Below are 144,179 nucleotides of genomic sequence, written 5' to 3' on the forward strand. Positions count from 1 at the left end.
TGTGGATGGTGTGGATGGTCTTCCTCTTGGTTGGTGAAGGGTTCACCGTTGTTGTTGGCTGTCGATAGCTGCAGTCGCATGAGTGTGTGGTGGGCTGGCAACATCTTTTATCCTTGGGAATTTTGCATGCTCTTGGGCGGTCCCAGGTGAATGTCCAATGGATCGATCAGGGTTCAATCACCCTGATCGACCTCGACCAATTAAGGTTTGCCACCTCGATGGCCGGGTGGGTCCCGGTTAGCCTTTGGCAGTTAGTGTCAAGACACACGTAGGCCTTCCCAAATAATGAAAACAGATGCCACCAGGTCTCCCACTTATTCTTAGTTTCTGCCTGGAGCCCATTGTCACGGGATGGCCTTTTAACAGCCTTTTTCCTGTGTCAGTTTCTGCAAAAGTCTGAGCTGCAGCCTTTGTATATTTGCAGGCTGCAGCCGGTCTGTGCTCTGGCTTTGGCCAAATTTCCCATCAACCTCTGCGGGTGGCCATTTTAGGTGGCCACAAAGCCATTTAATGACTCAGATTCCACCGCACTATGGGGAGGCGAGTTCCACAAATTCACCACCCTCTGCGAGAAGCAGTTCCTCCTCAGAGGATAGGAAGGAACGTTTCCCCTTGGGGAGGGATCAATAGCCAGGGGGCCATTGCACTAAGATAATAGGCAGGAGGTTTAGAGGAGATTTGAGGAAAAACCTTTTCACCCAGAGGGTGGGGGGAACCTGGAACTCGCTGCCTGGAAGGGTGGTAGAGGCAGGAACCCTCCCAACATTTAACAAGCATTTAGGTGAGCACTTGAAATGCAATAACAAACAAGGCTACGGACCAAGGGCTGGACAATGGGATTAGAATAGATAGGTGATTAATGGCCGGCACAGACACGATGGGCCGAATGGCCTCTTTTTGTGCTGTAAAGTTCCATGACTCTAATTCTGCGATTCTGTTGGAGTTGGCTGGGTGGAGAGTTAAATTGTTGTTATTGTCATGTGAGAGTACCTTTCAGAAATGGGTGTTTACTACTGCAGTGATGTCAGACTGCCGGGCTGTCTGTCAGCTTTTTACTTTCATTTTTGAGCCGGCTGCAGGGTGTGTTTTAGTTTTGTTTTCAGTGTTGGAGCTGAAGCCAGACCAAGCAGGTGTACTGCTGTTCTCTCTGCCATGAAAAGTCTAGCTCTTGGTCATTTGGTGAATTCAGAATTATAAATGTTTTCAGTAGTGACTTTAACCTGATGTGCTTCTGTTAAAGGTTTTATTTTTAAGTCGTATGGATGTTAAAAAGGAAAGCTTAAAGGTTTACTTAGTGTTGTAGTCTTTGGGGGTTGTATTTTAATGAATGGTTGCTAAGATGTTCACTGTATGTTTTAAAAAGGTTAACTTGAGTTCAGAGAATAAACATTGTTTTGCTTTAAAAAATACTTTTCCATTTCTGCTGTACCACACCTGTAGAGTAGGTTGTGTGCTCCCACCACAATCTAGTAAAAGTTGTGGGTCAGGTGAACTCCATGATACACTTTGGGGTTCTCTAAACCCTGGCCCATAACATTATTTTAGTGATCAAGTTTGCATGGTGCTCTATTTTTTCTCCATTAATTGTGCCCGCTCTAGGACACATCTGGGGATATCCCAGGTGGAACCTCTACCTTCCAGGCAGCACAAGTGGATAGCACTGTGGCTTCACGGCACCAGGGTCCCAGGTTCGATTCCCCACTGGGTCACTGTCTGTGCGAAGTCTGCACGTTCTCCCCGTGTCTGTGTAGATTTCCTCCGGATGCTCCGGTTTCCTCCCACATCCCAAAGACGTGAAGGTTAGGTGGATCGGCCATGCTAAATTGCCCTTAGTGACCAAAAAGGTTAGGAGGGATTATTGGGTTACGGGGATAGGGTGAAAGTGAAGGCTTAAGTGGGTCAGTGCAGACCCGATGGGCCGAATGGCCTCCTTCTGCACTGTATGTTCTATGATCTTTGTTCAATCAGAGTCTGCTTCCAACCGGCCAGCACTTTCTTCATGTGAAGTACAAATTGTTGTTCTGTTTATGATTGCGAATTATCCTGGTGAGTGCAAGATGGAAAGCTTCGACAACATGTCTCTTTGCAGTCAACACTCAGACTGGTGTTTCTGTTTGAAGGACATTTGCTCAGCACAGCATGCCTGTAGCGAGAGGGCGGGCCGTTACCACTGGCGACCGGTTTGAGCGACATGGCGTTGCTGCTGGGACGGGCGAGTTGACTGAGGGGGCGGAGCGTTGCCACCGGCGACCAGTCTGAGTGGCAGGATCTGGGGACAAGCTGACTGAGGGGGCGGGGCTTTTCCACTGGACTGGCGACCGGCCCCAGCTGGTGCTGGGGGCGAGCTGAGTGCGGGGCGGGGCGTTGCCACTGACGACCGGTCTGAGTGACAAGGAGCTGGTTCTGGGGTCGAGCCGACTGAGGAGGCGGGGGGGGTGGGGCGTTGCCACTGGCGACCGGTCTGAGTGACAGCGAGCGGGAGCTCCAGCCATTCAGGGGGGCCGGGCCCAGTCTAACGGTCGGGAGCGAGTTGGTAACTGCCGGCTGCCGGGAGGAAGGTGAAAAGAGCGAGCCGCCCGTCACAGAACCCCTTTACCGGGGAGGGGAGGAGTGGGTGGAAAAGGGGCAATAAAGAGGGTAGAATGCAATAAACACACTTCCAGGCGCGCAGGCTTGAGGGAGAGACACGGCCACAACTGGACGGTAAGGACAGGCCCGGCTCGGCTAGGCCCGGGCGCCGGCACTGCAGCAGGGGGACTGGGTTTATGCAGGGAGAGGAGAAGAATCCAACATCCAATGCAGTGCAGCTGCAATGCACAGGGAGAACAACCTTGCATCAATAAAAATGCAAACCGTATTGGCACGAAAGGTTAAAACGTTTGCATTTAGCCAGCCTGAAACAGGCAGCAGAGAGGGAATCTCCCCAAATCATTGCAGATTAATACAATATTCACCTTGTGCATAGATTCACTTGGGGAATAATGCACCCTTGCATGCTTGACATTGCAGGGATTGAACCTAGATGGTTGAAGTTGCGTGTGTTTTATGTATGCATAAATATGTATATAATGTGTACTTAAATATACATATTTATGTCTGCACATTAAATATACATATTTTTACTTAATAGACAATTATATGTGTATATTATACATTTATATGTTGGTGCATTTGTATTTAATTCTTTTTATTCGTGGGATGTGGGTGTCACTGGCTAAGCCAGCATTTGTTGCCCCTCCCTAATTGCCCTTGACAAGGTGGCATTGCGAATCATAGAATTTACAGTGCAGAAGGAGGCCATTAGGCCCATCGAGTCTGCACTGGCTCTTGGAAAGAGCACCCTACTGAAGGCCACACCTCCACCCTATCCCCATAACCCAGTAACCCCACCCAACCTTTTTTGACACTAAGGGGCAATTTAGCATGGCCAATCCACCTAACCTGCACATCTTTGGACTTTGGGGGCAAACCGGGGCACTCGGAGGAAACCGACGCAGACTCCGCACAGACAATGTCCCAAGCCGGGAATCAAACCTGGAACCCTGGAGCTGTGAAACAACAGTGCTAACCACTGTGCTGCCTTCTTGAACCGCTGCAGTCCACGTAGGGAGCACCCACTGTTAGGGAGGGAGTTGCAGGATTTTGATCTACCAGGTGAAGGAATGGTGACTTTTTTCCCCAAGTCAGCATAGTGAATGGCTGTGAGGGGAACTTCCACGTGGTTCTGTTCCCCGCATGCCAGCTGCCCTCCTCCTTTCAGATGTTCGTGGTCTTTGCTTAGGAAGGTGTTGCCTTAAGGAGCCTCGGTGAGTTCCTGCAGCGCATCTTGCAGATGGTACACTCTGTTGCTACTGTGGGTCGGTGAATGGAGGGCCAATCATGTGGGCTGCTGCATCCCGGATGGTGTTGAGCTTCTTGTGCATATTGGAGCTGCACTCATCCAGGCAAGTGGAGAGTATTCTAGAACACTTCTGACTTGTGCCTTCTAAATAATGGACAGGCTTTGGGGATACAGGAGGTGAGTTACACGCTACAGGATTCCCAGCCTCTGACCGGCTCTTGAATTTATATAGCTAGTACAGTTTAGTTTCTGGTCAATGGTAACCCTCAGGATGTTGATCGTGGGGGATTCAACAGTGGTAATGCCATTGAATGTTGATGGTTAGATTCTCTTTTGTTGGAAATGATAATTTCCTTGACTTGTATGGTGTGAATGTTACTTTCCACTTGCCAGCCCAAGCCTAGATATTGTCTAGGTCTTGCTGCATTTGGACATGGACTGCCTCAGGGTATCTGTGAAGTTGTTAATGGTGCATTGTGCAAACATCCCCACTTCTTGTGATGGAAGGAAGATCATTTGTGAGTGTCCTTCATTTTGATTTCTCTTTGTTCCCATTTCTTTTGTTTTATTTTATTATTTTTAGTTTGTGGACCAGTGTGCCTTTAAGCAGTGGACTCCAGCTGAAGCAGCCTGCTAGTCAGGACAGTGTGTTCCAGGTTTTGTATTTTGGAGAGGAGAAAACGAGAACCAACTTTGGATGAAGTTGGCTCAATTGGCTGGCTAGCAACCGGTGGGTTGGCCAGGGACAGTGTTCTGCCTGACAACAGTCAGTGATTGGTTCCTGCGTGAAGCTCCTGAGAGAGCTGGGCAGAAGTGATTAGCCCTTGAAAGAAGAACAAACTCTTTCTTGTTGCTGAAGTAAAGAACTGCTTTATTGTTCTAAAACCAGTGAATACTTGGGCACATATTTGCTATATATTTGAAATTATCTTGAATCTACAAAGAAAGTAGACAGAGAGAACTATCTCAAAGCTAGAAGGAAGAAGGATCAAAATAAAAGCTTTTGACTCCTGAAAGACTTTAACTGGAAGCCGTCCTAATACTGTTGAGATCCTTTATCCTTTTATTTATCATTATTTTCTTTACCACTCAACCACCCTTTCCCTCTGTGTTTGTGTGTGTGTGTCTATGTACTTGGAACATAGAACATACAGTGCAGAAGGAGGCCATTCGTCCCACAGAGTCTGCACCGACTCACTCAAGCCCTCACTTCCACCCTATCCCCGTAACCCAATAACCCCATCTAACCTTTTTGGTCACTAAGGGCAATTTATCATGGCCAATCCACCTAACCTGCACATCTTTGGACTGTGGGAGGAAACAAGGGCACCAGGAGGAAACCCACAAAGACCCGAAACCCACAAAGACCCGGAGAGAACGTGCAGACTCCGCACAAACAGTGACCTAGCGGGGAATCGAACCTGGGACCCTGACCCTGTGAAGCCACAGTGTGCTATCCACTTGTGCTACCGTGCTGCCCACCAAAGAGTGTGGCACGTTGGAAAGGGGGGGTTGGGAAAGGGGTATTAGGTTGTCATTACATTTTTGTTAATTATTATTACTGTTAAATAATAAAAGGTTATTTGTGTTAAAATTACAAACCTGGTGACTGCAGCTTATTGGGATCAGCCAAGGTCCTCGGGTATTTTAAAATAACATTGAATTTCGCTTGTGTTGCGACTCCGATTTCTAGTTGGCTGAATTGACTGCGCACTAGCCCAGGGTGGCAGCACGGTAGAATTGTGGATAGCACAATTGCTTCACAGCTCCAGGGTCCCAGGTTCGATTCCGGCTTGGGTCACTGTCTGTGCGGAGTCTGCACGTCCTCCCCGTGTCTGCGTGGGTTTCCTCCGGGTGCTCCGGTTTCCTCCCACAGTCCAAAGATGTGCAGGTTAGGTGGATTGGCCATGCTAAATTGCCCTTAGTGTCCAAAATTGCCCTTGGTGTTGGGTGGGGTTACTGGGTTATGGGGATAGGGTGGAGGTGTTGACCTTGGGTAGGGTGCTCTTTCCATGAGCCGGTGCAGACTCGATGGGCCGAATGGCCTCCTTCTGCACTGTAAATTCTATGATGACATATTGATGAAGTAGCTGAGGATAGTTGACCTCGGACATTACCCCGAGGAATTCTTGTATTAATGTCCAGGAACTGAGATGATTGACCTCCAACAACCACAACCATCTTTCTTAGGTATGCCTCCAGCCAGCGGAGGGTTTTCTCTGATTCCCATTGCCTCCAGTTTTGCTCAGGCTCCTTGGTGTCAAGGGTGGTCAAATGCTGCCTTGATGTCAAAGGCAGTCCTACTCCCCTCTCCTCTGGAACTCGGCTGTTTTGTCCTTGTTTGCACTAAGGCTGAACTAAGGCTGCAATGTGGCCAGGAGCTGAGTGGCTCTGGCAGACCTAAACTGAGCGTCACGGAGCACATTATTGCTCAGCAAATTCGGCTACATAACACTGTTGATGACCCTTTCCACCAATTGCTGATAATTGAGATAAAAGAGGGGAGATATTTGTTCTGCTTTTTGTGCGCAGGACATACCTGGGCAATTTTCCACTTTGCTGGGTAGATGCCAGTGTTGTAGCTTTGCAGGAACAGCTGGTTAGGGGTGCAGCTAGTTCTGGAGCACAAGTTTTTCAGTGCTATTGCCAGATAATTGTCAGGGTCCATAGACTTTGCAGTATCCAGTGCCTTTCGCTGTTTTTTTGATGTCACGTGGAGTGAATTGAATTGGCTTCTGTGATGCTGAGGACGTCCGGAGGAGGCCAAGGTGGATCAACCACTTGGCACTTCTGGCTGAAGATTGTTGCAAATGATTCAGCCGTGTCTTTTGCACTGATATGCTGGGCTTTCCCATCAATGAGGATGGAGATATTTGCAGAGTCTCCTTCTCCAGTGGGTTGTTTAATTGTCCACCTGCATTCACAACTGGATGTGACAGGGCTGCAGAGTGTAATGTGATTCATTAGTTGTGGAATCGCTTCAATCTGGCTGTTGCTTGCTGCTTATGCTATTTGGTAGGAGTACAGATATACACATATTTGTATATTTGTACTTAAATATGCATATTTGTATATGTTTGCACTTGAACATAAGTTTATATACACAGATGTATATTTAGCTACTTATATATACAAATATATTTGGATGTATATCCAAATATACATCTTTTTTTTTTAATAAAGTGCTTGTACATTGAAGCTTTTACCTTCATGTTGCATTGTGTCATCTCAACCAGTTGATTGGTTTGCATGTAGTTTTGAGATTCACCCCTCTCTGTTTACCTTGATGTTTTCCAGCTCTCTCAAAATATTTATTTGAGGTTTTCTTTTTCTTAACAAAAAGCAAATTGCTGGAAGGGCTCAGCAGATCAGGCAGCCTCTGTAGAGAGAGATACAAGGATTACTTTTGCATGGCAGACTTGTGAGGATTTGGACAGACTTGGTGAGTGGGCAAGAACATGGCAGATGGAATATAATGTGGAGTACTGTGTACAGTTAGGAAGGATATTCTTGGAGGGAGTATTAACAACAGTTCACCAGACTTGTTCAGGGAATGGCGGGACTGTCCTATGAAGAGAGATTGGGGAAACCGAGCCTGTATTCTCTAGTGTTTCGAAGAATGAGAGGTAATCTGATTAAACCCTGTAAAATACTTAAAAGCGATAGATAGACAGGGTCGATGCAGGTAAGATGTTCCCCCTGGTTGAGGAGTCCCGAGCTAGGGGACACAATTTCAAAATAAGGGGTAATCCACTTGGGACCGAGATGAGAATTCTTTTTACTTCGGAATCTTGGGAATTCTGCGTCCAGAGAGCTCAGCCATTCAGCATGCTTAAAGCAGAGATTGACAGGTTTCTCAATACCAATGACTTCAAGGGTTATGGGCGGGGGGGGGGGCATCATCGAAGTGCGTGATTGGCCATGATCGTATTGGACGGCGGAGCAAGCTCAATGGGCTGAATTGCCGACCCCTGCTCCCATATTCCTTAGGTTTAAAAAAATTAAAATCCCATCGGATCCAGGGGAATGTAGCAGGCTGGATACACAATTGGTTCAGTGGCAGTAGACAAAGAGTAATTTTGAAGGGTATTTTTTGCGACTGGAAGGTTGTTTCAAAGAACAAAGAACAAAGAAATGTACAGCACAGGAACAGGCCCTTCGGCCCTCCAAGCCCGTGCCGACCATACTGCCCAACTAAACTACAATCTTCTACACTTCCTGGGTCCGTATCCTTCTATTCCCATCCTATTCATATATTTGTCAAGATGCCCCTTAAATGTCCCTATCGTCCCTGCTTCCACTACCTCCTCCGGTAGTGAGTTCCAGGCACCCACTACCCTCTGTGTAAAAAAACTTGCCTCGTACATCTACTCTAAACCTTGCCCCTCTCACCTTAAACCTATGCCCCCTAGTAATTGACCCCTCTACCCTGGGGAAAAGCCTCTGACTATCCACTCTGTCTATGCCCCTCATAATTTTGTATACCTCTATCAGGTCGCCCCTCAACCTCCTTCGTTCCAGTGAGAACAAACCGAGTTTATTCAATCGCTCCTCATAGCTTATGCCCTCCATACCAGGCAACATTCGGGTAAATCTCTTCTGCACCCTCTCTAAAGCCTCCACATCCTTCTGGTAGTGTGGCGACCAGAATTGAACACTATACTCCAAGTGTGGCCTAACTAAGGTTCTATACAGCTGCAACATGACTTGCCAATTCTTATACTCAATGCCCCGGCCAATGAAGGCAAGCATGCCGTATGCCTTCTTGACTACCTTCTCCACCTGTGTTGCCCCTTTCAATGACCTGTGGACCTGTACTCCTAGATCTCTTTGACTTTCAATACTCTTGAGGGTTCTACCATTCACTGTATATTCCCTACCTGCATTAGCCCTTCCAAAATGCATTACCTCACATTTGTCCGGATTAAACTCCATCTGCCATCTCTCCGCCCAAGTCTCCAGACAATCTAAATCCTGCTGTATCCTCAGACAGTCCTCATCGCTATCCGCAATTCCACCAACCTTTGTGTCGTCTGCAAACTTACTAATCAGACCAGTTACATTTTCCTCCAAATCATTTATATATACTACAAAGAGCAAAGGTCCCAGCACTGATCCCTGTGGAACACCACTGGTCACAGCCCTCCAATTAGAAAAGCATCCCTCCATTGCTACCCTCTGCCTTCTATGGCCTAGCCAGTTCTGTATCCACCTTGCCAGTTCACCCCTGATCCCGTGTGACTTCACCTTTTGTACTAGTCTGCCATGAGGGACCTTGTCAAAGGCCTTACTGAAGTCCATATAGACAACATCTACTGCCCTACCTGCATCAATCATCTTAGTGACCTCCTCGAAAAACTCTATCAAGTTAGTGAGACACGACCTCCCCTTCACAAAACCATGCTGCCTCTCACTAATACGTCCATTTGCTTCCAAATGGGAGTAGATCCTGTCTCGAAGAATTCTCTCCAGTAATTTCCCTACCACTGAAGTAAGGCTCACCGGCCTGTAGTTCCCGGGATTATCCTTGCTACCCTTCTTAAACAGAGGAACAACATTGGCTATTCTCCAGTCCTCCGGGACATCCCCTGAAGACAGCGAGGATCCAAAGATTTCTGTCAAGGCCTCAGCAATTTCCTCTCCAGCCTCCTTCAGTATTCTGGGGTAGATCCCATCAGGCCCTGGGGACTTATCTACCTTAATATTTTTTAAGACACCCAACACCTCGTCTTTTTGGATGACAATGTGACCCAGGCTATCTACACCCCCTTCTCCAGACTCAACATCTACCAATTCCTTCTCTTTGGTGAATACTGATGCAAAGTATTCATTTAGTACCTCGCCCATTTCCTCTGGCTCCACACATAGATTCCCTTGCCTATCCTTCAGTGGGCCAACCCTTTCCCTGGCTACCCTCTTGCTTTTTATGTACGTGTAAAAAGCCTTGGGATTTTCCTTAACCCTATTTGCCAATGACTTTTCATGACCCCTTCTAGCCCTCCTGACTCCTTGCTTAAGTTCCTTCCTACTTTCCTTATATGCCACACAGGCTTCGTCTGTTCCCAGCCTTTTAGCCCTGACAAATGCCTCCTTTTTCTTTTTGACGAGGCCTACAATATCACTCGTCATCCAAGGTTCCCGAAAATTGCCGTATTTATCTTTCTTCCTCACAGGACACTTGAAAGCCTCCCACATGTCAGATGTTGATTTGCCCTCAAACATCCGCCCCCAATCTATGTTCTTCAGTTCCCGCCTAATATTGTTATAATTAGCCTTCCCCCAATTTAGCACATTCATCCTCGGACCACTCTTATCCTTGTCCACCAGTACTTTAAAACTTACTGAATTGTGGTCACTGTTACCGAAATGCTCCCCTACTGAAACATCTACCACCTGGCCGGGCTCATTCCCCAATACCAGGTCCAGTACTGCCCCTTCCCTAGTTGGACTGTTTACATATTGTTTCAAGAAGCCCTCCTGGATGCTCCTTACAAACTCCGCCCCGTCTAAGCCCCTGGCACTAAGTGAGTCCCAGTCAATATTGGGGAAGTTGAAGTCTCCCATCACCACAACCCTGTTGTTTTTACTCTTTTCCAAAATCTGTCTACCTATCTGCTCCTCTATCTCCCGCTGGCTGTTGGGAGGCCTGTAGTATACCCCCAACATTGTGACTGCACCCTTCTTATTCCTGATCTCTACCCATATAGCCTCACTGCCCTCTGAGGTGTCCTCTCGCAGTATAGCTGTGATATTCTCCCGAACAAGTAGCGCAACTCCGCCTCCCCTTTTACATCCCCCTCTATCCCGCCTGAAACATCTAAATCCTGGAACGTTTAGCTGCCAATCCTGCCCTTCCCTCAACCAGGTCTCTGTAATGGCAATAACATCATAGTTCCAAGTAGTAATCCAAGCTCTAAGTTCATCTGCCTTACCCGTAATGCTCCTTGCATTAAAACATATGCACTTCAGGCCACCAGACCCGCTGTGTTCAGCAACTTTTCCCCGTCTGCTCTGCCTCAGAGCCACACTGTCCCTATTCCCTAGTTCTCCCTCAATGCTCTCACCTTCTGACCTATTGCTCCCGTACCCACCCCCCTGCCATACTAGTTTAAACCCTCCCGTGTGACACTAGCAAACCTCGCGGCCAGGATATTTATGCCTCTCCGGTTTAGATGCAACCCGTCCATCTTATACAGGTCACACCTGCCCCGGAAGAGCTCCCAGTGGTCCAGAAAACAGAAACCCTCCCTCCTACACCAGCTGTTTAGCCACGTGTTTGTCTGAATGGCTCCATACTCGGTGCCCTGTTTTCTGTGGTACATGTGAATAATTTGGGTGTAAATGTAAGGGGGATAATCAAGACGTCTGCAGATGGCACAAAAATCGGCCGTGTGGTTGATAATGGGGAGGATAGCTGTAGCCTGCAGGAAGATTATCAGTGGACAGGTCAGCTGGGCAGAAAACTGGCAAATGGAATTCCACCCGGAGAGGTGTGAGGTGATGCATTCGGGGAAGTTAAACATGGAAAGCAAATACACAATAAATGAGAGAATACCGGAAGTGTAGAGGGAGTGCGAGACCTTTTGAAGTGAATTTCCGCAGATCCCCAAAAGTAGCAGGACAGGTTGATAAGTGGTTACAGCCATGATCCCATTGAATGGCGGAGCATGCTCGAAGGGCCAGATGGCCTACTCCTGTTCCTGCTTCTTATGTTCTTAAAGGCGTATCGTTTGCTGGCCGAGTCATAGAATACAAGAGCAGGGAGGTTATGCTGGAAATCTCTAAAACATTATTTCGGCACAAATTGGAAACTGTGCTGTTCTGGTCCCCTCATTGCAGAAAGGGTGTAAATGCACTAGATAGGACACCAAGGAGATTTCTGAGGATGTTGCCAGGACTGGAAAACTGCAGCTGTGAGGGTAGATTGGAGAGGATCACAGAATCACAGTGTTTACAGTGCAGAAGGGGGCTATTCGGCCCATCTAGTCTGCACCGGCCCTTGGAAAGAGCACCCTACCCAAGCCCATAGCTCCACCCTATCCCCACATCTCCACCCTATCCCTGTAACCCCACCTAACCATTTTTGGACACTAAGGGCAATTTAGCACAGCCAATCCACCTAACCTGCACATCTTTGGACTGTGGGAGGAAACTCCAGTGCACCCGGAGGAAACCCACACAAACACAGGGAGACCGTGTAGACTCCGCACAGACAGTGACCCAAGCTGGGAATCGAACCTGGGGCCCTGGATCTGTGAAGCAACTGTGCTGTGCTAACCACTGTGCTGCCCAGGATAGGGTTGTTCTCCTTGGAACAGGGTAGGCTGAGGGGAGATGTGATTGAGTTGAACAAAATTGTGAGGTGCCTGGATGGAGCGGATATGGGAAGGGCCTATTTACCTTAGCCGAGAGGTCAGTGAAGAAGGGGCATGGATTTTAAATGATTGGTGGAAGGGTCAGAGGGGCGACTAGGAGCAGGCTTTCATCCAGAGGGTTGGAATCGGTCTAACTGCCTGCAAGTAGTACAGGCAGAAACCCTCCACTCATTTTAAGGTGTCTGGATGTGCATCTCCAGCACCCTAACTTGCAGGGCTATGGATCAACTGCAAGAAAGTGGGGTTAGGCCGAGTTTCTTGGCCAAACGGCCTCTTTCTGAGCCATCAACCTTCTACCACTCTATAATTTCAGAAGGAACTCTCCTCTCCATGGAGTCTGTCTGATTGGCTGAGTGTTTCCGATGCCTAAACCGTTTTGCTTCTATTTCATGTTTTTTGTTGAGGAGTTAGCAGATGGGTTTACAAACTCAGTTCGAGAATTTCAACAATATCTTATTATTTCGAAAAAGCTTCCACGATTGAGGAGAGCTGGAATGTGTTTAGAAGCTAATTATTTCATTAAGCGATCAGAAATATTGGAATTGTGATTTTTGTGGTGGTACTTGGGAGGACTAAATTTTGAACTACTTAATTTTGATCTAAGACACTGGTGATTGATGCCAAGGATCTGGGAGAAAAATGAGAGGGGCTGTTGCCTGTTAGAGCAACTTTGTTTGTTTGAAGAGTGGCTTTCTGGCGGTCTGCCAAAGAGTGGAACATACAGTGTAGAAGGAGGCCCATCAAGTCTGCCCATTCCACCCTATCCCCGTAACCCAATAACCCCGCCTAACCTTTTTGGCCACTAAGGACAATTTTTCATGGCCAATCCATCTAACCTGCACGTCTTTGGACTGGGAGGAAACCGGAGCATCCGGAGGAAATTCATGCAGACTCGGGGAGAACGTGCAGACTCTGCACAGACAGTGACCCAGTGGGGAATCAAACCTGAGACCCTGGTGCTGTGAAGCCACAGTGCTAGCCACTTGTGCTGCCCACGGGTTACCACAGAATAGAACCATAGAATTCCTACAGTGCAGAAAGAGGCCATTTGGACTATCGGGTCTGCACTGACCCTCTGAAAGAGCACCCTACCAAGGCCCACTCCCTTTCCCTATCCTCAAAGCCCCACCTAACCTGCACACCTATTGACTCTTGGGGCAATTTACCACGGCCAATCCACCTAACCTGCACAGTTTGGGACTGTGGCAGGAAACCGGAGCACCCGGAGGAAACCCACGCAGACACTGGGAGAATGTGCAAACTCCACACAGACAGTTACCCAAGGCTGGAATTGAACCTGGGTCCCTGGCGCTGTGAGGTAGTAGTGTTAACCACTGCGCCACCACCGTAGGTATTTTTTAACTGTTGGAAAAGCTGACAATATTGGAGGTCTAGGTTTAGAGACAAGTAAAAATGTCATGAAAAGGTATATAAGGGTGTACGTCATAATTGGCTGCCCTTCAATGCGGAATGACGTCTATTCAGGGCTGTGTGTTTCTGTCATGGGTCTTTGTCTCTCAACAGGCCAAAATCAACGTGCTGATTTTCACAGGGGCAAGGTAGTGGGATCCGGACGGGGCAGGTTTTGCTGCCTTTTCTTTGCTTCTCTGCAGCCACTCTGTCTCCTCATTTAAGGTGTTGGGAAGCTTGATGGACCAGATGTCGCTGTTTTGAGTAATTGGAATTATTGTCGGCTATGAGGGCAGTGTTAAACTTCAAAAGGACATAAATGGTGGAATGAGCTGACAATTGGGAAATTCAATCCAAACAAGTGCGAAGTGATTTATTTTGGTAGGACGAATGTGGGGGAGGAGGGAGGCAATGCAAAACAAGTACAATTCTAAAGGGGCAGAGGTGTACAAAATTATGAGGGGACGAGATGAAGTGGACAGGATAAAATTGTTTCCCTTGGTGGAGAATTCTACAACCAAGGGACATAGATTCCACATCCGGCAGAAGGTGTAGAGGGGACATGAGGAAGAACTTTTTTACGCCGAGGGTAGTGGGAGTCCAGAATTCGCTGCCCGTGTTGGTGGTGGAGGCAGAGATCCTAAACTCTTTTAAAAGGTACCTGGATCTGCACCTTGTGCTCTAAGCTACTGGGCTATGGGCTGGGTGCAGGAAGGTGGAATTAGAAAGGGCATCTGGGTGTCCTCGGGCTGACATGGACAAGGTGGGCCAAATAGCCTCCTTCTGTGCTGCTCTGTAACTTTTCTATGATTCTAATTATCTCGGAGTATATCTGCACAACTCGATGAAGGTGGTAGGGCAGGTTGAGATTGGAGTTTGGGGGGGCGAAAAAGCATTTAGGATATGGACAAAATTGGAGCATAGATTATGAAAGCAGGGAAGTTATAAACCTTACAAAACACTGGGCGGCACAGTGGTTAGCACTGCTGCCTCATGGCGCTGAGGACCCACTTCGATCCCAGGACAGAACAGATTGGGAGAAACTTCCCATTGGAAGGATCAAGAGCCACAACACGAGGAAAAACCCTTTTAAGCAGTTGAGTGGTTCGGATCTGGAATGCACAGCCAGATTGTGGTGTTGATTCATTTGTGGCTTATAAAAGAGAATTGGAGCAGTATCTGAAAATGAAACATTTGCAGGACTATGGTAGACCTGGTGAGAGAGCGGCACTCGGTGAATTGCTCTTGCAGGGACCTGCAGAGACTCTTAACATGTTGAATGGCCTACTGCGCTGTAAGAATTCTAATGTTGCCTTCAAAATAATCAAGAAGATTCGTGAAATGCAAGAGCATTGGAGCCCGAGCTATAAGTCCTGATTTAGCTGTACAAAGCCCTAGTTTAGTCATACCTAGCATAACTGTGAGGAGCTTTGTGCACCACACCTTGTGAAGGATGTATGGACCTGGGTAGCACAGTGGTTAGCACTGTTGCTTCACAGCTCCAGGGTCACAAGTTCGATTCCTGGCTTGGGACACTGTCAGTGTGGAGTCTACACGTTCTCCCCGTGTCTGCATGGGCTTCCTCCGGGTGCTCCAGTTCCCAAAGAAGCTTTGGGTTCAGATACATAGATCTTTAAAATGCCACAAACAAGTGCAGAAAATAATTGCAAAGGCTGTGGAATGCTGTAAAGGATTGGAGCATAAAGACACCAAAGTTATGCTGCAGCTGTATAAAACCCTAGTTCGATCCCACTTGGAGTCACTGTGAGCAGTTCTGGGCACCACACCTTACGAAGGATATATTGGCCTTGGAGGGAGTGCAACATGTGTTTTAAATTACAAGGAGAAATTACACAAATTAGGCCTCTTATTGCTGGAATTTAGAAGGTTAAGGGGTGATCTGATCAAAGTCTTCAAGATCATATCAACAGGAAAAGACCGGGTAGATAAAGATAAACTTTCCACTGGTTGGAACTTTTAAAACTAGTCAAAAAGGTGGGCCAGAGGAGAGATGTTAAGAAGCACTTCTTCACTTGAAGGATGGTAGAGGTTTGGATCTCTCCCACAAACACCAGTTGAAGATAGAACAGTTGTTAATTTTAAATCTGAGATAGAAAAAATGTTGTTAATCAAAGATATTAAGGGATATGGGCCAAAGGCAGGTATATGGAGTTAGGTCCCAGATCAGCCATGATCTCATTGAATGGTGGGACAGGCTCGAGGGGCTGAATGACCTACTTCTGTTCCTATGTAAGAAATGTTCATATTTATTATGGATACCAAACTCTACCACAGGCCCTAAATGTCCTACTTCTATTTGAAATCTAACCAGAAATAGACATCTCTTAATAGTCCTCAGCAGGCACAGATTTCTTGCTGAAAGCAAGATCAGATACCATTTGAGCTTGTATTGTGATTCTAGAAAGTGGAAAATAAATCCCACTGTTGCTCCAATTCACACGTAGAATATCGGTCAACACTGGAGAGCAACCACATCTACAAATGACTGACATGGCAATTTTAATGCAGCCTAATATTTTGAGAATCTAGTGCTTGTTGCTTATAATGGCTGCCCCGTTATTTTGATTCGATAACCAGTGGTGTTGCTCACAATGAGTCAGAGAATATGTTGTCTTGTAACAATTGAGGTTTTGTCAACACCGTGCGATAAGAGAGTGTTGCGCTGGGCAAGGATTTCGTGTATTCTATATAAATTTGATTCGATTGGTATCATGAGAGGAAGTGCTTTGAGTTTTTTTTGTCACTGAAATGTCACCAGCAGGGAGTGGTTTTGCTCACTGCAGTCATTGCAAGCAAACACCTCAAAAGAAACCAATTGTGAAAACTATTGATATTTTGGCTGACTGCACAGCTGACTCCTCTAACAAGAGTGTGTGCTTGTGTCTCGGCTAGCTTTCTGGGACAATGGAAAATCTTGGCACGGTCTCTTTTAATTAGCATTGTGGAAATTGCAGCTAATCAGTTTGAGAGCCATGGATTGTGTACACAGAACGCAGTGAATTATTCCCTTGGAACCATACTTGCTATATTTGCAGCCACACTGGGAAAGAACTTGAAACCTTTTTTGCATTTTAAAATGTTGCAGGACCAAAGGAACTAGAGGCTGGCACACCAGGGACGATAAAAGGAGAAGAAAAGGACACAGTGGTGACATTTTAATGTAAGTCGTGATAGACGTACAAGGGTGGAAGTTATTGGCTGAATTCTGAAAGTACATTCTCCTGTCATCCTGGGTTGCTTTCTATTTGTGAAGCTGAACTCATTGGGCAACCTAGGAGTGGAATGGGAGGGCCGGGCCAGGCCAAGTTACCTGTTACGCAGCACTGCCGATTTTGATCAAATGCATATGGTGGAGTGAATCATGAGCTTTTTCGTCAGCACACTGCGGCAGTCAGTTGATGCCCATAAGTGGATGCTGTCACTTAGTTCATGCTGCAGCAGAGGGTCACTTGACCGATAGGAATAACTTGTGTTTGATTTGGGCACAAAGGATTCAGCAACAAATTGTAATTTGGGTCTTGCAGTGGAGCTTCTCTTCAGTGTTTCATTAACTGACAAACATTCGCGTAACTTGGTTCTCTGCAGGCTCTGGGTGATCAGACTTTACCTTCGTCACGGGGCTGTGGATTCCCGAGAGGTCTCAAACCTGACTACCAGCCCTATAATTATAACCAATGTGATGGGGTCCAATTACACACATCCTGGCTGCATCCTGTTGTTAACCATCTGTTATCTGCAAGGATCATGCGTCTACTAGCACAGTTTATTCCCAAACAATATAAATTCAGGTAGCACGACGCAGTACCAACAGGCAGGGTCTGGTAGGCGAATGGGCAATAATTAACCGTCAACTTCCTTGCCGTGAATAAGATTATTCAACATTGATTCCACATGATTTGGACTTTGCGGCAACATTTTTTGACCAGTTCAGAACAGTGAACATCAAGCAACCCGAGACTATCAGCCTTTTTCTTTGTGGAATTCTCTGCCCCGTGCTGAGGATGCTCAATTGTTGCATTTATCCAAAACAAAGATTGATGGATTGGGGCGGGTGGGGGGGGGCATTTATATCATGCCTTTCATGACCAAAAACGTCTCAAAGTGCTTCACAGCCATGGAGTACTTTTGAAGAGTACTCAACCTTCTATGTAGGGACAGGGCAACCAACTTGCACACAGCAACAACGATATAATGATTCAATTTTTTTTTTGCCAACGTTGATTGAGGGATAAATATTGACTAGGGCACCAGGCTGCTCTGCCCGTGTTTGAAATAACGTAACGGTATCTTTTATGGCCAGCAGAAAGACTGGGCCTTGGTTTGATGAGTGCAGCAGTCCCTCAGTACTGCACTGGAGTGTCAGCCTAGATTATTCTTTCATGAGGCGCAAGCGCTACCAGCTGAGACACAGCTGGCACACAAGTACTGAAGAAATTAGTTTGAACTTCCAAATTTGTGGTCATAATAACCGGTAAAGATGGGACCAGAATTAGTGGACCTTGACCTTTTTCCTTCGGTCAGTATTGTTATGGTGCTTCGTCCCATGATGTGTGCCCAAATGCCTGACCGCACCACCGGTGGGCTTCCATATTTGATGGTGTGATTTCTTTTTGCAAAATTGCGCAAGGTCTGCTACTGTTTTCTCAAAGTTCCCTCCTCTCGCTTCAATTCAGTTGGCAGCTGCATTGCAAGTATATTTTTACTACCTGTAGCTCTGCCACCTGAGCTTTCCACTTGCCGCAGTCTCCTTCCTTTGCAGCTGACAATTTAATATGAAAACCATCTGCGCACTCTGCACTACTTTCTCCTCGATCAACAATTATCCACATGATGTGGAATTTGCAGCATTGAACCAGGCATTTGGCTCAACAGGCCTATGCTGGCGTTCATGTTCCGTACAAAACTCTAATCCTCTTAGCATATCCTTTTATTCCTTTTCCCTAGCATCCTCTTATCGCACCAGTACTATTCTCCTCAACTGCTCCTTGCCTTGAGTGTCACATTCCTGCGAGTAAAAATGTTTCTCCTGAATTTGTTACCAGAATCTTAGCAAGTGATAGTTGCCCCTATATTTGGATACTCCCGCAAATGGCATCATCTTCTCGATGTCTACCCTATCCAACTTCATTTTATATTTGCGGCCTCTATTGTAATTATTATCTTTATTGTCGCAAGTAGGCTGACATTAACACTGCAATGAAGTTACTGTGAAAATCCCCCAGTCGCCACATTCGGGTACACTGAGGGAGAATTCAGAATGTCCAATTCACCTAACAGCACGTCTTTCGGGACTTGTGGGAGGAAACCGGACAACCCGGAGGAAACCCACGCAGACACGGGGAGAAAGTGCTGACTCTACACAGTGATCCAAGCCGGAAATCGAACATGGGACCCTGGAGCTGTGAAGCAACTGTGCCGCCCTCTTTGTTTCTATGTCTGCTAGCTGTGCAAATTTTTTTTTTTTAAAAGAGGCCTGAAAGTCTGTGGTGTTCTCTTCACCAGAGAGCAGTGGAGGCTGGGTCACTGAATACATTCAAGGCTGGATTAGGCAGGTTCTTCATCAGCGGTGGAGTCTAGGGTTATGGGAGGCAATCAGGTGGGTGGATGTAGGCCACAATCCAATCAGCCATGATCTTGCCAAATGGGTGGAGCAGACTCAAGGAGCCAAAAGACCACACCTCTGCTCCTAGCTCTTATGTTCTTTGCTGGTTATTCAGCAAGGAAACCTCTCCACAATGGATGATGATCAACTAAACCACAAAAGCACTGATCCAGTTGAGGTTTTTGCACTTTGTAGAGTTGGCACGGCACTAACCATCTTTAAAACTGTGGACCTTTGGAGACCTGGGATTTGGCCGCACTTGCTGTGTTTAATTCTGAGACGTGGTGGGGAAGCTTGCCTTTTGATTCTGGGCTTTCTCAAAATGCAGAAACAACAAGGATAGGCCTTTGCGTGGTCCTAGTACCATCATGTTATTATGTTCTTGGACCAGATCCCAACAGTGGCTAGGATACTGGGCAGAAACCCCAATATTTATTTTCATTTTGCAAGACTGTGAAAAGGATGCCTCGCTCCAGGAGTGATTTTTTTTTTTACCAAATAGGGAGATGATAAATCAAAACAAACATTATTTCTAACACACTATTAAAATATCTTTAACATCACGCAGGCAAATAGATTACCATTTTTTAAAGAGGTAATTGTAATCAGTAGTGACACAACCCTTAACTGCTATCTTTATTTCCACTCAAATAAAACCATTTCCGAGAGGACAGCATGATAGCACAGTGGGGGGGGGGGGGCAGCATGGTAGCACAGTGGTTAGCACGGTTGCTTCACAGTTCCAGGGTCCCAGGTTCAATTCCCGGCTTGGGTCGCTGTCTGCGGAGTCTGCACGTTCTCCCTGTGTCTGCGTGGGTTTCCTCCGGGTGCTCCGGTTTCCAGTCCAAAGATGTGCAGGTTAGGTGGATTGGCCGTGCTAAATTGCCCTTGGTGTCCAAATAAAAGGTGAAGTGGGGTTACTGGGATAGGTTGGAGGTGTGGGCTTAAATGTGGTTATATTTCCAAGGGCCGGTGCAGACTCGATGGACCGAATGGCCTCCTTCTGCACTGTAACTTCTCTGATTCCAATCCACTTTTAAATACCGTCAGCACTCAGGAATACTTACTGTACAGAAATATCTTTGAATGCCCCACTCTGAGAAAGAGGGATCTTTTGAGACAGCTTTAAAGAAACCGACTTGACACCCTGTCAAAATAATGCAGAATCTCTGGCTGTATTTCTTCATAAAACCTTCTCAGCTCATCTTGAGAGGGCAGGAGAATGAGGACTAGAAAAATATCAGCCATGATTGAATGGCGGAGCAGAGTCGATGGACTGAGTGGCCTAATTCTGCTCCTGTGTCTTGCGGTCTTTCAGCCACAAATTACAACTGAACCTCAACACCTGACTGCTTCAACTCCTGACTCCTCCTACGTCACCTTGCTTAGCTGAACACTATGTCTCCAGTTAAGCTGCTCCGCAAGGAAATCTCTTGATGTAAATAAAAATCTATTAGCCCAAACTTTTTGCGATGCTTTAATTGCACCACTGGCTCAAAAAAGCCTAGCTAGGATATTTAAAAACCGTACTGCAGCGGTCATACACACTAACCCAGGCTTTTAACCCTTACGGCACCAGATATGCACAATACAATATATCTGAAATTCCTACATTCATCGAAATGTATTTTGGCATCTTGGATTAAAAATGAAAATTACCAGGTGAATGGGCCAAGGATTCGGCAAAGAATGCAGTCGGGTTTCTGGGTCCGCTAATTCATTGAGAGTGGCCTTTCATTAGCAAAACGTATGTATTAAAGCAACATTACCATAATTGAAGAGACAGTGTGCTAAATTGAAGAATGACTAATAATTTTCAGTTTCATCAGTTATATATCCAAAGTTAATAATAATCTTTATTGTCACAAGTAGGCTTACATTGCAATGAAGGTACTGTGAAAAGCCCCTACCTAGTTGCCACATCGTCCGGCGCCTGTGCGGATATACAGAGGGAGAATTCAGAATGTCCAAATTACCTAACCGCATGGCTTTCTGGACTAGTGGGAGGAAACCGTAGCACCCGGAGGAATCCCACGCAGACACAGGGAGAATGTGCAGACTCCGCACACAGTAGCCCAGCCGGGAATTGAACCTGGGACCCTGGCGCTGTGAAGCCACAGAGCTAACTACTGTGCTATAGTGCTGCACCAGTTGCGGCAAAGCTGAACGCACTTTTGAACTTTTTTTTTTCCTCCTTTGCAATTTAAAAAAAATTAAAATAAATCTTCAAAACTTAAATATCAAAACTGTGATGCCTAAACGTTGGTGTTTTTCTGCATATTCAAGATCAGTTATGTAGAATTCAGGAGAATAAGTCTATACTCGTCGAGTATACTTAAGATGAAGGTGGTCAGATTTTTGGAGATCTCAGGAACTAAAGGGATGTGGGGAGCAGGTAGGAAAGTGGAGTTGATACAGAGGATCAGCTGTGATCAGATCGAATGTTGGAAGTTGGCTGAAGGGGGCCTTACGGCCTACCCCTCCACCTATATTTTTATGTACTTCAGATGTACATTTTAGAGGCAGCAACTTTTGTTTGATGGACGTTTTTTGAAGCACTGACTTAAGTTTGAGAGCTACTCCAGTGTACTCATCTGGATTTCCATAAAGCATAATTTCCACACAAGCCCAGATTTTCTGTCTCCCATTTTTTAAAAGCTTTCATGCTTGCCCTAGCTTTTTTCACACTGAGCTACGTATGATCCACACTAACGCACACTTCAGTTTTGCCGATCCTCCTGCCGTCTGCTTTTTCTTTTGCTTCTTTCCTGAAGAATGTAAGATTATTTGAAAACAAAAATTATCAATCTGATATGTAACAAACGACCACACAGCATAGGCTAGATTGCACGATCATTTTGAAATAGTTACTTTCATTGATTCAATTCCCTTTTATTGAGTGATCAGTACTTTCTTTAATCATAATTGGTCTGAAGATGTGTTGAGCGATCCGTCCTTGTATTGTTGCATCCTTGTATTGTCCACAATCCCCTGACCCTGCTTGTGAAAAAGAAATTAATTGAGATTAAAGTTCTAGCCTCTTTACCCCTCACCCCACCACCAAAACAGAAATACGTGTTGCTATAGACCAAGCGGAAGTCATTAAATATTAAGTAGAAGAGCTTGTGGATTAAAAAAAAAACATTAACAGTGTTTAGTTGCTGAATATATTAAATAGGGGAGAAGAAAAGAAACTTGGCCAAAAAGAGAACGTTAGCGTAAGTTAAGTGTCATGTGAGAGTACCTTTAAGAAATGGGTGTTTATCAGTGATGTCAGAGTGTGGGTAGAGCTGGGCTGTCTGTCAGCTTTTTACTTTCATTTTAGGCTGTTTGCTGCAGAGTGTGTTTTAGTTCGTTTTTAGAGCTGGATAGCTGCAGTCAGCCAGAAGGGGTATTAGTCTCTCTCTCTGTAATCTTAAAAACTGTAAATTGATCCTTTGGTGATTTAAAACTAATAACTACTCTCAGTAGTGACTCTAATCTGATGTGCTTCTGTTAAAAGTTCTTTTTTAAGTCTTATGGATGTTAAAAGGACAGCTTAAGGATTACTTAGTGTTGTATTCTTTGGGGGTTGTATTTGAATTAATGGTTGCTAAGCTGTTCACTATGTTTTTAAAAAGGTTAACTTGAGTTCATAGAATAAACATTGTTTTGCTTTAAAAAATACTTTTCCATTTCTGCTGTACCACACCTGTAGAGTGGGCCGTGTGCTCCCCATACCACAAAATATTAAAAGATGTGGATCAGGTGAACGCCATGATACACTTTGGGGTTCTTTAAACCCTGGCCCATAACATAAGGCAACTGGGGCCTGTCCAGAATGCTGCGCAATTGCCCGATGATAACTTGGGGAGAAAGTCAACAGTGTGTCCGAGCCTGGAAACCGCTTGTTTATTGCATCAGATTAGTCATTGGTTGGGTGGCATGGTGTCACAGTGGTTGGCGCTATTGCCTCCTGGCACCGGAGACCCAGGTTCCGTTCCGGATTTGGGTGGCTGTCTGTGTGGCGTTTGCACAATCCACCCGTGCCTGCGTGTGTTTCCTCCGGATGCTCCGGTTTCTTCCCGCGGTCCGAGGATGTGCAGGTTGGGTGAATTGGCCACGCTAAATTGTCCCGAAGGTTTGGGGTTGCAATGTCATGGGGATAGGGTGTTGGAGTTGGCCCAGGTGGGCTGCTCTTGATAAATTTAAAAAAAGATTAGTCGCTGGTCACAAGGTGTGGAAGTGAGCTTCAAATGTGACACTCATTCGCTGCTGCTCAAGTATCTCTGGCCAAGTAAATGAAAATAATCTTTTATTGTCACAAGTATGAAATTACTGTGTGAAAAGCCCCCAGTCGCCACGTTCCGGTGCCTGTTCGGGTAAGCCGGTACAGGAATTGAACCCGCGCTGCTGGCCTTGTTCTGCATTACAAACCAGCTGTCTAGCCCACTGAGCTAAACTGGCCCAAGTGAGGTCAATCTCCAGTTTACATGGCCAGGCTTATCAAAACGAGCGGGTGAGGGAGGGTGCGCACAGGAAATGTCAAGCTGGCTAATGGAAGCTCCCAAGAGCTCCCATATATAATGCATGTCCACTTGCTGTTTCTGAAACCAGGACATCTAGCATGCTGTTAATGCTTTAATTCAACTATGATATTCATGTAATCGTAAATCAGTGAGTACCTTTCCAAGGGACAACAAAATTGATGTCAGGAATGGGCCAGGGGGTGAAAATCTTTACCTCTGTCATTTGAGTTGTCTCCATACCGTCAATCAAATGAGGCACTGGAGAGTTATTTTTTATTATCCTCCACTTAGCCACCATGCAAATAGACTTTTGAATTCTTTTCCTAAACCTTTGTGACCTCAGCCTGCATCTTTACCTTCAAAAGCTTCCTGAAACGTGTGTCTTTAGCTGTGAGCTTTTAATCAAACTCCCTTGACTGCTCTCTTTCTGGTCCAGTGTTCATGGCTCTCTGATATGTTACGTGACAGGAAGGTTTCTTGAAAAATGGAAGTTATTTTAATAGAGGGATCAGTCATAATGCACCTTGCTTATCCCTGCATGTTTGCTGTTGGTCCTAATGTTATCTTTGTATATGTGAAATGAGGATTTGTTATAAACAAATGCAAACCAATTTTTACTTTGTGCATTGCACATTAGTTTTTTAAGGGAATACTCCAGGATAAATCCCGAATAGAGCCTTTTATTTGCATAATCAAGGTGAAAGTAATTTTTAAAAAAATAAATAAAAGTTTCACCTGGTGGTGAGCTTGATGTTGGGTTATAAAATATTTTTATTTAGGCCATTGTTGCAGACGCACGGTAGGTTAGCTTGCTTTGCCTCAACCCCTGTAATCCACTAAGCAGGATAATCGGGATACATTTATTTATGACACCTCAGCAGAAAATCTTTCCACTTGAACGCAGATGATCACAATTCAAAGGGGTTGAAACTAACCAGATTCATTTGCTTTTTGTATTAATGATAATTAACATTTGGAAAATAATTATTTGGAAGTGGGAGAAGCCAGAAGAGTAAGAAATCTGAACGCAGGCAGAGAGGTTTAGGGAGGGAGCAGGTCTGAGGTGGCATTGCAGCCAGAAGTGAGCTGAAAGGAAAGGGAAATGTGCAGGACCCCTGAATTGGGTTTTGGGGTATTTAGGAGGTGCTATAAGACTGAAGAAGATTGCTAAATAAGTGGCACAAGAACAGGATAGCTAAATGTGGATAGGAAGGTACTTTTCTCCTTTAGTGGGAGGGGTCAATAACCAGGGGGAGTGGATTTCAGGCAGGAGCTGTGAGGGGGAACCTTTTCACCCAGAAGGTGGTGGGAATCCAGACCTCACTGCCTGAAAAGGTGGTAAGAGGTAGGAACCCTCACAACTTTAAATAAGTATTTAGATGAGTACTTGAAATGCCATTGCACACAAAGCTATGGATCAAGTGCTGGAAAATGGGATTAGAATAGTTTGGTGTTTGGTCGGCAGGGAGGCGATGGGCTGAAGGGCCTCTTTCCCTGCTATAAAATACTGTTTTAAGACTATTGTCTTAGACAGAAGATAGTCTGGAGTATCGTTGGATCTTTTTGTTTTTCCACACCAACAAGGTGTGGTAGATAATTGACAAATCTATGAATGAAGTTTTCTATGAAGTAAGTTGGTTTGTTGATTTGCAGTGGCATCTGTTTTTGCCGGAATGCCACCACCCAGAAAGAAAGCAGGACACGCACGTGTTGGCACATGGCAAGAAGATAGACGAGCGGTGGTTGGGGGGGGGGGGAGAAGAGGGGGAGGAAGAGTTTAGAATGCCATCTTCAGGTGAGGGGACCACACTCAGTTCATTTACGAGATCTCGGAAGAATAATCTGACCTGTTCTCTGTGACTATTTTGGGAGTAGGCAATTGTAAAATTACTGAGGTTTAAGTGGGAATGTTAGTTTAACGAATGTGAGCTGTTAAAGATGGATAATATAATTTTGTACAGCAGCTTGAATTCTGACTTGCACTCCATATTCAAAAGCCTGTTCTTTTTTTTCTCTTTGTTTCTGTTTTCCAGGTTAGAGCGTGCAGCTCATTTGAAACACCAGAAACGCAGCAAACACCATCTTAAAAATGGCAGGTAGGGATGTAATTTTACATGTTCGACGCAAAATGTAGCTTCTATTACGGAGTCTCTGCTCAGCATTTCTTGAATGCATAAAGGACCCATGGCTCCACATCACCATAGGACCTCACTTAGGATATTTCGGATCACATGCAGGACCCTGCATGTGGTCAGCCCTGCTGCCTCTCAGTGCCAGGGACCTTAGTTTGATTCCGGCCTTGAGTGACTGTCTGTGAGGAGTTTGCACGTTCTCCCCGTGTCTGCGTGGGTCTCCTCCGTGTGCTCCGATTTCCTCCCACAGTCCAAAGATGAGCAGGTTAGATGGATTGGCCATGCCAAATTGCCCCAGAGTGTCATGATGAGGCAGGGGAGTGGGCCTAGGTAGAGCGCTCTTTCGGAAGGACGGTGCGGACTTGATGGGCCGAATGGCCTCCTCCTGCAGTGTAGGAATTCTAAAACTGACTATTCTTCGCCCAATTTTCTTCAACTTGCTTCTGAGCAGTTAGTTCTTTTTTGTAATGGGTGACTTGGTTTCCAGTGGCGCTGTTTGTCGGCAGTCCCAGGTACCTGAAAAGAACAAAGAACATTACAGCACAGGAACAGGCCCTTTGGCCCTCCCAGCCTGTGCCGATCCAGATCCTTTTTCTAAACCTGTCACCTATTTTCCAAGGATCTACTTCCCTCTGTTCCCCGCCCATTCATATATCTGTCCAGATGCATCTTAAATGATGCTATCGTGCCCGCCTCTACCACCACCGCTGGCAAAGCATTCCAGGCACCAACCACCCTCTGCGTAAAAAAACTTTCCATGCACATCTCCCTTAAACTTTCCCCCTCTCACCTTGAAATCGTGACCCTTTGTAATTGACACCCCCACTCTTGGAAAAAGCTTGTTGCTATCCACCCTGTCCATACCTCTCATAATTTTGTAGACCTCAATCAGGTCCCCCCTCAACTTCCGTCTTTCCAACGAAAACAATCCTAATCTACTCAACCTTTCTTCATGGCTAGCACCCTCCATACCAGGCAACATCCTGGTGAACCTCCTCTGCACCCTCTCTAAAGCATCCGCATCCTTCTGGTAATGTGGCGACCAGAACTGCACGCAGTATTCCAAATGTGGCCTAACCAAAGCCCTATACAACTGTAACATGACCTGCCGACTCTTTTACTCAATACCCCATCCGATGAAGGCAAGCTCTGAACATCTTGATCAGACTTGTTGCCCTCTGTACCTCACTCTCCACAAACCAACATACGGCTGACCGTCCAGACTAGAGCTGGTTTCCAGCTTGCCTGATTTGCTGAAGATAATAAAAAGCAGAGTAAGCACTTTAAAAGATCCCAAAGCCAATTGCTGTGTGCTCCACATTACTGGAGTGGAAGTGAGTCACTCAAATCTGTCCCTTGTGCGACTGAAGTCCTTCAGCTATATCGGCCAACATTAAAGTCGGCCAAAAGCCATGATCAACTAATAACATTTTAAGATCCAATTGGTTGCAGCAGTGGTACCTTAGGGTCTTGGGAGGGCTGAACTGAGAAGTATGGCCTCTCTCGTCAGCATTTATCTTCCGGTCCAGGAGTGGGTTAGCTCAGTTGGCTGGGCGAATGGTTCGCGATGCAGAGCGACGCCAACAGGATCAATTCCCATGCAGGCTGAGCACAGTAAGAAGTCTTACAACACCAGGTTAAAGTCCAACAGGTTTGTTTCAAATCACCAGCTTTCGGAGCACTGCTCCTTCTGAGGTTGTCCATGAAAGCCAAACTTTTTCAATCTTGTTCCTCGCCTGAGGTATGATGACCCTCTGGTTAAATCACCACCAGCATGCTCTCTCCCAAAGGGGTGAGCAAACTTATGGTTCTCTAGGACTATGGTGACATTTACGTTTTATCTTTGGTGTCCTTAAATAAATTTATACATGTTCCAAATAATTATCTGCTGTACACTGAGGCTATTGTGTTTTCAAAAAAGTATGTTTAAAATGTTACAACCCTTAACTGCAATGTGCTTGAAGGGCTATCTATTGGCAATTATTGTTTTCCCAGTTTGTTTTCTCCCTTTTTCACATACCACCAAAAGGATTTCAACTCTATTCCATCAAAAATAAATTTTGCTTGTTCCAGACTAAGAATAATGCAATAAATGTGAAAATGGCAATCTGCCTGCAACACCTCCATCTCTCATCACCTTTTTTAGCATCTTCTGTAACACACAATTTATGGACCTCTCAACATGTTTTGACTTGAGAGTATAGCTATTCCAAAGTTTACAGAAGTACAAGTGACGGAGGTCAGTGGTGGGGGCCAGTTTTGAGAGCCAGCAATGACTGATAGATGCGGGTATGCCCCCAATAAATGGCCTCCCAATTTGTATGTCAGCTGGAGAACTAAGTGTTTGCCTAAAGATGTTGGGGACTTTGGGATGGGGGGGGAGACGACTGTTTCATTGTTTTTACTGAACATTGAACAAATTTGTTTGTCTTTACATCAAATGTTATGCTTTATTTTTAATGGACCAAAATGTCCTGATAATCCAATGCTGATTCTCCGCAGCCTTGGCTGCAAGGGGAAATGCATCAATGAGGTGCCAGACAGCTGGCGAGAAGAGTTGAATGGAGAAGGAGACTTTTTTCTTTTTGTTGAGAGTGTACAGGGTTATCATCTTCTCTCCTATAGGGTGCAAGGAGGAGGGACCCTATGGCAAACAATTGACAGAGGAGAGAGAATGCTTTCAACCTATTAAGAAGTGGTGTGGACCAAAGCATATTCCAAGTTGGAAGTATTGAGGATATGGTTGGAAGGAGGCTGGGGAAGAAGGAAAGAAACCCTGTTGCGTGAGGAGGGGACCGAATAGAGGGGGAAATGCAACCCTGTTATCTGGGAGTGTGGTTGGAAGTCCTGTGGAGGGAGACATTCTTTTTCTGAAGGGGTTCAGGAGGAGTAACCCTTGCTTGGAGCATGGTAGGATAAAAGAAGAGGAGGCTAGACTCTGAGCAGGTGGGTCAGTGGCAGTCACAATGTAAACCTAATATAAAACAGCATATCCTCTGACTTGCTCATGGCCCCTAAGATACGGCAGTATTAATAAACAGCAAATATTTGAGTTACTTTAAATCTTACATGTTTGCAATAATCTACAGAATGTTTTTATGTATTTTGTCTTCTAGAAAACAATTTTCCACCGCTCCCAAAGTTCATTCCATTGAGGCCATGTTTTTACCAGGATTTTAATGAAATTCCAGAACCCCATAAAGTCCTGGCAAAACGCATTTACTACCTTTGGATGCGTGAGTATGGCAGCTGTATCATAAAGTGATTGTGAATGCACCCTAGATGTGTTGTGGACCCTTGTAACATACCTCGAACCTTCCAAACATTGTTACATTCCCTTTATTTTCACAAGGACAAATGCAGTGAAATTACCATTTATGTCTATATTTCGAATTATCAAATATCTATTTAATACCTATATTTATTGAATCCGTGCAAGTTGGTTTAACCAGTTAAATTATATAATTTTTCCCTCCTTGCAAACTGAATTCTACACTGATTTAAAACATGTATAGTTGTGTCTTCAACTAAGGAGAGGTGGCACAGTGGATTGTAGAACACCATCGTTTGACCTCTGAAATCCAGATACAAATCCAGCCTCTGCAGGGAATCCAAATCTCTATAGATTCAGGAATTGGCGTGCAAGCAGTTTTTAGTTCCTGGATCAGAGCAAGCATGGCTTTTAAAAATATTCTTCCATATGGGTGTTGTACCTTCTAAACCACAGTATGTATTTAACCCGTATACGATGGACAAATAACCGCAAGTTGCTTAATACAGTAATAGTCTATTACAAACACACAAAGTTAATGTTAATCAATCACAGACACATGTAAACTAATACACTAGAAAGACATTAACTTAACTTCCGGGTGATTGGCAAGTACAGAGCAGATGTGGCCTAATCTGTAATCTTGTAGTCTGGCAGTGCTGGGTGTCTGTTGCTGGCCGTCTGTGCCCTCTGCTCTGGTCCCTCTGTAGATGGTGTGTTTGGTCTTCCTCTTGGCTGGTGAAGGATTCACCGTTGTTGTTGGCTATCGAAAGCTGCAGTCGATGAGAACAAGTTGCCCTTAGTGTTGGGTGGGGTTACTGGATTATGGGGATAGGGTGGAGGTGTGGACCTTGGGTAGGATGCTCTTTCCAAGAGCCAGTGCAGACTCGATGGGCCGAATGGCCTCCTTCTGCACTGTAAATTCTATGAAAAGTGGTGGGCTGCACAGCACCTTTTTATCCTTTTGGGAGTTTCGCACGTTTTTGGGCGGTCCCAGGTGAATGTCCAATGAATCGATCACCCTGATTGATCTCAACCAATTGAGGGCTGGGCGGGTCCTGTTCGGCCAAGGCCATTGATGTCTGAGGCACGTAGGCCTTCCCAAATAAGGAAAGCAGGTGCCACCATGTCTGCCACTTATTGTCAGTTTCTATCTGCAGCCCATTGTCCCGGTGGCCATTTTAGGTGGCCACATGGGTCTCGCTGGCAAGGCCAGGGTTTATTTCCTATCCCTAATTGTCCTTGAACTGAGTGACTTGCTGGACAGGCCATTTCACAGGGCAATTAAGAGTCAACCACATTGCGGTGGGCCAGGAGTCCTGCGTAGGCCAGACCAAATAAAGATGGCAGATTTCCCTTCCTAAAGGACATTAATGAACCAGATGGGTTTGAACGACAATTGATAATTTCCTGGTCCAGGTTTGTTTAAGCATTGCAGAGGGAGCAGTCCTCTGCTTCTGACCTGAAAAGATTATTGCTCCGATTTTGTGAACCTTCGCACTCTAACAATCTCTCAAATGCTGTGAGCTCAATATCCGTTCTCTAATTTGTTATTTAGCCTTACAACAGCTACATTAGGATGATTTTGATTTTTAAAGGCTGGAAACAGAAACTTGTTGATCAGTTTAATCCGTCAAGGTGAAAACCTCTTGTCTGGGGTTTTCTGACTGCTTACCTTCTCCCATCCATTCACAAATAATTACCAATTTCTGTCCAGTTATACAGCAACCTTGTCCGTGCGGTTAGTGCTAATGCTCCCAAATGGTCGGTTGTGAGCGATTTCTGACACGCTCATCAAAACCGATTTATTAAACTGGCATGGAGCAAGGTCTGTAATCGTTTTGAGCAATTGTTCAAGGAGGAATTTTCCCTTTTCATTTTACATTGTGCAGACTCCGGACAGACAGTGACCCAAGCCGGGAATCGAACCTGGGACCCAGGAGCTGTGAAGCAATTGTGCTAACTACCATGCCACCGTGCTGCATGTGAAATGCTGATTTGATTTAAAAATTACTTGGTGGGCCCAGTTGCTAGACGAGATAATATACAGAGAAGCTCTCAATAACACGGATTAAGTGAGGTTTTCTTTCTTGATGTGTAGGCCTCTTTCCAAATTAGTTTAACCCAGTGTAGTTCAACTGTCCATAACATTCAGACAAGGAATCGGGGGCACTAATTTCATTACAAGTGGTGGCTTTCTTTTCTTGCTGGCCTCGTCCCTCAGCCGAGGACAGAATCTTTTTGATAATTCATTCTTCTGGAAGTCTGGAGCTTGACTGAGTACTGGATAGGTACCCAATTCATTTATTGCAAAGTTCTCCCGAGCTGGACAGTTGCTTTTTTTGGGGTCCTTGCATGTTAATTTCAACAGTGGAACTCAAATTGTTTAATTGTGTTTGCTGCTCAATTGTTTTCTTCAGCTTTTCTTTCAAGATTGCTTCTTTAATGCTTTTAAGGAGCAGCCATTTCAGTTATACTTTGAGCAATAGAGTTAGAGCAAACAAATACTTACACAAAGTATACAGAATAGTGTATAGCAACACTAGAGAGATCAGAGTGAAGCACACTGGATTCTAACGTGTGAGAAATGAATGCGGCTTGACTTTCAATTGTGCCTTTCTGTCAATCACAAAACTTGGTGTTTCGTACCAGCCCACTATATTTACCAAAAGGTTAATGGAATTTAGGCCTTCATCTGAAAGGGTGATCTCTAGATGGAGCCAAAATACGATTAGAATAAATTGTTTCTGCTGTGCCGTGTCTAAGTCTGACCCATTCTGGAATACTGCATTCAATTCTGGATGAAAGCCGTCACAGTCCCAGAGGACCCATAGGCTGCTCTCTCCGCAGAGAGAGACTGAGCTGACTGGTGGTGATTTAACCCAGGGGTCATGAGTAACTTCAGACGGTACGGGAACTGAACCTGCGCTTTCGGCGTCGATCCGCATGGCAAACCCGCCACCAGCCAACTGATCTAATCGACCCCCACAGATAGTTTTGGGGACCGCTCTTCAAAAGGTACATATTGGCCTTTGGGCCAGTTCATTGCACATCATCAGAAGGGTACCAGGTGTTAAATGGTGAACCAGGCTGGCATAAATTTAACTTGTATTGCTTTTGAATTTGGAAAATTGAGAAGCGATCTAATCCGGGTGCTTAAAATGTGAAGCGGGATTAATAGAGAGCAACAATTTACTGAGTTGGGATAATGATTAAGAATATAAGAATGATTAAGGCTATAGAGCAGTGAAATCGGGAAGCACTTTTTCATGCAAAGGCAATGGAAATTTAGAATTCTCTTCTCCAAAAAGCTGCAGATGCTGGGGGTCAATTGAAGTTTCAAGACGGCGATTGGTAAATTTTGTTTTAGGTAATTTTTGGATTGGTGTGGAGCAAAGTTGGCTAACTGGACATCATTTTACCCAATAGAATTGACTCGATGGGCCGAATGACCCACGAGTGCAGTTTGGAACTGTGCATACCTGGAGTTTGGTGGATGGGAGAGTTGAGGTGAGGCAGGGGTGCTCCTTTCGTTTTGCTTTTCCAAAAATTTCCACCCTGTATGAATTTGTTGTTGCTCTACCCCAGCGAAACAAACTCGCTGTTTGGTAAGTGGCTAAGATCCAATCCATTCCTAAGGTTTAAATTAGTACAGAAACTGGTGGTAAGTTTAATAACATTTTGATGATAAAAGGAAAATGAATAATTGAATATCATAATTAAGTAGTTAATTGAAACACATTAAGGATGGCGAGGCAGGTGATGTGTCACATCTGCTGGCTACAGCATGAGAAAGCTCTTGGATGCCATCGTGATCCAGGGCAAACACTTCTGCAGCGAGAAGTTGCGGCTTGAGGAACTTCGGCTCAGAGACAGTGGCAGGCGGAGCTGCAGACATTGTGGCACATCAGAGAGGTGGAAAAGTTACTTATAGAATCATAGAATTTACAGTGCAGAAGGAGGCCATTCAGGCCATAGGATCTGCACCAGCTCTTGGAAAGAGCACCCTACCCAAGTCCACACCTCCACCCTATCCCCATAACCCAGTAACCCCACCCAACACTAAGGGCAATTTTGGACACACTTAAGTAATTTAGCGTGGCCAATCCACCTAACCTGCACATCTTTGGGAGGAATCCGGAGCACCCGGAGGAAACCCACGCAGACAGAGGGAGAATGTGCAGACTCCGCACAGACAGTGGCCCAAGCTGGGAAACCTGGGTGCTTTGCATCAGGAGGCAGTCACATCCCTTAGTATTGGGTCTTTTGATTTGGTCAGTGGTCTGGCACCAGGGAGTGTGACCACAAGTGAGGCTGGTGAGGGGACCCAGAGGCCCGGGGTGCATGAACCTCAGCCGTTGGAATTGTCCAATAGGTTCTCTCAGTGTGTTTGGGTGAACCAAGGGACTGACTGAGCATGGCACAGGAAACCATTCAAGTTGGAGGAGCAAAAAGGAATGTAATGGTAATAGAGGACAGAATTGTGAGGGGAATAGGCACCGTTGTCTACAGCAAAAAGCAAGAGTCCAGGAGGCCATTTTGTCTGCCCGGTGCCAGATTTCAGACAAAGCAGAACTTAGAATTTACAGTGCAGAGGAGTCATTTGGCCCGTTGGGTCTGCACCTGCCCTTGGAAAGAGCACCCTACTTAAGCCTACACCTCCACCCTATCCCGTAACCCCACCTAACCTTTTTGGACACTTATGGGTAATTTAGCATGGCCAATCCACCTAACCTGCATATATTTGGGCGGAAACCGGAGCACCCGGAGGAAACCTACGCAGACATGGGGAGAATGTACAAACTCACACAGATAGTGACCAAGCCGGGAATCGAACCCAGGTCCCTGGCGCTGTGAAGCAGCGGTGCTAACCACTGTGTTACCGTGATTGGCCGTGGGTTCCGGAGGATCCAGTCGCCGTCATCTGCGTAGGTACCAACAACATAGGTAGAACGAAGAAACGGGTTCTGCAGAGCCAGGATGAGTGAGTAGCTAGGCACTAAACTAAAAAACATCACCTCCAAGGTAATAACCTCCGGATTATTACCTGTGCCACGTGCAAATTAGCATTAGGTACGTGAAAATATAGAGCGAGGAATGTGTGGGAGAGGTAGGTTCTAGTCTGCAAGGCAAGAGGTAGGTTGTGGTCCATGAGGCACTGGCACCAGTACTAGGGAAAGTAGGATGGTCTATACCTGAACCATGCTTGGATTGGTGTAGAACTAGGTAAGTAGAGAAGGCATTAAAATAAATAGTGGGGGCAAGGGATCAAATTTGGCAAATGGTGTTAAATCAAAGTGTAACAGCAAAGCAAGAGGAAAGGTATTAATGTGGGAAATGAAAAACAGACCGTGACAGCCAGGGACAATGCGTGCAAATCTTCGAGTACATCAGAGAATGCTAGAGGTTACAAAAATAATACAAGGACAGAACTATGCACGTAGCTTTCAAAACAAAATAGATGAACTGATAGCATGGATAGAAATAAATACTTCCAATCTGATAGCCATTACAGTGATTTGACTGCAGGATGACATAGATTGGGATCTGAATATTGAAGGTTACATGAAGTTTGAGAAGGGCAGGAAGTGAAGAAAAGAGGAAGGGTGGCATTGGCACAATGGAGAGGAGGGACCCACGTTCAGGAAACCAGGATGTAGAAACGGTTTGGGTAAAGATGCAAAATGATATATGGCAAGAGGTCACTTGCAGCAGTGTTGTGCAGGGCCGCTAACTGTAACTATATGGTTGAACAGAGCGTAAAAGAGGAAATAATAGAAGCTTGTCTGAGTATGGTGGTAATCATGGGGGGTTTTAATCTACGTATAGACTGGAAATACTCAGCAAAGGAGTTCACAGAATGTTTTCGGGGTAGTTTCTCAGAACTGCACATTCTGATGCCAACCACAGAGCAGGCTCTACTTGACCTGGTATTCTGCAATAAGAAATAATTAAATGATGACTTCCTGGCGAAGGCGCCCTAGGTAGTAACAATCATAATGTGATTGAATTTTATATTCGGTTTGACGGAGAGAAGAGTCCAAGACCAGTATTTCAAACTTGAATAAGGGCAGTTATGAGGGCATGAAAACAGAGCTAGCTAAAGTGAACTGGCAGTTAAGGTTGAGGGATAGTTCAGTGGCAGACATATGCTTTAGAAGGCACAGAATAGATACATTCCAACAAGAAAGAGAAACTCCCAAGGCGAGGACCAAAGGATAGTATCAAACTTGTTGTGCAAAGATTGGTGGCAGATCAGAAGATTGGATAGATTTTAAAAATAGCAAAGAGTGACTAAGATCAATATAAAGGAAGAATTAGCGTACAATAGAAAGTTAGCTAGAAATATAAACATCACTCGTAAGAGATCTGTGGATATTTTTAAAATAAGTTAACCAAGTGAACATTGTTCCTATAAAGTGAGCCTGAGGCATTAATAATGGAAAATGGGAAGATGGCAGATGAATCACAGGTATTTTCTCTCAGTCTTCACTAAGAGGATACAGGCAATAACCCAGAAGTAGCAGTAAATCAGGAAATTGAAGGGGGGAGGAACTCTGGAAAATCACCAGGAAAATGGTACTGAGCAAATTGTTGAAGCTGTGGGATGACAGGTCCCTGGGTCTGGTGTACTTCATCCAATAGTCTTAAAAGAAGTAGCATGGGAGATATTTGATGCCTGACACGTTGGTTTTAATTTTCCAAAATTCTTGGGATGCAGGGAAAATGCATTAGATTGGGGGGGGGAAAAGCAAATGTAATTCCTTCATTCAAAAAGGGAGGGAGACAAAGTAGGGAACTACGGGCATAACATCTAGAAAAAGTGTTAGAAGCTATAATTAAGGACGTTATAGCAGGGCACTTGGAAAAATTCAAGGTAATCAAACAGAGTCAACACAGCTTTGTGAAAGGAAAATTATGTTTAACCAACTCATTGGAATTCTTTGAGGAAGTAAGATATACTTTGGATAAATGGGAACTGGTGGATGTACTTAAATTTCCAGGAGGATAAGATGCTACATCAAAAGATTATTGCAAAAGTAAAAGCTTATGGTGTTGGGATAAGATATTGGCATGGATAGGACATTAGCTAGCTAACAGGCAACAGAGGGAACTACGCATAAAGGGGCATTTTTCTGGCACGTGCCGAGTGGTGTGCCACAGTAACCAGAGCCTGGGCCTCAACTTTTTACAATTTAAATAAATGACTTGGATGTAGGGGCTGAAGGTATCATTGCTAAATCTGCTGCTGATGCTTAAAGGTAGGTGGGACAGTAAGATGTGAAGAGGACATCAGGAGGCTGAAAAGGGATATAGATAGCTTCAGTGAGTGGGCAAAGATCTGGCAAATGGAGTATAATGTGGAAAAATGTGAAATTATTCACTTTGGCAGGAAAAATAAAAAAATAAGCATATTATCTAATGGTGAGAGATTGCAGAGCTCTGAGATGCAGAGGGATCTGGGTGTCCTAGTGCATGATTTGTACACTGGTAGTATGCAACTACAGCAAGCAATTAGAAAATCTGATCGAATGTCATTGTCTATTGCGAGGGGAATTGATTGCAAAAGTAGGAAGTTGTGCTTCAGCTATGTAGGGCATTGGTGAGACCACATCTGAAGTACTGTATACAGTATATGTCGCCTTATTGAAGGATGGATTTACATGCGTTGGAAGCAGTTCAGCGAAGCTTTGCTAATTCCTGGAATGGGTAGGTTGTCTGATGAGGAAATGTTATGATGTGGAGATGCTGGCGTTGGACTGGGATGAGCACAGTAAGAGGTCTTACCACACCAGGTTAAAGTCCAACAGGTGTGTTTCAAACACTAGCTCTCACCTGAGGAAGGAGCAGTGCTCCGAAAGCTAGTGTTTGAAACAAACCTGTTGGACTTTAACCTGGTGTTGTAAGACTTCCTACCGAGGAAATGTTAGGCCAGGCTTGTATTGACTGGAGCTTAGAAAAGTAAGAGGTGACTTGATTGAAACATTAAAAAAATCCTGAGGGGTCTTGACAAGAGGGGTGTGAAGAGGGTGTTTTGTGGGAGAATCTAGAACTGGCAGTCACTCTATTAAGAATAAAGGATCGTCCGTTTAAGACAGATGAGAAGAATTTAATTTTTCTGAGGGTCAGGGCTCTTTGGAAAACTTCCTCAAAGACAGTGGCAATAGGGTCGTTGAATACTTTAAAGGCAGGGTCGATGGCTTCTTGATCAGCAAGGGGGTGAAAGGTTTTATTGAGCAGGTGGAAATTTGAAGCTGAGGTTACAGTCAGATCAGCCATTATCTTATTCGATGGCAGAGCAGACTCGAGGGGCCGAGCTGCCTACTCCTAATTTGTATGCCTGTCTGTTGCACGGGTCCTAGCAATTGGTTCGGAGCCACATAATCGTTTAAGGTGGGAGAAGACCGGGGAATCGTCACCCTTTCTCTTAGCACCAGTAATGCTCTTTGTAATATATATAAATTACTTGGAAGAAAACATAGCAGATATGATTAGCAAGTTTGCGGATGATACTAAGATTGCAGGAGTTGCGGATAGTGATGAAGATTGTCAGAGAATACAAGAGGATAAAGATAAGCTGCAAAATTGGGCAGAGAAATGGCAGATGGAATTTAACCCGGACAAATGTGAGGTGATGCATTTTGGTAGATCCAATTCGGGTGGGCGCTATAAAATAAATGGCAGAACCATCAGGAGCATAGAGAGAGATCTGGACTTGCAGGTCCACAGATCCTTAAAAGTGGCAACACAGGTGGAAATAGTGGTAAAGAAAGCATATGGCATGCTTACCTTCATAGGACGGGCTATTGAGTATAAAAGCTCAAATTATGTTACAATTATAAAGAACGTTGGTTAGACCACATTTGAAATACTGTCCAATTCTAGTCACTGCACTACCAAAAGGACATGGAGGCTTTGGAGAGAGTACAGAAAAGGTTTAGCAGGATGTTACCTGGTATGGAAGGTATAAGCTATGAGGAGAGATTGAATAAACTTGAGATCTGATAGAAGTTTATAATAAAGGTATAGATAGGGTGAACAGTTGAAGGTTTTTTCTCAGGGCGGAAATGACAATGACAAGGGGGCACAAGTTCAAGGTGAGGGGGGAAAGGTTCAGTGAGGATGTGCGGGGGAAGTTATAGAGGGTGGTGGTGGCCTGGAATGCTCTGCCAAGTGAGGTGATTGAGGCAGATACGTTAGCGACCTTTAAGACTTATCTGGACAGGCACATGAACAGACAGGGTATAGAAAGATACATGCAGTTGGTTTAGATAGGACACATGATCGGTGCAGGCTTGGAGGGCCAAAGGGCCTGTTCCTGTGCTGTATTGTTCTTTGTTCTAGTTCTTTGTTCACCCACATGATTCAGAAACTACCTGGAAACATTTGGAACATTTCACCAGTCTGAAATTCCAATCCATTCACTGCGATATTAGCGCAGCGTTGAATTAGCCTTGCACATGCAGAGTTCGTGTTCCTGATGGCAAAACAGGCCAGTGAAAGAGTGGGATAATGCAGCAGCTTGTGCTACTGCAATACTTCATGTCTGCAGCTGGATGGTGCTGTTTACTTGATCATCCGTAAGGCTTTTTAACAGATGCCAGCCTACAAGTACTGCAATCTTTTGTTAACATTGCTGGCTCCTGGACCCATTTGTCCTCCCTGACTTCAGACCGTTTGTCTCCATTTTGACTCCAGCCCTGCAAACTGCAGAGATCTTAGCTGTTGCGCTAATAAATTGCTGTTGTTTCAAATTTTTCAAAACCGTTAATGAAATGGTGTTGCGTTTTTTTTCTACGTGAAGAATCTTGCATTCTCAGCCGCAAATAATGTATGCTTAAATACACTAGTTATCCTCACTTATAATACCCATTCAGTGTTATGAAAATTTAAGGAAAGGATATCCTGGGTGCAAAATGTTAATCTATTCAAATATCTATTTCAACAATTTCAGAATTTGGTGCAGATCCAGAGTTGTGTAGAAAATAAACCCAACCCGTTGACCACTGAATAGCTAATCCGTGAATTTCTGTGATAGATTGTATAGAGTCTGTAATATTTTGTATTCTTATATACATGCCCTCTTGGAGTTTAGTGTTTCGGTGTACATTCTCAGTACTCTTAAATGTACTTTATGCTCCAGGACATGTACTGCACTACATAATACTATGGCATAAAATTATTATCTTTACATTGACCCCAGCTACCATAATACTTGCAATGCATAATCATTAGGGTAATGTGGTAGCCGGTTTGTGCATAGCAAAACCCCACAGGCAGCATTGAGATAAATTTCCAAATAATCCAGTTTAAACAATTTTATTTAAGGGATAAATATTGGCCAGGGCATCGAGAAAGCAGCCTTGCTCTTCTTTGAATTTTCTGTATCCATCAGAGAGAGTAGATAGCCTAAATGAAGCGAATTCCTCTGACACTGCTGCACTCCCTCTTAACTGCACTCACCTGTCACGCTGAATAACATGCTTAAGTCTGAAGTGGAATCTGAACTCTCAACGTCTAGCTCTGAGGCGGGAATGCTCCCACTGAGCCAAGACTGAATCACCTCTCTCTCTCTCTCTCTCTCTCTCTCTCTCTCTTTCTCCGCCCCCCCCCCCCCCCCCCCCAACCATGGAAAAAAAAGGTTCATGTTCTTTTTGACAGTCCTGCTTTTCCTAGCTTAGTTTGGTGGGTAGGAGCTGTGCTCTATAATCACTGCTACTTTCTATAATCACTGCTACTTTCTACATGACTGAAGCTGGGTGCAACGTGAACACTCGCTACCTGAGAGAATGGTGAAGGCGGATTCAAATCATGCTTTCAAAAGGAGAGGTGGGCCAGTGGGCCATTATCTCGAGAGGGGAAAGATTTGCAAGGCTGCAGGGGAAGGAAAGTCAGGGAGTGGTAAATTGCTTTTGCGGTGAGCTGGCACGGACATATTGGGCGGAATGACTTTTGTGTGCTATAGCACGAGAACCAGGAGCAGGAATAGGCCTTCGAGCCCTCTTTCTCCCCCCCCCCCCCCCCCCCATTCAAAATGATCATGGCTGATCTCATCTCTGCCTGCTCCCCATAATCCTTCATCTCACTAATTAAAAATCTGTCTATCTGCGCCCTCGAGTGCTCTGGCATCCCCTGCACTCTGGGATAGAGAATTCCACCCTGTGAGTGAAGTAATTCCTCTGCATTTCTGTTTTAAATCTGCCCGCCCCTGAGCCTAAAACCACGGCCTTTGGTTTTAGGACGTCCAACAAGGGGGAATATTCACTCTTATGTCTACCCTGTCAATCCTCTTTAGCATCTTTTTATTCATTCTATGATTCTGCTCACGCATTTATCTCTGGATCGGAAGGCCAAGAGGTGGGATGAAGCACAGAATTAATTGTGCCTGAGTGCTATTCATTTTACAGCAGAACTCCGTTACTGTGGTTAATTGCTGTATACAAAATTATATTTTGAGGGAGGGGTTGGGGAGGAAATGCAGCTATTTGAATCCCATCAAGTGTTATATTCCTTGTCATTGGCCTCTGCCCGAAGTATTGATGCTGCACTTAATTTTATAGATGTAATTTCCGTTGCTGGGACTCGCTGAGTAATTTTCATGTTACCTCGCAGACAAGGTTACCACAGACCACAGTGCCTTTTTATTGTCTATGTTGAAAATGAAATGAAATGAAAATCCCTTACTGTCACAAGTAGGCTTCAAATGAAGTTACTGTGAAAAGCCCCTAGTCGCCACATTCCGGCGCCTGTTCGGAGAAGCTGGTACGGGAATTGAACCGTGCTGCTGGCCTGCCTTCGTCTGCTTTAAAAGCCAGCTATTTAGCCCTGTGCTAAACCAGCCCCGTGTCTTTTGAAATCAAAATACAATATTGAACTTGAATGCCCCAGATTAAAAAGTTTGAAATTGCCCTGAAGATGAATAAAACATGCAAAATTTTAGGCATACATTTTTCTCCAACATTTTCTGAAATATATTTTTCCTTAGATGCAGTAGACTTGTCTTAACGTTTTATATGGGGTTCTGTCACCTGACTTCTGAAATTTACCTTTTGATATTCAAGTATATTTTCTGCAGTTTCTGACTTCCTCTGGTAAAATAGGAGCTCAGTAAGGGCGGCACAATGCTTAGCGCTGCTGCCACACGGCACCAGGGACCCGGGCTCGATTACGGCCTTGGGTGACAGTCTGTGTGGAGCCGTGTCTGCACGGATTTCCTCCGGGTGCTCCGGTTTCCTCCCACAATCCAAAGATGTGTGGGTTTGGTCGATTGGCCATGCTAAATTGCCACTTGGTGTCCAAAGATGTGCAGCTTGGGTTACGGGAATAGGGCGGGAGAGTGAGCCGAGTACTCTTTCAGAGGGTCGGTGCAGACTTGATGGGCCGAATGGCCTCCTTATGCACTGTAGTGAATCTGTGAGATCGTACCAGCGTCCGATCACAGATGTTATTTACGTTTTCAGTGGTGGTTACCCATGTTGAAAGCTTCAAACGCTTTATGCGCGTATCATAATCACACAGGGATGCTCATTAGAATAATCTGGTATGGAGCTGACAGTTTGGCTGAACAACCATCTGTAAAGAATGATGCTGGTGAAAAATTATGGAGAGGTGAACGATTACTGCAGAGAAATATCTGATAATGAAAACTCGGGAAAGGGTCCTCTTAATACCAGATCTGGGGGTGGGGGACATTGGACTATTTAATGAGATTCTAGTTGTGATGTTGCGAGTAAGATGTTGATGCACATTGCTGTTTACCTGGCACTTGTAATCCTAATGTTGTCAGCATGCTTAAAATCTAATTTGGATATCTGAATTGTCAAGTTATTTCAAATAGAAACCGTGACCCAATGTGTTCTCAAGTAATTCACAGCTGTGAAGATGCATTCCAGTGAGAGAGAATGACTGGTGGAAGGACGTGCCATCCGTGGCTAACTAAGGAAGTTAAAAGTTAGTGTCAATTCTAAAGAAATTCTGGGAAGATTAGTCGCAGTTTAGAAGATTGACAGAATATATAAACACCAAAGAATGACAAAAAGATAATGAGGGAGAAATTTGAGTATGAGAGAAAGATAGCTAGATGTTTGGCGTCTTTGAATTTGTCTATATATATGTTTCTGGAACATACCTCTTCATTCACCTGAGGAAGGAGCAGCGCTCCGAAAGCTAGTGACATCGAAACAAACCTGTTGGACTTTAACCTGGTGTTGTAAGACTTCGTACTGTGCTCACCCCAGTCCGACGCCGGCATCTCCACATCATAGAAATATGAAAACATAGGCTATCTTTCTCTCATACTCTAATTTTGTGAAGGAAAAGAGTCGCTGAAGTGCATGTAGGTCCTTTGGAGAGAGAGAGAGAGAGAGCGAGAGGGTCTGGGGAATTAATGATGGCAAACAAGGAAAAGGGGAATGCCTTGAACAGATGTCGTCGTCACTGTAAAAAGGCACACTTAACTTTCCAGAAATAATTGTAAGTCGAGGGGTGAAAGCGAGGAAGGAACATAAAACCGTTACAGTCACCAGGGAAAGAATACATGTGAAAATTGTTAGAACTAAAGGCTGACAAGTCCCCAAGTCTTGATGGGCTTCACCTCAGGGCCTCTGAAGAAGTAGTGGCTGCTGAGATTGTAGATGCATTAGTTTTAATTTTGCAAAATTCCCTGTTCTGCCATTAAGACATTCTGATCTCTTAATGTGCTGCTATCAGCACTCTTCTTGATCATTATCACTGCCATTTACATTCCCTTTGTCTTTTTGTCCACAACATCTTGGTCCGTCTCCACCTATCACTGGCCCTCTTTCTAGGGCCACTGCTTCAAGCCCCTATCACCTCCGTTCTCTCTTGCTTCCAGACTCTAAACGTCAGCTACGTTCTCTCTCCACCGATGCAGCCAGACCTGCTGTGATTGCCCAGCATTTTCTGTTTTTGATTCTGTAGGGACCGTTCCCTTTGTGGCACCCTGGTCCACTCCTCCGTCACCACCAACTCATTATCTGCTTCCAAGAGCACATCCCATGCAATTGCAGAAGATGCAACACTTGGCCCCTTTACCCCCCTCACCGTCAAAGGTCCTAAATACTCCTTTCAGATGAAGCAGCACTTTACTTGCATTCCCTACTATTTGGCCTACTGTATGCGCTCTTCCTAATGCAGTCTCCTGTCCTTGGAGAGACTATACACAGACTGGGTGATCGCTTTGCGAAACACCTTCACTCAGTCCGTAAGCATGACCCGACCTTCCTGTCGCTCGCCATTTCAACTCTCTGCCCTGCTCTCATGCCCACATGGCCATCCTTGACCTGCTGCAATATTCCAGTGAAGCCCCGCGTAAACTGGGCACCACCTCTTCTAATTAGGCACTTTACAGCTTTTCTCAACTTAACATTGAGTTCAATAACTTCAGATCATGAACTCTCTCTTCCTTCTTGACCTCTTTTAATACATTCTGATATATTGCCTTTATGCCACGCCTTCTTTAGTCTTTAATGCTACAACTAACGCTCCTTTTTCTCTTGTGTCCATGGCACCTTTGTCAAATCTCTCCTGAACTCTCACCTTCTATTTTGCTCCACTGCCTCAACATTATCAAATCTATCACATTTCTCCCTCTCTTTAGCTCTGGTGGTGGGGGGAAAAAAAGAGTCTTATGGTTTGAAACGTTAACTCTGTTTCTCTCTCCAAAATGCTTTTCCAGCATTTTCTGTTTTTCTCCCCTTTTTTTAAAAATCTTTTATTGTCACAAGTAGGCTTACATTAACACTGCAATTAAGTTACCGTGAAAAGCCCCTAGTCGCCACAGTCCAGCGCCTGTTTGGGTACACATGGGGAGAATTCACAATGTCCAATTCCCCTAACAAGCGCGTCTTTCGGGACTTGTGGGAGGAAACCGGAGCACCCGGAGGAAACCCACGCAGATACAGGGAGAACGTGCAGGCTTCACACACGCAGTGACCCAAGCCGGGAATCGAACCTGAGATCCTGGAGCTGTGAAGCAACTACTACCGTGCCGCCCACAATTTTCTTGCAGTTTGGCTAGCTCCTGTGCATTTCTGTTCTTTGTAAGGACAGCAAGCATCACTTTTTAAACCAGAGCCACTTGAAACTAACCATGTGCTGCGATTAAAGGCAGAAATGCGTCTCCCTGTCGCATTTGCAGAGATCAAATGCTTGCTGTCAGATGGATGGGCAGCCTCGTTTGCTGTGGAATGTGCATTGTGTTATCAGATTGTTAAACATAACTTTTCATTTCCCATAAAAAGGAAGCTGCCTAGCTCCCAGGGTAATACATTCTTTGCTGTAATCTTGTTCTTCAGTATAAATCAACATCATATTTGTTCTGCTGAAGCGGAGCTTCAAGATAATCAGAACAGTCCGAAACAGACTTTGGTGAGGGCAATGGGCGCAGATGCGACGGCCTCTTTTTTTTTTTTTGTGGTACAGTGTTTCAGTTGCGGAACGGGCTCCTTCCCCATTCTCCAATGTGACTGCGTTTGCAGTCGTCCAGTTTAAACATGTTAAATTTGTCACCTGCAAGCGCAGGATTGCATATCGAATCTTCTTGTTTGGATTAAGATTATTAGTGATTGCCATTAGATGGCAGCACTTCACCATTTTATACCGTTCGGCAGAAGTTCATTAAATATCCACTGCCGGTGTGTCATAATAGTACTGAACTCGAGCAAATTAGTTCCACAAACCCTACCTTGACCTTGGTTTAAAATTTGATTTCAGCCTCTGTTAGTTCTGACTGAACGTTCAAGTTTTGTTTCAATTTTGTCTGGCAGGGATATTAATTGGAGGAAAAGTCTCCTCTCTCCTCCTCCTCTCTCACCTTCTCCTCTGTTCTCTCTCTCTCTCTCTCTCTCTCTCTCTCTCTCTCTCTCTCTCTCTCTCACCTTCTCCAGCTACATAACCTTTAAAAATGTTTGTGTTTCTGTCTTTATTAAGACAGAGATAGATATATTCTTGATTAATAAGGAGATCTGGGAAGAAGGCAGGAGACTGGGCTTGAGAAACAGACCAGCCATGATTGAATGGCGGAGCAGACTCAATGGGCCGAATGGCCTAATTCTGCTTCTATGTCTTACGGTCTTACTATAGCCCCCACTCCTTTCACCTCGTGTATTGACAGCCGTGCTTTCAGACGTCCGGGCTCTATTGTCTAGAATTCCCTCCATTTCCCTTTCCAACCACTTGTCCCAAGTGGGAACCTTGGTAGTGGTCGGGAGAAAAGCACTCGCTAAACTCCATGTCAGCAATAAAGAGAGTGAATCGCTTAAAAGTGCAAACTGATGCAGTTGTCTGAGGTAAAAATGATTCACAACATGGGTTTAGAGTTGCCTGCGTGAGGTGCTGCAGGACAGCCACTGATGCTGTTACGTGGTGGGGAGGATACCATTCAGGTATCTCCTCAAAGCAATTGGAATAAGTTCAAGATACTGGTGAGCAGAGGATTATAGAAGATAGCATGCTGAGCATGCAAGCACCCTGCATCTTGCGTACTTTCATATCATATCCTCTACTTAAGGTTGGAACACAGCGTCCAGCAAGGAATACAAATGCAGATCTGTAGCCTATTGCAGTTTGTCGATCAGCATGTCCTATCACCATCCATGGGTCAGCATGTTCTATTGAGAGGCTCCACGTTGACATGTACCAGGAAAATCCTCAATATTTGATTTGTCGTGTTGGTGATTGAAGTGACTTTCCCTGAGCTATTTTAATATGCTGAGTCTGTAATTTGAGTTCTTGCTGGGCGAATAACGTGAAATTCATGCTCTTCTCCCCATGAATGGGCCCATTGAGTAGGAACCAGCCAGCTGCTTTGCCCAAACTGTAAGCCACTTGATAGTAGGGAACTTGTAATGGGAGACGTGTTGAAGCTTTTCATCCTGCACTCATCATCAGGACCAAGGCAAGAATGCCTAACAATTTGTACGACAAGAAAGGGGAGCTTGAGGAGCCTGTAGTACACCATTGCTTTCTCCGTGACAAAAGTCTCGGCCAGTCGGAGTTGACTTGCCGGTTATTCAGCAGCGACCTGGAGTATAAATCGTTGTTTGAAATCTAGCATCCTTGTGGTTGCCCTGATGAATGCAAAAATGAAAAGCTCCGGCAACCTGTCTCTCTCTCTCCAGCAATATTTACAATAAAATTTCTCCAACCTTCACAGAATATAGGATATTTCTGTGCATTCTACCTCGTATTAAGTTGATCTTTTCTCTACACCCTAGTTATGACTGTAACATTACATTCTGCAGTCTCTCCTTCCTTCCCTATGTACGGTAATGTATAGCATGCAAGAAACAATACTTTTCACTCTGCTAATACGTGACAATTATAAATCTCAAATTCTTTTAACTGCTGCATTACAATTTCACAATTATTGGTTCTTGTATGATAAGCTGGATGTTAAGGAAAGTGATACATGTGAAATCTAACGAGGTGCAATCTGAACATCTTGAGGTGTATTTCTGATTATGAAGATTATTCTTTAAAGGGTGTGGTAACAATGTTTGTGTTTTTGTGTGTGTGTGTGTGAGAGACTGTTCTAATATGTTTAATTACTGACTCCCGAACTAATGCTGTAACTACATGGAGGTCAGCTGATGAAATTATGATTTGGTTTCAAAAGGTTAGCTTTTTACATATATTTTTAAAAAATCCTCTTGCAAGTCGCTGTCAAAAATGCAGTTCGGCCCAGATGTTCATTGAAGCACATCTTGGCGCCCTGGGATGTCATCAGAATAGAAGGTGCAACGTTCCTTTGGGTATCGCGTGTCCTCTGCAATATTCGTACTGCCGTTCCGTGACCTACTGTACAACAACTGTATCTTCAAGTTGAGAACTGAGCGTTTCAAACTGGGTCTAACCGAGGACTTCAAGGATTCCAAAGAGCCGTCAGAAATTGGGGCTAAAGCTAACCCAGGTTACAAGGACATCTGATGGCGATGTTCCGAATTAAGAGGGGTAATGATGATGAGGCACAGGGTTAAACCATCTGCTGAGTTGATCAGAGGAGAGCATAGCCACAAGAACAAAGGAGACTTTTAGATTTCCTTTTTTAAAGAGAGTTTATTAGAATAGAGAATTCTCGAGCGAGCATGACTCCATGGGTAACTCTGCTACATCTGAGCCAGAAGGGCCTGCGTTTGAGTTCCATTCCAGGACTTGTTGGTCGCCAAAGAGCCCAGGCAGTGGGGCAGGCAAACCACTGTGTATTGGAGCCAATCCTCAGCCAAGGCATCTCGGGGGGGGGGTTAGCGGCAGGAAGGGCATCAAGCTGTAAAGCCAAATCCAAAAATGAAGTGATCAACCAGCATTGTAGCGACCCCATGTTTTTTGTATTCATTCATGGGATGTGGACGTCGCTGGCTGGGCCAGTGTTTATTGCCCATCCCTAATTGCCCTTTAACTGTCCTGACTTGCTGAGCCATTTCAAAGGGTAGTTTAAGAGTCAACCACACTGCTGTGGGTCTGGAGTCACATGTAGGCCAGACCAGGTAAGGATGGCAGACTTCCTTCCCTAAAGGACATTAGTGAACCAGATGGGTTTGAACGACAATGGTTGCCATTCGACTTTTAATTCCAGATTTTTTTATTTTTTTTTTAAATTGAATTTGGATTGCACATTTGCCGTGGTGGGATTCAAACCAGTCCCCATGGCATTACCCTGGGTCCCTGGATTACTCGTCCAGTGACAATAACCACTCCACCAACATGGGAAATGCTGAAAGGGAAAGGAAAGGCTGGGGTAGAGAGTGTTGTACTTAAAGTTGTGCAAAAAACAAATCTTGGAGAATATTAATCTACTTCCCTTTTAAACACTATTTTGAATTTTATTTTTACTACCAGTTTAAGTAGGTCTATTCTGAGAGCACTCAAAAAAAAAAAGTCCCCTAAACTCGCCCTTTGTTCAACTCTCAAAATAATTTAGCACCTGTACTTCACGAAAACTCCTAATGAAGAAATGTGCAGGAGAACAGGACTATGTGGAAAGCTTTGAGAGCTGGCAGGGTGCAGAATGGGCCAAATGGCCTCCATTTGTTTCTGTAACATGGTTGTGCTTCCCTGACCAGGTGTTTCCACCAATCTTGGCTTGGCACACTCCTTGTTGTGAGCACAAACTGTACTTTTTTCTCTCCTGACTTACCAGCGCATTATTCCTGTTCTATTCCAATATAACTTTTCTGCAATGAAGGCCTTTGCACAGCAATCGCTTTCTTTCGGATAGGCGAGTGCTGGAGTGTGGTGGTTTTTGCAGGAAGTCGGCATTGTCGGAAACAACTAGTAGAGAGGAATGTCCCCAAAGCTCCTATTAGTATATATTTCTTATAATAAACCGACCCTACTGGAATCCTGCATTGTAAAAGCTTCATTTAAATTCCTAAAGTGTCAGTGTGCAGAACTGTCCATTATCCTTGGCTGTGCAGGTGTATCCTGGAACTGGGGTTGTCTGAGTTAATAGAAAGCTGTACAGTTCATATTGTGCTTCAGCTAAGCTGTCCATCCTCATTTCACTTCACTTCAAATCTCCTGCATGCTTACATCCCTATGGCGATGATTTTAATTGTCGTCAAGGACTTGCAGTTTGAATCACAACCGTTATTTTTTTTTTAAAGAAACCCTACAGTGCAGAAGGAGGCCATTCAGCCCATCGAATCTGCACCGACCCTTCAAATGAGCACTCTACCCCTTTCCACTCCCGCCGTCCACCCCGCCCTGTCCTCGTGACCTAACCAGGGACAATTTATCACGGCCAATCCACCCACCCCGCATATCTTTGGACTGTGGGAGGAAACCGGAGCACCCGGAGGAAACACACGCAGACACTGGGAGAACGCGCAAGCTCCGCACAGACAGTGACCCAAGGCCGGAATTGAACCCGGGTCCCTACTGTGAGGCAGCAGTGCTAGCCACTGTCCCACTTGTGCTGCTCATTTTAAATGAGGCCAAAAGGGATTGAGATTCACTTGGCCCGATAGCAGCAGGCAACCCCCACCTCCAATGGGGAAAAGAATTGGACAAATTTACATTGAATATTTACTCAACTGCTAGGGCATCTGAATTAAAAATGACGGACAAAACAAAACCACGGCTTAACGCTTTTTTTAACTAGCGGCCTTTTTGATCTTGTTCACAACTGAATAGTGCTGTTGCACGAATCGCTTAAACCGTTATACGTGGTGAGGTTAGTTAGTTCTTAAGCAAGCCTTTGATGGTGGAGCATCCTTGGATTTAACATTGGGGAAAGCAGAGTTTGTAGGTTTGAGGGAAAATGGCAGCTGTTTCTGCATGTCATTCAGGATAGCCTGTCTAATAATCAGTAAATGGCAAAGGAAGTCATGAAGATGACTTAATGGAAGGCAGGCTGGCAGGAGTTAGATCCAGCCCGAGCAGATAATGATGGCAAAAGCGTGTATTCTCTCAAAATTGTAACCACAAAACGCGACAGCCTTGGCAGAAAGGTGGCTGCGGCATCATCACAATCCTCCACGTGCTGTTGCAGAGGTGTGTCCCAGCTTCCAGTTTAAAGAAGCCAGGCGGCTAAAAATGCACAAAATTACTGAGAAGGCAGGGATGTAGCCAGGGCAAGCTCCTTTGCATCAGTTCATATCTTCTTAAAGGGTCTTGGCTTCTTTTTCTCTTTGATCTCTTATTGTCTGAAGTTTGATATGTATACTCCAGCTTGTCCACAGGCAAAGGTTAGATTAATGAGGTGTCAGAGTATCTAATCATTCTATAAATTTATCCGGGCAGCAAAGTCCAAAGCTTTTGATGCATTTCATCATAGACTAGCGGGGCTGTGGTTAGTGTCGCTCTCTTGTGATGTAAAGCACCAGCTATTACGCCATGTAACAATGGCGATATTTTTGGGCAGAGCAACTGCGGCAATATCTTACAGAAAATAAAACCAGTCAAACTTGCCTTCTATACGTGCTGCGTAGCTGGGAATCTAAAATTTAAACACGACTGGAAATGCCCCGCCGGTCAAGCAGCACTGCCCAGCAAGAAACAAATAGACTGGCTGCCTGCGAAAGGATGCTCATGAAAGAATCTCCGTTTTCTCCCCGCCTGCCCATCTAAAGGAAGGGTTAGGAAATGTCAGGGGTAGCGTAGCTGTTTTTTGTGGCACAGGCAGAGTTCTTGGGCAGAGAATCTTGCCCTGAAGTCGCATCTTGCACTCTTGTGCAGCATGGACTAGTTGAGCCATATGTATATCCTGTGCAATTCCAAACAATATTCAGGTACAGTACTAGGGATCCACCTAGATAACTGGACTATTTAAAGCCTTGTACCAGTGACGAGCTTGGTATTTTATCACACGCTCGACTTGAGACTAGGAAGAGGGCTGCTCGTGGTTTTATGGAAATCATTGTTATGGACATATTGCTTCTAATTATCAGAAGAACTCCATTTTGCATTGCACCAAGGAATTGTGGAATAAACTGACTAGTCTATATGTAACTTTCTGTTACAGTAGCTGAATTGCCAACAGAGGCTACTTTTTTAAAATTCAGGATGTGGGTGTTGCAGGCTGTGCAGCAGCATTTATTGCCGATCCCTAATTGCCTTTGAGGGGCAGTTAAGAGTCAACCACATTGCTGTGGGTCTGGAGGCCCATTTAGGCCAGACCAGGTAAGGATGGCAGATTTCCTACCCTAAAGGACATTAGTGATCCAGATGGGTTTTTACGCCAATCGGCAATGGTTTCATGGTCATCACTAGTCTTTTAATTCAAATGTCACCATCTGCAATGGTGGGATTTGAACCTCGGTCCCAGGAACAATACTCTGGGTCTCTGGATTACTAATCCAGTGACAATACCACTGCACCACCGTCTCCCCGATACTAAGATCACTGCTACCTTCCTTGCAACAAATCAACTCTGGGCAAGTTAAGTGTCATTGCATCCATTTTCTTCCTGGGCAGCGCTCAATCAGATTGTAATTGATCACATGTACGTATACATACTCACTGGAGAGGGAGCATACTGTGTCCTCCGGTGCGCTTGAAGCGTTCTGTGTTCAGTGGGCACCAGGAGGGCTGGGGTGCATCCATGCCCTGGAAATCCTATTTTAGATTGATTAGTTACGTTTCCTTTGACATTTTGATTTTTGTTGTCTACCCCCCCCCCCCCCAAACCTTTGATCTTTTGTTTAATTTGTTGTTTAATCAAAAGTAAATAGAGATTCCATGTAGAGAAATCCTGACCGATGTGCTGTGTGTTACCCACTGGATTTAACTACCCCGCACCATAATAGTTGTCACGCACTGGTTGACTGGACTGGTGTTCCCGGCTCTTCATTTTCTCATGGAATTGTGGTCTGCATTCTTCAGATGATGGACATCATTCACGCGCTGCAAACCCCCAGCTCTGGTGTTTGGTTTTATGCAGGGCGGGGGGGTAGCACAAGTGGTTAGCACTGTGGCTTCACAACGCCAGGGTCCCAGGTTCGATCCCCCGCTGGGTCGCTCTCTGTGCGGAGTCTGCACGTTCTCTCCATGTCTGCGTGGGTTTTGGTACTCCGGCTTCCTCCCACAGTCCAAAGACGTGCAGGTTAGGTGGATTGGCCATGCTAAATTGCCCTTCGTGTCCAAAAGAAAGGTTGGAAGAGGTTATTGGGTGACGGGAAAGGGTGGAAGTGAGGACTTACGTGGGTCAGTGCAGACTCGATAGGCCGAATGGCCTCCTTCTGCACTCTTATGTTCTATGTAAGAAGCAAGAGTGAGTGATTTGCTGGTTCCAGTTTGGCTTCAGGTGCAGTGTTGGGCTCTATGTGTAACGTCTAAACAGAGAACAACCGCAGCAGTAGCGGTGGAGTTCTCATATGCATCCTCCGAGTATGGCGTATCCATAACCAATGGAGTTATGGTAAGTGAGTGGGTGGGGGGGGACTTTTATCAAATGGGTTCTCTGGTGTAATGACTCGAAGAACCTTGGTTTTTGATCACGACTTTGCTAATTCGCTCATTGGTGTTTCTGTGGCGATGCTGACCTCCATGTTAGTGTTGCCTGCAATGTGAATGATCATTGGCTGTTGTGTGCTATTGATACTTTGTTGCAGTGAACAGCATCACACTTGCAGTGAATCTGATTGGCTGTCTAGCTTGGTTGATTGGAGGAGGTGGAGCTGTCAACTTTGGACTGGCCTTTCTCTGGCTGATTCTATTCACGCCATGCTCTTATGTTTGCTGGTTTAGACCAATCTACAAGGCCTTCAAGTAAGTACCCTGAGCTATCACTCATTTTTCCTCGGCCCCATTCACATGGATGAGAAATTTGGACTGTTTTCGTCATAGGCAATCGCGACGTTTCCTAGGTGAGGGGTGTTTGAGGTAAATTGGGGGGGAAACTCTCTTTTTTTTTAAATATTGGCTTCTGGGTTGCAGGAGAGAAAGCAAAGCGGGAGATATGGGAAATGTAATTTTTACAGAGGGTTGTAAGGCCGTGTGTTGCTTTGTCAGAAATAGTGACATCCCAACAAATGGGCACTTCAGCATCAGATTCAGTCGGGCACTTCAAAGATACGCTAAGCAATCCCCTTCGGAGGGTCCCAGGTATGGGTTGCACGATGGTTCCCAGGCGAAGTTTGCGCAACCTCGGATTTACCCATCCAACCCCCCCTCCCACACCGCACTCCATCCTCCAAATCTTAACCACCTACCTTCCCCCTGGCCAGTCGAGGGCCTTTCAAATTTCACTGGACCGTTTAAACCTACCTGGTTTATTGAAAAACTTGCTGGGTTTTTTTCCTTCACTTTGATGTTGGTGCTGGGCCCTGGAGGGGTATGCTGCACTGCCTGGATCTCGCCAGGCCTGAGTTGGGTGAGGTATGCGGGGGGGGGGGGGGGAATTGTGTAAGAAACTAGTCCCGGAATGGCAATCCATTGCTGACTGCCACTCCAAGGAAGTTCAGGAAAACAAGTAAGGTCCAGATCTTCTCTTATTCTCTCCCCTCCCCCTCCCAGGGGGACTGGGGGAATACCCTGGGAGGTGGCCCCAGAAGATGTGCTGGGGACCCCCACAAACGGACGGCACAGAAATTGCCTGGGAAGTTCCGCTGGGTCCTGCACCTGGAACCATACGAAACTCCAATTTCAATTGGGGACTTCAGAAGGTTCCAACTTCCTCTCAGCAGAATATTTACCCAGGAAAGTTTAGAGGGATTGAAACTACTTCTAACTCCTGGGTAACTTTGAGATATTCCCCCGTTATACCACCGAATACCCTCCCCAACTAGTCCCACACTCCTAAATACCTGGCCTTCCTCGCCCCTCGCCTGTCACAGTGGTTATGGACCTTTCCATTTACTACGCTACAACAGCTCGTGCCTTCAAAAATGGGGACGTGGCTTAATTTTCCCTGATGCTGCTGCCTTGCACGTTCCCCACCAGGCCCCGGGGTGGAGGTTTGGGCAAGAGATGTGCAGCTCCGAACCCGGGTAAGCAAAGGGGAGTGGTGGCAAAGAAGGGAAAAGTGGGGAGGAGCAGGGGAAACGACTGGGAATTAGCTCTCTCAGAAAGCTGGCACTGAACCAGTGGACCCGTGACTCTCACTTGTGCTGCAAAATTCTACAATCCTATAATTTAATCGATTGGGGGAGGGGTGGGGGGTCTCCTGGGGTTGTTGGGTCGAATTTCTGGAGGTGCAAGCATTGACGCTGTGGAGGTGGCAGAATGGAGCAATCCGAATATCGCAGCAATGGTAAACCGTGGAAGAATAGGCCCCAATCCGCTGGTAACTGCTTGCCTCGTACACCGAGCAGGGCAGACTTCCATAAAAATACAAGCAGTGGGCTCTCATTTGGGTGGAAGCGAAAGACTTCTGAGGATTTCTAATTGCATTTTGAAAGCTCCTCTGAAAAGGTGAATACAGCGAGGAGAAAATTACGACAGTGCTGCCGAAATTACTTCCCACTGTAATTCTCTGCACTGATTATTGAAACCTCCATGTCAGTGGGGCTTCAGATTCATGTCTAATTCTATTGCTGTGTGCTTTCTATTTCCATTTTTATTTGGCTGAGGACCCAATTCCATATTAATTGAATCGCATTTTTCTTATCTTGGGTCATGCAGCGGGATTATTTCTTTGCCTGAAATTATGTTCAAGCGATGCCAGAACTGTTGTTGATGGCACACTCGTTCTCATGCCAGAATGTCATCTGCCCTTCAGGGCAGTTAACAAAGGAATCGGGAATGACAAAGAATGAAAGCCCCAAACCAATTATAGCTTTTTTTTTTCTTGAGGGGGGGGGCTGTCCTAGCAATATTTTCAAGCTTTGATCCTTGCTTGTTTTCTACTAATGCTGCTGCACTTACTCTTTCAGCTGTGATCGTTCCCCACCATAATCCTCCGTAACTCTGCCGAGTGGGACTGACCCTCGCCGTTTTCCTTTTTTTTTTTTGTTCTTCTTCATCTTCCCTCCATCCTCCCTCTCTTCAAAGTCAAGCTGCACAAAATTCTCCATCTAATCCATTGGAGTTGCCGTTGGCTGCTTTGATTTGACGATGTTCATTTTATATATGCCAATTTTATTTCGAAACACCGCTACTTTTTTCCCAAAAGCAGGAATTGACTTTTTACTAACTTGCACTTCCTTTCCAGGTAATGCAGAAGAAAATGAGTATTTTGCTATCGAGTACCATATGAAAAATGCATATAAAGCTGGGATATGTGAGACTGTTCAGTTCTGTAACGTGTGGAATTAAATGTACAATCTTCATGTATTGACTGGTATAATCAACATTCACGTCAGGGCTTCCTTAGCTTCTTTCATTTCAGTTATTTAACCAAGAATGTTATAAGATTAAGGAACAGTCCGATTTAGTTGAGCAAGGCGACCGAGAGTTAATGACCTGGTTAACGAGCAGCTTTCCTTTGAATTGCCTTTACAATTGACCATGTACTTGCTCAGCTTTGTGACCCTTGTCCATGACTGCGGCTACAGTGTTTTAGAGATTTTGATTACATTTTCCACTTTTTAAGCTAGCATTTCAAATGAATACCTTTTTGATCCAGGTATTTTATATCAGCGGAGATCAATGTATAGTTAGGCATGAGCTGCCAGAGCCAGTAAATGGTTGTCGACTGAAAATGTCTTCTGTCCTATGTTTGCACTTTTAGGTCAGATAGTTCATTCAATTTTATGGCATTTTTCTTCACGTTCATGGCCCAGCTGGTGATCAGTATTATTCAAGCAGTGGGGATTCCTGGCTGGGGAGTCTGGTAAGAATCAATTTATTCTTGCACAAATTGTAATATGTAACGTACTGAATTCACGAATCGTGCACGGAATTTTCTGCTTCGGGAGTTCAACCTATTTTGGATGAGAAGCAGGTTAATCAAGGTGGTCTATTTAGAGTTCAGTAACCAGAGACTAACCCATCATTAGCTGGGCTACAAAGTTTCAGAAGTTGCAATCTTAGTTGACTATCTCTGAAAGTACAATGGAGGACTCTTGGTTTAGCAACTCTTGTTTATTGTGCACCTCCATCGTTTTATTCCGATGTTCTCGAATTCTCCTTTAGACTCTTGCTGCGCCTCCCCTGAGGCCTCCTTTTAAACCCTGCTTCTTTTACCACACCTATGCTTGTCTCCCTTGTCTTGCGCCTTACTTTTCTGCCCACCTGACCCTGATTGCGAATCGCTTTGGGATATTTCAGTACGTTCCCTAGAACGTATAGTGTGGAATCAGGCCATTTGGCACAAGTAATTCATGCTGTTGTTTGCGCTCCACATCAGACCCCTCCCACACCTCATCATCTAAACCTTAGGTTATGATTATTATCAGTGGTCCCATATAAATTGTCATTGCGAAGCCAAAAATGTTGTGTTGCTGAGGGCAGGGTCATGCCCGAACATTTGCGTGGTCGAGAAAAGTAGGTTTTATTCTCGGTTGTTCACAAGTTAGGAATTTATTTAATCAAATGTTCCTTCCATGCAAAGGACATTTCGGATAGCCATGGTGTCCTCTGCCTCATTCTCTGTGATCTTGAACAGCAGCTGTTTATCTACAGAGGTGCAATGTTGACTGTATTCCAGAATCCCCAAGGTGTACCTTGAAGCCTACAGTTTGCAGTAGCCCAGCCTCACGAATAATAGCCAGAACAGTCTCCACAGCACGTTGTTATTCTGCTATCTCATCGCTGTTCTCAAACTTGGAATCTTTATGCTTGAGTCAATTAATCAAATTAGCCACATCACTGGTAAGGTGGTCCCGTTGCACTTAAAAGATTGCTGCCGTTATGAATCTTGGCACTGTTTAAGTTAGCAAATGCTTACTTCAGTTTGTCCAAAACAGTAAAAGAACTGGTGCCAGATTAACGATTTTAACCCAGTGGATGTGATGACCCAATAATTTTTGTCTGTCTTGCAAATGCTATCGTGTCAAGGACAGTCCTTGGGATCTGACCGCCACTGCTTTGCATCAACCGCTATGAATGGACTGGTAAATTAAAGCATTTGGAGAACACATAGCAGTATCCAAACTTAAGGATCTGCAAAGTCGCCTCTTTATCGTTTTGTTTTTTGGCACTTGATGCCTGTGATCCCTTTGACAGCTTGCTGAGCTATGCTGGATTCAGGGTTCAGACAGGAAACAAAACCTTTCAAGTCTACTTTGTCATTCAATAAGAACATGGCTGATCTGATTGTGGCATTAACTCCACTTTCCTGTCTGCTGACCCCCCCCTCGCCCCCCAACCACCTCCCTCTGTCAATCAAATCTGTCTAACTCAGCCTTAGTTATATGCAATGACCTAGGGCGGGATTCTCCACCCCCACGCCGAAGTGGCCGCGCCGTCGTGAACGCCGCCGAGGTTCACGACGGCACGGAACGGCCCCGGTCCCGACCGATTCAGGCCTTGACAATGGGCCAGTATTGGGGCCGCGTCATCTACCCGCGCCAGGCCTTGTCGCCCGCGTAAAAGCGGCGCCGCATAGATAACGCGGCCGGCGCCGTATAACGGACGTCATCCGCGCATGCGCGGGTTGGCCGGCGCCAGCCCGCGCATGCGTGGTTGCCGTCCTGTCCAAATCCGCCCCGCAAGAGATGGGGGAACGGATCTTGCGGGGCCGCGGAAGGAAGGAGATCCTCCTTCAGAGAGGAGGGCCCGACGATCGGTGGGCACCGATCGCGGGCCACCCCACATTCAAGGTGAAGCCCGGTGCAGGATCCCCCCCCACAGGCCGCCGCCCCCAGCGTTCACGCACCGCCCACGACTGTAGCGACCAGGTGTGGACGGCGCTGGGGGGAACCCGCCGTTTTGGCCTGGCCGCTCGGCCCATCCCGGCCTCAGAATAGCGGGGGTGCAGGAGAATCGTCATTTTGGGTATCTTCGGCGATTCTCCGGCCTGCGGACCGCGAAACTCGACCGGCCCGTTCCCGCCGCTTGGGAGAATCGCGGGAGGGCGTCGGACCGGCGTCCCCGGAAATTTTGGCGGCCCAGGCGATTCTCCCAACCGGCGTGGGAGTGGAGAATCGCGCCCCTAGCCTCCACTGCTCTATGGAGTACAGAATTCCAAAAACTAATTATCCTCTAACAAGAAATAACGTCTTCTCAGACCTTTTAATTATTTTATTTTTTTAATTTTAGAGTACCGAATTAATGTTTTCCGATTAAGGGGCAATTTAGCATGGCGAATCCACCTACCCTGCACATCTTTGAGTTGTGGGGGTGCGACCCATGCAGTCACTGGGAGAATGAGCAAACTCCACACGGACAGGGGACCGGGATTGAACCCGGGTCCTGGGTGCCGTGAGGCAGTAGTGCTAACCACTGTGCTCTTTCTCCTCTTTCCCCCCCCCCCCCCCCCCCCCATTTATTTTTAACCTGTACTCCCATGCTCTAGACTCCTCCACGAGGTGAAGCATCTCATCATCTACCCAGTTGGATGACCTCAGAATCTTATCTCCTTCAATAAGACCACCTCTCATTCTTCTGAACTCAGAGTGTAGGCCCAACCTGCTCACGCCTTTCCTCATAAGACAAAACCCTTCGTTCCAGGGTGTCTGTTGATCCTTCTCTGGACTGCTGTACATGCAAGTATATCCCCTCCTTCAAATACAGAGATCAAAATTGTACGCAACACTCTAGATGTGCTCTCACCAATAACCTGTACAGTTATGGCAAGACTTCCCTATTTTATGGACTCCATTCCTTCAGGAATAAAGGCCAACATTCCATTTGCTTTCCTAATTACTTGCTGTGCCTGTAACTTGTGACTCGTGATCAGCTTGACATTCCCGTTTCCTTAATCGCGAAGCATCCTTATGAAGAATTGTACTCCAAATTTCACATCTTGGATTGAATAAGAGTTGTATAACCCACTGAGACACACTTGTCTCAACTATATTTTAATAATGAAGCAAATATAAATATTAATATCCATTGCAGTTTAATTTGGCCGGTTTGATTTATATCTTCTGAAGGAACGAAAGAAATGTGCAGGCTTCACTGAGTTTAATTTGTATCAAAAGAAACTTATTAAAAGCATCATAATTCATAAATGGAATCTGACTCATGTTTTATATAAAAAGGAATTGAGTAAGTTTATATTAATGTGACAGTGGGAGTTTGCATTCTGGAGTATTACGCTGTATAGTTGCGGGCCTCAGTTGACAATACCGGAAATAAACATTTCAGTGTTAATATTAGAATGGTAATAATTTTTTCCAGTTCCTTCTAAGCAAGAACTTTTGGGACCCATAACTGGAAAAATGGCCAGTGAACAGTTATAATGAACAAAATAGCGCCTCTAATCGTGCTCTGATGTATGAAGATCCATGAGTGTAGATTTATTGAAATGGCAGATGATTGATTAGCACAAATTCACATATCTAAATATTGGCCCATAACCTAACTTCGCAGTGTTGGATTGGAGGGGGGGGTGCGCATCGCATCCCAAAGATGTGCAGGGGAATCCCTCTTGGAAGGGCGTGACCCGGCAATTGTTCAGAAGCGCAAACATCCCCATGGACAATTGTACTGCCATGGGAACCATCCAGCAAAGCCATTTAAATCATTGACTTCGGATGGTTCTGCTGGCATTACGCTAATAGTTACTCTGCAAGAGTTCGAAGAAATAAAATCAATTTGAACTTCAGCGTAACCACACCCAGACCGAGCTCTATACTGGACAGCACCCAGCCGTACAGGATACTGAGGTTGCACTGCACTCCCTTCGGAGATTCTTACACTGCAGGTCCCAAGCATCTCCAGTCAGTGAAGGCTTCCAGAGCCGAAACTCCGATAATTCCAATGACTCATGCACCGCTAGTAGGAAGTTGTGGCCTATTCACTTTATCTGTTGTATGTGTATGTTGTTTGCTCTTTTTTTTCTTAATTTTAATTCATTGCCAAATTCATATCACCTTTTTTATTTTTAAGCATAGAAATGTGCGATCAGTTAATTGTCGATTGTTCACATTTTTTTGTAGTAAATTAATCTTTCAGTATTCCCTTAGGCCCATGAGCAGCTATCTATACACTGTTCCCTGGATCTCCGATACAGTCCATTTTCCTGTCAACAAACATTTAATGAGTTGTAAGAGGCTAATAACTACAGATAATGTCATAGCGCATCATCTTTTAAAGTATCCCAGCTCCAGAAGAACGTTTCAGATCATAAAATCATAGAATTTACAGTGAAGAAGGAGGCCATTTAGCCCATCAAGTCATCACCGGCCCTTGGAAAGAACACCCTACTCGTGCCCACACCTCCACCCTATCCCAGTAACCCCACCTAACCTTTTTTGACACCAAGGGCAATTTAGCATTGCCAATCCACCTAACTTGCACCCCTTTGGACTGTGGGAGGAAACCCATGCAGACACTGGGAGAACGTGCAGATTCCGCACAGACAGTGACCCAAGCCGGGAATTGAACCCGGGTCCCTGGAGCTGTGAAGCAACAGTGCTAACCATTGTGCTACTGTGCCGCCAATATGGATTCATATTTTTTTGGGGGTCCTGTGTTATCAATTAACAAATACTATTCAATTTTTGAGACAGTGGAGTATTCAATGGGGATTTCACTTATTAAGAACAGACAAGTTGGATTTCCTTTACTTACCAGGAAAGGTTAGTGTGGTCAATGAGTATTGACCACATTGCAACGTGAGAGACAAAGGGGAAAGTGAGTCAGTGTTGACTGAAGAGTGGGACATGGCACGACCTATTGGAAAACCTTTATCCCTTTTGTAGGGACAGGAGGTTTTACACTTCTTGTGAATTGAGGCTAATCTTTACATTCAATTTTCTAAAAGCTGAAGTACAGTGCATACCTATCGATCATTAACATGTTCATGAGCTTTAATTTATTTTCCATTAACTGCAAAATTGGTGGCTGAGTTGCCTAGATGGCTAGGTAATGGTTTGGGATGATGCCAACAGCGCAGGTTCGATTCCTGTTCTTACTGAGGGAGGTAGACTTGGGGATTGTCTCCTTGCCCAATCCCTGAGAGTAAAGGACATCAAACTTGTCTGGTTCTTTAATAAGTGGAAAGCAATAGCAAACCACAAGTGACGAAAACAGCTAAGAAGATGCCTCAGGATAAAGCATCCGTTGACAATAAGCCAAGAACCTGCCTTTGAGCAAAGCACACAATGAATGAATAAACCGCACAGTACTTCATAAGTGGGGATAATTTAATAAAAGAATTGTTTTGGATGCCAAGGCACATTCCGTTAAAAGACGTCTATTGTGCTTGAACGATTGGATTTCATAATCTGGCAGGAATCTGGATTTTTGTGTCAACCAGTGTTGCTGCTGCCCCACTCACTGGTTTTGCGGGGAAGGGGAAATGGCTGTCACAACCACCGAGGTATAATGTGAGCCGCAGCTCTGACGGGAGGAGAGAAAGCGAGTACAGAACAAGGTGCCCAGTGAATTTGTAAACATGTTTTCATTCACCACCTTGGTAATGGTAGATACCAAGGATGCACAGACATTCTGATCGGCAAGGCACAGGGGTAGACCCAACATTGGTCATTGCTAATGTTTCAGTGATAGGACCTATCCCACTTATTAACATCAAATATAATACGTTGGCTGAAGTGAGGGTTAAGACGGGCAACATCACTTCTGACATGAAATCCTGGATTTCGGGAAACGGATAGAATAGGTGCCCATATTCCAGATCCACTCACCCATCTCTTGCCCCCAAATCGTGCAGCAGTGTTGCCAGAAATCCACCCCCAAAGCTTGTGAAATAATTCATTATGGAAGTCAACCAAATTGTTTTAATAATAACGGAAAGGATTGAGGCAAATGCTCGAGGCAGAAATAACTTGCCTTGTTATTGTAGCCCCTCATTATGCCCATTGGATGTGAAGCACTTTGCGACACCCTGTGAATTCAAGATGCAGTCAGCATAATTACAAAGTTAACATATGGCAGGTTAAAGTTTGCATGAATTTAAAGCATTGTGATTACTGTGAGAGTTATTAAAATAGAGCTATCGGTACTCTCTGGCTGAGGCTAACATATGTATCATTTCCTTCCAACAGTGGCTGGATAGCTACAATTGCCTTCTTTGGGACAAATGTTGGCTCAGCGGTTGTGATGCTGATCCCAACTGTGATGTTCACGGCAGTCGCTGTGCTGTCCTTCGTTGCCCTGACTAAGGTAAAGCTAATTTGATTGTGATTGGAGTCTGGACACCTATTGTAGCTCAAAGCTAAGTGTTCGCTTGCAAGAGTAAGTTTTAATGAATTCGAACTTCGGTGTTATTTGCACAGCCTAGAAACTGTTATGAATCACTTTGGTTTCCTTGTTGTCAGTGCATCACCACAGTGCCATATTCTAATTTAATTTTTAATACAGACGTTCAGATCCTGCCTCCATGCTGTTTAATAGTTATGGGAGCTCTCCGGTTGCTGCTTCACAGGGAGCAACACTTTGAATTTTAATATAAAATTCAGAGGAAGACCATTTGTCCTAACATGTCCGTTTGCCTTTGGGCTCTATACCATCCATTGACTCCATCTACACCTCCCGCTGCCTGGGGAAAGCGGGCAGCATAATCAAAGATCCCTCCCACCCGGCTTACTCACTCTTCCAACTTCTTCCATCGGGCAGGAGATACAGAAGTCTGAGAACACACAAGAACAGACTCAAAAACAGCTTCTTCCCCGCTGTCACCAGTGACTCCTAAGTGACCCTCTTATGGACTAACCTCATTAACACTACACCCTGTATGCTTCACCTGATGCCGGTGCTTATGTAGTTACATTGTATATCTTGTGTTACCCTATTATGTATTTTCTTTTATTCCCTTTTCTTCCCATGTATTTAATGATCTGTTGTGCTGCTCGCAGAAAAATACTTTTCACTGTACCTCGATACACGTGACAAACAAATCCAATCCAATATACATTGCCAGAATTTCAACAAAAGCTGCATCAGGTTATTCCAGATGGCCACCAACTGAGAATCCTTAGAGGCAGAATCGCATAACCCCCAAATGCAGGTAAAAGCAACCCCTAAAAAGAGGGAGATGGGGGTCATGGAGGGCAAATATTAGATGACCTCCATGGATTCAGTCAAAATTTGAGCAGTCTTCTGCTTTCTTTGTCTATTTTCTTTGAACTAATAAAATATCAATGTTCCCCTAATGCCGCACAATTGCTGACAAATTTCTCCTTCTATGAGGAGGGTATTACGACTGGTTTATTCGAGGCCAGCAAAACGTGTGGGCGCAGAGGAGGGTATCACTACATCGGTTTATTCAAGGCCAGCAAACATGTGGGCGCAGTTACACTAACCATGTCCTATGGTGCCCACTGAGCTGAAACATTGGAAGCAAACCAAATGGGTATTGTGCAATCCTACCCGTGGGTCAACTTGGTGAGCACATTCCCAGTTGGAAAGGACCATGTTAAGATGCAAATAGTAGGATACCGCTCGACAGCAGAGTAGAACATTACTGTTTGATTATCTCAGTGTTTTATTGCCTTTAAAGCTCCTCCGTTCTGTTATCTACTTCCCCAGGTTTGATTGGACTGTTTAGGCCTTTTCTGTTCTCCTGGTTGCTTTTTCTTCCTTCATGTTCTTTTCCTCGTTCCTTCTCTGCAAATGTGACAGCAGCAGAGCATTAACTGTGGGGGCCATAAGACATAGGAGCAGAAATGGGTCATTTGGTGCATCAAGCCTGCTCTGCCATTCACTGAGATCATGACTGATCTAATGTGATACTTATCCCCATTGCCCTTGATTCCTTCACTGAATAAAAATTGGTCCACCTCAGCCTTGAACACACTTTGCAACCCAGCCCCTACAGCCCTCTGCTGTAAAGAATTCCACATTCACTACCATCTGAGAGAAGAAATTCCTCTTCATCTGTTTCTTATATGGGCCGACCTTGCTGTGAAATTATGCCCTCTGGTTCTAGACTCTCCAACAAGTGGAAACAGCCTCTCAGCATCGACCCTATCAAGCCCCCTGAGAATCCTATATCTCTCAATAAAGTCACCCCTCATTCTTCTAAACTCCAGTGCTTACAGGCCCAACCTACTCAACCTCTCCTCGTATGAAAATCCCTCAACACTTGGGATCAACCTAATGAAAATGAAAATCGCTTATTGTCACAAGTAGGCTTCAATGAAGTTACTGTGAAAAGCCCCTAGTCGCCACATTCCGGCGCCTGTTCGGGGAGGCTGGTACGGGAATTGAACCGTGCTGCTGGCCTGCCTTGGTCTGCTTTAAAAGCCAGCGATTTAGCCGAGTGAGCTAAGCTAATGAACCTTCTCAAGACTACCTTCAATGCCAGTATATTTTTCCTTAGATACGGGGACCAAAACTATTCACAGTATTCCAGGTGTGGCCTAACTAGTGTCTTGTATAGTTTTAGCAGGACTTCCATATTTTTGTACTCCATCCCCTTTTGAAATAAAGGCCAACATTCCATTTGTCGTCCCAATTACCTGCTGAACTTGCATGCTAGCTTTTTTGTGAAATCCCTCCGTGCTACAGTTTTCTGCAGTATTTCTCCTTTTAGATAATATTCAGCTCCTTTATTCTTCCTACTAAAGTGCATAACTTCACATTTTCCTACACTATATCTGCCAAGTTTTAGCCCACGCATTTAACCTGTCTGTATCCCTCTGTCGTCCTCACTATTTGCCTCCCCACCTATTTTTGTGTCATCCACTGATAGTACATTCCTTTCCCTCATAGTACATAGAGTACATTGAACATACAGTGCAGAAGGTGGCCATTTGGCCCATCGAGTCTGCACCGACCCACTTAAGCCCTCACTTCCACCCTATCCCCGTAACCCAGTAACCCCTCCTAACCTTTTTTGATCACTAAGGGCAATTTATCATGGCCAGTCCACCTAACCTGCACGTCTTTGGACTGTGGGAGGAAACCGGAGCACCCGGATGAAACCCACGCAGACACGGGGAGAACGTGCAGACTCCGCACAGACAGCGACCCAGCAGGGAATCAAACCTGGGACCCTGGCGCCGTAAAGCCAGTGCTATCCACTTGTGCCTCCGTGCTGCCCTCGTCGGAGTCCTTAATATGTCATTAGTAAATAAGGAAGATATACCCCTGTGTGGGCTGTGCACGTGCAAATGCTATACTGAAACTCATGGTCTAAAATATATTTTCGCCTCTGAGGTGTTGTGGTCTGCCCTGGGAAATCCATTGGTAGACTATGATAATGATTTGGCCTTGGTCAGTCTAGGCGGGGAGGGCATTTTATTTTGGGCCTTTCTTAAATGCATTGCAAGGCCCCATTTTGCATACTTTACCCAGCGGGGGTCATTCCATGGTCCACGTTTTTATGGCGTCAAGCTATTTTTCTCTCTCTGGCTTGTGAATAGGAAATGGAATTCAAGGGAAAGGTGAACTGGCGGGGGCGGGGGGTCGCATTACATGGTATGTAGGCCAGCCGAGGATTTTTCTCTGGTCACTCACTTATCGCACAGTTAGGCTGTGGTGAGGAGTGTTGTAGGTTGGGGAACGTTGGGGATGAGGGAGGGAAAGGGATTTAAATGTGAGGATGAGAACTTCCAAGTTCGAGGTGTAGGAGAACCAGAAGCCACTGCAGGCTAGTGTGGGCTAGAGTGATGGGTGCATGGAATTTGTCCTGGGTTGCAAATTTTGAATGCCGAATTATTTTGCGGGTATTTTACATAAGGCTACTCAGTTGAGCCCAGGAATAAGTGAGGGTTTCACTGGCAGATTTCTTGGAGTTGAGGCTGAATATCTGCATCTCGCTCATCTTCCAATCAGTAAGATAATGACAGGAAAGCGGAGTTGTTCTAAGAGTGGCATCTGTTTTCAGATTTTGGTTTAAGTAGCAAGTTTGCCAGGGAACTGACTTGGAAAAATTAGTGAATATGATGGTATGAAGAGTCTGGATTAATGTGCAGAACTGAAATGCCGATCACTGAAACATGCAGGATTATTGACTATATCTGGGAATGTTAGTTCCACTCCCTTACAATGTCGAGTAGTAAATCTTCGAGACCAAATGCCCCCTCGGCAACCGATGTAATCCTGACTCAGGCCAAATCATTATCAGCATCTACTAATGCATTTCCCAGTGCAAGCTGCAACACCTCCGAAGCAAAAATAAATGTTTGGGCCATGGGTTTCAGTGTAGCATTTTCACGTGCACAGATCTTCCTTATTTGCATTGTTCAGGTCATTTGAAAGTTTTTGTGACGTCTTTCACAGTGGGCTACTGTTCCCCAAAAGTCCACCTTTTTCCTTTCGATCAGGAAAGGCATCTTTTTCTATATTTTTGCTCTTGCAGAGACACATTCCAAGGCTCCCATATGAATAATAATAAGTATAATCTTTATTGTCACAAGTAGGCTTACATCCAACACTGCAATGAAGTTACTGTGAAAAGCCCCTGGTCGCCACACTCCGGCGCCTGTTCGGGTGCACGAGGGGAGAATTCAGAAAGTCCAAATTACCTAACAGCACGTCTTTCGGGACTGGTGGGAGGAAACCGGAGCACCCGGAGGAAGCCCACGCAGACATGGGGAGAGCGTGCAGACTCCACGCAGACAGCGACCCAAGCCAGGAATCGAACCTGGGCAGTGCTAACCACTGTGCCACAGTACCGCAATTAGGGGTTAGGAGCTGCTTGATTGAGTTTGGTCTGCATTACTGTCTCACAAAGCAGATATCAGAAGAACACGTTTATTTTCAATATGCAGATGTTAATCTTTTGAACAAGTATTCATCAGTGAAAGTGACCAGACGCCTGAGCTGCTTAATCGCGTTCAGCTGGATTCTGTGGGTTGTGACTTTTCCGCAAGTATACTGTGTGAACAGGTTCAGTAGGTTAATACAGAAGCTCAGTTTTCTCAACAGGGTTGGAAAGCATTACTCCCTTTGTTTTCTGCAGGCTTGAAAATGTGCGCGGCTGGCGAGCTGCATATTTTATTTCCTGTTTCAAATCAAACAGTATCTCCTGCAGTTTACCTATTTAATTTGGGAGGCCATGATGATAAGTCAGATAGATGTATGCTGAAATTCACATTCATCTAGAAGCCTGTGATCTGCACACCCACAAAGGCGAAATGCAGCTTATTGAAAATCCAGAAAAAAAAGCCTTACATGGTCCCAGGAACTGGATTTGTTCGTTAATTGAATCAGTGTTATTTATAATGGAATAAGCCAGAACCCCTTGATCAAATAAAACATCTGCTAATTAAATCCATGAGTCAACCTGATCTGAGATTTGAACAGCCCGTTTGAACATTAAAGCTGGGAATTGAAGAATTGCTGTTGACTGCATATAACACCGAGCCCCCCCCCCCCCCCCCGTATTCTTGACGGCGTCAGAGGTTCGTTTGTTGTTGTCCCATTGGCTGCATGTGTGGTTACGATTGCCTCCACACGGGACTGGGTTCTGTCACGCATTGGCCTTGGTAAATCGGAGAACGCCGTGTGTGACGGTCTTTCCAAGCCGGCTTGGGTCACTATCTGCGCGGAGTCTGCACGTTCTCCCTGTGCCTGCCTGGGTTTCCTCCGGTTTCCTCCCACAAGTCCCCAAAGACGTGCTTGTTGGACATTCTAAATTCTCCCTCCGTGTACCTGAATAGGCGCCAGAGTGTGGCGACTCGGAGATTTTCTCAGTAACTTCATGACAATAAAAGATTAATGTAAGCCTACTTGTGACACAAATAAAGATTTATTATTATTTGAATGTAAAAACTTTTTGAAAGAAAGAACCAATTCAGATTTTGTCATGTGCTCATTTTAACTGGATGTCGGTCTTTTGTACTTCATGAAAAAGAACATTAACAGTAGCTTCATTTTGTCAGTGACTTTACGTTTTTGCATTTTGAATCTGTTCCGTGTGTGTTTGATTAATGATGTATTAGAATAACTGTAAAGCTAATGAGTGCAGCTGCCACTTTTTTGGATTTAATTACGATGCCATTAGCGTACATTGCCAACGTAAACAAATGCCATGTCCTGCAATTAATTTTCAGTGTAAAGTTCACCTACTGGAGAGCTGCGTGTTCTGGGTTCTGTCTGGCTTTTTGACACCAGAATTATGATGCTGGTTTCTAGTAGTTAACGAGCCATGGTGTGTTTTGATATAAATGGTTCCTTGTTCATTGCACGAGATGCTGAGTTATCCAACTCCATTGAAGTTTACAGCATAAGAGGTCTTCATAGACGAGCAGGATACGGATGCAGTGGTTTAATACTGTTGAGTTGTCAGAGTGCTGGCCTTGCTTGACCTATTAGATCAATAGTGTGGAGAGTACAATATGAAAGTCAATGATGATTCCCATGAACGTGGTCTTGTTGAGGCATGTTTTGGATTTGTTGAATGTTTATGGGATTTATATGTTTGACAAATCTGGTCCACAAGTGACCATCTTTCCTCTCCCTACATTTGTTCACCCACCGCCCCCTAGCCCATCACCACCAGCAGAAGAAATATTGGCCAGTAGCTTCCTGGCTCCCACAGGCACTCCAGGATTTTAGCAATGTTGGGTCAGTACAGAGTGGCAATCTGCTGCTGATTGCCTCTCTGAGGAAGTTGTGGCCCAATAAATCAAACCTAGCACCTTCACTGTGGTCCAAATCTTCACATCATTGTTGACCGATTGTGGTTTGAGATGCAGTTTAAAGTTTTGAGAAATGAAAATAGTATCGCTTGTTTAATAAGGTGCAGCCAATCTTTCTTTTGTATTCGTTCACGGGATGTGGGTGTTGCTGGCTCGGCCAGCATTTCTTGTCCATCCCTAATTTCTCTTGAGGTGATGGTGAGCTTCCTTGAACTGCAGCAGTCCACGTGTTGTGGGAGCCAGCACGGTGCTGTTAGGAAGGGAGCTCCACGGTTTTGGCCAAGTGACCATGAAGGGATGGCGATATAATTCCAAATGAGGGTGGTGTGTGAATTGGAGGGGAACTTGCAGGTGATGGTGTACCCATGGTTCTGCTGCCCGTGTCCTTCTGGGCGGGTGTAGAAGATGCTGTCGAAGGAGCCTTGGTGAATGCTGCAGTGCATCTTGTAGATGGTACATACTGCTGCCACTCTGCATTGGTGGTGAAGGGAATGAATGTTGAAGGTGGTGAATGGGTGCCAATCAAGTGGGCTGCTTTGTCTGGAGGCGTTGACCATTTTGAGTATAGTTGGTGTTGCACTCATCCAGACAAACGGAGAGCATTTCATCACATGCCTGACTTGTGTCTTGTAGATGGTGAGGCAGGCTTTGGATGGGTGGTTGGGGAGAGGGTGCAGGAGGTGAATTGCTCTCTGAAAAATTCCCAACCTCTCACCTGCTCTTGTAGTCACATTATTTATATAGCTGGTCCAGCTCAGTTTCTGGTCAATGGTAACCGCCAAGATGCTGACCGTGGGGGTTCAGTGATGGTACCGCCAATGAATGTCATGGGGAGATGGTTAGATTCTCTCTTGTTGGAAATGGCCATTACCTGGCACATGTACTGCGGGGATGTTACTAATGTAAAGAATAGTTAGATTGATTTGCCTATCTGTGCATACATCATATAACTATAGTATTGGATTACTGTGTTTAGCTGGCAAATGCACAAATGGAGTCAGCTAAGATGGCAGCTATCTGTCTCCATACTTCTTTAGTCTTGGTTTTCTTAACTTATAACTTGCGTGGATACTGTATAAAAAGTAAATATTGATTTGTTGGAATTTTGTTGTAATGGGTCATCAGCATTAAAAGTAACCATAGACTGATCTCTGTATAAAATAAATGCAGCATCAGTCTGGACAATAAATTGCGCTTTACTCATTAGGTGTACCTGTATTTGGGGAGGGGGGGATCAGTTGGTTGGACGTGTGTGTGTGTGTGTGTGTGTGTGTGTGTGTGTGGCGAACAGTACAGGTTCAATTCTCCTCCCGGCTGATGTCAGCCATGATGGCCCCGCCTCGCCCGAGGTGCGGTGACTCTGGTTAAATCACCACCAGTCAGCTCTCTCTCTCTCTCTCTCTCTCTCTCTCTCTCTCTCACTCTCTCTCTCTCTCTCTCTCTCTCTCTCAAAGAGGGGAGAGCAGTCTATGCTCCTCTGCGACTATGGCGACTTGCATTGAGAAGGAATAAGCTTTACATAATACATGGCAAAACCTACTGCAAATATTAGTCATGCTTTTGCAAGCTACTGTGTTATCTCTTGCACAGTCGGCAGATCCAGAGAAATGTTGGCACCCTATGAATCTGAATAAATATGCATAAAAATTATCCAGCTGTTGGCTGTATCTTTATTACTAGAACACATGTTTAAATATAATGAAACATTTGCAGAAAGTATTTCCAGCTACTATCTGCCTGAAATTCTTCTATTCTGGTTTACTATATCAACTTTAAAACCTACCCATTTCTTTTGACTCTAACTTAATTTATTTATCTCATTGTTTCTCTTTTTAAAAAAAAAAAAAATCTACATACTTTTTTCCCTCCGAGCTCTTGTTGGCCATTTTGGAGGTGAGCGCAATTTTTATTTATTTTTTTGAAAGGACTCTCATTTTTTTTGTTGGTCTTTGATTTTAGTCCATAAAGGGAGCCAAAGAAAAAGCAGCACCACCGTGTTGAAAATTGGCTTCAGTCCATTTGAGTGGCAGTGTGTTAAAGCCACAGGTTCGGCCATTTGAATGTACTCCTCCGCTGGAGTGAGCTGATCAGTAATGCAGTAATCATCTTTATTAATCTTTATTGTCACAAGTAGGCTTGCATTAACACTGCAATGAAGTTAGTGTGAAAAGCCCCTAGTCGTCACGTTCCGGCGTCTGTTTGGGTACACGGAGAGAGAATTCGGAATGTCCAAATTACCTAACAAGCATGTCTTTCAGGACTTGTGGGAGGAAACCGGAGCACCTGGAGGAAACCCACGCAGACACTGGGGGAACGTGCAGACTCCGCACAGTCAGTGACCCAAGCCGGGAATCGAACCTGGGACCCTGGCGCTGTGAAGCCACGGTGCTAACCACTCTGCTGCTGTGCTCTTCTCTTTAATTAAGGGGCAATTTAGTGTGGCCAATCCACCTACCCTGCACATCTTTGGGTTGTGGGGGTGAGACCCACGGTGACGAGGAGAGAATGTGCAAACTCCACACGGACAGTGACCGGGACTGGGATCGAATTCGGGCCCTCTGCGCCGTGAGGCAGCAGTGCCAGCCCCTGTGCTGCCCTTTCTTTTTTTATTTTGGTGCTAAATTTCTGTCCCCATTCCCTGCATTATCTCTTTGTTTACATGGAGAATTCAAAACGAATAAAACCCGTAAGGGACTCAGAAGAAACTATTTTAACGCAGAGAGTGACTGATGTGGTAGTCGCTATAGATAGCATATTATTTTTAAAAATTGATTTACTGGATGTGGGCATCATTGGCTCGGCCAACATGTATTGCCCGTCCCTAGTTTGCCTTGAGAAGGTGGTGGTGAGCCGCCGGTTTGAACTGCTGCTGTCTGAGATGTAGGTGCTGTTAGGGAGGGAGTTCCAAGATTTTGACACCCAGCCAGTAATTGAGGAAAGCAGCATGGGGGGGGGGGGGAAACTACACAAAACATGAGGTAGAAAGGAACCAAAGGGTTATTTTGATGGGCAAGACGAAGGACAGTGAGAGAAAGCTTGGTGTGTAGCAGAAACACCTTCCGAGCAGCCTGTTTGCAGGCTGTACCGTTACGCTCTACTAAATTTAGCATGTTTTTTTTTAAATAGATAGAATTTACAGTGCAGAAGAAGGCCATTCAGCCCATCGAGTCTGCGCCCGTCCTTGGAAGGAGCACCCTACTTGAGCCTTTTTTTTGTGTAATGTGTTTTAATTGGATTCTGTAATTCTGTCATTTTCTAATCACAGGTTCATAACTACTACCGCGGCAGTGGTGGAAGCATGAGCAAGGCGCAGGAAGAATGGACTACGGGCGCATGGAAGAACCCACATGTGCAGGAGGCAGCCCAGCAGGCTGCTGTCGGCGCGGTGCAAGGGACCATGCAAACCCCGCAATACACCGAGTATTCGGACACTCCCAACTACGCGTACAACAACCAGATGTAAGACCCCCCCCCCCCCACTACCCCTTGCATCAGTGCATCCCGCCGATTTGCGGAGCCCCTCCTGGTTCGGGGTCAATTGGGACATGTGAAAATGTGTTTTCTTTCCGTCTGTATGGCTCCGATATTAAGAGCTCGGTCCTTCGAAAGCGACTAATATTTTTGTGGTGTACTCATTACAAACCCGAATGGCGGGCTGTGGAACAATGTGCAAATACCTTTTTTAAACAATGTGATGTTATTGGTATTGGAATTGTTTGTGATGATATAGGTCACTTTCAACTTGAGCAAAAAGAAACAAATAAAATCTCACACCCACGCGCGCGCGCGCACGCAAGAGTAATATCTGGTAGTCTAATAACACTGATGCCTACCATAATGCTAGGAATAATCAGGTATTTTCTGAGTGGGTGCAGAAGAATCTCCTGCCCATGTATTGCAACGCACTCTCAGTATTGATGGTTAGTTTTGATGTATTTTACAGCAGCATTGTGAGTAACAACCCGCAAGGCTCTTTTGTGGAACGCTTGTATAATCCAGTTTTGTAGAGCTAACATGATGGCACGAACTAACTAAGGACCCTGGAATCATGTAGCAAGTTTCATTTATCATAGCTTGTAAAACTTATGCAACGATCAACCATGTACCTGCAGGCACCGTGACTTCTAAAGAAAAGTACACAAGGGTCTTTCCGTTTTGAGCTCACCATGGATGATTTCGCGCACATGCATTTGAAAGAGATGCTCCTCGCCTTCCAACCTAATTGGGCCCTTCAAACGAGCAAATCTGCTACTCTACTGATTATTGTAAAGCTAGAGTTAATACAGAATACCGAGTTGAATTATGTGTGTGGAGTGGGCAACATAATTGGTAACCATCCCGTCTTGGTTGTTTCAACACACATTGGGGGGAGGGGGGGGGGGGGTGCAGTTTGATTTGCTTGTGTTCCAGATTGTTTTCCTGCCCTGGAAGTGAGATTAACTTTGGATCTTTTTTTTAAACTTGAGGAATAGATCTGCTTGTTTGATTACTGACGCACTGCTAATATTGGGAGGAACATCCGGATTCTTAGTGTGTGCTCCTGCATCATATTTGCTGCAAGCACGATTGGATATAAATTTTAAACACTATCCTTGTTACACCTCTCAGGAATTTGACTCCACCGCATCTTTGCAGCGTAGTCATGCTTTGCCTTGCATTTGACGCCAGGAACGCGACTAGTTGCAAAGGGATCACATCGCAGTGCACAGGAGGTTTACTTTTCTTCAAACTCGCTCATTTTAATTGTCATTTAAAAAAAAAATTCTGATTGTTTTCTTGGTTTGTTTCACCAATCTTATTTTCTCCATGCTATAGCAAGCACTCAGGAGTTTCTAGGGCATTGTGGAGCGGTAAAAGGTGGGCCATTGATTTCCAAGGGGGGGAAAAAGAGAGTAGCAATGCACAACAGGGTAGAGGCAGTATGCCAATAATGTCGCTGTTTCTTGACCCTAGTATGCTTACTGGCTTCCATTCCTTTCACCCCACCACCTAGGCTTTTCCTGCATGTAGCTCCTTCAGGTGGGTCTAAAATAGGGGACCCCAGAGAACTACTGTTACAATGGGGTAAAAGATGACCATTGATCTCATGCACATTAAAGCATAGGGCTGCTAGACTTGGGACTTGAATATCCAACTACAAGCAATAAGCATAGCTTGCACCCTCCATTTCCATATTTGGTGCGTTCTGGATGGGGAAATCACAAGCTTAGTTGCCATTTGAGACTCCAGCTTGATGTCACAATCTGTCTCTCTCAGCATATGGAAATTTGTTATCCATTTGTCTTTCATAGTTCGAGATCATTGAACTCGGCATGGCCTGTAACAAGTGCAGTACGCTCCGTTACTCGAGACAGAAACATGGATGGGTAGGTTCAAGGGTTGCCAAACTGAACATGAGGAAAAAGCTCATGGAATCAAATGCAGCGATGTGGCAAGTTAATGATGTTATTTCAAGCCAACTAACCTCCAAGTTCCTAATATCTGTTCCAGAGAAGCTGTTGTAAATTGTCAGGTCTTTAGTTACCCAACTAGTTAAAAACTGGTGGGAAAAATTGGCTTGGAATTGACACACAATCTTGCAAATTTCCCAATTAGCTTTGATCAGTATTGCGAAAATAAATGTCTTATTTGCAAAGCTGCTGTGAATGTTCAAATCTTAAAATATTCTCATTCGGGGAGATGCATAAAGTGAATTAATTTTATATAAATGTTAAATATAATCTCGTTAGAAGAAACCAATTTAAAATTATTGTGTGAATTAAGATTGAATATATGAGGTGTACATAAAGAGTATTTAAGGTGTACATTCAAACTGTGGTGTGGTGAGCTTAAGTGTAAGTCATATAAATTGTCTGCATGTGTTCCAGAAGGTGCGTCTCTGGTGTCCTGGGTTGCCCACATACTTCAAAACTGTTTTGACCTGCTGCTTTTTATTCTGGGGACTACAGAAATAGTGCTGTAGTATGTAGTACAAACAGTATCTTGTTTTGCGTGCAACTTTTATCTTTTTTCCAAAAATGTATTTACGAAGACACCATCCTCTGCTCTGTCTGATTTATACCTTATTACTCCCCAAATTTCGAGTTCAGAACATTTCTCCCCAAGTCGCTCCTTTTTTATTTACACATAGTTGTAGAATTTGGAAATCTTGAGCCTAGACTAACGAATTTCGCCGATGCTAGCACCTAGAGAAGGTTCTATCTGCATAAAAGTGGGAATCACTGGAAAACATTCTGTCTGTATAAAGGTGGGAATCATGATCCAGAATTGTGTTTTGTGAGAAGATGTTACGCGAATCTGACCTGAGAGCATAACTACATTTCAATGTAATGTTTGTTCATTGCACAACAGGAGTGAATGATGGTTTAATAAACTCAACACTTGTGGCTTACAAAGCTGAAATCCCTATACCGTTTCACAAATTATGCAGCCCATTGTATGTTTCACAGTAAAATTGTTTTTTGAGTTGTTTCACTGTCTTGATGATTTGCTGTAAATAGTTGAAGTGATGTAAAAAGAAAATCCTAATTGTGAAAATTCTAATAGACCTACCTCAGAGGTCGATTTTTAATTTTTTTAAAACACTTTTAACCACTACTTGATTGAATGCAGAACTCCTTGCATAGAAATACAGACTGTCGTCGTAATGAGTTCAGGTGCTTCATTTCACCCCAGGCATAGTTCACAGAATCCCCACAGTGCAGAAGGAAGCCATTCGGCCCACGTCTCTGTGCCGACTCAATGTAAATGAATGTGGGAGTGATGGCAAAGGGCTGCCATGTGAGTTTTGTTTTCCTGCCCTGGATGCAGACATTTCCCTGAAGGATGTGAGTGAGTTATCAAAAGTGAGGGGATTGAAGTCTGAAAGAGCACCCTCCCTACGCCCAATTTTCCCCCGTCCTATCCCTGTAACCCCCACCTAACCTGCACATCTTTTGGACTGTGGGAGTAAACCGCAAAACCCGGAGGAACACCCCACCCCCCCCCCCCCCCCCCAAACCCCAGATGCGGGGAGAACGTGCAAATTCCACAGTCACCCAAGGCTGGAAACAAACCTGGGTCCCTGCCGTTGCGAGGCAGCAGTGCTAACCCACTGTGTTTTAATCAAAAATTGATTCACTTTTTCTCTTATTGTTATCCTTTAACTGCAGGGGAATTAAATTGCTACAGAAGCATTCTAAAAAATCCATGTATAACCACGTATGAACTATTTGTTTGGATGAAATGATTGTGTTTGTATGAAGCCATTTATCTAACACCAGGACCAAGTGACAATTGCCTTCTGGCACCTCAATATCTTGCAAGTAAACAGGAGCAATTAGTTAACTCAGTAGACTGTAGAGAAAAAAATATAATTTTCCTGGTGTTTTCTCTTTGGAATAATTGGACTTCCTGATGAATTTCTAATCGAGTGTAGAGCGCACATTAATTTGAGATTTTTCGTGTTCACGATAACTTGTATCAGAATGATAATAGAAGGGATTTGGCATGGACTGCTGACGGTAACTATGTTTCACCACAGTGGAAGTCAAGAATATTTTCAGCACCGTTTTAAGGTGACTAGGCGCAGCGAGGTGAAACATCTGGAGTCTGCTGATGCCACACCTATTGACGACGGGTAACCGAGAATAACCAGCCTGTTGGCTGAATTGTTTCTCGCCACAGAATTGAATGAAAACACGGAGCTGCAATTTCCCGATTTTTGAACAATTAATGCCAGGTTGAATACCCCACTGCTAGGCCCATCTCTGAAGATTGAGCCAAGCAGGCCGTCGCCCCTTGTACACTGCAGTACGTTGGAATACACCCAGTTTTTCAGCCGCTGTGCTTTGTAATGTCAATTTTGCTCCCTGAAGAAGCCACGACAATGCGATAGGCTTATGGTGACATTTATTAATCCATTCCAATGCATTAAAATAAGGTGGTTTAATATAAAAGTAGATGCTCCTGGCAGCTTGATGCAGGGTAATTGTACTGCCGTATTGTAGATATGTAGCATTAATTACAGTTCTTGTATATTTTAAATCATCTTTTTCAGGAAACAAAATCACATGCTTTTTCTTTTTGTTCATTCCTTTATGATTTGCCTAGATGCCTGGTTCTGTTTATTTGCACTGATCTAATTTACATGTTATTTTAATTGCATACATGCCGCTCTCCCCCCACCCCATCCAAACACTGCCCAGATGTGAACCTTCAGGAACTCAGCCATAGCACTTTTTCTTGCTCCTAATTAGTTCCAATTTATTTAAATTCTTCAAATCTAATTGTGAGTTTGTAATTTCCCCCCCCCCCCCCCCCCCCCCCAAACAAAAGTTATGTTTTCTAACAAGGGGTCCCAACGCAGTGTTGATCATGCAATGGGAACGAGGAGGTTGGTGGAGCTGTTTACAATATTTCATTTTTCGGGGAACCGGTTGCAACTGAGCGACCAATTTGCCGAGGGGAAAAAAAAACGTTTATTTCGCCGAGGAGCATCTTTTATGACTTGCTTTGGACTTCAAGTTCAATTGCAGTCTTTTTTTTTTTTTTTAAAATATGAGCACTGCATTGCTGAAGAGTCTTAAACCTGTTATTGCAGAGGCTGTTTTAAAGCTTGCCCATTTCAACTGATGTTGGAAGCCAGGGTCCAAGAATGTGCGTTCCCACCAGTTGCATGTCGCAATTGGGAACTGCTTTTTCAAAGATACATATTTATTAAGCCCACAATCTGAGTAATTGAAATCTAAATTTTGGTTACTCCCAGGCAGAGGGTTGTGTTAGAGTAAATAAACTTAGGAAATCATGGCACAAAACGAAAAGTGTAGCCATTGTGTTTTGAAACAAAAACTGGTGAATGTGAGCTGCCATTTCTAGAGTGAATCATGTCGATCATTCATCTGTACCATTTTTCATCATCCAGAAGCACTTGAAACTGTAAATATATTTTTTAAAAGTAACATGATATTAATCATGCTTCATTAAGACTGCTGTGTACTGGGGCTACATGGAAATTTGTGTCTCTAATGTGGCTTTTGGAGTTTAATTTGGTGATACAGTTGAGGCAGTAGAATTAACTGAGTATTGATATCCAGTATCTTAATTATGAGTAATTTGAAATAGCTTTGTGTGACGGCATTGTGAGTCTCTATTATGGTTCTTTCAAATCCTAGCTTATGCAAAAATGTTCATACACGACCCCCTACTAAACATGGTACTGCTGTTTTGGTCAGTTAAGGTTCACTGTTTAACTCCTAAACTACTCTCCTTCTAATTGCACAGTGCAACTTATTAACAGACCTCTTGCAGTTTACAGGAAAGGGCATTTCTACAAAAAAAAAACAGCTAAAGAATTGTCACCGTGTGTGTGTCGTTTAATAGCTACTGTGCTAATGCATATGCTGTGTAGAAAGTATCGTCTCGATTGTTTTATTACTTTTTACAGTACAGTAATTCTTCAAAATTGAGTGTCCACCTTTTTTTCCTATTGAGAAATTATATCACTGTCATTCCAATGTGTCAATGTCATTCTGGAGAAATAAATGGTAAAACCCAGTTTTATTATTTCGTTCTGTTTTTTTTTTGAGATGAGTGTTGCAAATTCTTATTTCCCATCTCACCCAGGACAATATGACTCCCGTCAATAGAAGCACATACACCCATCTCCAAAATAGAATTTAAATGGTACCAATTACTATGGTTGGCCTGATTAAGAATTCCTCGTCACGACCATTTGTAAATTGGGATGCAGTGCGGAAATTCTAAATTATGCGACACATTTGGGAAAAACAAATCCCTGTTTTTTAAACTATGGAAATTGCCATTTCTTCAGGACGTATATAATCTGAGACTCTAACTGGACGTATATAATCTGCAATTCTAACTGGACGTATAACGGGGGGTATATAACATATAAAATGAAATGAAAATCACTTGTGTCACAAGTAGGCTTCAATGAAGTTCCTGTGAAAAGCCCCTAGTTGCCACATTACGGCACCTGTTCGGGGAGGCTGGTACGGGAATTGAACCCGCGCTGCTGGCCTTGGTCTGCTTTACAAGGCAGCTATTTAGCCCACTGCTAAACCAGTCCCTATCATCTGCGATTCTAAATACAAGCAAGAAGAGTTAATCCTAAAGAGTGAATCTAAATGCATACTTTCAAAGTTCAGAGTGTCTGTTTTTATGTTGCAGGATGCCCCAATACAATTATTGTAGACTAACTTTAATTAAGAACAGAATATATACACAATTGCAGACTTGCTGCCTCGGCCTCCAGCCTTTACAAGTACTTAATAATGTAATGTCAGACTTAACCTGGCAGGGGCGAAACCATGATCAAGAAAGTGATGAGCCCAGCCCACAGCACTTTACGTGCGCTGATGCCTGGGATATCTCCAAGTGTGGGTTATGTGACTGCAAAATTTATGGTAGTGGGGGACTACGTAAAATAACAATGTCGCCAGAGGCTGCTCTCCCCTTTGAGAGCTGACAGATGGTAATTTAACCTGAGAAGGCGGGGCCTTCACAGAATCACCGAAAACTGCAGTGCAGAAGCGGCCCTTTGGCCCATCGAGCCTGCACCGACGTATGCAAGTCCCTAACCTGCCCCCAAAGCTCACCTGCCAGCACTTGGCCCATAGCCTTGAATGTTATGGCGTGTCAAGTACACATCCAGGTACTTTTTAAGGATGTGAGGCATCCCACCTCTACCACCCTCCCAGCAGTGCTTTCCAGACCATCGCCACTCTCTGGATAAAGGTTTTTCCTTAAATCCACCCCTCACATTGAACTTGGTGTCCCCCTCGTAACTGACCCTTCAACTAAGGGGAACAGCTGCTCCCTATCCGCCTGCCCATGCCCCTCAAAATCTTGTACACCTTGATCAGGTCACCCCTCAGTCTTCTCTGCTCCCGCGAGAACACCCCAAGCCTATCCAACCTCTCTTTATAACTTACATGTTCCATCCAATGGCAACATTCAGTTGAATCTTCTCTGCGCCCCCCTCTAGTGCAATTTTTTTCCTTCCTGTAATGTGAATTGCCCACAGTACTCCAGCTGTGGCCTCACTGAGTGACCTCAGCTGGTAGGGGAATTGAACCCGTGCTGTTGGCCTCACTCTGCGTCACGAGCATGCCGTCCAGCCAACTGGCCTCTGACGCCGAAGTCAGTTGACGCACTCAACTCCAGAGTGTACCGTATTATCTCTAATACTGGAATCCAATAACAAAATACCTCTAATATGACAGCTTTAGAAGTTCAATGTTTCAAAAGTTTGGGAAGGAGATGTTTAAGAGCGGTGAAATGTTAAACCGACCTCTGTATTTGTCACAGTAAATAAAAGAATTTGACCTACGCAAATAATCTCGGTGCAGAAAAGTTGCTTTTGAATAGAAATATTAAGCACATATATTTACTAATGGATTCTGAACGTGACAGCAACTTAAGACAATGACTTCATGCCCTTCAGAAATGTAATGAGTTTCTTGATTTTCAGGCCTTCAAACTAAGTTCATAGAAAAATGTATAAAAACAAAAATGATCGTTTGCTAATAATTTTAGAGAAAATAATCATAGGCTAATTCCTTAATTTCTTACCCCCTTTCCTGACCCCCCCCCCCATCCCCCACAAAAGAACCAGGATGAGATGTACTCCTGGTATTCTTTAACCCATGAAGTGCCACATGCATTCAAGCTTCCACGCAATCTCTCGGGTACTCAGCTGAGCCAATAACACGGGGAGGCAGTGGCATAGTGGTATTGTCGCTGGACTTGTAATCCAGCGACCCAGTACCCTGGGGACCTGGGTTCGAATCCCACCAGGGAGGTTGGTGGAATTTGTATTCAATAAAAATCTGGATTTACAAGTCTTAACTATGACCTTGAAACCATTGTCAATTGTCATAAACACCCATCTGATTCGCAAATGTCCTGTAGGGAAAGAAATCTGCCGCCCTTACCTGGTCTGACCTACATGTGACTCCAGAACCACAGCAATGCCTCTTAAATGCCCTCCAGGATGGGCAATAAATGCTGGCCCAACCAATGACTAACTTTTAAATAGTATTTGAAACTTGCAGGTTGTTTGCTGGGCTCGGGGACCAATATCTTCTGGTGAATTAACAGATTCAAATTGAATAGCTTGGTGTTCTAGAATCAAATTGAAACTTTCTAGACCAATTGGATTGGGTGCAAAAATGTGTCATCATCACCTTGACCACTCTTTAGAACAAACCCAGCAACTATCGGGAAATATTTCGAGTGTTGTGTCCAAATACCTCAGACATGCCATTCAAAACAACTGAACACGTTGGAATTATGTGGGATGGACAGAGAAATGTAAATGGGTAGAGCTTTCATTCTAAGGGTTGGTGCAGAATCGATGGGCCTCCTGCATTGCAGGAATTCTATGATTTGTGTAGTGTGTGATTTACTGGCAGAACATACAGTGCAGAAAGAGGCCCATCGAGTCTGCACCGACCCACTTAAGCCCTCACTTCCACCCTATCCCGTAACCCAATAACCCCCCCGAACCTTTTTGGATACTAAGGGCAATTTATCATGGCCAATCCACCTAACCTGCACATCTTTGGACTATGGGAGGAAACCAGAGCACCCGGAGGAAACCCACGCACACACGGGGAGAACGTGCTCCGCCCAGACAATCACCCAGCGGGGAATTGAACCTGGGACCCTGGAGCTGTGAAGCAATAGTGCTAACCACTGTGCTACCATGCTGCCTCTAATACTGGTAATCTATTGTAGAATTTTGTTCGGAAATGTTAGCATACACATGTGGCAACGTGAATTTCTTTGTGGACGTGTCTGTCGAGTTTCCAGATTCCTATGGATCCGTTTTAATGAAATCCCTTTCCTCTTGAGCTTTCAACTTCTCAATTCAATTTAATTTGGTGAACATTGACATTTTTCTGTACTTCTATTCAGTTCATTTAGAAAATATTCTGAAAAGCAAGGATCAGAAAAGTGGTTTCCCCCCCCCCCCCCCCAGGGGGGCTCCGCTGGTCACTGCAGCCCAATTGGATCAATTACCATTGACAACTATTCCACTTTCCATTTATCTAGGCAATTAATAATCCAATTTACAACTTCATTCTGCTTCCCCTGGGTTTTCAATTTAGACAAGTCTGAAAGTCAAGACACACAATGTGCAGCATCTTCCACTCATCAACTGCCTTGATACAGCTCCGCAGAGAATACAAGGGAATCGGTTCAAGCCTGGCTTTCATCGGCACGTGGCACTTTGAATTTGTAGACCCTTGTTTTTGAATTTCTGCTTTTAATGCGCCTCAATGATACAAACCTAATATCATAAGAAATAGGGAGTCGGTTATTTGTCCCCTCGAGCCTGCACTGTTGGACGGGATGATGATGACTGATCTGCTTGTAGCCTTGACCCAACTCTCCTGACTCCTCCCCGCTCCCCCACCCTCCCCAAAACACCAAGAACCTTTGACTCTCTTGTCAAACAGCAACTTATCAAACGTGGCCTTGTGTATGTCCAGTGACCCAACCTCCAATGCTCCCCCGGGAAAAAAATCTAATTACCTTCTTGAGGTTAAAAACTGCTCATCACCTCCATCTTAAATGGGCGATCCTTTATTTTTAAACTGTGCCCCCTCCCCCCCCCCCCCCCCCCCCAACCGTACTTCTAGACTCCCAAAGGTAAAACATCCTTGCAGCATCCACTCTGTCACGATCCCTCGGAACCTTTTATGTTTCCATCAGATCACCTCTTGTTTTTCTAAACCCCAATGTGTATAGGCCTAACCTACTCGACCTTTCCTGCATAAGACAACGCTCATCCAGGGAAACAGCCAAGGGAACCTCTGAACAGTTTCCGATGCAAGTACATCCTTCAAGTAAATGATATAAGCCTATTCCAGTGCCCCTAGACCTTAAGTAGTGATTTCGTGGGATGTGTCACTGGCAAAGCCAGCATTTGTTGCCCATCCCTAATTTGCCCTTGAACCGAGTGGTTTGCAAGGCAATTTCGGAGGGCATTTCAGAGTCAACCACATTGCTATGGCTCTGGAGTCACGTGTAGGCCAGGTCAGACCAGAGGAGGAGGGCAGACTTCTTTCGCTGAGGGGCATGGATGAGTCAGGTGGATCATTGCAGCGATCAATGATAGTTTCATGGTCAACATTACTGAGACTACTTTTATATTCCAGATTTATTAATTGAACCCCTGTCTCGAGTGATCGGTTGTGTTGTATTTTTTGATTGCCGAAAGAGAAAAGGTATGGAGGTACCCACACGCTGGATTCTTGTAGAACACGATGAGAGGTTTATTGAGGGTGTTGCTCTATGCAACCGAGATGGTGATCTACTCAAAGCCTGCCACAACAGTGCTGTCGTCACTACACATCATGTGACGCCAAACCAGCAGGAATGTATTCCCAGATGCATAACACCCCTTCCACGGCAGCAATTAACATTTATATAACAGATCGCCTGATATGTTATTTCTATACATATACACAATTCAATAAGACGGTCTCTGTGGTGGTCGCCTATTCCTTTTTGGTAGAATTTGAACTCCGCTACTTACGACCTCAGCAGTGTCCTCGTTTATTTCTGTAGATGGTACTTCTTGAGTAGTTATTTCAGTATCTGTCATTATCGGCATTGAAAAGCCCCCAGAAACTGAATCTGAACTCGCCACTGTCTCTGGTCTCCATTCCAAAGTCTACCTCTCTAGATCTCCCAAAGATCGAGCCTCTTGAGAGGTTTCTGAAAACTCACTTTGTGTAGCAAGCAGCTGATTAGCATGACACTGCCAAATTCTTTCATTGTCCGTCTGTACAGTGTATGATATTGGACCCGTCTTTGCTAGGATCATAGCAGGTGCCTACTTCTTGTGAGTGGCTTAACACCTAGCTAGCACTCTCGCTCCCTGGTTGTATACGCTTCTTTTAGAGAGTTTCTCCCTCCGAGCAATTTGTGTTTGTAACAACGACCTCTGAAGTATCAGGTGGAGTTAAGAAATCAAACTGTGTTCCGCTGAACTCTGCATGGTAGAATGTACGGTGCTCCAAAATTTGTTTACTCTTCTTGATAATGTTCCCTGGTCCTTTGATGCTTTGAGAGAATACTTTAATGATGTGCAAAAAGTTCACCCGATCCATGGATAATATGGAACTGGCTTTATATGGTCTGTATATCATCCCCCCAAGTAGTCCTCAAGCTCCATACAATCAGAGATGGTGCTCTGCTCAAAGTCTGCACAAGCTCTCTGCTACTGCCACTACGCACCACATAACGCAGAACAAGCCGGAATGCAATCCCAGATGCATAACAGGCTGGGCCTCTGGATTACTAGTCCAGTGACATTACCAATATTCCATTACCTTCCCCTATGCAGATGCTCTGCAAGGTTAAGCTATCGCTGGTGTTCCTTCGGTTATGTATCACGTTTGGTTCCCCTGTAGTTACACAGTGATGCGTAATTCTTTTCAAGCACAAAATATTCCACTAATTGTATCACTTTGCCACCCTTGATTCTGGGATTCCAGTGCGGAACAATCACAGAGTGGCTCTCTGTGTTGGTGAAAAGGAAGCACTTTAAAAACCCGACTCAAACTTGAAAATGCTGGTGCAGGAAAACAGGATGGACAAGAATCCAAGAATCAAGGGTGGCAAAGTGATACAATTAGTGGAATATTTTGTGCTTGAAAAGAATTACGCATCACTCTGTAACTACAGGGGAACCAAACATGAGTCTGCACGTTCTCCCCGTGTCTGCGTGGGTTTCCTCCGGGTTCTCCGGTTTTCTCCCGCATGTCCCGAAAGACGTGCTGTTAGGTAATTTGGACATTCTGAATTCTCCATCAGTGTACCCGAAGAGGTGCCGGAATGTGGCAACTAGGGGCTTTTCTCAGTAACTTCATTTGCCCTGTGAATGTAAGCCTACTTGTTACAATAAAGATTATTATTATCAAAAGTAGGCAATTTAGCGCCTTGAGTTTCTCCGCCATTCAATTAGATCATGGGTGAAACTCCATTGATAGTCCTTTGTTTAATGTCCTTTGATACCCTCACTTAGCAAAGATCTAAGGGGCGGCACGGTAGCACAGTGATTAACAGCTCCAGGGTCCCAGGTTCGATTCCCGCCTTGCGTCACTGTTTGTGCGGAGACTGCACGTTCTCCCCGTGTCTGCGTGGGTTTCCTCCGAGTGCTCCGGTTTCCTCCCACAGTCCAAAGATGTGCGGGTTAGGTGGATTGGCCATGCTAAATTGCCCTTAGTGTCCAAAAAGGGTAAATTGGGGTTACTGGGTTACGGGGATAGGGTAGATACGTGGGCTTGACTGGGATGCTCTTTGTAAGGGCCGGTGCAAACTCGATGGGCCGAATGGCCTTCTGCACTGTAAATTCTATGATCTATTGATCAAAATCTTGCAAATTTTCATGACTTTCAATTCCATTGATATTCCATACTCCCGCTACCCTTTGTGGAAAAGGATGCTTTTTGATTCCTCTGCGTCCAATTTTAACCTTTTCTTCTGTATTTTCCCTACCCTTTTAAAGCGAACATAGCACAGAACAGCTGCTCCATATCTGCCCTATCAATCGAATCATGGGTGAGGTAAGTACTGCTTAACAACTTCCTTGCCTTGCAGGTCAGCTGTTAGTTTCGGGAGATCAGTTTCGGGAGCAGGCCTATTGGCTGACTGTAAATCAGGAAGGAAACAAAGGGTGTGGCTGAAGTGCCTTTAGAAACAGAGTGCTGGAGGCAAACAGAGTGTATCTGAGTTTGGGTAAGGCTGAGTTTGGGTAAGAGGTGAGTGAGGGCTGTGTTTTTTGGTGTTTGGGGGTGAGTTTCCAAAAAAAAAAAAAAATCCAATTCATTAAGTAAATTAATTAACTAGTTAAGGGAATTTGGTGCTCATCTTAAGGAGGTGCAGAGAAGCAGACCTGTGAAGGAGTCTCGGGAGCAATTACAACACAGCCAGCAGGTAAGTGATTGGCTTGTGACTGGTAAGTGATTTCTCTCTCTTTGACTTTCTCTTAGCTGTGTAGTGTAGTTCAAATTTAACTTCAGGTTTAAGTCATGGCAGGAGAGCTCAGACCCGTGTCATGCTCCTCTTGTGAGATGTGGCAAGTCAGGGACCCTTCTGGTGTCCCTGACTCCTTCATCTGCAAGAAGTGTGTCCAACTGCAGCTCCTGTTAGACCGCTTGACGGCTCTGGAGCTGCGGATGGATTCACTTTGGAGCATCCGCGATGCTGAGGAAGTTGTGGATAGCACATTCAGTGAGTTGGTCACACCGCAGATTAAAATTACTGAGGCAGATAGGGAATGGGTGACCGACAGACAGAGGAAGAGTAGGAAGGCAGTGCAGGGATCCCCTGCGGTCATCTCCCTCCAAAACAGATTTACCGTTTTGGAAACTGTTGGGGGAGATGGCTCACCAGAGGAAGGTGGCAGCAGCCAGGTTCATGGCACCGTGGCTGGCTCTGTTGCACAGAAGGGCGGGAAAAAGAGTGGCAGAGCTATAGTGATAGGGGATTCAATTGTAAGGGGAATAGACAGGCGTTTCTGCGGACGCAAACGAGAATCCAGGTTGGTATGTTGCCTCCCTGGTGCAAGGGTCAAGGATGTCTCGGAGCGGCTGCAGGGCATTCTGGAGGGGGAGGGTGAACAGCCAGCTGTCGTGGTGCATATAGGCATCAACGATATAGGTAAAAAACGGGATGAGGTCCTACAAGCTGAATTTAGGGAGTTAGGAGTTAAACTAAAAAGTAGGACCTCAAAGGTAGTAATCTCAGGATTGCTACCAGTGCCATGTGATAGAGTAGGAATGACAAGATAGCTAGGATGAATACGTGGCTTGAGAGATGGTGCAAGAGGGAGGGTTTCAAATTTCCTGGGACATTGGGATCGGTTCTGGGGGAGGTGGGACCTGTACAAATCGGACGGTCTGCATCTGGGTGGGACCGGAACCAATGTTCTCGGGGGTGTGTTTGCTAGTGCAGTTGGGGAGGGTTTAAACTAATGTGGGAGGGGGATGGGAACCGATGTAGGAAGTCAGTGGGGACGGAAACAAAAGGCAGGAAGGGAGAGTGTGTAAAGCATGACCAGAGAAAGCAGGGCAGAGAGCAAGGAAAGTCTACATTAAACTGCATTTATTTCAATGCAAGGGGCCTGACGGGCAAAGCGGATGAACTCAGGGCATGGGCGGGCACATGGGACTGGGATATTATAGCTATGACTGAAACATGGCTAAGGGAGGGGCAGGGCTCAATGTTCCGGGGTACAGATGCTATAGAAAGGATAGAACAGGAGGTAAGAGAGGAGGGGGAGTGGCGTTTTTGATTAGGGAGAACATTACGTCAGTACTTAGAGGGGATATATCCGAGGGTTCGCCCACTGAGTCTATATGGGTGGAACTGAAAAATAAGAAGGGAGAGATCACCTTGATAGGACTATACTACAGGCCCCCAAATAGTCAGCGGGAAATTGAGGAGCAAATATGTAAGGAGATTACAGATAGCTGCAAGAATAATAGGGTGGTAGTAGTAGGGCACTTTAACTTTCCCAACATTGACTGGGACAGCCATAGCATTAGGGGCTTGGATGGAGGGAAATTTGTTGAGTGTATTCAGGAGGAATTTCTCATTCAGTATGTGGATGGACCGACTAGAGAGGGGGCAAAACATGACCTCGTCTTGGGAAATAAGGAAGGGCAAGTGACAGAAGTGTTAGTGAGGGATCACTTTGGGACAAGTGACCATAACTCCATTAGTTTTAAGATAGCTATGGGGAATGATAGGTCTGGCCCAAGAGTTAAAATTCTTAATTGGGGCAAGGCAAATTTTGATGGTATCAGACAGGAACTTTCAGCGGTAGCTTGGGGGAGACTGTTGGCAGGCAAAGGGACGGCTGGTAAATGGGAGGCTTTTAAAAATGTGTTAACCAGGGTGCAGGGTAAGCACATTCCCTTTAGAGTGAAGGGCAAGGCTGGTAGAAGTAGGGAACCCTGGATGACTCGAGATATTGAGACTCTGGTCAAAAAGAAGAAGGAGGCATATGACGTACATAAACAACTGGGATCAAGTGGATCCCTTGAAGAGTATAGAGATTGTCGAAATAGAGTTAAGAGGGAAATCAGGAGGGCAAAAAGGGGACATGAAATTGCTTTGGCAAATAATGCAAAGGAGAATCCAAAGAGATTCTACAGATACATAAAGGGGTAACTAGGGACAGAGTAGGGCCTCTTAAGGATCAACAAGGACATCTATGTGCAGAGCCACAAGAGTTGGGTGAGATCCTGAATGAATATTTCTCATCGGTATTCACGGTGGAGAAAGGCATGGATGTTAGGAAACTAAGGGAAATACTTAGTGATGTCTTGAGAAGTGTGCATATTACAGAGGAGGAGGTGCTAGAAGTCTTAAAGCGCATCAAGGTAGATAAATCCCCGGGACCTGATGAAATGTATCCCAGGATGTTGTGGGAGGCTAGGGAGGAAATTGCGGGTCCCCTAACAGAGATATTTGAATCATCGGCAGCCACGGGTGAGGTGCCTGAAGATTGGAGAGTGGCGAATGTTGTGCCCTTGTTTAAGAAGGGCAGCAGGGAAAAGCCTGGGAACTACAGACCGGTGAGCCTAACGTCTGTAGTAGGTAAGTTGCTAGAAGGTATTCTGAGAGACAGGATCTACAAGCATTTAGAGAGACAAGGACTGATTCGGGGCAGTCAGCGTGGCTTTGTGCGTGGAAAATCATGTCTCACAAATTTGATTGAGTTTTTTGAGGGGGTGACCAAGAAGGTAGATGAGGGCAGTGCAGTAGACGTTGTCTACATGGACTTTAGCAAAGCCTTTGACAAGGTACCGCATGGTAGGTTGTTGCAGAAGGTTAAAGCTCACGGGATCCAGGGTGAGGTTGCAAATTGGATTCAAAATTGGCTGGACGACAGAAGACAGAGGGTGGTTGTAGAGGGTTGTTTTTCAAACTGGAGGCCTGTGACCAGTGGTGTGCCTCAGGGATCGGTGCTGGGTCCACTGTTATTTGTGATTTATATTAATGATTTGGATGAGAATTTAGGAGGCATGGTTAGTAAGTTTGCAGATGACACCAAGATTGGTGGCACAGTGGATAGTGAAGAAGGTTATCTAGGATTGCAACGGGATCTTGATCAATTAGGCCAGTGGGCCGACGAATGGTAGATGGAGTTTAATTTAGATAAATGTGAGGTGATGCATTTTGGCAGATCGAATCAGGCCAGGACCTACTCAGTTAATGGTATGGCGTTGGGGAGAGTTATAGAACAAAAAGATCTAGGAGTACAGGTTCATAGCTCCTTGAAGGTGGAGTCGCAGGTGGACAGGGTGGTGAAGAAGGCATTCGGCATGCTTGGTTTCATTGGTCAGAACATTGAATACAGGAGTTGGGACGTCTTGTTGAAGTTGTACAAGACATTGGTACGGCCACACTTGGAATACTGTGTGCAGTTCTGGTCACCCTATTATAGAAAGGATATTATTAAACTAGAAAGAGTGCAGAAAAGATTTACTAGGATGTTGCCGGGACTTGATGGTTTGAGTTATAAGGAGAGGCTGGATAAACTGGGACTTTTTTCCCTGGAGCGTAGGAGGCTTAGGGATGATCTTATAGAGGTCTATAAAATAACGAGGGGCATAGATAAGGTAGATAGTCAACATCTTTTCCCAAAGGTCGGGGAGTCTAAAACTAGAGGGCATAGGTTTAAGGTGAGAGGGGAGAGTTTCAGAAGGGCCCAGAGGGGCAATTTCTTCACTCAGAGGGTAGTGAGTGTCTGGAATGGGATGCCAGAGGTAGTAGTAGAGGCGGGTACAATTGTGTCTTTTAAAAAGCATTTAGATAGTTACATGGGTAAGATGGGTATAGAGGGTTATGGGCCAAGTGCGGGCAACTGGGACTAGCTTAATGGTAAAAACTGGGCGGCATGGACTGGTTGGGCCGAAGGGCCTGTTTCCATGCTGTGAACTTCTATGATTCTATGATTTCAAACACCTCAATTCGACCGTAAACCCGAACGAATACAAGCCAACTTTATGCAATCCAACTTCATAAATTACCCTTTAAACAATGCCCATTCTGTCAATCTATGTTGTACTCCTCCCAAGCTCCTCAATGAAAGCAAAATATCGCCGGTGCTGGAAACGTAGAATAAAAACAGAAAATGCTGGAAAAGCCCAGCAGATCCGGCAATGTTGGCATGGTGGTTAGCTCTGTTGCTTCACAGCGGCAGAGTCCAGGTTCGATTCCTGCTTTGGCCACTGTCTGTGCGGAGTCTGCACGTTCTCCCCGTGTCTGCGTGGGTTTCCTCCAGTTTCCTCCCACAGGTCCCGAAAGACGTGCTTGTTAGGTGAATTGGACATTCTGAATTCTCCCTCAGTGTACCCGAACAGGCGCCAGAGTGTGGCGACTAGGAGATTTTCACAGGAACCTCGTTGCAGTGTTAATGTACCAATTTCTTGTGACACCAGTAAAGATTATTTATTATCCGTGGAGAGGGAAAATCAAGGTTAACGTTCTGAGTTCTTCTGAGTGAAGAAGGGTGGTGCAGGCCCGAAACGTTAACAAGGGTTCTCCCTCCACAGATGCTGCTGCGCCTGCTGACGTTTTCCAACACTTTCTGCTTTTATCTCAATATCTCCTTCCAGTGATTCAATGAGGAAAGGTTTTCTGCATTCATCCCAGATGGTGCTCTGCTCAAGGTTGGATACAATGGATATCGCTTCTTCATTTTGAATTTCAATATTACAGTTTGTACTTGCAACCCCTTTGCTCCTCCACAGCTACTAGCCTCTCACCTGGAAGAAAATGTCCCTGTTTGTCATTCTTGGATCTAAAGGAGTCGACCCCACACTGAACTCGATAGCATTGTTTAATCATTTAGTCTCTCCATGTCCCTTAGCTTCCCAGTCCAATCTGCACAATTTACGTTGCCTTCTAAAATGTCATATGCCAATTTGGATACGCCATTCTGTTCCTTTCTCCAAATTATTAATATATTTGAGGGAAAACAAAGGCCTGGTATAGAACCCCGAAGAATACCATACCCTGTCAATCGGAGATTGATGCTGTGTCCGGCCACTTGTCCAGTTACCAACCCATGTCACCATTGTAATTCAAACTGAGGTCATTGGTGACCTTGGGCAGTATTTAATGGAGGAAGCAGAGGTGGCCCACCAGATCAAATGCAGTTGAGTGTCCTGCATTGTCTGTTTTAGGAATATCCCACCGAATTAAATGGCACTCAGGCACTTAACTAGCCAGTGGCATGCCTTCCCTGGAATCAAAGAACCCTCGGGGGGGAAAGGTGGAAGTCCTGATTGCCGCGAGCTGCCAACCAGTCAGAGGGTGGCAGCTCTGTTGAACGACAGTGCCACTGGGAGGCAGTGGTGGCTGCCAGTACCACACCCTACCCAAAGCCTATCTATCGTAACATTGATGGAATCCAGGCCGCAGGTGGGTGGTAATTGGTGGGTTGTCGTGGAGTGGGGGAACAGCAGCAAGGGCAGGGGGATGGTTCTCAGTGACCCCATCTCCCCCCCCACCCCGCACCCCCCCACACCACCACCTCCGATCAGACACCGAGTACCTTTGACTGAGGGACGTCACTGCCGGATGCCCACGAGGAGTTCTGCATCGGTTTGTTTGACGTGCTTCCCACACGGAGGGCCTCTTCCCACTGTTGGATTAATACTAATGGCAGCGGGATTGGTAGCGAAGTGGATAGGCCATCCACAGGACCTATCCGCCATGGTGTTAGTCAGGGCAGATGCAGGAAGACCCCATCCCACCCTCCACCCTCCAGCCAGATTAATTTCTCACCCTGCCCTTCCAGCCACTAAAACTGGCACCGGGAAGGGCAGTAATTCCACCTCTCGTTTCCCCTGCCTTCCCTTTTGAAATGGTTGCTTAACTACACAATCGGAGCCTTTCATTTCAAGACGACGCAATAGTTTTGAATTGTCCGGAGTTCTTTTTGAAATACTTCTGGATGTTTATCGATGAACAATTCGGACCAGTTTATTGCAACCTTCAAGGTTTGCCTCGCTTAAATTTCAAACCTCGGTTTGTGACTCTGGCCTTCCCATCTGAAGCCTCAAACCAAGGCCGGGATTCTCCATTGTGAGTCCGCCCCACTCCCGCTGCAGGCGAGAATCATAGAATTATAGAATCGTAGAAGCTGCAGTGCAGAAGGAGGCATTCGGCCAGTCGAATCTGCACCAGCCCTTGGAAAGAGCACCCCACTTATGCTCACACCTCCACCCTATCCCCGCCAGTAACCCCAACTATCCTTTTTCCTTTTGGACACTAAGGGGCAATTTAGTACGGTCAATCCACCTAGCCTGCATATCTTTGGACTGTGGGAGGAAACCGGAGCACCCGGAGGAAACCCACGCAGACACAGGGCGAACGTGGAGACTCCGCACAGACAGTGACCCAAGCCGGGAATCGAACCCGGGTCCCAGGAGCTGTGAAGCAACAGTTCTAACCACTGTGCTGTGCAGTACAGGTCGCGTGACGGTCCAAAGGCTTCCCATCACTAACTTTCTGGTGGTGAATCTGGGGCGGGATTCTCCACCCATTCGTGGCAATGGGATTCTCTGCCCCCACTGCGGTGAACGGGAGCTTTGGCAGATCAGTGATGACCCTAGCCAACTTGCCCGTGCTCATGACCATTGCTTGATTGGTCAGACAAACTGGGAATTAATTCCGGACTGGTTTGTTGGATTTTTTTTCTTAAACTTACAGGGTGAGCGACCAGACATGGGCATTGTTTTTTTTTTTGGGTGGGGGAGTTTGAATCGAGTCTCTCAGCTGCAGGGCCATCAGCTGTGAAACTCCACGTCCACCTCAGATCGGTCTCGTTTAGTATCTGCTGGTACTTATGGTCTCGGCACCTTCTGTTCCATTCCAGTCTGCGAAAGCCAGGCTCGCGTGGCATTAGATTTATTCCGTCAATGCGTCAATCAACCTCCTGCGGTCACCCCCCCAGAACAGCGCAAGGGTAATCAACACGGCAACGGACCTTTCGAAATGGGCAGATTACTTCGAGCGACTTCTGAACCGCCTTCCCGCTGGCGCTCTTATAAAAAAAAAGCACGATTTGTTAAATTCTTGCAGAAGCTCCTCTTTGAAAGCAGGAATTGGAAGCTACCCCTTGAACCGTTTCTGTGCATTAATATTCTTCCCTCCTCCGCTTCAATTTTTTACCTTCTATTTTTTAAGTCCAGTACTGTCTTTGAATGTGTGTATATATCTTTCATAGACGTACTAATAGAGAAATAGAGGCTGCTTCTTGTTGTGGCGGCTGGACCGTTTATATTGCTCCTTCTCTGCCCTTATTACACAATTGATCAAGATGTTCCCTCTGGTTAGCGAGATAGCCAAAGCTTGTAGATTGCCAATTTAACAGGGACACAGAATGTAACTGTATCAGAACAATCTTAAAGCATCGCGTTTATTTATGCTTTATTTTAACAGCTAGTTAGACCTTCCCAGAGAGTCAGCAACTGCATTAATGGAATTTGGGGGGGGGGGGGGAAGTAGTAGAAAAAAAAGCAATTATGAAGATGCAAAATTGCCGAGAATTCACAGCACCGAAGCAGACCATTCGGCTCAATTGATCCATGCTGGTGTTAATGTTCTTCGCCAGCCTCCTGCCCACTTTTCACAGTAACTTCATTTGAAGCCTACTTGTGACAATAAGCAATTTTCTTCTTCTTCTTCTAACATGATGTCCTATCCCTTTTTCCCCTTCGTGCACCTTTCTAGCTTTCCCTCAAGGTTACTCATCTCATCTGGTTTTTAAAAATTCGTTCTTGGGCGTCGCCGGCTGGGCCCGCATTTGTTGCCCAACACCTAATTGCCCTTGAACTAAGTGGCTTACTTGGCCATTTCAGTGGGAGTGGAGGGGGGGGGGCAGGTGCGGGGGAGGGGGAGGAGTGCAGTTAATCATCTGCATCGCTGTGTAGGTCGGGAGTCACATGTAGGTCAGACCGGGTAAGGACGGCAGATTTCCAGGACATTAGTGAACCAGATGGGCTTTTACGTCAATCGGCAATGGTTTCATGATCATTGTTAGACTTTTAATTACAGATTTTCCTTGAATTCAAATGTCACCATCTGCCGTGGTGGGATTCGAACCCAGGACCCCAGAGCATTTCCCTGGGTATCTGGATTACTAATCCAGTGACAATATCACTGTGCCATCTCCTCTCTGGTTGTATACTCCTCATCATAGCAGGCTCCACATACTGACCAGCCTCTGGCTAGCAAAGTCTTTCTGAATCTCCTTTCGGACTCATTAGTGATCATCTCGTATTTATGACCCCAAGTTTTGGACATCCGCTGCAGAAATGAGCTGAGCAGAAAAAAGAATGCTGGGCTGAATCTCCAATAGTAGGTCAGTTGAGGTCAATCCCCGAGTCGGAACTATTCCACGCGTTTAAGTGTAACCTCCCATCGGCTGACCAGTTTGGGTTTGGTCACTTTGGGAAGAGGGTCCGTGACGGTCTTGGGACAGACCCAATTGTATAATCGTTTGGTGACACATAACTTGAGTATCGCTGGAAAAAAGGGGCACGCTATCAAAGCTTTTCACCTTGCACTCAGGAGAGCTCGCAAGGAATTACCAGCTGCAACGGGGAAACAACAATTTCCACCGCCTGAGAAGAGATTGCTGATTGGGTGGCAAGTGGACTCTGATTGGTGGAGGTGTCGCATGGAGAATGCAGCATGGAACAGTTAATTTCCAAGCTTTATTCAAATTCAAATCGGGCAGGCCGACTGATTGGTCAATAAACCAGGGAATGGCACTCCCCTAATCTTCTATTTTGCTGAAATAGACACCAATTGTGGACATGTTGTTTCTAGCACACGTTAGTGAACCATACTGTGAGCCTGACTGACAACCTTAAATTGATTGTCAGCGTAATTCTTCGCACAATCAGGATTGTTCAGCTGGTGTTGTCCAATCATGGAATCACATCTAATGTTGGACACTATGTTTTGAGCTTCACAAGCATAGGCTGGTTGAATGCGGTCAGTACTTTGCCTGTTGCAAACAGCTGACGGGATGTGCTGTTTAGAACATAGAACATAGAAAAATACAGCACAGAACAGGCCCTTCGGCCCACGATGTTGTGCCGAACCTTTGTCCTAGATTAATCATAGATTATCATTGAATTTACAGTGCAGAAGGAGGCCATGCGGCCCATTGAGTCTGCACCATTTGATATGACCTGCCAATGATTGGGAAGTATGGCATTATAACAACATTGAAACTCATATACCACATTACCCATTCGTGTGGTAGGCAGGATATAATTTGGACTTGACGGTTGCATCCTGTTAGCGGTGAATACCGCTCATGTTACTGCACAGGGTAACAGCGAGCTTCACCCATTGCTCAAATTTATGACACACCTTACCTTCAGGGTAATCTGAGCTACACTGGGCACTCAGAGCAAGTCCCTTCAATTGTCAATTGTTGTGAAAACTCAGCTGATTCACTCATCCCCTTTACGGAAGAAAATCTGCCGTCCTTACCTGGTCTGGCCTACATGTGACTCCAGACCCACAGCAGTGTGATTGATTCTGAAATGCCTTCTGAAATGGCCAAGCAAGCCACTTTGTTCAAAGGCTATTGGGGATGGCCCCGCCATCCCATGAATGATGCACACTGTCCCTTGCAGACACAATTCAACGAATCACTGTTTAAAAATAAGGGGTCGTCCATTGAAGGCAGAGATAGGATATTTTTTTTCTTTTCGTCAGAGGGTTGTGAGCCTTTGGAATTCTTTTACTCGGCATGGTAGCAGTGGTTAGCGTGCATATTTCCCGTGTCTGCGTGGTTTCCTCTGGGTGCTCCGGTTTCCTCCGGGTGCTCCGGTTTCCTCCCACAGTCCAAAGATATGCACGTTAGGTGGACTGGCCACGCTAAATTGTCCCTTCGTGTCCAAAGATGTGCAGGTTAGGTCTGGGTTACGGGGATCGGGCGAGGGAGTGGTCCTAGGTAGAGGGCTCTTTCAGAGGGTTGATGCAGACACGATGGACCGAATGGCCTCTTTCTGCACTGTTGGGATACTGTGATTCTAAGGTGGTTGGGGCAGAATCTCTAAATATCTTTAAGGTGGGTCTTGATAGATTCTTGACAAAAAAAGGGGATGAAAGGTTATAGGGGTGGGCAGGAATGTGAAGTTGAGGTTAAGATTGGATCAGCCATGATCTTATCGACTGACGGAGCAAACGTGAGGGGCTGAGTGGCCTTTAGGGACAGAATTCTGCCACTCGCTCTCACGCTTGATTGAAACGTGACCGCTGGCCCACAACAATGTGGATGACTGTAATTGCCCTTTGAAACAGCCCAGCAAGCCCTCAATAGTAAATGGCTCTCCTCCACTTACCTACTCAAGTCAAATTCATCACTTTTCAGCATTTTGCCTAAGATGAAGCGGAGGTGAGGTGTAAATATCTGTTCTTGTCAGCTTGGATGCATTATGTCTCCTTTGTGGAGAGCGTGAATTGGATTCAATTTGAATTTCTTTTTGGAGCAAGCAAGTAGACGGGTTAAGGGCTTTCCCCTGTCCACCCTGAATAAAAAGAACATTAGCCATGGGCAATAAATGCCAGTCTTTTCAGTGACACTTGCATCTCAAGATCGAACTTGAACAATAATCCTGTTGATTGCAAGACCATTCTATTAATGTAATGACATGGGCGCATAACTTCCGCAGAGTGGCAATCTCCGGCTGATTGTCGCGCTCGACGGTTTTACGTGCGCTGGGATTTCAGAGCCCCAGTCTCTCCCAAACTTCCTCACTCAGGCTGGATGAGGCAGGAGAAGGGAAGCAATCCCCCGGCAGGATCGACACGGACTGACTGGAACGCAGAGAGGTAAGTCACTCCCTCTTTTTATGCGGTGGGGGTGGGGGGAGGGGGGGAGGGGTCAGTCCAGGAGGGAGGGGGGCCAGTCTGAGAGGGGGAGTCACTCCGGGGCTGGGCTTTAGTACCAGGTTGCTGCGGGTGGCGGATGTCGGGCCGTGGGTGGACCATCGTGTCGGGGAGTTGGGGGGGGGGGGGGGGCGGCGGGTTGGTTAAGGGGCGGTGTGATGGGACCGCTGTGGGGGGGGGGGGGGGGGGGGGTCGTGTTTGTGCAGGATGCAAGGCTGGGCCTGGGTTTTTTTAAATAGTTACTCTGGAGTTCAAAGTGATCTTTTTCCCTCTCACTCTTTCAGGGTAACAATTGAAATCACTTCTGTTGGATGGTTCCCAGCCAGAGATAGCTACAACATCTGGACAATTTCCGGGTGAATCCTTATGTGGGAACCTCCAGGAGGGATTCCCACCACAACATTGGAGTACCCCTTAAATGTGAGGCTGGGGAACCCGGACGTTTTGGGATTACTAATAATAATAATCTTTATTAGTGTCACAAGTAGGCTTACATTAACACCGCAATGAAGTTACTGTGAAAATCCCCTGGTCGCCACACTCCGGCGCCTGTTCGGGTACACCGAGGGAGAATTCAGAATGTCCAAATTACCTAACAAGCACGTCCTTCGGGACTTGTGGGAGGAAACCGGAGCATCCGGAGGAAACCCACGCAGACACGGGGAGAACGGGCAGACTCTGCACAGGCAGTGACCCAAGCCGGGAATCGAACCTGGGGCCCTGGCGCCGTGAAGCAACAGTGCTAACCAACTGTGCTAATCTGTGTCTGTACATGGTATACGAAAGGAGAGGTAAATGTTCAAAAGACTGTGGACTGTAAATTTTTTTGTGCATATTTAAGTGGTTAGTTAGAAAGGATTACCTGTTCAACATGTTTTTAATATCCCTCGTTCAGGGCCCTTCTAGAATCTCCATGCATTATTCCACAGACTGGTAAGAGGAAAACTGGCTGAAAGGCTCGGGTCGATGTTACCCTAACAATTTGCAGCAAGCTGGGTCTTAAATGGATCACCTTCTTTGCTTTTCTGCTCCCGGGCAAGGCTGAAATGTTTGAGCATTTTTAAGTGAAATATGTGGCTGGAGTTTCCCAGGTATCTTCTATGAACTGCTTTTGCAGGCGGGTAACGAAACGGGAACAACAACCCAGGCTAAGCCGTCAATAATATTGTTTGTTATAATTGAGGCGGACTTTGCTCTGTGCTCTTTCACAGCGATGGTGGGTGCGTGAGGTGGAGCAGGGTTGCCAAATGGTAAATCTCATTCAGTGCTCAGTAATCAAGGTCTTGTAATAGAAATTGTGGTGGAGCATTTGGATAATCCTTCAGTGGAATGGAAAATATTGTTATGCACTAGGGGAGAGTCTATTAATGAGGGCAACAGTGTCAAGTATCAGATGGAAGGGCAGCACGGTGGCGCAGTGGTAGCACTGCAGTCTCACGGCGCCGAGGTCTCAGGTTCGATCCCGGCTCTGGGTCACTGTCCGTGTGGAGTTTGCACATTCTCCCCGTGTTTGCGTGGGTTTCGCCCCCACAACCTAAAGATGTGCAAGGTAGGTGAATTGAACATGCTAAATTGCCCCTTAATTGGAAAAAATTAATTAGGTACTCTAAATTTTTTTATTTTTGGAAAATAAACCATTGCTCAACTGATTTTTCTGGGCTTTTTTTTATGGGGTGGGGGAGGGGAATTTATATGCAAATATGTTTCTCAACATCAAATAGTCCAAATGCTCTGAGCTGTTCTTTCCCCACTTGCTATAGACTGGGAATTCAGCGTCAGGTAACTCACTTCCAGACGCTCCATTCACCATGTCCACCATGTACAAGGCAAAAGTCAGGAGTGCGATGGAATACCTTCCACTTGCTTCCAAGAGTGCAGCTCCATATTATGATCCCAGACCAGACCCCAACAGTTGCTAGGATACCAGACAGAAACCCCAATATTTAATTTCATTTGTACGACCATGAGGAAAGGACACTTCGCTCCAGGAGTTACTCCACACACAAATAGGGATGCGATATATTAAAACAAACTTTGTTACTAACACAGGATTAAACTAACTTTAATATCATACAAGAAATAGCTTTCAATTACCAACAATGCATAACAATAATATGGAACACCAAATCCTAACTGCTATCTTTTATTCCCCACTCAAGCAAAACCCACCTCAGGTCAAAATGCACTTTTAAATACCGTTGGCAGACCCATGAATACTTGCTTTATTGAAGTGTCTTGGATAAACCGCTTTGAGTGGGAGATCCTTCAGGAACCAGCTTGCAGATTCTTGCCTGTGTTAAACTATTGTTTAACCTTTCAGCATTTGACAAAAAAATGCTTGTCTGTTCACACCCCCCAATCTAAACTGAACTGAAACCCAACACCTGACTGCTTCAGCCCCTGGCTCCTTCCATTAACTACATCATCTTACTAAAGCTAAACACAATGCCCCAATTCATCTACTCCCAGGGAACCTTCTTTAGATAAAGAAAAGTCGATTAGCCCAACTTTTACAATGCTTTCATTATCCCTTTTGTAGCCACAAAGCCTGGCTGTCTTTCAAACCAGGATTTTTAAAAACATGACAGCAGCAGTTGCACACACATTAACCCAGAATTTTAATCCTTACTGCACGAAATACATATTATACAATATATCTGAAATTGCTACACTCAGCACATCCAACAACAGTCAAGAAGCTCAACGCCACCCAGAACAAAGCAATATCAAACATCATGCACCACCTTAAACATTCACACCCCCCATCACTGGTGCATAGTGGCAGCAGTGTGCATCATGTACAGGCATACTTATGATTATCACTCACTCCACTCACACTATTTGTTCCTGTAAAGACATGTTTACCTGTGGAGACTCACATTCCAACCATTCTTCACATTCCAATCCGTAATTCTCTTGCAATTGTGTCTCTCCTATATAGGCTGTGTTTGTGAACCTGCTTCCACTTCAGCTGATAACGGGGCAGCGCTCCGAAAGCTTGTGATTTCAAATAAGCCTGTTGGACTTTAACCTGGTGTTGTGAGCCTTCTTAAGATGCACTGCAGCAACTTACCTTCGACAGCAGCTTCCAAACCCACCAACTCTACCGCTTAGATGGACAAGGACACCAGACGCATGAGAACACGATCGGTTTCAAGTTCTCCCTCCCCCAAGCAACACATCGTCCTGACTTGGAGTTATAATGTTGTTCCTTCACTGTCGCTGGGGCATACCCCAAGACCTCCCTTCCTAAGATAACCATGGGTGCACCTACACCTCATGGGCAGCAATGGTTCAAGAAGGCAGCGATTCCCTTTTACCAAAAAATAAATTTAGACTACCCAATTCTTTTTTCTTCCGTCTGAGGGGTAATTTAGCGTGGCCAATCCACTTACCCTGCACATCTTTGGGTTGTGGGAGTGAGACCCTCGCAGACATGGAGAGACTGTGCAAACTCCACACGTATGGCGACCCGGGGCCAGGATCGAACCCGGGTTCTCAGCGCCATGAGGCAGCGGTGCTAACCACTGCGCCGCCGTGCCGACCCCAGGAAGGCAGCGATTGTCAAGTGCAATCAGGGATGGACAATAAGTTATGACCTTCCCAGTGACACCAGCATCAATGAGAAAAGTTCTGAAAGAAAAGCTGGGGCATGCACCATTGACGGCTGCTACACTCCTGGATTGGGCATTGGGAGCATTGATTTTGCAGCAGTCTCGTGCGCCAGTTGCATACCATCTACACATTCAGTGGGTTATAACCTTACAAAGCAGCGTCTGGATGCCTGAATGTATCTGTGGCTTGAAGAAGCTTGCTGCTGCTGGTTGATGGGGCCGATAGTCATGTTGATCAGTACATTGGTTACTCTGGGCATTGGAAGATTGGAGTTTGCATGAGCTATGATCTAGCAAGTAGAATCTCCTTTACTGTTCCAGATTAGCATGGAAGATACTTGGGAGGATCAGGTTACGTTAGATAGCACACGCAGTAAGTGCTGATCAACTTGCTTTGCATCTATCCTCGGTTTTCTGTCAAAACTTTTTGATTATCTATTTATCATGGATGGATGGTTTGGAATTGTGTAGGTGCAGCAAAGCAGAGATAGAAATCAATGATATTGTCACTGTGAGCCCAATACAACACAAAATAAACATTTACATTTATACGACGCTATAAATTCCATGTGTGTTCTGTTCAATGGCAGCTCCTTGCCTCACTGTCCGCTGACACTTTATCTTGAGCTATTTTCTTGGGTAGTGGTGGTTTATCATTGCCTTCCACTCTCAGGGGCAGGTCAAGGAGACAGGTCCCAAGTCTACCTCAGCTGGGATGGGAATTGAACCTGCGCTGTTGGAGTTATTCTAAACCAAATGCTAGCCAATCGAGCTCTCTGGCCTCCATTGCGCTATAATTAGCCCTTTAGAGATGACAGAACTCTAATATTTTGGAGTGCGCGAGTGTTTTGTGGGGGAAATGCACCTCCATTTTGACTACAGCAAGATCACACAACCTGCAGTGAGTTGTATGACCAAGTGCTTCTTTGACTGGGGGGCGAATGTTGGCCCGGACAATTTTCTTTGAATCGTACCTTGGAATCCCTTATCTTCCCTGTAGATCCTTGTGGTGGCTGAATGAATTGTTGCTTATTTAATGGGGCACTGGACTAATAATGGCAAGTAGTAATGGAACAATGGATCGGTGATTTAGGGCGGCACGGTGGCACAGTGGTTAGCGCTGCTGCCTCACAGATCCAGGATCCCGGGTTCAATTCCGGCCTTCGGGTGACTGTCTGTTTGCGCTTTCACCCCGTGTCTGCGTGGGTTTCCTCCGGGCGCTCCGGGTTCCTCCCACAGTCCAAAGATGTGCAGGTTAGGTGGATTGGCTCAATTGCCCCTCAGTGTCCAAAAGGTTAGGTTGATTTACTGGGTTACAGGGATATTATGTAGGCATGGGCTTCAATAGGCTGCTCTTTCCCAGGGTTCGTGCAGACCTGATGGGCCGAATGGCCTCCTTCTGCATTGTAAATTCTATGATTCAAATCAGCCGTGATCCCATTGAGTGGCAGAAGAAGCTCAAGGGGCCGATTAGGCTACCTCTGTGTTTTTATTGACAATTTATTTGATTGTTAATATAGAATCATTTTTGATTTGAAATAAAAATACAAACTATTTGAGCAATCATAATCAAGACAGGTACGAGAACCTTATCTAAGAGAAGATGGCTAAAGGGATTTATCTGTGGCTTTTAATGATTGTCCCTTGTGGCTAGTTTTGCATGACTAATATAATGAGCAGAGCTCCCATGCTGTAGAGAATGTTTACTTATTAAAATCAAATGATGCGTTCAGTCCTCAATGCTAGTAATGTAGTGGAACCATGCTAATTTAATTAAAGCCACTCTTGTTCTTCGGATCGAGATAATAGGTTTCAGTTAAAGGATAGCATACATCTCATGAGGGACTATTAATGTGTTTCTGTCATCTTTGACTGCGCATAGGTGATTGCACTCATAAAATAATGTAACATTGTACAGGCCCAAGTGTGCAGCAATTCTTTTCTGCTTTACTGTATTGAACCTCATATGTAGACCCAGGAGGCCCTTGTAAACGCGAGTTGGTTTTAGTCAGAAAAAGCAGCCGCTTTGGCGCCGCACACACACAAGAGGCCCCCCCTCCCCCCCCCCCCCCCCCCACCCCCCGCCTCCCAAAATGCCGGTCCATATCCGGGCTGGCCTTTACATAGCCCGATAATGAGCCCCAGCTGAGCGTGGTCTCCACCCATGAGCGCGGAAGTTCATATTCCACGAGGCCAAGGGGGAGATCGATTAGGGCTTCCCATGGGCCTCGTGAGGGTTATTAAACCGCGCTTCCAAAAGCGTTTCATTGGTAGAAAATTGGAAGGTCCTGAGGTCATGAAAGCTGATATGTAAATGCCATTTCCATTCCATTCGATTTTGTTTTCCGATTTTCGCCCCCCGTGAAGGTAAGATACAGGTTTAGGTACATCTTCAGGGTCAACCGCATCGCATCTTTTAAAAAAATAAATTTAGAGTTCCCAATTCATTTTTTCCAATTAAGGGGCAATTTAGCGTGGCCATTTCACCTACCCTGCACATCTTTGCGTTGTGAGGGCGAAACCCACGCAGACACGAGGAGAATGTGCAAACTCCACGCGGACAGTGACCCAGGGCTGGGATCGAACCTGGGATCTCGGCGCCGTGAGGCAGCAGTGCTAACCACTGCACCACCTGTGCTGCCCTTGCCTCATCGCATCTTGCTCGAGTTGTCACTACGTAGAAGCCGAGACTGAATTCTGGAAGGGTATTTGACACGTGGGTGTCATGGCAGTAAGTGTTCTTACTTCATGCCAACATACATTCATTTTCCAGATGAATGACAGAGTATAACAAGCCAGAACACCACCGTCAACCCTTGTCTGACCATTCCAATCCATTGTCCATTTGTGATGCAAAGCACCCAATCGAGGGTGGCACAATAGCACAGTGGTTAGCTCCAGGGTCCCAGGTTCGATTCCCGGCTTGGGTCCCTGTCTGTGCGGAGTCTGCACGTTCTCCCCGTGTCTGCGTGGGTTTCCTCCGGATGCTCCGGTTTCCTCCACAAGTGCCGAAAGACGCGCTTGTTAGGTGAATTGGACATTCTGAATTCTCCCTCAGTGTACCCAAACAGGCGCCGAAATGTGGCGACTAGGGGATTTTAACAGTGACTTCATTCTAGTGTTAATGTAAGCCTACTTGTGACAATAATGAAGAGTTTTATTAAAGTTAAAACGGCAGTGTAAGAAAAGAATTACATCAATGTAGCACATTTGGTGACCTCAGTATTTCTCAAAATGCTTTACGACCAATGAAGTACTTTTAAAGTGTAGTTACTGCTGTCATGTAGGAAACACAACAGCAAATTGCACACATCAAACAACAATATGACGATGACCAGGTAATCTGTGACATTGTTTGACGGATGCGGTCATAACTTGGCCAAATAGGTTGATTATTAGCCCATGGTGCCTATTTTGGGGAGGTAGTGGCTTTGCGGTATTGTCTCTGGACTAGTAATCGAGAGACCCAGGGTAAATGCTCTGGGGGCAGGTTATTGAACACAACCATGGCATCTGGTGAAATTTTAATTCAAGTTTAATGATTACCATGAAACCATTGTCGATTGTCATAAAAACCCAACTGGCTCACTAATGTCCTGAGTCTGGTAGGTGCAGTGCAGCGGCCTTCCCGTGTGAAAAGAACCACACACAGTTTCTTGCCGCAGGCTGTATTCTGTATCAAGTGTCCTCCTTACTTCAAGGGACTATCAGCGAGAGACAGAAAGAGAGAAAGAGGTTGAGGGATGAATATTGGTCAGGAAACTGGGGAGAACTGTCCTGGTCTTCTTCAAGTTAAGGCCAAGGAATCTTTCACGCCCACCTCAGAGGACTTCAATTTAATGATTAATCCAAAAATATGGAGCCTGTGATATTTTTTGTGAAATAAATTTAGAGTACCCAATTCATTTTTTCCAATTAAGGGACAATTTTAGCGTGGCCAATCCACCTACCCTGCACATCATTTGGATTGCGGGGGCGAAACCCACACAAACACTGGGAGAATGTGCAAACTCCACACGGACAGTGACCGAGAGTCGGGATCAAATCTGGGACCTCGGCGCCGTGAGGCAGCAGTGCTAACCACTGTGCCACCTTTCTGGCCCTGGAAACTGTGATGTTAAGCACAATGCTCTGTACTCTTTACCCTAAATGATGTGCTCTAGTACTGAGTGGGCCTTGAACCCATGAACTCCCGACTCAAGGGGCGCAGCGGCATCGTTGAACCATGACCAATGCTTTGGGACAGAGAGCGAAGGCAATTTCCTCTGAGTCCACTGCATTCCGCACCCACCCTGCAGTGCTTAATGTCCACAGTGAGCAAGTTGTTCAATCTGCTAACCTCTCATTGTCATGAGGACACCAGACAACCTGTTCTGCTAAAAGCACATTCCAAAGAATAACTTGTTTGTTGTGAATTTGATAAAAGCAGCACTTTGATGAAAGAATGCGATGGGGACCCGACTCACAGTGCATTTTGGAAAGGGAAACTGATTTCATAAGTGACATTTAAAAAGGCGATAATCACAATGTGGGAGATATGGAGCAGAGAGAGACCTTTTTAATTCTTTTTTTTTTCAGGGCCCTCTGAGGGGTATAATTATACATAATGACCAAATGGTGAGTTGGTTTCACTGAAAAATTACAGACAATTATTTCTTGTAGAACAGAAAAACAGATTTAATAAAAAATGAAATTGGGAATTCCAAAGTGAGCATATTATATGCTTAATAGCCTGAACTAAACACTCACTCAGTGTAATTAAACTGGAGAGATTTTTTTTTAGTAAGGGTATTTGGGAATAAATAGTAAATTATACCTCTCAATGTGGATGAATTTGTATGGAAATTATAGTAGTTAACACGGGAAATTATTAAATAAGTTCCCACCAACTCCCACACTTGGGTCTCTGCTCAAACAGGAACCAGCTGTCGGTCTTTGAATAGAATTAACAAGGGACTCTAATGAACAGTTTCAGGGGGAATGCGCTCAGTAAGGTTGGTACAGCGGTAAAGGATTTAAAACGAGTGTTTAAATGTTACCGTTGAACAAGGAACTATTTTGTTTTAGATCAGGCGTGGTAGTTTATAAAATTCGACCGCAGAATATGACTTTACAGTTTTACTAACTTATGCTTCCAACAAGAGAGGAAAGACTTGGATTTATATTGTGTCATCGGGGCATCCCCAAAGCCTTTTACAGCCAAACAAACATTGCTGAAAGTATAATCACTGCTACAATGTAGGATTTGTGACCATTAATATGCACAGCGCAGTCTGATAATGATGGCAGGAAGCAGAGGTAGTTATATCTATGTTTATATTGGTGGGCATTAGAAATAAGGTAGAGATTCATAGAATTTACAGTGCAGAAGGAGGCCATTCGGCCCATCGAGTCTGCACCGGCTCTTGGAAAGTGCACCCTACCCAACCACACACCTCCACCCTATACCCATAACCCAGTAACCCCACCCAACGCTAAGGGCAATTTTGGACACTAAGGGCAATTTAGCATGGCCAATCCACCTAACCTGCACATCTTTGGACTGTGGGAGGAAACCGGGGCACCCGGAGGAAACCCACGCACACACGGGGAGAACGTGCAGACTCCACACAGACAGTGACCCAAGCCGGGAGTCGAACCTGGGACCCTGGAGCTGTGAAGCAATTGTGCTAACCACTATGCTACCATGCTGCCCATTTGTAAGTGAGTTTAATTTAGTGTTTCTGTGTAAGAAAGGGTAAGACCCTAGTTAGATTCATGTTAAACAAAGGTGTTGGCACGTACGGGGTTTTTTGGTTTCGTATTAAAATTACGGAGCGAAAGGTAAACAAGGGGTTGGAGAAAGAATGAGTTGTTGCCCAGCAACCGGACGCCATTTTAAGTTAGAGAGACCTTTTGAGTTTTTAGTTTAACTGGACCCAGGCAGAAGGTGCTTAGCAGTTAGAGAAAGAAAACAGCTCTCTCTGCTCCACAAGATGTAGAATAATGAGGAAATGGGCAAGAAAGGCAAAAGCCAGAGAAACTAAAGGACTGTTATTTCTAGAGACCGAGGGAAGATAAAAGAAGCTCCAAGGAAGTTTGATGTCAAAGGGACAATGAGGAAGATTTGGAACAGGGTACTTTTCATTGACGTTAACGTCAGAGCTGTAAAGAATAGACTGGTGAATTTGGTGAATGGGAAACCAGAGATTTGAAGTAATCCTAAAGGTTGGTGACAACTCACCACAGCCTGTGAAGCGATAAGCAGAAGCAATCATGAAGCACTTGGGGGCTGGGTCCCTGAGAGATTGTGTGGAAGTTTGAAAGCTCAGGGCTCTTCAAGACAAAAGAATATACTGAAAGGAGAGTCGGAAATCCCTGGAAGTGGATCCTTGCTGGAACCAGTTGAGGGAAGGCACTGTTTGAAAGAAGATTCTAAGGCTTTTTTGAGAGTGGAGTTGGGAAACACTTGTGGGGAAGTCAGAGTCCAGCGAGGTCAGTTGGCTCATGGTGTACTAATCATCTGGGGGGATTTGAGGAGAAATCCACAGTAAATCGGTTAGGTGGCTAATGGGGTGAGTCTGACCACAGTTAGCCTGTTGGATTACAGGGAATGTGGGTGGGATTCTCCCAACGGGAGTCTAAGTGCCGTCGCCGGAGTAAAAACCGGCTCTTGGGGCTAGCAGGGGCGTCGCGCGATCTACGGGGGCGGGTCCCCAGCACGGCATCAGAGACGCGGGGTGGTGTAAAAGATGCGGCGCCTTGGGTCCTGCGCATGCGCAGTTGGCCGGCGCCAACTAGCGCATGCGCGGCGGCCGTCCTTCCCCCAGGCCGCCCCGCTCAAACATGGCGGATGGATCCAGGCTCGCCGGCGGAGGAAAGGAGGCCCACCGACAGAGAGGCCGGCCCGCCGATCAGCTGGTCCCAATCGCGTACCAGGCCACTCCGGAGGGATAAGTGGGAGTATTGTTTGTCGTCAAACTTTTTAGCCGCGATCTACCCGAACGGGTACAGAGTCCCATAGTGCATAGCGTTTCCCAGCGGTGGAGCACCGAGAAACACCACGCTATCGAATGGCCATTCAGGTAGACTGGGGGCTTCACCAGGGAATGCATGGCCAGGGATGCACTTGGTCTCATTGATTGCACTGAGAAGCTCTATTCGCCAGAACTCCTCAGTGCAGGGAAAGATTGGGACGACCCCCCCCCCCTCCCCCCACTCGCCATGACCCACAAACCCCCCTCAAGCCCCAAATCACCAATAAGAGGGTTCTCACCCCACCCCCGCTGACCGCCGCCCCGGTACACCCGGGCCTGATCCCCATCATGCAGAAAATGCCCGCTTGTCAGTGCCAGCCTGGAAGTGCCACCTGGGCACCTTGGAAGTGTCAGGCTGGCACTCAGGTGGCAGTGCCAGGGTGCCAGGCTGGCAGTACCCGGGTGCCAGCGTTCCCAGGTGGTGCCAGCAGTGCCAGGTTGCCACCCTGCTCCGAGGGCAAGCACCTGGGGGCCTCCGATCCCTGGGAGACCCTGGTGCCGTTCCATCAGGTCCCCATTTGTGGAGACCAGCACTGAACGGCACTCGGCCGAGGTCTCCAAGGCCAGGGAGTTAGATCTCAGAAATGCATATTGGTGTGAGACCAACTAAAGTGATCCCGCCCACAATGGGCAGGACTCACATTGTGACGTCTCATGGGATCGGGTTAGATCTCACGAGTCAGGTTGATCAAGGAAGAGGGATCTCCCGGCATCTACCAGCCGTTGCGCACTGCTTCGTGGGTGCAATGCGGCTGGTAAATCTCGCCCTTCATGTTTATTTTTTTTAAAAGGTCATAGGCACCAGATTTAAGAGGTGGGGGGGAGGGATCTGAGAAAGAGTTTTGTTACGTAGCGAGTGGTAATTACTTGGAAATTGTTGCCTGTGAAGATAGTGGGAGCGGTGACAATCATTAATTTCAAATGGAAACTGGATAGACATTTTGAAGCAAATAAACTTGCAAGACTGTGGAGATAGAATGGGAAAATGTAACTGACTGTATTGCTTTATAGAAAACCAGCATGGGTTCAATCGACTGAATGACCTCCATTCTGTGCCATCGGAACTCACTGGGCACCCGACCACTGGAGTGTAGTTAGTGATTCGTACTCTGCAAACCCAATATCATATGATGCATCTTCAATGGGTCGTCTGACACTGCTCGGACTGTGGATCAAGTACAGTTCGATTCCACTTTGGTGTAGGGCAGCACTTTGAAAGTGTCCAGGCAATTTACTGGCATTATTGTAAATCTACAATTGATTCTTTCTTTGTGTTTAGCGAAAGCTCACACCAGCATATCCTCTCATGGCCTCATGTGAAGAGACTGAGTCAGCTCGCGCTCCAGGGAGAACCCCCGTGCTCCCAACACGTGACCCCTCCCCCCCATGTACCCGTGTCATACATACATAGAAACATACATAGAAAATAGAAGCTGGGGGAGGCCATTCGGCCCTTCGAGCCTGCTCCGCCATTCATTTGATTATGGCTGATCATCAAGTTCAATACCCTAATCCCCCCCCCCGTATTCATTTAACCCCAAGAGCAGCACGGTAGCACTGTGGTTAGCACTGTTGCTTCACAGCTCCAGGGTCCCAGGTTCGATTCCCGGCTTGGGTCCCTGCCTGTGCGGAGTCTGCACGTTCTTCCCGTGTCTGCGTGGGTTTCCTCCAGCTGCTCCGATTTCCACCCACAGTCCAAAGATGAGCATGTTAGGTGGATTGGCCATACTAAATTGCCCTTTGTGTCCAAAAAAGGATAGTTGGGGTTACTGGGTTGTGGGGATAGGGTGGAGGTGTGCGCTTAGGTGGGTTGGCCTTCCTGGGGCATACTCGATGGCCTCCTTCTGCACTGTAAATTCTATGTCTAAGAGCTGTATCTAATTCCTGCTTGAAATTACACAACATTTTGACCTCAACTACTTTCTGTGGTAGCAAATTCCACAGATTCACCACTCTCTGGGTGAAGAAATTTCTCCTCACCTCAGTCCTAAAAGGTTTATCCCTTATCCTCAAACTATGACCCCTAGTTCTTGACTCTCCCATCATCGGGAACATTCCTTCTGAATCTATGCTGTCTAATCCTGTTAGAATTTCGTGAGTTTCTATGATATCCCCTCTCACACTTCTAAACTCCAATGAATATAATCCTAACCGATTTAGTCTCTCCTCATATGACAGTCCCGCGTCCCAGGAATCAGTCTGGTAAACCTTCGCTGCTCTCCCTCCACAGCAAGAACATTCTTCCTCAGATAAGGACACCAAAACTGTACTCAATATTCTAGGCCTGGCCTCGCCAACGCCCTGTACAATTCCAGGGGCTGTTTAGCACAGGGCTAAATCGCTGGCTTTTAAAGCATACCAAGGCAGGCCAGCAGCACGGTTCGATTCCCGTAACAGCCTCCCCGAACAGGCGCCGGAATGTGGCGACTAGGGGCTTTTCACAGTAACTTCATTTGAAGCCTACTTGTGACAATAAGTGATTTTCATTTCATTTTTTTCATTTCATTTTTCAGTAAAACATCCCTATTCCTATATTCTACTCTTCTCACTATGAAGGCCAGCATTCCATTTGCTTTCTTTACTGCCTGTATCTGCTCGCTTACTCTCAGCTACTGATGCACGAGGACACCAAGGTCTTGCTGAGTATCCACCTCCCTCTATTTTCACCCATTCAAATAATAATCTGCCTTCCTATATTTGCTACCAAAGTGTGTAACCTCACATTTATCCACATTATACTGCTTCTGCCATGCATATGTCCACTCACTCAGCCTGTCCAAATCATGCTAACACATCTCTACATCCTCCTCACAGCTCACCCTCCTACCCAATGTGATCCCATCATCCACGTGACCACCTGGAAGTCTAGAGAAGGTTGAGGTGATATTTAGCTGATGCGTACAAAATTATGAGGGCTTTTGATAGAATAGATAAAGAGAAGATTATAAACTTATTGAAACATATAAGATCCTGTGGGGATTTGATAGGGTTGAGTTCCTTGTGCGAGAGTCTAGAATCAGGGGACAAAGTTTAAGGTATACCTCTTAAGAGGGAGATCAGGCGAATTCCTTTTCCTCAGCACGGTAGAGCAGCATGGTAGCACAAGTGGATAGCACTGTGGCTTCACAGCGCTAGGGTCCCAGGTTCGATTCCCCGCTGGGTCACTGTCTGTGCGGAGTCTGCACGTTCTTCCCGTGTCTGCGTGGGTTTCCTCCGGTTTCCTCCCACAGTCCAAAGGCGTGCAGGTTAGGTGGATTGGCCATGATAAATTGCCCTCAGTGACCAAAAAGGTTACTAGAGGTTATTGGGTTACGGGGGATAGGGTGGAAGTGAGGGCTTAATTGGGTCGGTACAGACCCGATGGGCCGAATGGCCTCCTTCTGCACTGTATGTTCTATGTTCTCATGTCATGGGAATGTCCCTTTAAGAAATGTTTTTGTCTTATCACATGGCTTCAGTGATGTCATTGTGTGGGTGGAGCTGGGCTGTGGCGCTGAGTTTTTCCTTTAGTTTTCAGTTTGGACTGGGTTTTGAACTGCACAGGTTGAAAGAAATGTTTCTCTATCTTCATTTTAAAAGTGGTTTCCAGACTACGTGATAACTTAAAAGAGATAATTGCTTTGTGGGAGGAATTCAAACCTGCTGTTTGGAAAGGGGAACAGAGTATCAATAACAAGTCTCATACCAGCAAGAATGTCAAATGCTGGGCCACACCTTTGAAAAGGGGTTTCTGGTTTAACTTGGATTTTGTTCCTGAATTAGAACAGCTAAAGGGGGAATTCATTAAGGGTTATACATAGGTTACTGTAGCTGTGTGGGGTCTTTATGTTTGTAGTTGATAAAAATACTTGCTGTGTGTTTATACAAATGATAACTAAATTTGAATAACACCTGAAAGGCAGGCTCTTGTGCTCATCCTAACCAAAATCAATAAACAGTTGTAAGCCAGGCGAACTCCATGATATACTTTGGAGTTTTCTAAACTCTTGCCCATAACGCTCATAGTGTCATTAGTCTGTGGAATTCTCTTCCCAAAAAAGCAGTGGAGTTTGGCTTATTGAATTTGTTATAACCTGCCTGCTTACCACTGGCTGGGGACTAATGCCAATCCCACAATCCTCAGGGAGTATGAGCCTCCCCAATGAGGTGGGGTGGAGAAATCATTAGCAGGTCCCTGCATAAATAAAGCTGGCCTGTATGGAACCAACTAGAGAGAGGAGTGAGCAGCAAGGGAGTTACTGCTGCTGTTGTATATATATGTTATTGTAAATAAATGTTATTTCTTTCTATTCCACAACTCGTGCTGGTTTCTTCGTGGCCCTCACAAAACTGGCGGCGAGGATGGTTTGGAGACACAGGATGCCTCAGAGGGGCAGTCCTCGGGCCCACGGGCCGTGGATGTACAACCGTTACGCCGTTCATCACGGAAGCGCCGTTCTCCGTCTCGTTACACGCCGCCCGATCCAGCGCCTCATGCAAATGGTGTCCGGCCTGTGGCAAAACGAGCCCGATGCCCACCTTCGTCAGGGTCTTCGGTGGATTCCTTGGACTTTGGGGGGAGGGATGTTATAACCTGCCTGCTTACCACTGGCTGGGGACTAATGTCAACCCCACAATCCTGTGGGAGTATGAGCTTCCCCAATGAGGGGGGCAGAGAAATCATTAGCAGATTCCCTGCATAAATAAAGCTGGCCAGTATGGAACCAGCTAGATAGAGGAGGGAACAGCAAGGGAGTTACTGCTGCTGTTGTATATATATGTTATTGTAAATAAATGTTATTTCTTTCTATTCTACAACTCATGCTGGATTCTTCGTGGCCCTCACAAAAGAATTTATTCAAAGTAGAGAGAGAGATTTTTGATAGACTAGGAAGTCAAAGGTTGGGTGGGGGGTGGGGTCACAGACTGCAAAATGAAGTTGAGAACACAGCCAGATCACCCATGATCTTATCGGATGACGGCGAAGGTTTGAAGGGCTGAATGGCCTCCTCCTGCTCCCAAATCCGAGGCTCTGAAACTCTTTCCGCCGTCTGTAGAAGCATAGAACCCCTACAGCGCAGAAGGAGGCCATTCGGCCCATCAGACCTGCAACGACGGTCTGAAAGGGCACCCTGTCTCGGCCCACTCCCCCGTCCTATCCCAGTAACCCCACCTAACCTGCACATCTTTGCACACTGAGAAAAAACTGACAGTGGCTAATAAAACGCAGGGGTACAGTAGAAGAACAGGGCAGGACTAAAAGGAGATTGGACAGCTTCCTGCTCCAAATAAGCTAATCCCGTCAGAAAACAGACATTCGCTTCCATAATAATGGACTGCTTCAGTAAAGTCCAATACTTCCTGGGGTCTATAAAAAAGTCATTAAGCCAACAGCTTCATGTGCCTTCATGAGAGTAACCACAGCACCTCCCACCGTGGCTGGTCCATTAGTTTTAAGTGTGACATAGAGAGCAGCAAAGCACAATTTTGCACAAAGGAATCCGATTCTACTTTTGCCGAGGAGCTCTCAGGGAAATCATTATGTGATGGGGTTGAGAAAGGATACAAATTAAATATCTGCAAAGGATTTTACCTTTTACATGATTCACTAAAAGCCATTAGTTCTAGTAATTAAACACAACTACTTACTTACGTTATCTGAACACACAATTAACTGTTGCTCAGTTTCTGCTCATACATCCACTGTTGGACTCTGGATGGGAAGAGCAGGAAAACGAGAGGGGTGACATTAAATGTCAGCGGGTAGGAGCCAACTATCTAAGGCTTACCCAACATGATCGCGTTGTGAGAAACCGAATTGTTCTGTTGACGCTGTATTTGAGATGGCCAGTTCGAGGAATCGGCCAGGTACATTAAATAAGCTCAGAGCTGTAGCCTACAATTATTATGTCTGATTGGTTGATGGGAAATGTTCAGATTGGAGTCCAGTTACAAGTGGTGCACCACAAGGATCTGTTTTGGGACCATTGCTGTTTGTCATTTTTATAAATGAGCTGGAGGAGGGCGTAAGAAGGATGGGTGAGTAAATTTGCAGATGACACTAAAGTCGGTGGAGTTGTGGACAGTGCGGAAGGATGTTACAGGTTACAGAGGGACATAGATAAGCTGCAGAGCTGGGCTGAGAGGTGGCAAATGGAGTTTAATGCAGAAAAGTGTGAGGTGATTCATTTTGGAAGGAGTAACAGGAAGGCAGAGTACTGGGCTAATAGTAAGATACTTGGTAGTGTGGATCTCGGTGTCCAAGTACATAGATCCCTGAAAGTTGCCACCCAGGTTGAGAGGGTTGTTAGGAAGGCGTACGGTGTGTTAGCTTTTATTGGTAGAGGGATTGAGTTTCGGAGCCATGAGTCATGTTGCAGCTGTACAAAACTCTGGTGCGGCCACATTTGGAGTATTGCGTGCAATTCTGGTTGCCGCATTATAGGAAGGATGTGGAAGCATTGGAAAGGGTGCAGAGGAGATTTACCAGAATGTTGCCTGGTATGGAGGGAAGATCTTCTGAGGGAAGGCTGAGGGACTTGCGGCTGTTTTCGTTAGAGAAGAAAGTTAAGAGGTGACTTAATTGAGGCATACAAGATGATCAGAGGATTAGATAGGGTGGACAGTGAGAGCCTTTTTCCTCGGATGGTGATGTCTAGCACGAGGGGACATAGCTTTAAATTGAGGGGAGATAGATATAGGGCAGATGTCAGAGGTACGTTCTTTTACTCAGAGTAGTAGGGGCGTGGAATGCCCTGCCTGCAACAGTAGTGGACTCGCCAACGTTAAGGGCATTCAAATGGTAATTGGATAGACATATGGACGATAATGGAATAGTGTAGATGGGCTTTAGAGTGGTTTCACAGGTCGGCGCATCAAAGAACAAAGAAATGTACAGCACAGGAACAGGCTCTTCGGCCCTCCAAGCCCGTGCCGACCATGCTGCCCAACTAAACTACAATCGTCTACAATTCCTGAGTCCATATCCCTCTATTCCCATCCTATTCATGTATTTGTCAAGATGCCCCTTAAATGTCACTATCGTCCCTGCTTCCACCACCTCCTCCGGTAGTGAGTTCCAGGCACCCACTACCCTCTGTGTAAAAAACTTGCCTCATACATCTACTCTAAACCTTGCTCCTCTCACCTTAAACCTATGCCCCCTAGTAATTGATCCCTCTACCCTGGGGAAAAGCCTCTGACTATCCACTCTGTCTATGCCCCTCATAATTTTGTAGACCTCTATCAGATCGCCCCTCAACCTCCGTCGTTCCAGTGAGAAAAAAACCGAGTTTATTCAACCGCTCCTCATAGCTAATGCCCTCCATACCAGGCAACATTCTGGTAAATCTCTTCTGCACCCTCTCTAAAGCCTCCACATCCTTCTGGTAGTGTGGCGACCAGAATTGAACACTATACTCCAAGTGTGGCCTAACTTAGGTTCTATACAGCTGCAACATGACCTGCCAATTCTTATACTCAATGCCCCGGCCAATGAAGGCAAGCATGCCGTATGCCTTCTTGACCACCTTCTCCACCTGTGTTGCCCCTTTCAGTGACCTGTGGACCTGTACACTTAGATCTCTCTGACTTTCAATACTCTTGAGGGTTCTACCATTCACTGTATAGTCCCTATCTGTATTAGACCTTCCAAAATGCATTACCTCACATTTGTCCGGATTAAACTCCATCTGCCATCTCTCCGCCCAAGTCTCCAAACAATCTAAATCCTGCTGTATCCTCTGACAGCATCATCGAGGGCCGAAGGGCCTGTACTGCGCTGTAATGTTCTGTGTTCTATTTGTGCTGAATGTGAGTTCTTCTGCATTTACGAGCGGAATCATGAATGATTGTCTTTGATCGTTCCGCCTGATTCCCGCAGTAATGCTGGCGGGAGTCTCCTCACAATGGTTCAAGAGAAGGCCAGGCCTCAGATCCACCGTCTCCTGACTGATCTGAAAAGTCACATTTGACCTTGCAAGGAACAAAGTTTCATCCTGACAATTGGAAGTTCAACCAGGTCAAAGGTTAACCACCCTCCCTACTTCCCAGGCAACTATAGTCAGCTGCCCATGGCACTATTCCCCAGTGTCCTGGTCAATATTTACCCCTCAATCTGCACTGTGAAAAACAGATTATTTGGTCATTAGCGCCTTGCCATTTATGGGAGCTTGTTCAACCTTCCAATAATGACTGCACTGCAAAACTGCTCATTGACTGCCAAGTGTTTTCATAGATCATAGAATTTACAGTGCAGAAGGAGGCCATTCAGCCCATTGAATCTACACTAGTCCTTAGAAAGAGCACCCTACTTAAGCCCACGCCTCCACCCTATCCCCATAACCCAGGAACCCCACCTAACCTTTCGGACACTATGGGCAATTTAGCATGGCCAATCCACCTAACCTGCACATCTTTGGACTGTGGGAGGAAACCGGAGCACCCGGAGGAAACCCAGGCAGACACGGGGAGGAAATGCAAACCCCACACAGCCAGTCACCCGAGACTGGAATTGAACCTGGGTCCCTGGAGCTGTGAGGCAGCAGTGATAACCGTGCCGTTTTGAAATGTCTTTTTTTATTTTAATGATTCAAGTGATGGGTTGTCACTGACGAGGCCATCGTTTGTTGCCCATCCCTGAGCGGAGTGGTTTGTTCGGCCATTTCAGGAGAGTTTAAGAATCAACCGCATTGCTTAGGATCCGGAGTCACATACAGGCCAGACCTTCATGAACCAGATGGGTCTTTGCAGCGGTGAGGGGTGCATTCAAGGGGAAACCCCGTTGACAACAGTGGGACCAGAAGAACCCTCCACCAGCCTACTGGCGAGCCGCCCTCCATCGCTGCAGAACCCTCGACAGAAAATCCTGCCCGGTATTCTAATTTCAGATGTATTCATTGAATTTAAATTCAACTAAATTGAAAGCTCGTCTCAGTGATGCTGATCTTCACCATGTGCTGAGTGCATAGACAGGTTAGGACAAGGCATAGGTCTTTAGTTCAATCTAATATTGTGTTAACCCACAGTGAAAGTATGTTCAACAGTTTCTAACTTAATAAAATAGTGTTGCACTATTTTAAGTGTTGGTGGCCAGTATGTGTTCCACGGATCCTGAGCACCCAACACATCATGATACCAGGAGTTGAGGGATATTAGAACTTCTTAGACCTACCTGCAAGTGATCTGCCTTCCACTTGCATACCGTCATCCTGCAAAATGGACAGCGTCTGCCCGCCGCCGCCGCTCCGCATCACCGGTAACCTAGGGGCCAACTGGAAGATATTCAAACAGCGCTTCCAGCTCTATCTTGAAGCCACAGATCGGGAGGATGCCTCGGACACCTGGAAGATCGCTCTCTTCCTATCCACGGCCGGGGACCGTACCAATCACATTTTCAATTCTCTCACCGTTACGGATGATGAAGATAAAACATAGTTCAAGATGGTCCTCCTCAAGTTTGACACTCACTGCAACATCGAGATGAATGAAAGTTTTGAGCGCTATGTATTCCAACAGCGTTTGCAGGGTAAGGATGAACCTTTCCAGTCCTTTCTCACCCACCTCCGCATTCTTGTGCAGTCCTGTAGCTACGGGGCCATATCCGACTCCATGATACGTGACCAGATCGTTTTCGATGTTCAGTCGGACCTGCCACGCCAGCAGCTCCTCAAGGTAAAGCAGCTCACCCAGCGACCGCCATCGAGACCTGCGTTCTACACGAACACGCCACTAGTCGGTATTCCCACATCCAAGCGGCTGAAACGGCGCGGCAAGGTCCCCACGAGGCAGAACGGGTCCAAGCAATCGAGCAACTCCAGGGCCTCAGCCTGGATGAGCGCGGCCATTTTGTGCGCTTTTTTCGGACTCCTGCGATTATGCGCACCAAACGAGGGGACGGCGACGTCGACGAACGTAATGCGCAATCGCGCACCACGTACGACAGCACTGCGCATGCGCGGTGGCGCAGCGAACGTACTGACGCTACGACGTGCGACAACTGTGGCTCCGCCCACTTAAAGCGGCAATGCCCTGCCAAATCCTGACAATGCCTGAGATGTGGCAAACTTGGCCACTATGCTGCTTTATGCAGAGCAGCTCAGCCTGCCAACTCATATCGCTACAGCCAGCCTCGCAGGAATGTCCGGGCCATTCAACCCCGGTCACCGAGTCCGATGCGGACCTATTATCCGATATTGACACCGAGGACCCAAAGGCGCCTTTTCGAGTTGGTATCGTTACAAAAAACAGGGTGTCCCCGAAGCAAATAATCCAGCCTCTATCGGTATACAGCATCGATCCAGACGATGAGTGGTGTGCCACCCTGACGGTCAACCGGTCCCAAATACGATTCCGCCTGGACACTGGTGCCTCTGCCAATCTCCAATCTGACCTCCAAAGCCTTCGTGTCAAACCAGCCATCCTTCCATCAGCCTGCCAGGTATTAGATTATAATGGCAATGCCATTGCTGCCAGTGGCTCGTGCCAACTTGAAGTGACGCACAGGTCACGCAAAGCCATCCTTCCCTTTGAAATCGTGGGATCCTCGAAAGCCTCCCTGCTTGGCGCGCAGGCATGCAAGCTATTGAACCTAGTTCAGAGAGTTCACTCTCTCTCTTCTGCTGACACGTCTGCCTTTCAGGGCACCGACTTCAGGGCGCAACTCAACGCCATCATCAACCAGCACCACGACGTCTTCGAGGGCATGGGCACGATCCCATACACCTACAAGATTTTATTAAAACGGAATGCCACGCCTGTGGTGCACGCACCTCGCAAGGTCCCAGCACCCCTTAAGGACCGCCTCAAGCAGCAGCTGCAGGACCTCCAGAACCAAGGAGTGATTTCCAAAGTCACGGAACCAACCGACTGGGTCAGTTCCATGGTATGTGTAAAAAAGCCTTCCGGCGAATTGAGAATTTGCATTGATCCCAAGGATCTAAATCGCAATATCATGAGGGAGCATTATCCAATTCCCAAGCGCGAAGAGCTCACATTTGAGATTGCTCGCGCCAAGCTCTTCACCAAACTCGACGCCTCAAAAAGATTCTGGCAAATCCAGCTCGACAAATCCAGCAGGAAACTTTGCACATTTAATACCCCCTTTGGCAGATATTGTCACAACAGGATGCCGTTTGGGATCATATATGCTTCAGAAGTGTTCCATAGGATTATGGTGTAGCCACCTAAAATGGCTGATTCTCTATTAATTTGGCCAAAACCCAATTTAAAATGGCTAACCGAAAAGGCTGATGGGAAAAGCAGCCAACAGGACACAAACGGACAGCTGCAGACAGAATAGCGTATTCGGCTCTGGGGAAGTCGGCCCAGATCGATACTCAAGACTATTAGCAGCACATCAACCCAGACATCTGCAGTTTAATCGGCTATCCCCGGGACCAATTGCAACATATTAGCAATTGAATGCCGGGCCAGACCTGTCGGCGCCTGCAGTGGCCGAAACAAAGATAGGTGAACGACCACCCCCCGATCGAGGAATCGCCCCATTATTGGAGCATATCGAACCCAGTGAGTGGGAACAAGTCCAATCACTTGGGACTCAGGGTCAAGGGCCGCCCCGAGAGGCGGGAAGCCCCTGGGCTCTATAAAGTGAGGGGCCAAGTTCAGATCTCTCTCTCTCTCTCCCTTCTTCGCCTGCTCGCGACCTTCACACGAACCTTCAACAAAGAACCGTAAGTTTGACTCCAGTGATCGTTACCCGATAAAGACTCCAAGCCATCGACCCGTATTAGCCTTTTGAATCCCGTGGGCCAGATCCGATTCAATAAGCCATTCGTTTCCCTGACCTGGTGGGCCCTTCCTAACGTTAAGTATTGGCCAGTAGTGGTTGGTTTTGATATAGATAGTAGGTTTATTGTGTAAGCATTAATTGTTGTATATAATAAATGACCGTTGATTTCAATCTTACTAAGCGGTGTGCGGACTTATTAGTCATAACTCAAGCTTGAACCACGTGGCGGTATCAGAAAGATACCTGGCGACTCGTGAGCAAAGGTGACATAACCAGAGGTAATAAAACTAAGGCTAAAAAGAGCAACAATGGAACAAATGATGGAAGGCATTGAGGGTGTTCCCGTCTATGTCGACAACATAATAATTTGGTCCACCACCCCGCAGGAGCATGTTAGTCGCCTCCAACGCGTATTCAAACGCATACATGAGCATGTTAGAACGTTTTAGTTGCTGTGAAATGAAGAGTCTAAAGTTCTTGTTCCTTTTCACCAAACACCATTTATTTCACTTAAACAGCCTCTGCACAAAACTCTTAAAAACACACCACCTGACAGAGGCCACCTGAAGCCCCTTTACATATCAGTGTCAATTAATGGATACTTAACATAAATGAGACAACTAATTGCAATGTCTCTTAACCCATTTCTTAACAGTCTCCCCTTCCTTGGAGAAAAAAAAATAATTAGGTGAAAACAAAATTTCAAGAAACTCAAAAACACACACATGATGTACCCCCCCCTTTCTTTCTTTTTTTTGTTTGGACGAGAAAGAAAAAAAAAGTCACAGAAACAAGCGCCATTCATTAACAATATCCAAAGGTTTCTGTGAACTTGCCCCTCTTTTCGTAAAACAGTCTGACAATTGATAGCTCCTGTCGACCCATTTAATTTTTGTTATTTCCCCTCTGTCCAACATCTGCTTCAAACTTGCGATGTCTATCCGTAACCTCTTTTCATTGACACTTTTTGTAGAGTGCACATTTTCCCACAGGGATTTATTGTCAATATGACAGTCAATAGGTATATTATCCAAATCCCCTAATCCCAAAATTTCTGTCAATATCATACTTATATAGAAAGCCATATCCACCGCCTCTACAAGGCTTAACGTCTCAGCAGCCAAAGTGCTTTTTACCACTCTCCTTATTTTCTTTGTTTCCCACACAAGTGGGCAACATTTACCATTGTTCCCCAAAAGGAAAATTATAAAACCTCCTGCGCTTGAAACCCCATCACATAAATTTGCGTAGGACGCATCACTATAAACTATGAGTTTCAAGTGCTTAAGGTCACCTAAAACCGGGAACTTCAAAACACACTCCTGCATTTTTAGTTTGGCCAACGCTTTATTTGCTCTTATTATGTCTTCCATTTGGGATCATTCATTTTTGAACTCATCTCTAAGACATCAAAACTCATGTCCGGTCTAGTCTGTCTACCTAACCAGTTCAGTTGCCCAATTAAACTTCGTAGTTGCTCTTTTTCTATCTTTGAAACCATTGCATCTTTTTGTGAAACTCGGCCATGACTAATTGCTATTGGGGTGATGCGTTCCAAATAAGATTGCTGATGTAAAGTTGCCCCTAATTTAGTCTGTCCAATTTCCAGTCCAATATATTTAAATGCACCGGAAGCCTGACTTCCAACCCTGATTTTTTTCCTCGAACCAGAGATTACAATAGCTTCAAAATCACCAGTCCCACCCCACAAAAAATCATCAACATGCATCATAAAAATGCCAGAAAGATTTCCTTTATAGTGCCAGTAAAACATTGCAGGATCTGCTTTCAACTGGCAACAGCCTAACTTTAACAAAACTGACCTTACCGAAAAATACCAGACTCTAGATGAATCATTTAATCCATATACACATTTGTTCAACTTCCAGAGTACCCCTTCTGTGTTAGCTGCTTCTTTAGGAGGACGGAGAAAAATGCCTCTCTGGAGCTGATGCCCCTGCAAAAAGGCAGCTTTTATATCTATAGATTTGCATTCCCATGCCTTCATGGGTAATAGAGCCAAGAAGATCTTTAAAATAACTTTTCCTGCTGTCGGTGAATCTACCCTTAAATCCTGATCTTCTAAGTTTTCTTCAAATCCCCTTGCCACGAGCCTGGTCTTTGCCTTATAAGTTCCATCTGGAAGAACCTTTTCCGTGCAAATCCATCTGTGGGATAGAGCTCTTTGTCCCCTATCCGGTACTTCCGTGTATACCCCAAATTCACTCCAACTATGCAATTCCTGCTGTTTCTCTTCTTTAATAACTTTTTCATCTAATTTATTTGAAGCCACCAAAATCTCCCGTGCATTAATAACTCCTATTAATATTCGTAGTCTTACTCATGTTCCGAGATCTTGACAAACTACGTCCCCTCTCCCGCCTGGTATCTCGTTCTGTACTGCTACTGCTTGATCATTCCCTTCTGCTGTGGGATGTCCTTTCAATAGTTCTCAACCTTTTCCTGCGGACCTGTTCACTATCCGATGTACTATCTGAACTGGCACTGCGTTTCTGTGCCCTCCTTTTTTGAACTTCGTTTTCCCAATCCATTGTCTTGACTCCCCTGACTTCCCCTGAATGCTGTACATTCAACCAATGTTTATACATTCCAGTGGCCTTCCCTGCTCTACAAATAACAGTTGCATCCTTCCATTGACTAGACCCTTCAGGCAAGTATGTCACTTTTGTACCAACTTTTGGCAGTTGCCCTTTCGGAAAAATGGCCTGTTTTAATTCACCAGAAGTGTTGTGTTCCTCCACAGAAACCCTGTCTATATCAGTTAATTGGTCCTCATAGTTCTGTAACACATGCGTACCAGATGACTCTGGTTCCTCGTCATGTCTGTCTGCTCTGTCTAAATTTGAAAATTTGTAATCTGTACCCATTACCCTTGATGAATGGACCCTAACAGTTTGATTACCATGTTGCAAAATCATTGTTTTGCCATCGATGCCTATGATCTTCCCTGGGCCTTTCCATTCATTAGAATTGTCTCTCTTATAGTATCCTGTGCCTCCTTGCTGAAAAACGGCATCTGATGGCCGTACGTTATGTCTTAAAGCTCTGAGAATTCTTTCAGAGACTTCTGCTTCCAAAAAAGCTTTTCTACTGCTATGTAATGCATTTAAATGTTCAGCAAAACCAGAGCTAATTGTAGTCCCCTCCCAAGCTGGAGGCTGGTCATCCAAAATGGACGGAATTTTAGGATTTCTACCAAACACTAATTGATAAGGACTATAGCCCCCAACCATCTGCAATGAATTCTTTGTATGTACTGCTCATGCTAAAGCTGAATTTAGCCTGCAATTTGGTCGATCTGCCAAAATTTTCCGAAGCATGTCATCGATGACAGCATGATTTCTTTCACAGATACCATTGCTAAATGGGCTTTCTGCAGCCGTATTCATAACTCTGATATTCATGTTTTCACACATATCCCTAAACTCATCATTAGCAAATTCTCCCCCATTGTCCGTAAGGAATTTTGCCGGTGGACCCATTCCTGTCCCTAACCATTTTTCCACGATTTGATCCAGAATTACTCTCTTTTCTTTACTTCGTACAATCGTTGATTGACTAAATCTGGTTGCTAAATCTACAAAATGCAAAATAAATATATTATTTGCTTTATCCCAGATCTTAAGGTCCATGGCCACAATGTCGTTAAAATCCCTGGCCAAAGGTAGGGTTACTATCGGTCGTGCTGGTGTCCTTCTGTACTTCCTACAAACTTCACAGCGGTCACTAACCTGTTCTATCAGTTTAGTATAGTCGTCATCCCTTACCCCTGCATCCTTTAATAAATGGATAAGATTTATAAGAAAGATGACTTGTTAAGTGCCTATGAAGCATGGTCGGATTTTGATAAGTTCCGGAAAATGGAGGATAACTCCATGGAAGACTATATAATGGAATTTGGCAGACTATATAAAAGGCTGCAGAAACACAATCTGGAATTTCCACAGTCTGTGTTGGCCTTTAAATTACTTAACTGTGCTAGAGTGAGCAACATGGATAGGCTCCTGGTTTTGACAGGAGTTCAGTTTACTGATAAGGATACCTTACTCGAACAGATGACAAAAGCTTTACAAAGGTTTCTGGGGAAACATTTGATTCCGATGGCTCTGATGACCCAAATAGGTCAGCCTGCAATAAGGCAGAATATGGAAGATACACTAGTAACAGGATGGCGAAATCGTATGGCTACGAACAGAGCTCAAGACTATAGAAGGAGACCGAGACAAGGAAATTATGAAGGCAGAAACCCAGTTAGAACCTACAATAGGAAGATGAACCCCAGAAATGCACGGGGCATGATAAATCGATGTTTTCGATGTGACTCTCAATACCATTATGCTTTCAACTGTCCAACTCATTATGCTAGAGTGTTTGAAACGACACATGACACGGAAGAGTCAGAAGAGGAAAAAGATAGTGACCAGAAAGAAGGCATTGTCCTATTGACAAGCAGTTTTACGCCGGTAATGAGGGTGTTGGTTGCAGAATCCTTCAACTGTGCTGTATTGGACAGTGGCTGCACATCTACTGTGTGTGGAATTGACTGGTTAAAATGTTACCTGGACTCTTTGAATGCTGAAAATCGTAACAAGGTTAAGGAATTTGAAAGTTCCACAAGTTTCAGGTTTGGGGATGATAATACTCTGAAGTCGCTGAAAAGAGTGGTGATCCCCTGCAATATTGCCGGAGTGAATCATTTCATTAGCACGGATGTTGTATCAAGTGAGATACCTTTGCTTCAGAGCAGACCATTGATGAAGAAAGCACACATGAAACTGGATATGGAACAGGATAAGGCAACAGTTTTTGGAAAGACGGTGGTCAATATAATACAGAAAGACTTGAACGACATGACGCCTCCCCTCCAGCGTATTCATCTCAAGCTCCGGCGATACGACTTCCAGCTCGTATATACCCCAGGCAAAGACCTCATCATTGCTGACGCTCTCTCCAGGGCAGTCAACTCTCCATGTGACTCAGCTGGATTTGTCTGCCAGGTTGACGCCCATGTGGCATTCGCGGCCTCCAATCTACCTGCCACGGATGAACGCCTCATCCAAATTCGCCGCAAGACGGTGGCTGACACTTTGCTACAGCGTGTCATGTGCCACCTAACAGACGGGTGGCTCAAGGGCCAATGCCCTCAGTTCTATAATGTCAGAGATATCTGCCGGTAGTAGATGCGGTTCTTCTAAAACTGGACCGCTTTGTCATCCCGCATAGCATGCGCCAGCTTGTCCTGGAACAACTACACGAGGGCCACCTTGGCATGGAAAAGTGCCACCGACGGGCCCGAGAGGCAGTGTACTGGCCCGGCATTAATGAGGACATAGCCAACACAGTGCTCAACTGCCCCACTTGTCAGCGCTTTCAGCCGGCCCAACCACGTGAGAACCCTGCAGCCCCATGAGTTGGTCACGTCACCATGGACCAAGGTGGGCATCGACCTGTTCCACGCACTGGGTAGAGACTATGTTCTGATCGTGGACGACTTTTCAAATGACCCGGAGGTGATATCGGACAATGGTCCCTGCTCGCCAGCCAGGAATGGTCCAACTTTGCCAAGGGTTACAATTTTGCCCATGTGACATTCAGTCCCCTGTACCCCCAATCCAACGGCAAAGCGGAGAAGGGAGTACATATCGTCAAACGGCTCCTCTGCAAGGCTGCCGATGCTGGGTCCGATTTCGACCTCGCCTTGCTGGCCTATCGCTCTGCCCCATTGTCTACTGGCCTGTCGCCAGCCCGGTTGCTTATGGGTCGTACCCTGAGGACGACGGTGCCGTCCATTCATGTCCCAGACCTCGACCACGTTCCGGTCCTTCGCCGGATGCAGCTGTCGCGTGCACAGCACAAGGCGGCTCATGACTCCCGTGCAGCTGATCTCCCTGCTCTGGCTCCGAAAGACAATGTCCACGCCCATCTTCCGGATGGTGGCTGGTCTGCAACCGCTGTTGTCCTTTGGCAGGTGGTCCCCCGCTCGTTCCTAGTTCGTCTACCGGATGGTTCCATTCTGCACCGCAATCGACGCGCCCTTCACTCGTTCCACGCTCGCTACGTGATCCTCCACTGTCGCCTCGTCCTTCTGCTGACCCTGCCACGGACTATGCAGAGCTCCCAGTCACTCTGCCGCCCCCTGACTCTGACGCAGTCCAGCCCGCTCCTGAACCGGCGGCTCTTGACCCACCCTTGAGGCGGTCAACCAGAATTTGTCGCCCACCTCAGAGGCTTAATTTATGAACTTTGCGGACTTATAGACTCTCTGAATTGTTTTGTTGCTTTGTTTGATCGTTTCCCTGGTTTGTATATAGCGTTGATCTCGTTATTCTTGTTGCATACTGCTTCTCTGCACCAGGCACCTTCCCATGTAAATAGCTTAGTTCTCATGTACGTATTCCTGTAAATATGTCTTCGCACCCCACACGTAGTTAGAAACATTCTCACCATACATTATTTATTGCCACACACATACATTCTTTTATAAAAGGGGGGATGTCATAACATACACCAGTATATCATGGTGCAGATACACACACACTGATGGACACACAGCGGGACCAATCAACACACACAACACCGCAGCCAATGACCAGTTAGAGTATAAGCACTATAAAGACAGAGGGCACCAGAGTTCCCGCTCATTCGAGATGCAGCCTCCTAGTAGGACAGAGCTTACAGCTTGCAGCACAGATCTTCACCATGTGCTGAGTGCATAGACAGGTTAGGACAAGGCATAGGTCTTTAGTTCAATCTTATATTGTGTTAACACACAGTGAAAGTATGTTCAACAGTTTCTGACTTAATAAAATAGTGTTGCACTATTTTAAGTGTTGGTGGCCTGTATGTGTTCCACGGATCCCGAGCACCCAACACATCAGTTGTCTGTTAGCTGCCTATTAAATTGGCCTAGTGAGCCGCTGAGTTCAATGGCAATTAAGTATGGGCAACAAACACTGGCCTTGCCAGCAATGCCTACATCCCCAGAGAAGATTACCTCAATGACTTACCCATCAATCGCTATCATTGCGGCGGCATGGTATCACTGTGGTTAGCACTGTTGTTTCACAGCTCCAGGGTCCCAGGTTTGATTCCCGGCGCGGGTCACTGCCTGTGCGGAATCTGCACGTTCTCCCTGTGTCAGTATGGATTTCCTCCGGGTGCTCCGGTTTCGTCCCACAGTCCAAAGACGTGCAGGTTAGGTGGATTGGCTATGCTAAATTGCCCTTAATGTCCAAAAAGCTTAGCTGGGGTTACTGGGCCACGGGACAGGGTGGAGGTGTGGCCTTAAGTATGGTGCTCTTTCCAAGGGCGTATGCAGACTCGATGGGCCAAATGGCCTCCTTCTGTACCATAAATTCTATGATTCTATGACTGACAAGAGAGGGAGGAAACCGGTGCACCTAGAGGAAGTGCAGAAGGAGGCCATTCGGCCCATCGAGCCTGCACCAGCCCTTGGAAAGAGCACCCCACCCAAGACCACACCTCCACCCTATCCCCGTTACCCAGTAACCCCTCTCAACCATTTTGAACACTAAGGACAACTTATCATAGATTATCATAGAATTTACAGTGCAGAAGGAGGCCATTTGGCCCATCGAGTCTGCACCGGCTCTTGGAAAGAGCACCCTACCCAAGGTCAACACCGCCACCCTATCCCCATAACCCAGTAACCCCACCCAACACTAAGGGCAATTTTGGACACTAAGGGCAATTTATCATGGCCAATCCACCTAACCTGCACATCTTTGGACTGTGGGAGGAAACCGGAGCACCCGGAGGAAACCCGCGCACACACAGGGAGGACATGCAGACTCCGCACAGACAGTGACCCAAGCCGGAATCGAACCTGGGACCCTGGAGCTGTGAAGCAATTGTGCTATCCACAAGGCTACCATGCTGCCCCACGTGGTCAATGCGCATCTTTGGCCTGTGGGAGGAAACCTGAGCCCCTGGAGGAATCCCACGCAGACACGGAGGGAACGTGCCGTCTCCTCACACAGTGACCCAAGCCGGGAATTGAACCTGGGTTCTATATTCCAACACTTCAAAAGGGCATCTCTGGTTGTAAATTATTTTCTAAAGGGAGGATATAATTACAAGTCAACGTTTTTCTTTTGTTAAAGTCTAAATTAAAATAACGCAAAGAGTTAACTGCAGTGACCAAGATTGAACTAACCGTTAAAAGCAAGAAAGCATTGTCAATTCATTCCCCAGATTTTCAGCTCAATGTAGCCAAACTGAAAAAAAAACCATTCATTTGTTCAATGCTACACTTCTGTAAAGTTTTTGCAATTAAGCAGCTTGCTGCAAGTTTGACCAATTAAAACACAGCCTAATTGTTTCCCTCTCCGTGCATATTAATAGAGTTGACATTTCAAAATGGACAACTCAGCAAAGAAATTAAACCTAATATTTAATTAACGTACTCCATCGGAACTTGGTTTGTCGCGGCTCATTTACTTTGCTGAATTCAACCAGATTAAAGGGCATCACTTCATAACCACCTCACTTCTTTGTCATCCCAGCGCATACGTTGGTGATATACAGTAAGACTCACTATTGCAACTCAGGACTATAAATCATAAAAACTGAAACAAACATCGTAACCCCCCCCCCACCCCATGCGCATATATATTTTTAACTCTACCTTCTCTTCCCACAAAATAACCCTCTGACATTGCCGGCCCAATAAATAAGGACAGACTCAACTTTAAAAAAACATTGCAGACCTACTGGTCAAAACCTTTTCAACCTTAAAGCTGATAGGGCTGTGAATGCACCTACATCACATGGACTATAGCAGACGGCTCACCGGGACCTTCTCAAGGGCAATCTGGGTTTTGGCAATAATGCTAGCCTTGCCAGCAATGTCAACATCCTATGAAGGAATACGGGGGAAAAATAAATCTATTAGAATAACAGTATGTCTGCTCCCCAGGGGAAACATTGTCTGATTGACAGCTCAGGCTCTGATCTCTGCGGTCAATGTCACAATGTTTGTTGACGTAAGTCAAGTGGTTTCAGGTGTTTGTGATTTTTGCTTTTTGAAACTTCAATGGGTCTGGATGATTTCCACTTTTATGAGTTTGCTATCTCAATGTTTTTTCATCAAAGAAATTTATCAGTGGATTACATTTTTTTCAAAGTTTTGTTTCACAGATCACAATTTACACTGTGATGCTCATTGGTTCAAAAAAGTGGGTTGATTGGTATGGAAATGCCAGAATCTGGCATAGGGGGCATGAGAAGACATAGGGATTGGGTGGAAGGGCAGAGTTTGGAATAGGATGCATTATGGGCCATAGCGGGTGGGTTTAAGGGCAGGGATTGGCATAAGGGACATGAGGGGACATAGGTGGTGAGGGGACATAGGAGGTGGGTGGGGAGGTGTGGGGTGGCATGGATTGGGTATGTGAAGTGTTTTGAGGGTGATGGGGTGAGGGCTGGAGGAACTTTGTGCTTTTTCTCACTGGGATAAAGTCCCATTGCACTGAGGTGAGCATTTTAAACAGCCCACAATGGTACCTGGCAGCCCCTATCCCTGCCTACGCACGTCTGCCTGGGTTGGCTGGCCCAACCCCAGCCAACACCACCAGCAATGGAGATCCCACCTTGGTGGGCGCATTCTCCCAAAGCGGGAATTTTTCTCAACTTCCCCAACCCACCTCAAGGATGAAAATCGACCACAGTCTCCGGATAAGGGGTTCATCATTTAGGAGTGAGATGAGGAGAAACTCGCCACTCAAAGCGTTGCGAATCTATGGAATTCTCAACCCCAGAGGGTTGTGGATTCTCCAGTATTGCATATATTTAAGGGTGAAATAGGCAGATTGCTGGTCTGTCAGGGAATGAATGGATATGGAGAGTAGGCAGGAAAATTGAATTGAAGGCCATGGTCCTACTGAATGGTGGAGCAGGCTCTATAGTCCATGAGGTCTTATCAAAGAGCTGGCCCAGGAATGATAGACCGTAAGGCCTCCTTCTGCTTTGCACCATCCCAGAAGTCTATTCTTTGACAGAGATAGATATTCAAAGTTGGAGAATTCATTGAAGAGAGAAATTGGGCTGGTTTCTAATGCATATGAAGTGGCCTAATGCACAAGTAATTTGAGCTGCTGTAAGTTTCATTCCAAACATCATTTATTATCATTTATTATTGGCCAGATGGATATTTAATATTTGATGCGCAGACCCGTGCGTGGACCGCAAAGCCTCTATTTGATTTGCCTTTCAATGAGCTGCTTAATTACAGAGTCAGCATTCCAAGTGGCTTCTCGGGCTGGATTAACTTCTTTGGCGTGGATTCAACACTAGCCTGCTTTGGATTCCTGTCTGTCCGCTAGAGTTTAATACAGTCTGACAAAATGAATAAACTGTGAAATAATACCGTCCGGCTATAAGATAATATGAGGGAGATTTTCCGGATGACCTTGGTTTGATTTTAAGGGCACGTTTGATTGAAGGAAAGGAGTAGGAAAATAATTTGCTCAGAATACATTCTGCTTAAAATATCAGTGACGTTTTCCCACCGATGCCTTTTAAGTCTATTGTTGGGAGTGGATTTAGTTAATATTAGGTGTGTTTTTTAGTAGAGTGATGTGACAACCTGGGAGGAATTTAAGTCGCATAAAGCAGAATATTTGTTAAAATCTCTCCAAATGGCTACAGATTTTTCCTATTGTCAACTCGGATTCAATGGGGACACGTTTCCTGTTTATTCTGGTGTTTAACAGGCAATCTGTTTCAAAAAAAAATAAATTTAGAGTATCCAATTCTATTTTTTTCCAATTAAGGGACAATTTAGCGTGGCCAATCCACCTACCCTGCACATCTTTGGGTTGTGGGAGTGAGTCCCACGCAAACACGGGGAGAATGTGCAAACTCCACGCGGGCAGTGACCCGGGGCTGGGATCGAGCCTGGGTCCTCAGCGCCGTGAGGCAGCAGTGCTAACCTCTGCGCCACCGCACCGCCCTAGGCAATTTGTCTTAAGTATGCTGTAACTGTCCTGGGCCAGGTCCACCTTGAATTGCATGAATTGCATCAGTGCAGCCTGCTGCATCCCGGTGCTATGATATCCAAAAGAGGGAAGAAAAAAATTGACGTTCCTTGCCTTCTTTCACAGCAGAATGTTGACCTCCAAGGACTCTTAGGTTTTTTGTGCTCTATAAGCTAAGGGGGTTGCGGGCTGGTAATAGGATCAAGCCAGCTGGTGAAGCAAAAGCCAGGATACAGAGCTTCTCTAGTCCAAGATGTGCAGGTGAGTTAGATTGGCCATGCTAAAATTACCCAATAGTGTCCAAAAGGTGGGGTAACGAATTTTCCGGCATTTCCTGCTGGTACGTTCTTCCAGTCCCGCCAATGGCCAACTCATTGCGCTGCAGGAGAACAACGTTGTTAACATTGGCATTGGCAGACTTTGGTGACTGATGTTTTGTTCACCCATATGATTCTTATAATTTACTATTTGTGTTCATTCATGTGATTTGGATATCGCTGAGGTCCCTAATTTCCTAGTGACTTTCTGGGCCATTTAAGTTGCGATCCCAGTTGATGTTATAACTGGATGGGAAGATCCCAGAACAGAATCCTGACTCAAAACTGTAGGCTGGATTCTCCGTTTCAGCGGCCAAGTGCTGACGCCAGCGGAGCATTATTTTACGACCAAAAAATTGTTGTGAACCCTCACCAGGAGGTGCTAGCACTGGCGCCAAGTGACGCTCCCGCCTCCCGCTCCGAAATCGGCCAGAAAATGTCCGGGTCCTGGGTTGCGCATGCGCACAGCTGACGACTTGCAGCGATCATGCTGTACAACATGCTGCCAGCCTTGCGCAAACCCGCCATCTGCAATCTCAGAGCCCACCCCCGGCCACTACCTGGCAACCCCCACCAGCCCCCCAGCCCTTGCAGAAGCCCCCCACCCCCCCCGCCCCCGTCCAGCGGCACGGATGCTGGACAACTGTGGTAAGGCTGGACACAATCTGCAGCCGCTGCTTCGGGTTCACGCACGGCCAAGACCACACATGTCCCACACTGTCAGGTACTTGGATCATCGGGAGTGGAGCATCATGGGTAGGCAGGCCGATGATGCGGCAATGCTGTTGCAACAGCACGAGGCGCGTGTCACGAAGATGCCAGTTTGGAGGGGGAGGAACATGGCTGACCGACACCAAACTGGTGCTGGCCCCAATTTCGGCATTGGGCAACGGAGAATCCCGCCTCGTAACTTTTATATTTTTTTAGAAAACAAGAAGGACAGAGTCACAGGACCGCTAATTAATTTTGACAACAAGGAAAAAACATGTACTAAACTGGAAACAAGTGCATTATGATACATTATATCTTGACTTCCCCCCTTGCCTTAACAATTACTCACAGGTTTTAGGATTAACATGAATTACCAAGTACATCTTAATCTACAATGGTCTCATTAACATAAAGTCTCTTTTAAGCACACAAGGTGACTGTGGGTAAATACACTCTTCACTCAGAATGCCAAGTGAATGTTAGGGGGTGTCCCCTCAGAATCCCCCCAGATGGTCGTCAAGTGAGAGTTTCCAAACTACGCTCACAAAAACACATTTTAAAATCTTCTCTCATAAGTATGCTTTCCGTTATCAGCTTGCATTCTGAAATCCAGACCGGGTTTTCCAAATGACATTTTTAAACAGAGCTTTCGCTCCACTTTTAACAGCGAATCCAGTCCAGGATTCTAAACCAACCCTTTTTAGGATTTCCTTTGTCTTAACTGTTTTTACACAAACTCCATGATCCAGCCATTGATTTCCATAGTTATTTCAATCCCTGTTCCACAGGCTGTAGTAAAATCTCACAAACCTGAAAATCACTTCAGATATCTTTCTGGCATCTCAACCATTTTTGCAGCACAGTCTGTCTTTACTGAACGATGCTCTGTTCCAGGACCTTTAACTTCAGACTTCTTGGAAACTTCTCTTCATTTCTCTAATTTCCTAAACTACCTATTCTTCAGAGCTTTGCACTTGTTTTCTTTATCATTACTCCATGGTGTGGCTTTTCTTCTAGCAAAGCTGAGAGAGATTTTCCCTCTCTAGTCTTGTAAACCAACTGCTTCCAGCAGAGCTGTGAGAGCTGCCTTCTATCTCTCTACCCATCTTCAACTGTAATCAATTAGCTAAATTAAAACTTAAAGGCTTTTAATTAGGGGTCCGCTGACTCTGTTCCTCCATGTTTTATAAAAGAAATATAAAAGTTATGGTTTTTTGAGCCAGGGTTCCAGTTTGAAGTCCTCCCATCCAGTTATAACATTAACTGGGATAGTAACATAAATGTTCTCTGAGATGGCCTAGTAAGTCACTGAAAAAATGAGGGATATCAGTTGCGATATCCCCCATATGCTTATGCCTTTTATTTATTCTTCTCACCGCAGCTCTCTCTAAGCACGATAGAAACACAGTTGGAATTTAACCAACCCTCACACATGCAAACACCTTTGTCCAATATGTACCTAAATATAACATTATATTGAAACCACTTAAAACTATTTCTACTGTTTACGAATACAAATAAAAGTCCCTTAAAACAACCTTTGTTTTCTTAACAATTAGGAGTCAACCACATTGCTGTGGGTCTGGAGTCACATGTAGGCCTGAGCAGGTAAGGATGGCAGATTCTCCTCCCTAAAGAACGTTCGGGAACCAGATGGATTTTTATGACATTCGATGGTAGTTTCATGGTTACCGAGCCTTGATTCAATTCCGGATTTTATTAATTGAATTCACATTCCACCGGCTGAGATTTGAATCCGTTTCACAAAATATACTGTTATTATCTGGAATCTGCTGTCTGAGAGGACAGTGCAAGCAGATTCAGAAGGATACTGCTTAAAACCTTGGAAACAAAATAACTGTGGGGCTATGGGGGATAGTGAGCCTAATTGGTAATCTTTGTCAGAGAGCCAGCACAGACCTGATGAGCTGAATGGCCTCCTCTGAGGTGTATGAATCTACAATGCTTCAACAGTGTAATCTCTCTGGCTCACAGCTGACAAGTGACCCCAAGCTCAGCACTGTAATAGTGAGCCTCGTGGGGACTGGTTCTTATAGTTACTTAACAATGAACATGACTGATGATTCTGTAGCTTGACAGAACATTATGATCCCGATGGATAATAACCCCGGCTGTTACAAACAGTTTGCCGGCATATCGTCAACCTCAGAAGAGAGAGGGTGAAGAAACAGTTTCAATTTAACTCTACAGAGCTGGCATGGATTGCCGTGGGCAAGCGGTAGGGGGTCGGGTGCATCTGAAATTCGAAAGTGAGTCGGAGAAGGGCCAGGGGAATAATTTGATAGATTGCAATGGACAGTATGGTAAGACATGACCTTTCTGAGACGCTTTGACCCTGCCAGATCCGTCGCTATCCATCCTCTCCAGTCCTGTATGCTCCTTGTATTCCGAAGAATAAATCTGCACTCGGAAATCAGTCTGCATTTTCCATCCGTCAGCCACTTTCCATTGATTTTAACATTTCTTCATTTGAGGAGTAGCTTGAAGAATAAAGAGTAATCAAGCTCAATTGAGCAGAAATGAAGACCATACGCACTAAAGAAAAACAGCCTGCAGACGGAAGAACCAAATTGTGACGGCAACTGTTTTACATTTATTTTTCTGTGGGATTCTTTTATATTTCTGCTCATTTTCCATAATTATTATTGTACGGTGGCAGATACTACACAAAGGGTTGCTTAAAGTGGTGCCAGCAAATTTACTCTCAGCTGAATGGAAATGCTAGGAGTGTGATTGGCATAAATATTATTCTTTCTGAATGCATTAAAGTCAATACAAAAGCTTTAAAGAGCTGGTGGCAGCGAACAGCATGCAAATGCTGATTGGCACCGGTAGTTCTTCAATTTTTAATCTCTGCTGGACTTCAAAAGGGGGCACTGAGTATTGTTGTGCAGTTTAGCAGCGGACTAGGAGTAAGTGTTTCTCAAAGTTAAAAGGCAATTGATATTTAGATATTTGGGCAGCAGATGGGGCTCCTGCATTATTAGTGTGGACGGGCTGCGCCTTCACCAGACTCCTAAACTATAGTAAATAGATGTGGAGAGCAAAGATGCCTTGATATTGGAGAGGAAATACTTAAACAGAGCATGTAGAATGCCTCAAGGAAAGAACAAGAATATTTGCATTTGAATATAACACAGATTTGTATTTATTTAGCACCTTTAATGTGGTAATACCTCCTGAGACATTTCGGAGGAGCTATTCCCAGACAAGATTTGACACCGTACCATATAGAGCAGGGTTTTTCCACTGGGTGGGTCGTGGGCGGGTGTCAGGTGGATCATGGTGTTCGAGAATCCATCAACGCAGTTAGGGGCTGGTTTAGCACACTGGGCTAAATAGCTGGCCTTTAAAGCAGACCAAGGCAGGCCAGCAGCACGGTTCAATTCCTGGACCAGCCTCCCCGAACAGGCGCCGGAATGTGGTGACTAGGGGCTTTTCACAGTAACTTTATTTGAAGCCTAATTGTGACAATAAGCGATTTTCATTTCATTTTTTCAGGGTCTTCCAACGTCAGTAGCCTGCAGGGAAAATCCTGCCTAAAATGTCAATTCAGGGAGCAGTTATTTGACGGATTTCCTGTCAGTCTTGTGGTCCCCAACTACCCCCCCCCCCCCCCCACCCCCGCCACAACCCACCACCACCAGCGATTCCCTGGTGGCAGCCCTGTTACAAAAATCATGCGCCACGAAACATTTGGTGGATTCCTTACCCTCTCCTGGTCAAAGCTGCGGCCCAAGAGTTTGCCCAAGTGCGGTCCATCTGCACTTCCACCCCCCCTCCCCCCCCACCCCCGGACATGGACCCTATGTGCCTTCACCCCGATGCAAAGGAGTGGTCCGGTGGGTTGGACAACATGTACGGGACCATACTCCCTCTACGGGAGACCATCCTGAGGCAGAAATAGACCTCAGCAAACAGAATGAGACCATCAGAGAACTGGCGCGGGGAGAACGTGCAAACTCCACACCGTCATCCGAGGTTGGAATCAAACGTGGGTCCCTGGTGCTGTGAGGCAGCGGTGCTAACCACTGTGCCGCCTGTCAAAGACAGGGTCAGGATTTGATGTGCATACTATGGCTCTTGCTCTCCAGTTCGGTCTTGGGCGCAGGTTGACACTCGATCTCTCTTCTCTCTCCGTAACATCCGTTTCTCTCTCTGGACAGCAATCACTTGTCCATTGTTATTCCCAGCCCGTGACGACTGCTCCACGGAGCTAAACTGACAGCGATCCTGCAATTAAAAAAAAACCAAATACTGGGGATGCTGGAAGTCTGAAACAAAAACCGAAAATGCTAGCGGCATCTGTGGAGAGAGAAGGCCTTTTCAAGTATATATCTACTCAAGTATTCAGTTGTGTGAAAAGAATGGAGCAGCTGGGATTTGGGCAGCACGGTAGCATTGTGGATAGCACAGTTGCTTCACAGCTCCAGGGTCCCAGGTTCGATTACGGCTTGGGTCAATGTCTGTGCGGAGTCTGCACATCCTCCCCGTGTGTGCGTGGGTTTCCTCCGGGTGCTCCGGTTTCCTCCCACAGTCCAAAGAGGTGCAGGTTAGGTGGATTGGCCAATGATAAATTGCCCTTAGTGTCCAAAATTGCCCTTAGTGTTGGGTGGGGTTACTGGGTTATGGGGATAGTGTGGAGGTGTTGGCCTTGGGTAGGGTGCTCTTTCCAAGAGCCAGCGCAGACTCGATGGGCCGAATGGCCTCCTTCTGCACTGTAAATTCTATGACATTTCTATGTAAGGTCCGAAGTTCTCCGGCCGTTTGCCGCGGGATTCTCCTGCTCCGCCGACAGTGCATCTCCGCCCGAGGGTTTCCCGGAGCCGTGGGGGTGACTTCGATGGGAATTCCCATTGACAGCGGCTGGGAGGCCGGAGAATCCCATCCACGGGGAGCGACAGCCCTTTCACACAGCTGACAGACACAATGGGCGGGATCTCCGCTCCACCAGCAGGGCTGCACTGCCAGCGGGAAAATTGAATCGCAACGGCTGGAAAATTCCGGCCAATAAGGACCCAAGCTCCAGCCCCTGCGATGTGTGCGTCTATAATTCAAAGACGAATGTTTCGATATTATAGAAACTTTTGTCCATCAGCATTGGGCCGAAACTTCTCAATCTCATTTTAGGTCAGACCTCTCCCATTCGCATCAAAGGAACTCTTATCCCACTCATGTTTACCGGGATCCTAAACATACCATCAGAATGTACTAATCCAATTGAGATTACTAAACAGAACATGTAGGCTGATGGTGGCCTGAGCTAATATGACCCTTCTTTATTTAATAATTGACGGGAAACTTATGCACCAAAATTTAACACAACAACTTACATTTATATATCTTTTTTATTTGTTCATGGAATGGGAGCATTGCACCAGACCTAATTGCCCTTGAGGGGACAATTAAGGGTTAACCACATTGCTGTGGGTCTGGAGTCACATGTAGGCCAGACCAGGTAAGGACATCAGGGGCGTCATTCTCCGAACCCCCGCCGGGTCGGAGAATGGCCGTTGGCCGCCGTGAATCCCGCCCCCGCCCCCGCCGAAGTCTCCGCTCCCGGAGATTGGGCGGGGGCGGGAATCCGGCCGCGCCGGTTGGCGAGACCCCCCGCTGGATTCTCCGGCCCAGATGGGCCGAAGTCCTGCCCAGGAATTGCCTGTCCCGCCGACGTAAATCAAACCTGGTATTTACCGCCGGGACCAGGCGGCGTGGGCGGGCTCCGGGGTCCTGGGGGGGGGGCGCGGGGTGATCTGACCCCGGGGGGTGCCCCCACGGTGGCCTGGCCCGCGATCGGGGCCCACCGATCCACGGGCGGGCCTGTGCCGTGGGGGCACTCTTTCCCTTCCGCCTCCGCTACGGCCTCCACCATGGCGGAGGCGGAAGAGACTCTCCCCACTGCGCATGCGCGGGAAACTGACAGCGGCCGCTGACGCTCCCGCGCATGCGCCGCATTTCCGCGCCAGCTGGCGGGGCAACAAACGCCATTTCCACCAGCTGGCGGGGCGGAAATCCCTCCGGCGTCGGCCTAGCCCCTCAATGTTGGGGCTAGGCCGCCAAAGATGCGGAGCCTTCCGCACCTTTGGGCCGGCGCGATGCCCGTCTGATTGGCGCCGGCTTTGGCGCCAGTCGGCGGGCATCCCGCCGTTGGGGGAGAATTTCGCCCCAGATTTCCTTACCTAAAGGTCATTAGTGAACCAGATAGGCTTTTTTGACAATCGACAACAGTTTCATGGTCACTATAAGACATTTGTTTAATTCCAGACTTTTGCTGAATTCAAATTTCACCATCGACAGTGGCGGTATTTGAACCCTGGGTCGCCGGAGCATTACTCTGGGTCTCTGCTTTACTAGTCCAGTGGCAAGTGCCAGAATTAGACAAGCGCAAACATCTGAGGGTTGTGCGGGATTAGGGGGAATAGGAAGGAGCAAGGCCATGAAGGGGTTTGAAAACAAGGATGAGAATTTTTAAATCATTTAACAGTTAGTCCAATCAAATGGCCCTTTGTCTCTCGACTCCCGCCTTAGTTCTCGCCAGAATGGGCGCTGAAAAAAAAAAGTGGCACATTTGAGTTCCAAACGAGATTGTTGCAAGTTTAAGTCCCCCGTTGCTTCCTGCTCGTTGATGCGACCATCAATTCACTCGACACAGAGAATAGAAGTGAACAGAGGCTTTAGTCAACTAGAACAGTGCCTGCCTGTGACTGCTCTGCTATGAGAGCCGCCGACAGGGCAGCTGCTCTTTATACCTCCCCTCAAGGGGGCGGAGCCAGGGGTGGAGTCCACAAGGGCACCAACATGATACAATCAATGAAGTACACTACAATGGTCCATAGGTAGAGCCCACATGGGCAACAGCGTGATACAATGTGGTACAGTGGTGAATGGTTACTATAATACGTTCACCACACTAGTGAATTTAGCTCAGGCAAGTGTGTCTCCTCAATTGTGAGCCACGTTGCCAGATGGGTCTCAAAGGATGAAATCTGTTTCAGAGAATGGGAGAAGAAATGCTGACTCATCCGGTCGAGTCATGCCTTCTGTTGGGTGTTCCTGGAAACCTACCCGATGGCGCTTATTGCAAACTATGCAACAACGCTCAGTATCATTGCCGTCAGAAGTTATAAGATTACAGGAAGGGATGAACTGTACAGTAATCAAAGGAGAAAGAGAGAGAGAGAGAATCAGAGAATCCCTGCAGTGCAGAAGGAGGCCATTCAATCCATTGAGTCTGTACTGACCTTCCAAAAGAGCATCTCACCTAGGCTCAAGCCCCCACCTCATCCCCATGGCCCCATCTGACCTTTGGACACTAAGGGGCAATTTAGCATGGCCAATCCACCTAACCTGCACATCTTTGGACTGTGGGAGGAAACCGGAGCACCCGGAGGAAACCCACGTGGACACGGGGAGAATGGACAGCGACCCAAGGCCGGAATTGAACCCAGGTCCCTGGCGCCGTGAGGCAGCCGTGAGAGAGAGAATTCTCCTCCCAGCCCTCGCAATTACAAACTAATAAAATACGAAACTCTAGTCTCTGTGCTCCAACATCCCCAACCAGTGTGAAACATTTAGTCATGGGCGACTGAATGGAGTTTGCTCAGCACTACTACGTATTGTCAAAGCAGCAAATGTTAATTATGTCACAGATGGTATTTTCTCCCCCTCTTGATTACATTTAAAGTTCTACATGAGCAAAATTGAATAATTTTCTAAGTTGTCACTCACCCGTGTAATTTTAAAATATCATCTGCTGTTATTTCAGCATATGCTTGGCTAATGGCACATTGGAAGAGCTCACTTTGTTATCCTCCGTAAACTCACGTTGCACTTCTTTGAAGATTAATTTTCAGTTTAAACACTTGAAATTGCTACTTGACAGCAATAGTGTCTCATTTCGGTGCAAAAAATATTCTTTACGCAGTATTGTTAAGGGAACAGAAAAGCTGCAAGTTACGCTCTGAGGAAGAACCGTACGGGCTCGAAACAATGAGCGGGACGTTCCGCCCCCTCCCTCCACCCCTTCCCTCCAACACCAGCAGTTCTTACCCCCCCCCCCCCCCGCCCCCCTCCCCATCTCCACGCCACACAACCCCTTCTCACCCCATGGCCCGCAGTTAGCCGGCAGTGGCACCTTCTGGTCCCGCCACTGTCAATGGGAGTTCCCATTGAATCCATCCCAGGCCTTTGGGAAGCCCATGTTAAAGTTGTAACTACGTCGCAACAAAGTGCTGCTCTGGTTATAAGTGGGGGGAACTGTTACTAATTGGGGGAGGTTAGGACATTATTCTTAGGTGTATATATATATGGACCAGTTTCAACCTGGGTAAGAAAAGGATAAATGTACTTGTGTTCTCTGGGTTTTGCGAATAAAGCTATGTTAAGGAAAGACCAGCTCTAGGTTCCTCTTCTACTCAATGAACGAACAGCGAATTATAACACTCAGACCCGAGTGATGATCAGATAGGTTAACGGTTGAGACCAAAAGGGCAAATACATAAATATTGGGACAGAAAACATGAAAGATAATCGAATGCTTTAACTTTATCCAGCTCGTTTTTGTCGAGTTGGTACTTGTTTTAAAAAATTGTTTTTATGAGGTATCGGCATCGCTGGCTAGGTCACCATTTATTGTCCATCCTTAATTGCCCTTGAGAAGGAGGTGGTAAGCCGCCTTCTTGAACCGCTGCAGTCCATGTGGTGTAGGTACACCCACAATGCTGTTGGGGAAGGAGTTCTGGGATTTTGACCCGGCGACAGTGAAGGAACGGCCGATATGGGCGGCACGGTAGCGCAGTGGTTAGCACTGTTGCTTCACAGCGCCAGGGTCCCAGGTTCGATTCCCGGCTTGGGTCACTGTCTGTGTGGAGTCTGTTCGTTCTCCCCGTGTCTGCGTGGGTTTCCTCCGGGTGCTACGGTTTCCTCCCACAAGTCCCGAAAGACATGATATTCTGAATTCTCCCTCAGTGTACCCGAACAGGCGCCAGAATGTGGCGACTCGGGGCTTTTCACAGTAACTCCATTGCAGTGTTAATGTAAGCCTACTTGTGACAATAAAGATTGGTGGGTGATGTGGAGGGAAATCTCCAGATGGTGGGGTTCCCAGGTATCTGCCGCCCTTGTCCTTGTAGATGGTTGCGGTCGTGGGTTTGGAAGGTGCTGCCTAAGGACCCTTTGTTGGAGACGGACGCAAACATGAGTAGATGAGTGCTGAAGAGTGGCTGAATTATTCAAGGCCAATGAGGACTTCTGATATCTTGCAAATAACAATAGTTTGACAACATGCATGATTCTATGCAGCTACTAATGCATGCGTAACACCTTCAGTTTGTTCTACAAAAGTGTAACTGTTCTTTCTCCCCTTGGGCCAGACTTGCTCTAGATTTAACCTGATGTCAGAGATTGATGAACTGCCCTCTGGCAATGCAGGAAGTCTCGCTGTCTGCCCATCTGGCATCTTGCAGCGAGTGTTCCCTTCCAAGATAATTCAAAGCAACGCGACAGATAGTTGGTTTCAATAAACACCCTCGAAACACGTCAGGCGTCCTGTGCCGAGTTATGCCCGATGATAGCTTTCAATGCAAATTTTGTTTTTTGGCGAGATGCTTTCCAAAGATTTTTTTAATGTTTTGACACTGGGTTTGAGAAAGGAGCATGCTCAGATGCTGCCATTTTGAGACTGCTTTCAAACTAAGGGCTAGTCCCTGGCCGTCCCCAAGACAACATTTTTGTCATGGCCAACAATATATACAGCCTACCTTTCTAAATTTTCACAGTAACTTCATTACAGTGTTAATGCAAGCCTACTTGTGACAATAATAAAGATTATTATTCTAAGTTGCTTAATTCAATTCTTCTTACGCTCCCACCCTCCGCTCTGCTTACAGATTGTTTGACAATTCAACCTTTGTCTTGACAAAATGCAACTTTGAAGTGTCGACATAGACTGAGCATTTATAAAATGAATCTTGCCCGATGAAATATATATCAAGTGGACCCTCAATTTTAGATTCCTGTTTCAAAAAATGATAAATCACTTGACTCTATGCAGTTTCACCAGGATTGTAAAATGCATTCATTCACACTCTCTAAAACATTTGATGGGGTGCAATCTTCCCAAAAGTCCCCTCGTGAACGTGTTCAGTTGGGCGTTTTCCGGTGCTGGCAGTACCAAGAAACACGAGGCTATTCAACGCTGCTTGTGTTGAATAAGGGGGCTGAACGGGGCGGAGGGGTGGGGGTGGGGGGGGGGGGGGGGGGAATAGCCCTGCTATGTTTACAGCGGGGAGCACTGCTCGCTGGCACTCCCCATTGAAGCGAGAGATCGTGACGCCATTTAAAAATGGCATCCCGATGTCCGAGGCCCCCCCCCAAATCCCCGACTGCGCCCCCCCCCCAGCCCAAACACAACATGGGCACCATCCTGCCCATCCGATCCCCTTGGAGACCCCCACGAGTGCCGTTCCGTTTGGTCCCCGTTTGTTTTTGTTTTTGTTTTCAAAAAATATACTTTATTCATAAAATCTATCATAAACATTACAGAACACTTCGAATTGTCTTGACTGTACATTTCCATCAGAGTTACACATTCCCTTGACTTTCTTCCATTCAATTTTGATAACCTTACACACATATCGCTCTTTACGTTACAATTCCTTCTTAAACATTTACATTGTCATGTTTCTTTTATACATTGGAGTGTTCATGACCCAGACCGAGGGGGGTTTACACTGTTACCCGCCCCTCGGTGTACAGTTTGGTCCCCGTTTGTGGGAACCAGTACGGTGCTCGCCCGAGATCCCCAAGGCGAAGGGATTGAATCCCTAAGCCTCAGGTACCTCGGGATTCTGCACATTAGAGTAAGGCTTACTGCCTCACTCTGATATGCAGATTTGCCAATAAATGATCCCGCCCATTGTGGGCGGGATTCTCCTTGCAACGTCGCGCGCGATTGCGGTGAGTCCCGTGAGGCGTTCGAGCTGGGTGGAACCCGGGAGCGAGGTTGGCCAGCTTTCACCAGCCACGCTACGCGGGAGCGAGATGCTTTCCAGCACAGCGTGGCTGGAAGATCGTGCCCATTCTCTTTCTGAGGGAACAAAATTGGTGAATATCTTGTCCCGTTTTTCACATCTGCAGTAAATGGATAAGAGGTTTGCCATCTCTGTATTTAAGAAATACTCTTAAACATAGGGCAATTTATCAGTGATATAACTAAGAGCAAAAGTATGTTGGAGGCTGATGAAGCATTTCGACCTTTGCTCCTGCTGCCCACGGACGACATTACAACACAGTCGCTTCATCTTAAACCGTGGCATTATGGGATTTGTTCTCATGAAGATAAATACTGCCTTCTTTTCTTCGCAGTTGTTAAGTTTGCAAAATTGCAAGAAGACCACGTGAAAATTTGTAGGTGAAACATTTTAATTTGACTTGTGAAGGGAGAGCCTCGCCAAGCAACCTGTGAAGAAAGGTGCTTAATGCCTGGTCTGTAGGCCAGGTTTTTCTCCCCAATATTCTCCGCCTGAGAGCTGCTGCTGATAGCTTCTTAGGGCAGAAGCAATGGTATCTTGATCAGTTGGCAAGTTAGTAATGCATGAATTGGCATTTTCTCAGCAAAGTGATCCACTAATGTTTCATTCGTCAGCTATATGTAATGAAATTGTGGCTTGCAGAGATTATAACCAAAAACTTGTGTTGTTAAGGTTGGGGTACCACTCAGAAAAGCTGTAAGGAAATGATTCACCTTTGTCACCCCAAGTTGGTGAACAGGTTCAATGATCTTCAGAATCTGGGGCGGGATTCTCCCCTACCCGGCGGGGCGGGGGGTCCCAGCGGGATGGAGTGGCATGAACCACTCCGGCGTCGGGTCGCCCCAAAGGTGCGGATTTCTCTGCACCTGTAGGGGCCAAGCCCTCACCTTTAGGGGCTGCGCCCGTGCCGGAGTGGTTGCCGTCCCGCAAGCTGGCGTGGAAGGCCTTTGGCACCACGCCAGCCAGAGCCGAAGGGACTCCGCGGATGTGCGGGAGCGTCAGCGGCTGCTGACATCATCCCCGCGTATGCGCGGGTGGGTCACCTACGCGTCGGCCATCGCGGAGCCCTACACGGCTGACGCATAGTAAAAGAGTGCCCCCACGGCACAGGCCCGCCCGCAGATCAGTGGGCCCTGATCCTGGGCCTAGCCACCGTGGGGGCACCCGCCCCCGGGGCCAGATTGCCCCGCGCCGCACCCCAGGACCCCGGAGCCCGCTCGCGCCCCCTGGTCCCGCCGGTAAGGGAGGTGGTTTAATTCACGCCGGCGGGATGGCATTACAGCAGCGGGACTTCGGCCCATCACGGGCCAGAGAATTGACGGGTGGGGGGGGGGGGCCCGCCGACTGGCGCGGCGCGATTCCCGCCCCCGCCGAATCGCTGGTGCCAGAGAATTCGGCGGCCGGCGGGGGCAGGATTCACGCCGTTCCCCCCCCCCCGGCGATTCTCCGACCCGGCGGGGATTGGGAGAATCCCGCCCCTGATGTGGCTCAACAGTAGCAAGTAAAGTCACCACAGACTGCTTTCCCCTTTGAAGGGAAGAGCTGACTGGTGGGGATTTAACCCCAGGATCGCCGCACCTTCGGTGAGGACCAAGGTTGAGAAGGTGGGGCCTTCCTGCCAGCTCAGGAATTGAACCCTCGCTGTTGGCCTCTACTCTGCATCACAAATCAGCAATCTAGCCAACTGAGCTAAACCGGCACTTCTACCTCTGAGGTAGGCGGCTGTAGGTTCAAATCCCACTTAAGTGAACAAACCAAGGCTGGCACTCCAGTCGCAGTGTTGTGGGAATGTTGCATGCACTGTTGCAGCAACTGTCTTTCGGAGTTCCGAGAAAGAGGGAGATGGATTTGGGAGGCGACAAGACATTCAAGAAGGGCAAGCATATTCAACAGCATTAACCGAGAGTGAGGATCTGCATGGCTGGATTGAAGCCCAAAAGACCATAAGACATTGGAACAGGTGCAGGCCATTCAGCCCATCCAGCCTACTCCACCATTTAAGGGCAAAGAACAAAGAAAAGTACAGCACAGGAACAGGCCCTTCGGCCCTCCAAGCCTGTGCCAATCATGATGCCCTCACTAAAAACAAAACCTTCTGTCCTTACTCGGTCCGTATCTCTCTATTTCCTCCCTATTCATGCACCCATCCAGGTGCCTCTTAAATGTTGCTAATGTGTCTGCTTCCACCACATCCTGTGGCAGCGCGTTCCAGGCACCCACCACTCTCTGTGTGAAAAATTTACCTCGCACATCTCCCTTAAACCTTCCCCCTCTCACCTTGAATCTGTGCCCCCTTGTCATTGACACTTCCACCCTTGGAAAAAGCCTCTGACGATCCACCCTGTCTCTGCCTCTCATAATTTTGCAGGCCTCCCCTCAGCCACCGTCTTTCCAGTGAAAACTAAGCTCATGGCTGATCTAAGATTCACCAAGTCCACTTTCCTGCCTTCTCTCCAAAACCCTGGATTCTCCAGTTGGTTAAACTCCTATCGGTCTCAACCTTGAAAATGTTCAAGGATTCGGCCTCCACAGCTTCCTGGGTGAAGTATTCCAA

The 144,179-nt window shown here is 45.9% G+C and overlaps 1 protein-coding gene across 3 annotated transcripts; it reads left to right on the top strand.

Annotated features, from left to right (window-relative positions):
- Nucleotides 1–2,480: 2,480 nt before the first annotated feature.
- scamp5a (secretory carrier membrane protein 5a) lies at nucleotides 2,481–77,753 on the top strand. 3 transcript variants are annotated; one of them, XM_072492899.1, is made up of 8 exons: nucleotides 2,482–2,703; nucleotides 16,733–16,807; nucleotides 25,791–25,853; nucleotides 29,006–29,125; nucleotides 52,233–52,389; nucleotides 55,292–55,393; nucleotides 61,677–61,794; nucleotides 71,485–77,753. In XM_072492899.1, the coding sequence occupies exons 3-8, from the start codon at nucleotides 25,847–25,849 to the stop codon at nucleotides 71,680–71,682; spliced, it is 702 nt and encodes a 233-aa protein (XP_072349000.1). In that variant the 5' UTR covers nucleotides 2,482–2,703; nucleotides 16,733–16,807; nucleotides 25,791–25,846; the 3' UTR covers nucleotides 71,683–77,753. The 3 variants fall into 3 exon arrangements, with proteins under 3 accessions (XP_072349002.1, XP_072349000.1, XP_072349001.1); XM_072492900.1 differs by having other exon boundaries at nucleotides 2,490–2,558; XM_072492901.1 differs by lacking the exon at nucleotides 16,733–16,807 and having other exon boundaries at nucleotides 2,481–2,703.
- Nucleotides 77,754–144,179: the final 66,426 nt, after the last annotated feature.

Source organism: Scyliorhinus torazame, chromosome 30 (genome assembly GCF_047496885.1).
Source record: "Scyliorhinus torazame isolate Kashiwa2021f chromosome 30, sScyTor2.1, whole genome shotgun sequence".
Lineage (NCBI taxonomy): Eukaryota > Metazoa > Chordata > Chondrichthyes > Carcharhiniformes > Scyliorhinidae > Scyliorhinus > Scyliorhinus torazame.

Excerpts from the sequence above, each read along its gene's own strand:
- scamp5a (XM_072492901.1), top strand. Across the intron at positions 55,394-61,676 it reads ATTCCTGGCTGGGGAGTCTG|TGGCTGGATAGCTACAATTG; the intron begins GTAAGAATCAAT and ends TCCTTCCAACAG. Across the intron at positions 61,795-71,484 it reads CCTTCGTTGCCCTGACTAAG|GTTCATAACTACTACCGCGG; the intron begins GTAAAGCTAATT and ends TTCTAATCACAG.